The following is a 122,162-nucleotide window of genomic DNA, read 5'->3' on the forward strand; positions in this document are numbered from 1 at the left end:
TTGTTGTTGTTTTGCTTTTTTTTGTTTGTTTGTTTGTTTTGTTTTTTTTTGTTTTTTTTTTTTTTTGCTAGACCTGCAGCATGCAGTAGTTCCTGGGCCAGGGACCAAACCCTTGCTACAGCAGTGACTTCATCCACAGCACTGACAATGCCAGATCCTTAACCTACTGAGCTACTAAGGAACTGGCATGCGCTTCCTGAGACTTGGCTCATTGACACAGAATGTATTCTGTTGTAGTCTGTGGCCAAATCAAGTCACAAGGGGGACTTCAAGGAGGGAAGGAGATGAAATCTTTTGATGGGAAGAGCTGTCAAATCACCATGCAGTGCGAAGGGAAGTGTTAAGTGAAGAGTTTAGATTACACGGTTTTCTTGGCAATGCAGAGATAGTGATATCCCCACATTATCCTAAAAATCATGGGAACCACTGGAACTAATCCTGTATGTGTGGGTGCAAATGGTAGGTCGTTTTCTATACTCAGAACTTGTGGTAAAGGAGTATCTTCAGCAAAGTAAACACATTTATCATAGCAGCATGTCTTAGAGTCAACAATGTTATTGCAGTGGATATTGTATCTTTCTCAGGGTAGCTCAGTTGGCCTTGAAAAATGTCACTATCCTCTCAGATAGTAGGGAAGTTAAGAACAACAAACAAACAAACAAAACCCCCTAATCCTTTAAAAAGAAATTCTTCATAATAGTGTGTATTCGTGTATATCTATTATGAACAAATCTATCAAAAGAGGCCATACTTAAGGAAAACTCACAGAATTCCAAACACTAAGGAGAACTAATGAGAACTGATCAAAGGAAAAGGTTTCCACCAATTAACCCATGGGAAAATAGAATTGCTATTTTTCTCCAATCATCAGGGGAAGACTTCCCGTAGAGAAATCTCCCCAAGAAGGCTTTAGAAAAAGCATTCAGTCTTTTCTGGTGTGCTGAAGGGACTCAATCCGCATAAATGCATGAAAGGGAAGGGACCTCGTTGTCTCTGCCAAAGGTAAGAGGAGAGTGTATGGGGGTCTAAGATGCAGGTTTGCCCTGTGTTAATGAGAAAGTAAATTGTCTGCTGGGCAGAAGGAAAGGACACTTAGCTTGTGCTCCTTCTGTTGTTTTAAATCCCAATATTTGGGGACATATTTGAGATTGCATGAATGGCTGAATGGAATTAGGTTCACAGAGGAGGAAATATAAGAATAAAAATCAGTGATGATATTATGTTTTGTCTGGGGTGTGATAGGTTGAATAATTAAGACTTTCCCCCTAATAATAATAATAATAATCTCCTCTGGTTTCACACCTTCAGAGCTTCTCTAAATTAACTGATGCAGGAGGACATCATTTTACACACAGGCTTCTGTTCCCAATGAAATGAATATAAACCAAAGAGAACATGAATCAAGAGAGGTTATTTATATCAGCAGCCTATCACTGAGAATCAAGTCCTAGATTATTGATGCAAATAGAACAGTCTCTACCCCTAGACCAATTTTTTATGCATGTCTTCCTTTTTCCAGTAGGATTGGGTCAGCTCATTTCTGTTCTCCCAGCTGCCAACAGATCAACTCTATATTAAGTTCTGTAGAGTACAACATTGATTTTGCTAAAACATAGGTACCTAGATTCTATTAAAATGATTAACACCAGTCATTTAGAAGAAATAAAGAGAGCTGAACAGAACCATGAGACAATACCTGTGACTTCTTCAGAGGTCCAAAATGTCTCAGTTCTAAGGAATTACTAGTTGTCATCTTTTCACTGATTTGCAAATGGAGATAGTATAAATCTTCTTTGACCCTTTCCTTAACCTCTTCATGTGTATGTGTCAGGGCTCAGCAGAGCTAAGAGAGAGTTGAACTGCCAGGTGTCAGAACAGTAGATCAAAACAACCATTTTAAAGCAACAGTTATCCCAAATGAAAGTAACAGTGAAACTTTATATCACTTACTATGACAGCATGATGAGAAAAAGTAGTGACTCCTCACCCTGACCCTAAGCCCCACCATTTCATATCCCCATGAAACTGAGAACCAATCAAGGGCCAGGTGGATCAGCACAGACTTGGAAGTCCTTTCACTGTTGAAGGAGCTCTGAACAGAAGGTCCCAACAGTTTTATGGACCTTGGAGTGAACTAAGTCAGGATGGGGAAGAGTGTCTTCAAGGTTTTTTCTTTCTCCTCCCGTATGAAGGCTTCAGCAGAGGTGCCTAAGGAGGACCTAGGCCCAAGGAGTGAAGATGCTGGGGTGAATATAAACCTGCAAAGAACATGGCTTGCCAGAGGAGTCTGAGTCTTTGACTGCAACTCCCTTCAGAAACTGCAATGCATTGGTTGTACACCATATTTGGAGTGGAGAGGACAGCTTTTCCCTGGGAAGACTGCCTAGGAAAGACTTTGTAATTGCCTGTGGTTAGACCTGAAAAAAAATCACACAGGTTTTTCACCAGGAATCAGGTTCATCAGTGTGTATGTATTTTTTAGGTGGAGGGTAAAGTAGAAGGGATCTTCTTTTCCCTATTATTTTATTCCTATCATGAAAACTCTTAAATCCACTTCCTTTATTCAAAACTATTACACAATTGAAATTTCTTTCAGTCAAGTGTCAACCATAATTCTTTCCTTTCTGATTCTTTCCCTTTGTGTGTTGGGCCAGTCTAATATTTCTGTGAATTTGAAGTCAACCCTGTGTCTTACCTTTTTCTTGGGTTTCTCCAAGTCCCTCCCTTCACTTTTTCTAAGCTCTGCAGGGTCCATAAGACCAAGAATGGCAAGTCTATTTTGATGGGCTTCTAAGGTTTGCATGTCTCTCCTTTTCTAGTTGGTGTTGGATTTTGCAAGAGTGATAAGTCAAAATTACTACTGATAATTCCGCTAAGGATGTGGATCATTACAACATTTCATTTACCTGGAGTTGAGATTTTCTTAGGCACAAAATACTCTCTTCCTAGACATTGTGCTTGGAAGTTTGAGCAAAGACTTGTTAATTAAGCTACCAACAAAAAATATCCTATAACCTGGGAAGTTACTGTCTGAGTCAATATTGAAATATCTTTAAATTGGAATTACAGATAATATTTGACATCTTTTCAAATCCTAACATATTTGGTCATTATCTAATATGAGTCTTTTGTCATTTGTCCAGAATTCTCATCCCAACATAGCTCTGTTCTTACCATCCCAATTTGTATCATTCCTTCCTATTCTTTCCTATGAATGTCCAACAGCCTTTACCCTTGGCAAATAATCTTCTCTGTGTCTACACTATTTACCTCCTTCCTTAACTGAAGTATATTCTCTTCTAAAAACAACACCCTGTTCAGATGAAAGTTGTGTATTCTTCCACTTTCCATGTTTCTCTAGGCTAAGAAAATGCCAGAGAAAATGTTTTATTAGTATTCTATATTTCTTTACATTCCTGCTACTTAAAGATCATTTCTTTGGTATCTAGTTTGATACCTTCAGACTTAGTTGGATCATTATAAGACATTAAAGTCCACAGGAATGACTCACCTAACAATTTGTCTCATAAATTTGTACTAAATGACCTTGAATTCATTTCTTTGATTTCTCCTATGTCTAGGATTTTAGACACACAGTAAATATTCCAGGTATTTTAAACTCTAATATATTGCTCTTTAAAAATATGGTCTTTTCAGAGTTCTTGCTGTGGCACAGTGGGTTAATGATCCATCACTGTCTTTGTGGTGGTGCAGGTTTGATCCCTGGCCCGGGAACATCTATATGCTGTCAGTGAAGCTGAAAAAAGAAAAAAGAATATGATCTTTTCCTTTTAGCTTATTAATTAGATTTCTTTCTGTTACAATTACTCTTTAACCTCATTGAACTATTCAGTCTCTAGACTATTTTCACACAATTATCAATGCCTTATTGTCTTGACACTCTTATCCATCCATCTGAAACCCCCATATCCATAAAGCTAAATACCTATGTCATTATCTTTGGATTTTCTTTTGTACAGAAGTCTACCTTACTCTAACTAATGCATTGAGTAAATGCCATCATTTAATATTTTAGACATTATAGCTAGATTCCTGACTACTAATGAAGGGAGAAACAAAACTTGATCTCCAACCTAGGTAGACCATGAATATATCACAGAAAACACTGAATGTGTTAGTTTTGCACATTTTTTTCCCTTGAGGAATTTCAGCCATTTTTCCAAAATCTCCTATCCTTAGAATTCTTATTCTCAGGAAATTACCTCATTTATCACTCAACTGAGAAACTTGAATAGGGAGACTTCGGTATTCATTAAAAACCTCTGCTTGGTGTTCACATCTCTAATTGATTCACCCTTTAGGAGCCTAAGTAAAAAGGGCTTCAAGAGCCAGATTCCAAAGGGAGAGCTCATAGTTCATGTACCGTGCCTTCTTCATACTTACAAAATCTTCTACTGCTCAGTTTCTCACAGGTCCTTTCTTTCTGTGATGGCCAATTTCTGCAAGCTTTATTTTTTCTACTGCTGGGCATAGTTTCCCACCAAGGTATCACCTTGACATGTGTGCCTTAGGGCCTTATCCTCTTCTCTAACCATTCTCAAGGCCGCTCCATTGTCTGATAAAGAAACAGAATATTGGCAAGTGAGGATGTTCCAGAAAATGCAAAATCAAATTTTACAATAATTAGAGAAAAAAGAAGTAAAAGTTTTGATATTCTAGTCTATAGTCAAGAGTCATTAGAGGGGGTTCCCGTCGTGGCTCAGTGGTTAACGAATCCGACTAGGAACCATGAGGTTGCGGGTTCGGACCCTGCCCTTACTCAGTGGGTTGACATCTGGCGTTGCCCTGAGCTGTGGTGTGGGTTTCAGACGTGGCTCGGATCCTGCGTTGCTGTGGCTCTGGCATAGGCCGGTGGCTGCAGCTCCGATTAGACCCCTGGCCTGGGAGACTCCATATGCCACGGGAGCGGCCCAAGAAATAGAAAAAAGACAAAAAAAAAAAAAAAAGAGTCATTAGAGAATTTATCTGGTATGTGATTGAAAATGATTTGGGGAATTCTTATAAAATGTTTTTTTATTAGTACCCCTAATATTGTATTAGTACCGCTACATTATTTCAGTTACTACAGTTTATAAACATGGCATTATTAATATCTTATTTGCTTTCTATTTGTCTCCTTCATTAGAATATAAGCTTCATGGAAGTAGAGACTATTTTTTTCACTGCTGAATTCAACAAATCTTCAATTGTGCTTAGTAGGCACATAATAGGTACTAAATGAATATTTGTTTAATGAGTCCAAGAATGATAGAGGTAAGTCATCTATCTAAAGCATTTCTTCTTCTGATTCTTATATAAGCCAAAAGGACTGATTCTTCGTATTTCATCTGGGGAATGGACTCTGTCTTTCTACACATAGCAATTAAGGCTGCTCAGACCATGGTGACAAGTAACCAAACTTTTACGGTGACAGAATTTCTCTTCTCTGGATTTCCCCAAATTGAAGATGGTAGCCTCCTCTTCTTTATTCCTTTGTTCATCATCTACATCTTCATTGTTACGGGGAATCTCATTGTATTTTTTGCAGTCAGGATAGATATTCGTCTTCATAATCCCATGTATAATTTCATCAGCATTTTCTCACTTCTGGAGATCTGGTACACCACAGCCACCATCCCTAAAATGCTCTCCAATCTCATCAGTAAGAAGAGGACCATTTCCATTATTGGTTGCCTCTTGCAGATGTACTTCTTTCATTCACTGGGAAATTCGGAGGGAATTTTATTGACTGCTATGGCCATTGACAGGTATGTTGCCATCTGTAACCCTCTCCGCTACCCGACCATTATGACTCCCCAGCTGTGTGCTCAGCTCTCTGCAGGCTCCTGCATCTTTGGCTTTCTTGTGTTGCTACCAGAAATTGCATGGATTTCCACACTGCCATTCTGTGGGCCCAATCAAATCCATCAGCTCTTCTGCGACTTTGAACCTGTGCTACGCTTGGCTTGTACAGACACATCCATGATTCTGGTTGAGGATGTGATCCATGCTATTGCCATCATCTTCTCTGTCTTGATTATTGCCGTCTCATATATCAGAATCATCACTGTGATCCTGAAGATTCCCTCTGTTGAAGGTCGCCAGAAGGCCTTTTCTACCTGTGCATCTCATCTTGGTGTCTTTCTGATGTTCTATGGCAGCGTATCCCTCATGTACCTGCGTTTCTCTGCCACTTTCCCACCAATTTTGGACACAATTATTGCACTGATGTTTGCAGTTCTTGCTCCCTTTTTCAACCCTATCATCTATAGCTTGAGAAATAAGGATATGAAGATTGCAATTAAGAAGCTTCTCTGCCTTCAGAAAATGTTTGATGCATCTGCAAGTTAATGTCAGATCATAGGCATCTCTCACTTTGGATGTTACCCAAACATAGTAGATAATAAAATTAACATGTAATTCATTTATTATACTGATATTTTCTGTTTACTTATCCCAATTCTTCTTTCCATGTAAAATTATCCCATTTATGGATTCAATTAAGATATTAAGAACTATCTGTTTAGGAGTTCCCGTGGTGGCGCAGTGGTTAACGAATCCGACTAGGAACCATGAGGTTGCGGGTTCGGTCCCTGCCCTTGCTCAGTGGGTTAACGATCCAGCGTTGCCCTGAGCTGTGGTGTAGGTTGCAGACGCGGCTCGGATCCCGCGTTGCTGTGGCTCTGGCGTAAGCCGGCAGCTACAGCTCCGATTGGACCCCTAGCCTGGGAACCTCCATATGCCGTGGGAGCGGCCCAAGAAATAGCAAAAAAAAGACAAAAAGAAAAAAAAAAAGAACTATCTGTTTAGACTTTCACAGATCGATAAATAATAGAAATATTATATTTAAGCCATTAAAATATATTTGAGTATTCATTTTATTGTTATTCATTTCCTTTAGTATTTATTTTATTGTTCATAAACATGAATTTTATTGCTAATATATTTTTAAAATTATATTATTATTACATAAGAATTAGTAACAACTGCAGATGATAAAATATGTGGTGAGAAATATAAGATCTGCAGAAGAGGTTTAGGTTCATATTTCACTGGTACCACACACTAACTTGAACAAATTAATTAATCTCTCTGCATTTTAGTTTCATCAGCTATGAAATAGATGTAAAAGTAATATGTATGAAAAGTAGAACCTCATATAATTATTATAAAAATTAAGTGAATTGCTCTATGCAAGTATGCTCAAAATAGAGCAAGTGCAAACATAAGGGTTAGCTATTATTATTTGTCATTAATTACTTTCATGTATTATGGATGTTTTAAAGAATGTTATAGTAAAGAGTTATATATTAAAAATAAAATCTCATGCTTAGGAATATTTATCTATGATTATTATTCATAGTGTTTTTGTTCCTATTATTTTCCTGTGGCTAAGTGGAATTAAATGTTCATTTTACTTTGGCTGTTTTGGTTAAATTCATCCAATTTGATTGAAGTAAACTATTTTATTGAAAGAAGTTTCAAACACACTCTGAAGTGATAGGTAAATGGATAGGTCTAGTTAGATAGACAATGGATATAGGTAGATATACATATAGACTTTTTGAGCTAATTCTCTTGATTTCACTTTTGTTCCTTTTTAAATATGTTCATGCATTGCCCAAGGAATTCATGATGGCTGTTTTTTTTTTTTTTTTAACCTTGAATTGCCATATATCACTTTGCTTTTAAGAAAAAATAAATAATAATGTATTTGATTGGGTCTAAAGCATCAGGTGAGTCTGTCTACTGGATATTCCAGAAATGATCAAAGATGTGTATTTAAAAACTAGCAACAATATCAGAGCATACAAAAATCAAAATAAAATAAAAAAATATTATAAGTACTGGGGAAAAGAGAATACTCTCAATTGACATTGAAACTTGAGTTGTTTCCCCAGTATGAGTGCATTTGAGGTCCAACTGAAGATAAAATATATCTACCAGATATTGGACAAGGAAATATGATAAAAGAACCTAGGGATTAAATGAATGTAATTCTACATGTAAGCCATGAAAAAAAAATCAAATCTTGGAAAAGCAGATGCTGAGAAACCATGATCCACTTGGGAACTTTGGACAGAGGAAATAGAATCAAATTGAATAACAGTGGAGCTGTCCCTCGAGGAGTGTTCAGAGATGTGTACAAAAAAATAAAGCTGAAATACACAAGTTAGAACTGTTATGAAATACCCAGGTAATCTCGGGTTTCTAAAACAAAACCAGAAAAGCACAACTTCTTGGCACAACAGCAATTATCTATAACTGATATTAGACTTCATGGCAGATGCTTCCATATTTGCTATGAGCAATTAGACTGACATTTTTCTCCAGTTAGTTTTTGTATCCATATATGTAGTCATACACACAGACACACACAAACACACACAGACAGTCTTTTTATTTATTTATTTATTTATTGCTTTTTAGGGCTACACCTGTGGCATATGGAGGTTCCCAGGCTACAGATCTAATTGGAGCGACAGCTGCCTTCCTACACCACAGCCACAGCAATGCCAGATCCAAGCTGCATCTGTGACCTACACTACAGCTCATGGCAATGCCAGATCCACAACCCACTGAGCAAGGCCCGGGATCAAATTCACAACCTCATGTTTCCTTGTTGGATTCATTTTTGCTCTGCCACAACGGGAACTCCCCAGACAGTATTTTTAAAATCACTTTAGTCTCCTCTTACACTGCGTGTTTCAAGACTATTAACTGTGTTTAATGAATACCCAATAAGTACTTGAAATACTAAGTTAAAGAGTGATTGAGAAAGAGACAGAGAGATCTAAGGATTGGAATCAAATGCTCTTTCATGAAACAGACTCTAATTTTAAAAATAATTCAAATAATTCAAATTGAAATGTTCAATGAGATTTGTGAAGATAGTATCTACTATTATAGACACTGGAAAATAAAAAAAACAAAGTAAAATAGAATTAAATATAGAAGAAGAGATTGAGTACTGCAAAAAATGAAAATAATGACTTAGAGAAAAACTGAAGGAAATATCCCAGAAAAAAAGGAGCCAAATGAATAGCCAAAGATTAAATGCAAAGAAAGAATATATAGGAAATAAAGTCACTTATTTTACAAGCCGTATTTGTGATTATAGAAAGATCAGAGACAAAGCTGAAGAAATATAATAATCAAAATTAATGGAAATTATTCCTGAGGTAAATACTTGGATCATCAGATCAAAAGAAACTGTTTCATACAAGCCCTAAAACTGTAAAATTCTTAGAAGAAAACGGAGGAAAATCTTCCTGCCATTGGTTTTTGCAATGACTTAATGGATGTGACACAGGTAAAAGCACAGGCAACAAAAGTAAAAAATAGACAAGTGAAAAAAACAGACAAATGGGACTACATCAAACTAAAATCTACACAGCAAGGGAAACAAGCAACAGAAGGAAAAAGCAATATACAGAATGGGAGAAATATTTGCAAACTGTATATCTGATAAGGAGATAATTTCTAAAATATAGAAGGAAATCCTACAACTCAAAAGCCAGACAACTCCTCAAATAACTCAATTAAAAATTAGGCAAAGGAGGAGTTCCCATTGTGGCTCAGTGGGTTAAGAACTGACATAGTGTCTGTGAGGATGCAGGCTCAATCCCTGGCCTCACTCAGTGGGTTAAGGATATGGCATTTCTGTAAGTGCCAGCATAAGTCACAGAAGTGGCTGGGATATGGCAGCCCATAAAAAGGAAAAAAATAATAATGGGCAAAAGACTTCAAAGACATTTATTCAAATATGACATATACTTGGCCAACACATATATACAAAAAGATGTTCAACATTATTAATCATCAGGGAAATGCAAATCAATACTACAATAAGGAGTTCCCTTCATGGCTCAGTGGTTAACAAACCCAACTAGGATCCATGAGGATGGGGATTTGATCCCTGGCCTCACTCAGTGGGTTAAGGATCCAGTGTTGCCTTGAGCTATGGTATAGGTCTCAGACACAGCTTGGATCCTGCATTGCTGTGGCTGTGGCATAGGCTGACAGCTGTAGCTTGGACTCAACCTCCAGCCTGGGAACTTCTGTATGCTGCAGGGGCAGCCCTAAAAAAAAAAAAAAAAAAGAAAAATTACAATAAGATATCTCCTCACTCTAGATAAGATGACAGCAAACAACCGAAGATATTATACGCTGGTGAGGTTGCAGAGAAACTGGAAGCTTTTGTGGCGATGTAAAATGGTTCAGCAGTTATGGAAGACTGTATGGCGATTCCACAAAAAATTAACAATGGAAGTATCATATGATCCAGGATTCCCACTTCAGGGTATATATTTGAAAAAATTGAAGTCAGGATCTCAAAGAGATAGCTGCACTTCCATGTTCATTGCAGCAGTATTCAAAATAACCAACATGCAGAAAAAACCCAAGTGTCCATTGTGAGATAAATTGATTTCAAGAATGTGGTATATGCACACAATGGAGTATTCATCAGGCTTTAAAAAGAAGGAAATACTGCCATTTGCAATAACACAGTTAAATCTGATGGACATTGTGCTGAAGGTAACAAGTCAGTCGCAGGACAAACACTGCATGATTCCACTTATATGAAGTATCTAAAATAGTCAAAATCATGGAAGTGGAGAATACAATTACAGTTGCCACGAGCTGAGGGGTGAGGGAAATGGGAAGTTGTTCATTAAGTATAAAGTTTCTGTCATGACAGATGAATAAATTCTAGAGGTCTGCTATATAACATATTACCTATAGTTAAGAATATGGGAGTTCCCATCATGGCTCAGTGGTTAACGAACACAACTAGTAAGCATGAGGTTACGGGTTCGATCCCTGGCCTCACTCAGTGGGTTAAGGATCCAGTGCTGCTGTGAGTTGTGGTGTAGGTCACAGAGACGGCTTGGATCTGGCGTTGCTGTGGCTGTGGCTGTGGCTGGCAGCAACAGCTCCGATTTGACCCCTAGCCTGGGAACTTCCATATGCCACAGGTGTGGCCCTTAAAAGACAAAAGACAAAAAAAAAAAAAAAAAAAAAAAAAAAGAAGAAGAATATGGCTTTGGGCACTTCAAAATTTGCTGAGTGTAGATCACTGTGTTAAGTGTTAAACACACACACACAGATGATAAAACCAAACAAACCACGACCAAAGGGGGTACAAGGAAATTCTGGAAGGTATTGGATGAGTCTATTACCTTTATTTTGATGTTGTCATGGGTGTTTGAAGTATATTCAAACTCATCAAACTGTATACATTATATCTGTGTGGTTCTTTGTATACAAATTGTATCTCAACAAAACTGTTAAAAAGACTATCATGCTATGTTAAATTATTAAAAATGTAATTATGAGAGTTGAAAATTTTAAATTTTAAGAAAAAATATGTATGAAATTAGACAAGGAAATTAAGCCCCCAGGTCATTAAAAGATCTGAAAGTATGTTTTGCCATCCCCAAATCTGATATTTATTTCTGAAATGTGATATCACGGAATCATCTTGGAAGATTACATGATGAAATCAGTTAGCTTTGCAAAAAAATAAGAATTTAAGAGTTTTTAACATAGCAGTAGATTGAACACATGCAGGACAGAATAATCCAGTGAAAAAGCTGAGATGTTGATTGTCAATGGAGAGGTCAACCAGACCATTGGGAAATGTTTAGAGTAGGAAAGACTCACATGCATTTGTAGGTAGCATGAGAAAAAAAATAGCAATGTGCCCTCACCTCAATATTGGCCCAAAATTCCAAAGACATGATTATTATAAATTAGTCTTATTTTCTACTATATATTTATTCAACATGTTTTCCTGGTGTCAGTATATTTCATTCAAGCCTTTTACATCTCTATGCTCATTTCAGAAGAATAGGACCATGACAAAACTGTTCTTTAGATGGTGCCCTAGTAGCACAGCCAAGGCAATGACCATAGTGCTGAAGAAAGTACCATATGATGGTCAGAAAGATGAGTGCAATCAGGAAAAAAAAAAAAGAAAAAAAAAAAAAAGCAAACGACTGACAATTTTGATCTAGAAATCTAATGAGAAGAAAGAACAGTGAGAAGCTTTCTGCTAATTAACCCCATGAGGGAAAGTGATGCTCTTCTCTGTGTGTAGGAGAGAAATCTCCTATGGAACCCACTTCCCCTTTCTGTTATTCCCTGGGGTATCTGTGAAGATAACTACAAGTCTGCTTTTCCAGAGTCTTAAGGGATATCAAGGATGCAGAGACCTGGACAGACAGAAGAGTGCCTGTGGTCTTTGGCAGAGGTAAGTGCAGAAGATTTAGGCTTGGCAAGAAGGAGTTCACTCACCATGCACAGGAATAATAATCTCATAACATGAAGACTTCATTCTGAAGAAATGTAGAGGCTTTGAATGTGGGTGAGAGGCCAAGGAAAGTTTAGAAGGAAACGACCTGCTGTGGTACTGAGTAGAGATGTGTATGGAACAGGATACTCCATTTAACATAGTATGGTGTCATGTTTTGCAAAGTTATTTTTTCCAGACTTGATTAGTACTCTCATCAAAATGGAATACTTTGCCTTCCAAATCATCCTCAGCTTTCTTTGTTGGATTATCTATGACCATCTTGTGGGTTTAAATATAATTACACCCAGTGGCCGGGTTCCAAGTTAATTTCTTTGACACCAACAATATTTTACATGCTAATTCTGTTCTAGTTGCTGTGAGAGTTAAAAACTAAATCTATACTGCTCTAAAGGAGGAGCTCATCCTAGAGAAGATAAAACAAGTTGATGATTATTATGCAACATGACAGATATAGTACAGAAACTCCAGTGTAAAGGTGCCCAATATTTTGAAGTGTTTACCATGTTTCTGATATTCTCTAATAATTTAAAATGTATTTACACATATTGGCAGATGCAGCCAAGTGTCTGTAGGTTGGAATATGTGACATGAGATATAAGTGCATGGATTTAAATTCTGACTTTGTTCTTTAACAGCCGAGAAAATATTTAACTGGTCTATGCCAAAGTTTTCTCATCTGTAAATGGGGTTAATTATCTTATCTCATTAGAGGATTAAATAGGAAATAAATACTTGTGCTGGCCACAGTCAGTGATTTAATATTATGTAATATACTATACTATTTTCTATGTATGAAATATTCATAATACTACATAATACAGTACTCTTGAATTTATAAAATGAATTATGCTACACTATCATTGTTATTACAAAATGTCTAACCATTCTCAGAACCATCTGAGCTAGTTTCCATTAATAGTTAGCAGACAGTGTTGCTTAACATGGTCAGAAGAGTGGAATGGTAGGGGAGGAAGCACAGAGCCAAGTGCAAAAGGAGAATGAGAGGTATGGTGGACTGGATTTTATTACACTTTCAAGAAGCTTGCTGGTAGGCCATGTTTGAGTCCTTTGTAGATATGTATTTAATCTTACAGTATCCCTATGAACAGATACAATTCTAAATATCATTTTGCAAATGAGTACTTGAGAATGAAAGATTAATTTGCCAAAAGGCACATAGGTAGGAATAGGCTTAATGGGAATTTCAGTGTAGTCTCCAGGTGTACATTCTAATGTCCTAGAATAGAGATCTCCAAAGAGGAATGTGCGAGATGCTCCAATTGGGTGGGAAAAGAAAATAATAGAACATCTATTGCATTTACTTTTTTTAATGCTCCTTACTTTTAAAATGTATTGTTGTATAATAGAAAAATATTTTGAATTATTATTTCATAGTGTAGTTTATGTGCCTAATTTTAAATGCAAATCCTGGAGTTCCCTGCTGACCTCAAAGTTAATAATTTGGCATTGTCACTATGGTGGCTCGGGTTCAATCCCAGACCTGGGAACTTCCTCAGGCCACCGACATGGTGAAACAAACAAATTAAATGCAAATACTTACATTAGAAGTTAGGCTGAAAATACTCTTAACTATTTATTTATTTTTTTTTTACCATTGAAAACATTCAGAGACGTCTATTTCTGCAATTTTGATGCTGGGGGAGTAAGTGAGAAAATACAGAATACTGGTCAATTTTTACAATAGTATGGAATTAGGTGGGAAACATAAAACTTTCAAGTTACTCCTTATTAATTCTAGTTATTTAGCTAGCAGCTTCTCTCTTCACTTCCTTGTGAGCTGGTGTGTGCCTTCCTCTACTCACAGGTAGTTCTGCTGGGGATATGGAGAGCAGAAACCTATCAGCAGTGACTGAATTCATCTTCATTGGCTTTCCCCTGACCCAGGATGGTAGTCTCCTGTACTTCTTTCCTTTGCTTTTCATCTATACATTTATTGTCATTGGGAATCTATTGATCTTCTTTGCTGTAAGGCTGGACACCCGTCTCCACAATCCCATGTATAATTTCATCAGTATCTTTTCCTTTTTGGAGATCTGGTACACCACAGCCACCATTCCCAAGATGCTCTCCAATCTCATCAGTGAAAAGAAGACCATCTCTATTACTGGCTGCCTCTTGCAGATGTATTTCTTCCATTCGCTTGGGAATTCTGAGGGGATCTTGCTAATCACCATGGCCGTTGACAGGTATGTTGCGATCTGCAACCCTCTTCGCTATCAAATGATCATGACCCCCCGTCTATGTGCTCAGCTCTCTGCAGGCTCCTGCATCTTTGGCTTCCTCATCCTGCTTCCTGAGATCGTGATGATTTCCACACTGCCTTTCTGTGGTCCCAACCAAATCCATCAAATCTTTTGTGACTTGGTCCCAGTGCTGAGTCTGGCCTGCACAGATACATCCATGATTCTGATCGAGGATGTGATCCACGCTGTGGCCATTATCCTTACTGTCCTAATCATTGCCCTGTCCTATATTAGAATCGTCACTGTGATCTTTAGGATTCCTTCTGCTGAGGGTCGGAAGAAGGCTTTTTCTACCTGTGTAGGCCACTTCACAGTTTTTCTGATATTTTTTGGCAGCGTGTCCCTCATGTACTTGCGTTTCAATGCCACTTACCCACCAGTTTTGGACACAGCCATTGCACTGATGTTTACTGTCCTTGCCCCATTCTTCAATCCCATCATCTATAGTCTGAGAAACAAGGACATGAAGAATGCAATTAGAAAACTCTTCTGTTTTCAAAAAGTGTTGAACACATCTGGAGTTTAATTCTGAGCCGTAGATCCCCTTTCACTGTTTTGATGTTTCACTAAAAGATTAAAACATGAAATTACTCCACACCTAGTTCTTTGTCACACTGAGCTTTCTGTCTGTCATCCTGATTATTTTCCTGTTATTAGGAAAATGTGTTTATACACTGTGTCATCAAGAACATTATTATGGGGGTTAAAGTTTTCTTTTCTCTTCTGAAAAGTTGTAAGTAAAGGAAAAAATTCTCACCATTTAAGAGGGTTAGCATTGCACTTCAGAAGCTGGCTATGTGCTTCAAAGTATTATGTTTTTACTCAGGTAATAGATCTTGGGAATATTTTCTATTTAATTATGGATCATAGATAACCTGATTAGGTTTGCCCAGAAAACATATAATAAAGAGCAAGAGTCATACTTATGGAAGTAAATTATACTTATAATTACAATTATATAATTAACTCTTCATTATAATAATAAGCATATATATTTAGTAAGACTAAAGTATCAATATTGCCAGACATTTTCATAAGAAAACTAGAATGTAGAATACTATTTACAAATATGCACAGATATGAATTTTATTTACTGCTTGCCTTTCCAGGGCTAAACATTCTTTTTTTTTGTTTGTTTTTTGGTATGGCCACACTTGTGGCATATAGAAGTTCCCAGGCTGGAGACTGAACCTGTGCCTCTGAAGCAAACTGAGCTGCTGCAGATTGCAGACCAAGGCGTGGCAAAAAAAAAAAAAAAAAAAAAAAAAAAAATCAGTACAGGCAAGAGAAGGGTCTATTTGGGAAACATTTAGAAGTAATCTTTTTTTGATAAAATTGTTGGAAATTCCAAACAGAATAACATAGGTTGGGATAATGGTTAATCAATGATCAATGGGTATCTGGACTGTTTCTGTTCAGCAAGGGGCTAGTTTAGATGTCTGTTTCCTAGCCTTCCTTTGGTGGATGGCATGCTAAGTAAAATTGGGACATCTTAGCTTCAAGTCTGAATTTAGGATTCCATAAAAAACTGAGGACAAAGTACACATTAGTGATTGCCTGTAATAGATTTCTGCTACACCTGTATCTGCCATAAGAATAGAATTTTTTGTCCTAACAAAGAAACTGTTAAAATTAAAAGGCCGATGATAAATGCATCTAAGGGTGGAGAGGAGGCCTTTTTAATACAATAACAAATTTCAGTTCTATGTGGAATTTGCAACTGTATCCAGTGATTTTGAACATGAACCAGATTAATCATAAATAAAAAACAGATAAGCAAACAAAAATATGTCAATGAAACCTCCACTTGGCCAAGGGTCGCATTTCACAGCTGTATGGTAGCCTCCCCCAGGATATATGCATTCTTGTTCCACTGGCAACCAGAATTCAAAGCTGTTATGTTAGCATTGTTTCCAGCAGTCATATGTTGGAAAAGAAAATGGACCACAGGCACAGAAGAATCCACTGAGAGACCTTAGATTATATGTAATAAATAAAGCTATCCTACCCCACTGAAAAATTTGCTATTATCAATTGTTTTACAACTATTCAAAGTAAAGGAAAACAAATCAAATATTTAAATATAGTTTGTCAAATCTAAGTGTGTTGATTTCTACAAGTGTCACAAAGGATTTGATATAGTACAACAGTTTCTACTTTTATTGTGGTGCATTTTTAAAAAAGAAGCAGGAAGAAACTTTCTCTTGCTTCTTAAAGCAATGTATTTACTGGAATTAGAGAACAAACAGGCTGTGTAAGTATATCCTTCCACACCGCTGTCAGGGATGCCTGTCTGCCAACCATTTACTTGAGTTAAACTGTGACAGCTCTCTTCAGGATTCAAGCCCACAGTTAAAGCTAGTCTCTAGGTTAACAATAGGGGGCACTCTCACCATTTACGCTTCATATCTCTACATTTCCTGGATAAGGACAAATACAGACAAACTAATTAAGCATTCCTTTTTCTAAAAGAAAATTGTCACTCTCCTTTCTTGTTAATTTATGCTTCTCTCATAGAAATGATTATTTCTAAAAATAGTGAGCAAATGAGCCACAGCTTATGTCTTAAAAAATAAACGTGCTAAATGTTGCTGATCCTAAAAACAGATAATTACCACAGGATAAAAATAGATAATCTAGATTAAATTGCATATTCGAAGAAATATGTAAGATGTTTCTTAGCATTAAATTTCTGCTATAGTAATACATCCAAGAAAAACATTAAGGAATAAAACTTCCCTGATTTTCAATGGTTAAAAAATATTGTGAACTTATTGTACACAAGAGTAGTTAATATAAAATTGGCTTGCAAAGTATTCCAATTTATCAAATACCATTATTAGATGGAGATGAGGTGAGAAGCTCTCTTGTCCATCTTCCTAACATTGCAAACCCTTGAGCTATGCTCACTAAACCACCATTTGTGAATGTGCCAAGGATGTGGCACCACTGATACGGTACTCTATCAAAAACTTCTAAGATATTTTCCATAATAAAGATAAATAGGCAAAAAAGTAATGTACATGTTGCTGCATTTTACAATGTTTACAACACGCTGTAAACTACCTTAGCTTGAGCCAACAATATTCTCAGTTATACAAAATATTTTTTCAATGCTAAGGATGTGTAATTAAAAAAAATACTGAAGTTAAGGCATCAAATTTAACTTTATCATTTTCTGTTTAAAATATATTTTCAGGAGTTCCCGTCGTGGCGCAGTGGTTAACGAATCTGACTAGGAACCATGAGGTTGCGGGTTCGGTCCCTGCCCTTGCTCAGTGGGTTAACGATCCGTCGTTGCCATGAGCTGTGGTGTAGGTTGCAGACGCGGCTCAGATCTGGCGTTGCTGTGGCTCTGGTGTAGGCCGGTGGCTACAGCTCCAATTAGACCCCTAGCCTGGGAACTTCTATATGCCATGGGAGCGGCCCAAAGAAATAGCAAAAAGACAAAATAAATAAATAAAAATAAAATAAAATATATTTTCAAAACTCAGAATTCAGAAATCTGGTACTTTCAGAAATTCCTTTGCTGAATTTCTCATATTTGTTTAAAAAATGCTGCTATTTATTATGAGTTTTTAAAAATTATTCATCGTAATGCAAATAACTAAAGCAGAGAAAACGTGATGTGGATAAGAGATTGGAAACCGAACTCATTTAGCTTGTACATTTAAAAAAATACAATACAACTGTCTGTTAAAGGTCCCTTGGGAAAAACTTCTTATGCGGTCTTATTCAGCAACAAACTGATGTGTACCAAAGGGCCAGGCCACATGATAACATGAGAACCATGAAGATGTGGAAACTGGGACCACCAGGAAGTTGTCTTAGACTCACAGACATGGAGAAAAGACTTGTGGTTGCCAAAGGGGAGGGGAGAGAGATGGACTGGGAGTTTGAGTTAATGAAAACTATTACATTTAGAATGGATAAACAACCAAGTCCTATAGAACAGCACAAGGAACTATATCCAATCTCTTGGGATAGACCATGATGGAAAATCGTATATATATATCACTTTGCTGTGTAGCAGAAATGGACACAATATTTTAAATCAACTATACTTTAATTAAAAAAAAAGCCCAGGAGGTTGTCTTTTCTGTACACACCTAAAATAACTACATGAACTAAAGGTGTTCTCTGGAAGGCAGTTATCCATGTAAAATCTGGCTTTATATTCAAGCCATAGAAGGGCCTAGGGACTAATAGACTTACACATAGAGCATTCATGACATTTTACCTCTTGTTCTTCTTTGTTTCCCCCATTATGTTAGCAATGCACTTGGCTGAAGTTTCGCTATATCCATGGTTGTTTTCGTGGACATTTTTCCTTTTCATACTAGAAAGTGCTGTTTTGAATTCTATAGGGTTCTGAGGTCACACTGCATTGATTTTCTGTCTTAAAACTTTTTTTGTTTTGTTTTGTCTTTTTGTCTTTTTCTAGGGCTGCACCAGCGGCATATGGAGGTTCCCAGGCTAGGGGTTGAATCGGAGATGTAGCCACCGGCCTACACCAAAGCCACAGCAACGCCAGATCCGAGACGCGTCTGTGACCTACACCACAGCTCATGGCAACGCCGGATCCTTAACCCACTGAGCAAGGCCAGGAATCGAACCCACAACCTCATGGTTCCTAGTCAGATTCGTTAGCCACTGAGCCATGATGGGAACTCCAAAACTTTTTTTTGAGCAAAGAAAGGTTTCTTGCAGGGTCACGCAAGGAGAACTAGGTGGCTCATGACCCCCAAACCAAACTCCCGTCTTAAAGCTTTTAAATTCTATACTATAGAAGTGTAAAAAATGCTGTCTTCAATACACAACAATGTTACACTGCAGGATTCAATTAAAGAGACATCTTATAATGTATTGAATTCAATTTCCACCATTTTTTCCTCTCTGCTGAGCTAATGTGGTTTTATACCAAGCTGAATGCATTGCAACACACTGATACTTCCGTCCACATTCCAGCCTTGGAGTCTTATGTGAACCTATTTCATGGATGCATAACAAGAATGTAATTAGTGGTCAAATCAACCATTCATCTGCCCATCTGATGTCTTCCATTTGGCAGCCTTCTCCACCAGAAAGATGTTTTTTTGATGAGTCAAATCCTGCAGCATAAATCTGTAAGGTAAAGGGAACATTCTATTCACCTATGATTCTATAGGCAAATATTGATATAGTGATTTGCATGCATTGAGTGCGTATCAGAATTACTTTGACTTCCAGGAAATATGTCAGTTTAAAAAAAAATAATGGGACTTCTGGTCAGCTGACAAATCTGAAACATCACTATTGCTGTCACGAGCATATTTAGTTATCACCATCTGAACCCTAGATAAGGTGTATGCTGTGCTACACTGGTCTTTGCTGCTTGTTGCCTTTGCTGCCTGAGGAGAACAGGCATTAAGCACAGTTATGCTTCTCCTCATTTGCCTTAGATCTTAGAACAAAGCAAATCTACTTTCCTCCTTCCTTTATCACCACTTGGGAAACACACATTATACTCTGAGACAATGAGTTCACCGTATTTTATTGGTTCTTTGGACAGATGATTTTTTTGATCAGAAGAAACCATGATCTTGACTCTTTTTCAAATCTTTGTTCACTGGTCATGAGCCCTAGAACACTTACATTTTTTCATCTACTAGTTTATTATAAAAGATACAACCTACAAATCACCAAATGGAAAATATGCATGGAGCAAGTGTGGCGATAGGGTGGGTCATGGGTCCTCCCTGCCCTCTCTGAGTGCAATTCTCTCTTAGCTAGTCCCTCTGTGTTCACCAACCAAGAAGATGCACGTTTTTCAAAAGATACTTAAACCAAAAGGAGAAACCCCAGGGAATTTATTTGCAAAATACAATACATTTCTAACAAAAAAATTTCGTAAAACATGATCCACTCTGTATAACATAAAACTACTCTGAAGTTGACCACAAAATACTACGATCAGCAACTCTGTTTCTTAACTAATTGGAAGAAAATGGTGACCAATAAATGTTTAATATCTATATTCTGTTTGCTTATTCTGAAGGCATACTTGCCCCAATCCCACTCTCTAGTACTATGTGCCATTTAGGAGTGAGTGAGTGTGTGTGTGTGTGTGTGTGTGTGTATGTGTGTGTGTGAAGTCTACATTGCTCTACATTGGAATCTGAATTTTCAGGCATATGCTGCAGCAGTTGGATAAAGGTTACTGTACATTGAAGATGAGCATACTCTGCTAGTAATAGCAAATAGTCATAAGTTGCCTTAAGAATTACAAAAATATTTTTAAATATTATAAATTTAAATCTATAAAGAAATTATAGAGGACTTTAATGTATGAAATGTACTGGTTTGTAATGTAATATTAGTGATAAATAAAAATAATTAGAAAATATGAAAATTCAATAGAAGAAATAAAGATTTGAATGCTGGAAAGCTAATCTAGAGTTTTGACTTGAGAAAATATCATAAATTCAAAGGAAAAAAGATATTGTCCTATAGAATAGTTTACATGGAAACTAAATCCTAAAAATGCAATGTTAATGAAATTTAAATTCTAGAAATAAGAGAATGGTAGCCTGAGGAAATTTAAACATTTAAACATTTTTACAACAGTTAGAAGAAATTACCTTAAACAAAACTTAAAAAAAAAATCAATCTGTTTCTAACTAAAATGGAATACATTGCATTATCTATGTTTCAAAAGCCATAGACTTAAGATTTATGAGAAAAAATGTTGCTCTGGCTGTGGTGTAAGCTGGCAGCTGCAGCTCTGATTTGACCCCAGCCTGGCACCATATGCCATAGGTGCAGCCCTAAAAAGAAAAACAGGGAAAAAAAAGATAAGAAAACCAAAACAAAACAAGTTTCTATTGTGATTCAGTGGGTTAAGAGCCCAACTTATATCCACAAGGATGCAGGTTCAATCCCTGGCCTCTCTCAGAAGTTTAAAGATCCAGCATTGTCATGAGCTGTGGTGTAAGTCACAGAAGAAGCTCAGATCTGGTGTTGCCGTGGCTATGGTGTAGGTTAGCAGCTGCAGCTCCAAGTCAACCCCTAGCTTAGGAACTTCCATATGCAGCAGGTGTGGTCCTAAAAAAGAAGAAAAAAAAAAAAGAAAAAAAACAGGTTAACAAATTGGAAATAAGTGATAAACTACATACTTGATTTGTGTAGAGGTTAGACAGGTATGTTCACAATGTAAAAATTTATTGAAATGTATATTTATAGTTTGTGAACTTTTTGTACATAAAGTACATATCATTAAAATATTTTTTTCTGAAAAAAAATTTATTTCCTTTACGGAGGGGATAAATTTTAGTCAGCCAACTCTCGCTATATTTTTCTTTATTATTTTATATCTTTATCTTGATTTAGAAATATCTTCATATATATTTTGTTTAATTACTATCTGTTTGACAATATTTTTTAGGTAATTTTTGGATATAGTACAAAGTAATGATTTAACATTATTTTGTTTTTGATGGATATACTTATGCCCAGATAATATTAAAAAATCATCCTCTCCAGTGATAAAATACCACTTTTTCCCTACAAGAAATACGGCATTTTTCCCCCATTAGCCTCTGGGTTAGCTATATAATCCTCTAACTTGTTGGCTTATGTATGTCCTTACACAATATTGATGGGTTATTGAAGCTTTATGGTAATTTGAATATCCAGCAGTTAAATATTTCCCCAAGTAGCCTTCATTTCTCACATTTTCATGGTTATTTTCAGATATTTGCTTTCCCACATGAAATTTAAATTATTTTTATTGTTACTCATCTTACCACAAACAAAGTTTGCTTTTGAATGGCAAATATGTATTTTGTTACATTGGAATGAATACTGTCTTATGGTAATAATCTTCTCACACATATAAGAATTACATTTTGACAGCAAATTGATATGCATTTATTTATGTTCATAAATTCATAACATTTCTAGAGCTATTTCTTCATGGTAGCTAGGGGAGAAGAAATTATAGGAATTTCAAAAAGAACGAATGGAAGGAAGTGGTATACTAGAAGCACATGCAATTCTTTAATATATTTGTGGTGAAAAATGGGAACTATAAAGAGTTCAGCAGAATCAATAGAAACAATTGGAAGGAAGCCTTTGTGCATGCTGTTGGAGAAAATGACTTGGCATTCTTCCATCTTCTTTAGTATGGCTCACTTCCAAATTACATGTTTTCACAGAAATGGTCTATTTTATTCTATTCTATTCATTAATCAATTCACAATAATTGACATGCCAGTAAATCTCCTTCAATATTGTCCTGTTTCTTGAGTGTTTGTAAGGATGGGATCCTATCAAGGCCCTTCTTTCTATGGTAGATTTCCAATTTCACATCTAAATGGAGACTGGTTTGTTAAAGGGTAATGATGACAAGAAATGGGGTAATGATGGCCTCCAGAATATGTACGCTTCCTGGGAGCACTGATTGCCCTTTGATCTGGATATCTGATGAGAAAAAATTGCAGCTGGCTCTGATAATTGACTCCATGGGGCAGGGGAAAATGCTTGCCTTCTGTTTATTCCCAAGGGATGAAGCCTCAGTGGAGTTCATTTCCCCTTTAGTATTTTTCTAAAGGTGGCTATTATAACCCTACCAGGGAAGCTGAAAGAACACTTAAGAATGCAGAGACCCAGAGAAAAGGAAGACCCCTCCTATACCTGGCAGAGGTGAGTGGAAGTCCCTAAGGTCTAGGGAGAAAGAAGTCATTTCCTATTTCCTCTAAAGAGTCAATTAGTGAAGCTTTGGGAAGGCTTGAATTTTGACATTGGACTACAGTTTATGAGAAAGCTCTGTCTTTGAAACACTGGGCTCTGCATATTTATGATCAGAAGTAACATCCAGTTATTCAGATTTTACAACTGTCTGAGATATAAATGCTTACAAATTTCCTTCTCATGGATTTTTCTTGATTTAATTATATTTATAAATCTTATCCAAACTTATTCATTGAAAAATAAGTTACTTCCAGGTGCTTAGTACATGCTAGGGGTTGTGAATGACAGGCAGTTGATCCTGCCCTAAGAGAAGCTCATAATTTAGGGAAGTTAAACAAATAACAAGCTACAATAAGATACAGTGGAGGATTATGGTAGAAGTTCTCTGTAGGAAACATGGGTGAAAATACACCAGGGTGTGTGTGTGTGTGTGAATGTAGGGAAGGCGATGACAGCACAGCAATAGTTGTAGGGCTTCTGCTAGGAGGCAACATCCGAACTGAAACTTGAGGAAAGCCTAGGAGGTATTCTTTTTAATTTTTTTTTTTCCTGCACCTGTGGCATATGGAGGTTCCTGGGATAGAGGTCAAATCAGAGCTATAGCCACAAACTTAGGCCACAGCCACAGCCACACCAGATCCGAGCTACATCTGTGACCTACACCACAGCCCATGGCAATGCCAGATTCTTAACCCACTGAATGAGGCCAGGGATCGAACCTTCATCCTCATGGATACTACTCAGATTCGTTTCTGCTGAGCCATGATGGAATTATTCGATTGAAGAAGAGTGAGTGAGAGGGCCTTCTAAGAAGAGAGTTAACATTCAGAAGAGCTGTAAACCAGGAGAAATCATGGTGAACTCTGAAAACCTCCATAGTGCAACATGAGAGAGTGGCAGCAGGGGAATACTGAATACGTGGATCTAAAGTTCAGGAAGCATACCTGTGCTGAAGATGGACATTTGAAAGAACCAAAAACTATGGGGCATATGTGGTCATCAACCATATGGAAGGACATGATTTTAGGGACCATGGCAGGAAGTTGGAGTACATAGACATTTATAGAATGGGTCAAGAAAATGAATTTATAATGCATAAAACAGTGTTATAAAAAAGTACCTGAGAAGAAGTTTCCATTAGGAAGAAGGCAAACCTGGAGAGGGTGGTTTCACAAGTGCCAAAGGAGTAGTGATCAGTAGTTTATGATGCCAAAGGTCAATCTTAATGTAATAACTGAAACTTTTTCATTTTGCCATTACTATGTCACTGACATAGGACAGAATGGCTGCCATACAGTAGCAGAGAAAGAAGTCGCATAGCAAGTGATTGAGGAGTGAGAAAGATCTAAATGAGATATTGTCAATATTATTCTTCCAGAAAGCAGTTCAAGGTAGGAAATGATAAGAGATATTGAGCAATATTAATGCTAGAGACTGATACGTTAATTCCTTTAATATTCATAACTCTTCACTAATGTTTTTCAACTGCAGATGAATATACTGAGGCTCAGAAAGAGTATGTAACTTGCCTATTTACCCTACTAATAAGTGGCAGAATGAGAATTCAGGCTCAGAATGTTGGATTTGAATCCATGCTACTAATCATCATGCTAATAAAGAGATTAGAGATTTAGGCACGTTATACCATTATTTTGAATATGGGAAATGTCAAAACACAAAAACACCAGGTAACCAAAATACCACTTACATCTACACTGCCTTGATTTCCTTCCCTGGTAGTTGAGTGTACCCTCTTCTTCAGTCACAGGTAGCTCTTCTGGGGATATGGAGAGTGGAAATCTATCAGCAGTAACTGAGTTTGTCTTCACTGGGTTCCCCCAACTCCAGGATGGTGGCCTTCTATACTTTTTTCCTTTACTTTTCATCTACACTTTTATTGTAATTGGGAACCTAATGATCTTCTTTGCTGTAAGGCTGGATCCTCGTCTTCACAATCCCATGTACAATTTCATCAGTATCTTCTCATTTCTGGAGATGTGGTACACCACAGCCACCATTCCTAAGATGCTTTCCAATCTGATCCGCAGTCCAAAGACCATCTCTTTCATTGGCTGCCTCTTGCAGATGTACTTCTTCCATTCACTTGGAAACACTGAAGGGACCTTGCTGACTGTCATGGCCATAGACAGGTATGTTGCCATCTGCAACCCACTCCACTACCCAACCATCATGACCCCCCGACTATGTGCTCAGCTCTCTGCTGGCTCCTGTATCTTTGGTTTCCTCATCCTTCTACCTGAGATTGTGTGGATTTCTACCCTGCCTTTCTGTGGTCCCAACCAAATCCATCAGATCTTTTGTGATTTCACTCCGTTGTTAAATTTAGCCTGCACAGATGCCTCTGTGATCTTGGTGCAAGATGTGATCCATGCTCTTGCTATTCTAATAACAGGTCTGATTATTTCTCTCTCTTACATCAGAATTATCATTGTTATCCTGGGCATCCCTTCAGTTGAGGGTCGTAGAAAGGCCTTTTCCACCTGTGCTGCGCACATCGCTGTCTTCCTGCTGTTTTTTGGCAGCGTGGCCCTCATGTATCTTAGATTCTCTGCTACTTATACAACATTCTGGGACACTGTCATTGCTCTAACATTCTCTGTACTTGCTCCCTTTTTCAATCCCATTATATATAGCCTGAGAAATAAGGATATGAAAGATGCTATTAAGAAGCTCTTTTGCTCCCAAAAGGTGTTTAATAAATCTGGTATGTAATTTAGGTGGCAGTACTCTATGTAAATGGAACTTCACAAAATATCGAGTTCAAAGAGACCAGAATGTCAAAGAATTACATATTTAGTCCACATTTCTTCCCAGTGAGCTGGTGAATTGACTGGTAAAGAAAGTCCCCTGAGGACTTACAGTGATGACCATAAAAATAATTCTACTCCTTATCCAGGGTCAGTGTAATTACTTTTCTGTCTCTATAGTTTTGTTTATTTGATTTTAATTTACTCTGTTACTTCAAAATGATTATTTGCATAAATGTTAATAATACTAATGGGTATTACCTTTATCTATTAAGTAATACCTTCCTTTGATATTTAATCAGCCTTTATAATACTCTTTGTGTCCTGATAAAGCCCATGTAGTTGAGTGAAAGTACACACTAACTCACTCTGCTACTATGGTGATTTCCCTAAGCCTTTTCAGTAAGTTTCTGGACATTAAGAAGATGCAAGAATTCCTGGCATCCAGGCCTTAAACCCTATTCCCCACTGTGGTTTCTTTTCCAGTCAGCCTTGCCAACATTTAAAAATACACATACTGGAGTTCCTATTGTGGCTTAGTGGGTTATAAGCCCAACTAGTATCCATGAGGATGCAGGTTCCATCCGTGTCCTCACTTAGTGGATTAAGGATCTGGCATTGCCGTGAGCTGTGGTGTAGTTTTCAGATGTGGCTTGTATCCCAGGCTGGCAGCGGCAGCTCCAATTCGACCCTTAGGCTGGGAACTTCCATATGCTGTAGGAGCGGCCCTAAAAAGCAAACAACAAAAATAAAAAAAAATTTAAAAAAATAAACATGTACTGGTGGGATCTGCATGTAATGCTGTCATGTGCTGTCATGAGCAGGGACATCGTGGACTGTATTTGGTATTTTGTTAAGAACTGTACAGTGTAATTAAGATCAGATTTCTACCCATGGAACCTTCTATCTTATGTAGAATCAATGTAAGAGTGTTAAAAAAACATAATAAATGATTACATTTACATCTATAGTCAATCACATTTATTCATGATTTAATCCACCTCTCTAAAAAATTATCTGTTTTCACTAGTGCTAAAATAAATACTTGGCATAATATTTTAAATGTAATATATACATGATTTGATAAAAATATGTTAAAACAAAAATTATGTACTAAAATGTATTCATGTTTCCACAATGTATTTATAACCATCAGTTTAATTATGGTAAAATATTTCAATGATCAGACGTACAAATTATTTCTCCATTTTGTTTCTCTATTGTTTGTTTCTCTATATTGTTTATGGACTATCACTATTCTAATAAATATGGCAATTTTCATTTTCTTGAATAAAATCCTTTCCATTTTCCGAAAATTCTTATTTCAAGATAAATTTCAAGAAGTTGACTTATTAAAAGCAAATATGCAAATATGTTTATAGCTCTTGGTAAAAATATTGCTTCTGTAAATGGGTTGCATGGATAATGCATTGATGTTAACCCTTTTAGTACAACTTCGATAGCATGGAAACTCATGTAGATGAAATGAAAATCTAGTTATTCTGGAGTTCCCGTCGTGGCGCAGTGGTTAACGAATCCGACTAGGAACCATGAGGTTGCGGGTTCGGTCCCTGCCCTTGCTCAGTGGGTTAACGATCCGGCAGTGCCGTGAGCTGTGGTGTAGGTTGCAGATGCGGCTCGGATCCCGCGTTGCTGTGGCTCTGGCGTAGGCCGGTGGCTACAGCTCCAATTAGACCCCTAGCCTGGGAACCTCCATATGCCGCGGGAGCGGCCCAAAGAAATAGCAAAGAGACAAAAAAAAAAAAAGAAAAAAAGAAAAAAAGAAAAAGAAAATCTAGTTATTCTGTGGAACATATCAATTCTCACTGGCAAAGTGAAATTTCTATACAACTATAATAAGGTACTCTGATAAATGGAGTTAGTGGTTCCAATTCTTCACTTCACTCAACAGATTTATAAATCCATAACTTTGCAATGAATGGATTCATGGTGTATAGCCTATACTTTCCTGCCCCACAAATTTGAATTAGGTTTTTCCTTTAATTAACTTTTGGGATATCAATGATTACAGGTATTGAATATATATGACTTTGTAGTTGGGTTTGCTCCAGGGATCTTCTCCCCTTTCAGCATTAGACCCATATAAGGAGGCCTTTGAGTCACTGGTTCAGAGAATGAGAGCCATGTGGAGTTGACCTGAACACAGACTGAAGCCCAGTGACTAGAGTTCAGAACCAGAGCCTAGAGCCTGATTTGAGCTTAGCTCATCCTATTGCAGTTGACTAACAGACTCATGACTATGTGGATAAACGTTATTGTTTTAATATCCATGGGTGAAGCACTTAATAAGTTACTGTACTCTGCTATGTGTGAGCTTTGTTTGACATTGTACCATCCTGAGATCGCAAAAATTTGATAACTAGTGCTTATTATCTGAATCTTAAGATATTCTTTGGAGTTGCAAGTATTTGAGAATTGCGTTGTTAATTATCATTTAAAACAGTTCTGTCATTTCAAGAAAGATTACTTCCATCAGATATGTAGTTATATAACCATACTGCCTGTTCTTTTGTATATTAAAGAGATTTATGCATTAAAGGGATTTGAGATCATTTAGAACTACAGCAGGGTCTGAGTAGTGGAAAGCGATGAGATGTCAGGGAGTCATTCTTCGGAATTTACATTCTTCTTTCTACACTTTTTCTCAATTGTATGTATGGCTGGTAGTCATCTTGCCCTTGATCTCTACTTGAAAATAACGTTATGGAATGAAAAATCTCTCAAGAGAAAATAAAAGCTAAATGCAAAAACTCTTCAAACTGTGTGGAAAAAATAAATATGCACAGTAGATTGAAGGATTGTAGACAATTTGACATTTTTATTCTCATTGGTTGTCATATATACACAAGCAAAATGTTTTGAGTTAGTCCAAACATGGTATAGAATTATATCAATCCTATGTGGTATTCTCTAACTAGAAACCACTGTATTAGGAAAATTGGTGAGTATGTTTTTGTCTGAAATCATACTGCTTCTTACTGAATATTTATTTAGCTTATTTTGAGTAAGAAAAGTGATTATATTTTAAGAAATGAAATATATTCTTTGTTATTGATATATTCAATGAAATATATTCTTTGTTATTCTCAGAAATTTTAGGGAGTAAATGAAAGAGAATAGAAACAATCTTAATAGGTGTAACATACACAACTATTAATTTGCTTTAATCTTTGTGGCATGGTCCTTCCTGTCATTTCTCTTCCCTGACTTCTGTGCACAAAACAAAAAAAGGCAAAATGGGGAAAAATCAATGTGAATAGCTAAAACAGTTGCTCCAAATTTCAATATGGAACGAATAGGTGGAGCACAGGGAAGGCCAATTGTTTTTCCTAAATTTGGCTGAATGGCCTAGAAATAAGTAAGCAGAATGTAAGCCCAGATCTCTCTTTTTCTTGTTCCACCAATCTCCTCTCTTCTACTGCATTAACATTCTTCAAATCAGACTCCTGGAATTTCAGCTTTTTGATTCATTTAAAAGCCAATCCAACCAGAAGTGTCACAGAAAAGGACATTAAGAAAAAAAAATTCCAATGCCCCAAGCTCCTGGACTATCTCATTTGTCTTGGTTTGGAGTTACCTGGGGTTGGGCTACTCCTAATTACCAGCCTGAAATTTTTTCTTAATTGGATCCATTATGAGAATTATTGTTTTCCTACTTATCTTAATTCACTTGTGTAGAATTCCCAAGACAGTCTATCTTCCCATTCCAGTTATGCTTAAGAAAAAATAGACACACACAAAGGGGCAGGAGAAAGGGAAAAAACCCTACAGGGAGAATCCAATCTATACATCACTGACTGAAGAAGGAAATACAGTTTAGATGGAGGACTCAGGGTAAAAACACAGTCGGGGAGTCAGAAAAGCTTGTCTCAGTAACTCTGTGTGGTTGATCACATCAAGGGAGGGAAATATAGAGTCTTCGCCCATGTTTATTCCAACTTTGGAACCCAACAACATCAAGGTCAGTGAATAAACTAATTTTAGAGAATAGGAGATATCCATGGGAAGGAAAACACTCATGCATGATGATAGAGAGCCCTAGTGTACATGTAGATACTGTGAGAGACTGTTGGGGAGGTTGGGCAAAGAGGAACTAGGACAGATTACATTACTACAAAGCAAAGATTTCAATTCCTAAATTTCCCAGGAAATGGGTGGGATCCAAATGGAGCCAAACTCATGGGGTTCTTTAAAAGCACAAATGAGTACTCTGACTGATTTCTGAAATGGTTCCTGGATGAACATTTAAGGAGTCAAGTGAGATCTTAAGTTTGCTGTTGGGCATTAATATCATTGACAATTGTATCAGGCAAAATTACTGAGGTTTGGATAAAGATAGGGGAGCGATCAAGGAAAACATAATCGTTTTTCTTTTTGTTCCAATCTTCCTTGTCTTCTCCTTGGCTTGGCCACATCTCTTCAGGAGAATAGAGAATTAGGCTTGGGTCTCTCAGAGGCACTTTCTTGAATTGGTGGAATGGTTCAATTTGGAGGACATTATCCTGAAAGCCATAGTTACAAGATGTGGTGGCTACTGCTGGGGACATCCAGACTTATGGAAAAGGGGGATGGAGGAAGGAAGGATTGGGAAGTTGTGATTAGTAGGCACAAACAGTATATATAGCATGGATAAACAACAAGGTTTTATAACACAGCAGAGGAAACTATAATCAATATTTTATGATAAACCATAATGGGGAAGAAAATGAAAAATAATAAAAAATAAATTAAATTGTAAAAGCACTTACGGTAGAGATCAGATATGCACATAAAAAATCAAGAACACTTAGAACAGATTTTTAAAGGAAAAGCTGTATTAGATATAACAGGGAACAGAAATTAGAACAGTAATCAGAGATGTGGAATTAGACTTGTTAGAACTAGAAAAGTCACATGTAATATTTGGTTAATTTAAAAAGGAAGCAGGGATAGGAAAGAACAAGAGGATGTTTCAGGTAGGAATTCCTTTCAGGAATGTTCAGAGGCCAGAAAATAAAAGGGACATATTTGGATTAATAACAGATTTACTAAACTCGATTGGCAATGAACAATTTTTCGTAGCAACAATAGATAAGACGGCTTTTTTTTTTCTGCCGAAATAACAAAACATCACTTCAGTACAATATTAAAGAAAGATGATGTAGTTAAGAGTTTGATTGGACTTAATAACATAATAAATTAACAAATACATCTATGGCTAATATCAATGAGACCATTTATAAAGTGCCCTTTCCTAATATATACATAAATCAGGATTATTAATAAACAACAGACAATAAAGGGAGATTATTTTTCCTATCTCAGTGATTAAAAAACATTATCCTAAAGGTTCTGAGATTAATTTTTTTTTGAAGAAGGGACAATTTAGAGGAAAAAAAATGTGAGAATGTGAAATAAGTATAGGTATGGAAGGGGAGTCACATGAGTAAACTTACGCTCTAGCAAGAGTAATCTTGTGAGAATGAAGGTTTGCATGAGAAAAGGAAGACTGGAGGCAGAAACATTTGGAAACCTGTCACAATAGTGCAGGTGTTAGGACAAGGCATTAAATTAGGGTTAAGACAATAGAAATAAAAATACTGGTGATACAGCAAGCAAGAAAATGTTAAGCAGACTTTGATGATTGACTGGAGTTAAAACATGAAGGGATAATAGATGCAAAAATGAGTGAAGTTGGTATCTAGATGAACAAAAATAAGACAGTCATCAAGAGAAACTGGTTAAGTGCTGGGGGAAAAGATGGTGTATTAACTTACCAGGGTTTCCATAATAAAATATTAGACTGAGTAGCTCCAACAACAGCAATTAATTTTCTTACAGTCTGGAAGCTAGAGGTCTGAGATTTAGATTTTGGTATAGTTTATTTCCTCCAAAGCCTTTGTCCTTGGCTTGTAGATGGCTGCTTTCTACCTGAATTTTCCTATGATTTTCCTCCTGAAACTGTGTACAAATTTCCTCTTCTTATGATACAGATCGCATCAGATTAGGGCCCAATCTATTGACCTCACTTTAATTATTTCTTTAAAAAAACCTATCTCCAAATACAGTCACATCATGAGTATCAGGGTTACAAGTTCAACATATGAATTTGGGGGGAAGGACACAACTCACTCATTAACAGGTGGAGCTGGCAAGTTTGGGTCAAGATGAAGCATCTAAGTGGGAGAGTCCTAAAGAAAATGTGGTGCTCAGGACAGAGATCCAAAGTTGAAGACCAAAGTTGATTAGTAATCTTGAATAAAAGAATTCTCTGTGAAGAAGGGACTATGCAGTGAGAAACAAAGAACAAAGATAGGATTTTGTCTTCTTTCCGTACTTGGGAGGTGGAAGACAGATAGCCAATGAGGTAAACCAGGATAGTGTAATGTGAAATAGGCAAAGAAGGAAAGACTTTCAAGAATTAGGAATTGACCTTGGAAGATTAGTGGCAGTGAAGACAGAGGGAGGCCACTGCATTCAATCAGAAAGTCATTGGTATAATTTAAGAAAAGAGATATAGAAAATTGAGAGATAATTGATTGAAAGGGATTCAGGAGGGGATGAAGACAGTAAATATGTATCAACATGTTAAAGGAAAAGTGAGGTTGATACAAAGGAGAGAAATAATCTGAGTATAGATAGGACTTTTCTCTCGAGATAAGATTTGTGTATATTTGATAGCAGAACAGAGAAAATAAACAAACACAAGGTTTTGAACAGGGAATAAATTAACAGAAAAATATCTTACAATGTGTTGTGCTTACATCGTATTCTACAGAATACTACAGCTCTTTCTCTCTACACACCATTCTTCTAGAACGCTTTGTATTTATTGCTTGATATATTCAGTTTCCATTAATTAATTATCTCATTTGACTAGAGGCTTCCGGTACAAAACATATTTGGGATTCATTTTTTCTAGAAGATAGAGAAGGAAAAGAGAGATGAAAGAGAGGATGTGTCATTTAGAGGTAGAAGGGGGAGAAAGAGGGTGGAATTCACTGGTGACGGTTTGTGTGTCTTTGTCATTAAAATATTCAATTAAATCTTATGCCAAGAATCAAATAAAGAACTGAGAGAGTTATAGGGAGATTGTCAGGGAATCAAAAAGACTTGAATATGGAAAAAAGCATTACCTTGCTATTCCTTCACTGCCTCATCTAGTTCTTTCTTTGTCTAAATGCAATGATTTTAAAATATGGTCTTTGGATCAACAGGATTAGCAATGTCTGGAAATTTGTTAGAAGTGAAAATTCTTTGGCCCTACCCCAGACCTACTGAATTAGAAACTCTCAGGAAGGGGACAAGTAATCTCAGTTTCAACAAGCACTACAAGGAACTTTGATGCATGCTAAGTTTTGAGAAATGTTGGTCTAAAATATTGCTTGTGCTTTCTGACAGTATATTTTTCTATACTACAATTTTAGTTGTAAGCATCTAATGAACATAGAGTATTCCTTATTCTTCTACACCCCCAATACGTGGATTTATCCAGACGCTGGCATTTGGTAAGTGTATTTACTCTGTGACCAGTAGTAGACACCTCTTAGAAGGCTTGAATGCAGTCAGGGTTCAAACCCTCCTTTCTCACCTGGAGATGGAGAGCCACAATCAAACCATTGCTCAGGAGTTTATCTTCTCTGCCTTTCCTTATTCCTGGGGAGATTCTGTCATCTGTTTTGTTCCACTGCTCTTCATTTACACTTTCATTGTTGTTGGCAACCTGGTCATCATCACAGTGGTCCAGCTGAATACTCACCTCCACACTCCTATGTACTTCTTTATCAGTGCCCTTTCCTTCCTAGAGATCTGGTATACCACAGCTACCATACCAAAGATGCTCTCTTGTCTGCTTAGTGAGAAGACTATTTCCTTAAACGGTTGTCTCCTGCAGATGTACTTCTTCCATTCCACAGGCATCAGTGAGGTTTGTCTCTTGACAGCTATGGCCTTCGACCGCTACCTGGCCATCTGCAGCCCTCTTCATTATCCCACTATCATGACCCCCAAGCTATGGGCCCAACTGACTTTAAGTTGTTGCATTTGTGGCTTTATCACGCCCCTTCCCGAGATTGCCTGGATCTCCACACTGCCATTTTGTGGCTCTAATCACCTTGAGCACATCTTTTGCGACTTCCTCCCAGTGCTACGCCTGGCCTGCACAGACACGCAAGCCATCATCATGATTCAGATCGTGGATGTCATCCATGCGGTGGAGATCCTTACCGCTGTGATGCTCATTGTCATGTCTTATGTTGGTATTGTAGCTGTAATCCTACGCATTCGTTCGGCAGAGGGCCGTCGCAAGGCATTTTCCACATGTGTCTCCCACCTCACTGTCTTTTTGCTTTTCTTTGGCAGTGTGGCTCTCATGTACCTACGCTTCTCTGCCACCTACTCCTTATTTTGGGATACAGCCATTGCTGTGGCCTTTGCAGTTCTATCCCCCTTTTTCAACCCCATTATCTATAGTCTGAGGAATAAAGAGATAAAGGAAACTATAAAAAAGCACGTGTGTCAGGCTAAAATCTTTTTTCTTAAGACCAGGGACCTCAAGTAAGATCTAATAGTTTGGAGTCCATATAACTGTGGGTGTTGTTCATCCTCAACTCTCTGCGATCTCTTTCCCATCAGCTTTTTACTGACGCTGGTCACTAATAAATAAAATTTAGCAATAACTGGATTCAATAGTTTCTTTCAATCTTTATCCAATTTGACATATTTTTGGATCTGACTTTGTTAATTAAGTTTTCTGCCACTCAATTTATCCTGTAAAATTTATTTGTGGAAGTAATCTGAGTAAGACTTTAATTTTAATATAGTCAAAACATCTGTTTGTAAAATATTGTAATTGAAAAATCATCTTCATAAGATTAATGGCACTTAATGACCATGGCAAAGAATCTCAGACCAAAGAGGTCACCAAAGAATACTTTAAATTCAATAAATGAACAGACAAAAAATTTAAAGTAATATAACTTATCTACTCATCAACTAATTGGTATTTTTTTCATGGTAAGTTGAAAAATATAATCTTTGTTTTCACTGTAATCAAATGTCTTGTACTTATTAATTAAGCAATAATATCAATAAATATCCACTGAATGAATAAGCCAATATCACCATGCTGTGTTCTGATTGTCCCAGCCAACAGATCAAGCATATTGGATAATAATGCTTCCCTTTTAACTTCCCCCTTAGATTTCAGGATGCAAGACTCCTTTTTTTTAAATCTTACTTTGAGAGCTTTTTCTCTTACTGACTCTTTATGCATGCTTCATAAAGGGTGATTCTTCTGCAGGGTGCACACCTCAGTGAGGATGCAATAATAGAGGTGATTACTATGTAAATGTTAGTAGATTTCCACCCTTCCCTGGCTCACCTATAGGAATCTTACGGTTGTCAGCCACTAATGTGCCATAGCTGTCTCCTCATCCTCATCCCTAAATTTTAAGATACTTTAAATTCAGGTAGAGGGAATTCCCCTTGTGACTCAGTAGGCTATGAAACTGACTAATATCCATGAGGATGCAGGTTCAATCCCTGGCCTTGCTTGGTAGGTTAAGGTTCTGGTTTTGCCATGAGCTGTGGTGTAGGTTGCAGACATGGCTGGGAATCCTGTGTTGCTGTGGCTGTGCCAGCCAGCAAAGGCACTGTCACATATATTTTTGAAGCAAAGGATTGTACATAAAATATGGCATATTGATATTTTACATAAAATTCAACAAGGATACACAGTCCAGGTAAACACTTACAAAGCAAACAGCAAGTCATTATGACTCCCGACAGAGTTGTGAAAGAACACTCTTTTTTTTTTTTAATATTTTTTTTTATTTTCCCACTGTACAGCAAGGGGGTCAGGTTATCCTTACATGTATACATTACAATTACATTTTTTCCCCCACCCTTTCTTCTGTTGCAACATGAGTATCTAGACATAGATCTCAATGCTATTCAGCAGAATCTCCTTGTAAATCTATTCTAAATTGTGTCTGATAAGCCCAAGCTCCCGATCCCCCCACTCCCTCCCCCTCCCATCAGGCAGCCACAAGTCTTTTCTCCAAGTCCATGATTTTCTTTTCTGAGGAGATGTTCATTTGTGCTGGATATTAGATTCCAGTTATAAGTGATACCATAGGTATTTGTCTTTGTCTTTCTGGCTCATTTCGCTCAGTATGAGATTCTCTAGTTCCATCCATGTTGCTGCAAATGGCATTATGTCATTCTTTTTTATGGCATAATAAGAACACTCTTTTTTAAAGAAGCTACCCTGCTAGTGTCAGAAGAAAGGGGGAAAAAAACGTTACCATCCAGTAGAACTTCCCATCCTTGAGACGTTCTCATTAACATGAAATGCAGATGCACACTGAACATTAGGGATAAAGGAAGGAGACCTGCATGGACACTTAGAGAGAATTTTATGTTTAAATTTTCTTGTCCTGCCTTAACATATAAACTTTATTTATCACTTTCCTAGTCCCTGAAAATTCATCTTTGTCCCTAAAAATTAACTGAGCTGAAACTACCTTTTTTTTAACATCCATACTTCTCACCTTCAATCTGCTCTCCCAATTGAGAATACGTTATATCTCGATCTTGCTTTACTACTCTGCTTAAAAACCTCCTGAGATGAAACACACTCTCACTCAAAATTGTGAATGTTAATTTTACTAGATAACCTCTGTATGTGTGCATGCATGGGTGTGTGTGTGAGTACATGTGTGTGGGTTAAATAAAGTCACTTCCAAGCTGAAAGAAAAACAAAAGGAAAGGAAAGAGCATACAACAGGATATGATTGTCAAAGGTCAGGACACCATTCAGAGGGGCGAGCACTGTGCTAACCTGCTTGTGGACCTTCTTACAGTGATCCTTTGAATTCACATTGCTGACGGCTGAGCAATGAGTTCTCTCACTCTGCTTCCCACCTCACCAAACTGCTTGTTATATTTTATTATATTTTGGGGAGTTAATACATACATGTGTATATATGTATTGTATATATATATAATCCCTTACTAAAAATCCTTCAGAGCTAATGAAGCATGTAATCTGAAGATGGTTGTTTTATGTTCACTTAACTATTTTCCATCATTAAAAAAAACCCAAACAAACAGAAATCCTATCTGCATGAATTTATTGGACAATTAATTATTGAGCAATTTTATATGTCAAGCAGTGTGCTAAGTTCTGGACAAAGATATAATCTCTACCTTAAAGGAGTTTCTTTAGAATGGGAAAGAGGCCCATAGAAGTACAATATAAAAAGTAATAATGATAAAATTCATAAAATCATAGCAGAAACAGTAACTGTGCTGGAAAATTAAGAAAAATTGCAAAGAAATTGTATTTGTACTGAGCTAAGAAGAACAATTACTGTATAATTACCTTTATTTTTTCACTTTTATTTATGTACCTTTAGGTCTTTACTTGTGTTTAATTTTGGAAGAGTTTTTAGTAAAAACCAACATGACTTCTAAGGCTTAGGACTGGTTTTAATAACTATGGCCTATAAACCAAGTTTTCATTGGACTTAACTCCCATGACAAACTCATGTGGTTGATGTTATCATATCCATTGTGCAAATCCCCCCCCCAAAAAATTGAAATAAACAGACTTAAGTCACATGGTTGAATAACAATAAAGCAAGTAACAAAAACGAATTTAGACTTCAAATTACATGCTTTTCTCACCACAGTGACATTTATTACTATTTTCTCAGTATGATTTATCATGCTGTGTTTAAACTCTTCTATGAGCACATTCTTAATTTATTCACCCCTCTAAAAAATAAGAACAGTTATTTTTTTTAAAACCAACAATTATTGGATTTCCTACAGTGGCTCTGTGCGTTAAGGACCTGATGTTGTCTCTGTGAAGATGAGGTTTCAATACCTGGCCTTGCTCAATGGGTTAAGGAACCAGTATTGTCACAAACTGTGACATAGGCAGGCAGCTATAGGTCCAATTCGATCCCTAGCCTAGGCACTTCTGCATGCTGAGGGTGCAGCCATTAAACAACAACAACAACAACAACAACAAACAAACAAACAAAAAACCACCTAACAATTGTTTTATCTATGTGCTAGGCATATAGTGTTTTCACATCTATTACTTTTGCTTAATAGTTACAATAGCATTAGATACCTGGTCTCATTGTTTCTAGTTTGTAGTTGAAAATCCTGAGACAAATGACAGGTAAGTAACTTAACTACAAAAGCAGTCAAACAAGGACTAGAATCTCATGACTACAACTCTAGAGGCAATGGGTGGGGATTTCTCTGAAATCTCATTGCACTTTATCTGTGCTTCTCTTAGGACACTTCTTGCTTTCTACCTTGAATTATCATTAATATATCTGATTTGAAGCACTCTGGGCATTTACTGGTATGTGCATTGCTCCCTGGGACTAGCACTGGGCTCTACGTAATAATAGGCTCAAGGACTGTTGAACTGCTTCTTGACTTCTGATTTTCTGTAGAGTCACATCTATGAAGAATGCTAAAAGGAGGAGATATTATGAGTTACTGCCATTTCTGACCTCATTTTGCTCATGCTAAGCTTTTCAGCAGTTTAAGTAACAAATTTTCAAAGGTTTGACTATTTAAACAGTGTCTAGAGTCCTAGAAAAAGAGAGTAGTTGTCCCTTTTGTAAATTTATTTACCTTAGGATAAGTAGGTATAACCATTCTAAAACTTAATTGCAGGCTGAAGGCTTTAAAATTATGGTTATTGCACAGCTAGGAAATTATACATTTTTTTAGATGTTTTACTCTTAAGCTCAGAATTTCCACTCTGTCACTAGTCTAATTTACTTGTTTGCACATATTCATAGCCTGATGCAACTAACACTTTTATATTTTCCTCTGTAACATGAGAATATGATCACTTAATGATAACTTTCCCCTCAGCCATGGGGATTTTGTACTATCTGTCTTTAGTATTTCAAGAACTACCTGAGAGGAGTAGAAAAGGTATATACCATGTAATCCTAAAGAAGGAATTACATGCCAGCTCTGTCCCAATTGCTGATCTAGGCATTACATATAAAAGTACTTTAAAAAGAAACAAAAATCATTGCACTCATAGAATCTACACATGAATGGATGGTGGACAATAACATAAAATTGTATTTTAAATGATAATAAGAAATGGCACGGAGAAAAAAATAATATGATATGCTGAGACAACAGGGTCTGGAGATGGAATATGATTAATTTTATGTAGGTTAATCAGGAATGGCCTTCTCAGCAAGTAATATTAGAGTAATGGCCGAAAGACGTGCAGAAAAAGAAGTTCTGGGCATGTGGATACATAAGGAAGAATGTTCTGAAGTTCCCGTTGTGGCTCAGTGGTAATGAAACTGACCAGTATCCATGAGGATGTGGATTTGATCCCTGGCGTCGCTCAGTGGGTTAAGGATCTGGCGTTGCCATGAGCTGTGGTGGAGGTCACAGACTCAGCTTGGATCCTGCATTGATGTGGCTGTGGCGCTGACCAGCAGCTACAGCTCTGATTCAGTCCCTAGCCTGGGGACTTCCATATGCTGGGGGTGAGTCCCTAAAAAGACAAAAAAAAAAAAAAAAAAAAAAAAGGAAGAATGTTCTAGGTGGGAGGAATGGAAGTGCAATGGCTCTGCCATAGGGGTGCTCCAGGTGGCACTTGGACAGAGTAATTGGGGTGGGTGTGGAGACATAGATAATGAATCCACCAAACATGTGGCTGTGCCAGATTACATAAGAACTAACAGACCATTGTAAAGGCTTTTGCCTTTCATCTGAAGTCAGACCTACTGGAGGGTTTTTTAGCAAAGAAGTGAAATTATTTCATTTACCTCTTTATAGGATTTCTCTTATTATGGTATTGAGGATAGATTAAAAGTGGGCAAAGAAAAAGTAGACATTTTGGAGGCTATTGAGAAATCCAGGCAAGAGTTGATGGCTTGGACCAGGGTTGCAGTATGAATGTTTTAAGAAGCGATTGGTTCTGTATTTATTGTGAGGATATCACTAACCAATTTGCTTGCTGATTGGATGTGGGGTGTACAAAATTAGAGAAGACTGACTCCAAGGAATTTAGCCTCAAGAACTGGAAGAATGATGATTACATTAAGTGGGATAAGGAATTTTTTCAATTTATTTGTTTATTATTTTTTATTTATACTTTCAGAGCCACACCTGTGGCATATGGAAGTTCCTGGGTTAGGGGTTGAATCAGAGCTGCAGCTATCAGCCTACACCACAGCCACAGCAAAGCCAGATCCGAGCTGTGTCTGTGACCTAAACCGCAGCTCGCTGCAACGGCAACGCTGGATCCTTAACTAACTGAGCAGGGCCAGGAACTGAAGCCTCATCCTCATGGATACTGGTCGGGCTTGTTACTGCTTAGCCACAACAGGAACTGCAATATATACATTTATTTATTCCCTATCTTCTTCCAAAAAATATTAGAGATCAAGTAGTGAAACACTTTTTCTAACTCCAATTAACCTATATCTTTTTCTTTCTCTGTGTTTTTTGCTTGCACCACATAGGATGTACCCAACCAGAAGAATTAAATTTATTGCACTCAACTACAAGAAAAAAGAAAATGGCAAACTTTTCCTCAGTTTTCAGAATCCATGTTGATATTCTATAGTTGTGAATTCAACCTGCTCAGCCATATGCTACTTATCTCTCCACTTTCAACATAATTCACTTCCATTCATATATATATATATATGAATATACATGCATATGAATATATAAATATATATATATTTCAGGTGGAATGCATTATAATTCAATAGCTGATACACCACAGGGAAATTACTACCACAAGTCTAAGTACCATCCACAATCATTTTATCCACTCTCCATGTTATTGCAAATGGCAGGATTACATTTTTTTATGGCTGAGTATGAGTGTGCATGTGTGTGTGAGTGTGGGGGGGTGCCTCTCACATCTTCTTTATTCATTCATGCATCAAAGGAAAATTAGGTTGTTTCCATATCTTGGCTATTGTAAATAATGCTGCCATGAAAATAGGGGTGTGTACATATTTTTAAATTAGGGTTTTTATATTGTTTGGGTAAATACCCAGAAGTGGCATATCTGGGCCATGTACTAGCTCTATTCTTAATTTTTAAAGGAATCTCCATACTGTTTCCCATAGTGGCTACACCAATTTACAGTCTCACCAACAGTGTACCAGGATGTCTCCTATGTGTGGACTATGTGTTCCCTTCTATTGTGGTTGGGTCGTGACTGCTGAAATGCATTGAAGAGCAAGCTTGGCTCCCCACATTCATGCATATTTACTGAATACTACTTAGTGAAAAAAATCTGATTAATATAGGGTATAAGAAGTAATTGGAGAAGTATACATGATATTGTACTATTAGCCATGATATAGAAATTTCAAAATTGATTGGCATGGGAGTACCACAGAGAGAAAAATTTAATCTAACTAGAATATTTCATGGAAAGTATTATTTGAGCTGAATTTTGATTCTTTTTTTCTGAGCAAAGGAAGGGCTAATATAGAGGAAAAAAGTGAAAGAAATATGCAGGAGAAAAATTCTGCTCATTATAAAATTGTGTTATTGAGTAACAGAGGAAATTGACTGTATAAGCTGACTCATGGTATGGTTATCTACGAGAAATACAGCAATTTATGCATTTGGAATATTGGTTCATTTTTAGTGATCCTCTTGTTCAGCATATTGCAGAGCGCATGGAACATACTAAACTCTCGCCAAATATTTGAATTAATAAAAATATAATATAATAAATGAATGAATTGATTATTCAATTAAGTCGCTAAATTATCTGTCCAGGAGTCCTGTTCCCTTTTTTCTTTTCTCCCCCTGCTCCCAACACATTGAGAAGATTGTAAATAAGAATCAGAGAGTAGTGATTGAATTTATATCCACAGGATTTTTTCATTTGCAGGAAGACAGACACTTATGTTTATCCTCTTGTTTCTAATTTACCTGTTCATTATCACGGGGCTTCTTTTTCATGAAACTGGATTCCCACCTCCACATTCCTATGTATTTCTTCATCAGTGTCCTCTCCTTTCTGGATAGCTGGTATACCATAACTATCATCCACAAGATATTCTCCAGTCAAGTCAGGGAGCGGAATACCATTTCTCTGACTATTGCCTCCTGCATGTGTATTTATTTTACTATCATTTGTCATTTCTGAGATTCATCTGCTCATCACCATGGCTATGCACAGATACCTGGCCATTTGCAGCCCCTCTATTAACCCGCAATCATAACACCTCAGCTCTACATTCAGCTGACTATAGATTGTTGCATCTGTGGCTTCTTCACATCACTCCCTGAGATTGCTTGAATATCTACGTTGTTACTTTGTGATCCAAATCAAATTTCGAATATCTTCTGCAACTTGATCTCTTCCTGAATCTGGCATATGGACACTAACAGAATTGTTTTAATCGAGGTTGAGGACATTATACATGACGTGGAGATCATCACAGAGATACTGATTGTGGTTTTGGGTTGTTTGCATAATTATAGTATTTCTATGTATCTGTTCTGTTGGTTTAACCAAAAGGCTTTTTTTTACATGTGCTTCCCACCTTGCTATTTTCTTGATCTTTTTGGAAGTATATCCTTCATGCATTTGTGCTTCTCTGCCAAGTACCCCCTTTTCTGGGACATAGCCTAATGTTTGAAAGGTCATCACCATTCTTTAACCCAGTTATCTACAGTCAAAGGAGTACAGAAGTCAAGGAAACCATAAAAGGGCCCACATGCCAATCTATGATTCAGAAGTATCAAATAAGACAAAATGCATACCCATCAACAAAGGATATTTATGCCAATGTCTATATTTATGCTCTTGTGTTTATTTTTTTGTGCATAGACTCTTAGTGGGGCATTTATCATTCAATATCTGTTAACTTAGGGAATATTCTCAGTGGTTGATTGATCATAGACCACAGAAAAAATAGGGTGAAGGCTCACAATATTCCCTAGCTTATTCTTTGAAATCAGAAGGACTCATAAAATTCTATCTCTGTCTTGGCATCTCCTGCTCTAATGAACTGAAACAGGAAAAAAAATACTTTGCTTTGTGTTTCTGTGATGCATTTGTTAGACTTCTATTTAGTATGATTTTTATTCTATTTTATGTCATGGTTTACCTGTCTTAGGTGGACCCTCTAGTTTGTAAACGTCTTGAAAGTAGGAATCTTATTTTGTTCATCTCTGTATTCCCAATGCCTATTCTAATTATTTGCCCAAAGAAATGATCGAGTGAATAAATTAAGACAGTCTTTGTCTCTTGACAAAATTGTAAGTTATAAAAAAAGTTATGTTATAGAAAAAAAAACAGACTGTTCACACATTCAACAGAGGATAACGGGGAGGGGGGACAGAGAGAATGAATTAAGTCAAGATATATAGTGTATTTGCACATTAAGTAATTTTTAAAAGCGAAATGAAACCGTTTCATAGATAATCCACTTAAATTTCTATGACTGGCTATTATTTAGATGTTAAATAGGCCTTTTATTGATATCCTGGGAATTTAGTCCCTTAAATACAAGAATTAAACCTCATAGTTTAGTCATGGTTATAAAGGAACTAATGTTTAGTCCTGGAACTTGACTCCAAATTTCCTTTATTATAATGGGAAATGATGTTTTCCAGTTGTGCTCTTTTTACCCTGGGTGGAACCATGTCACTAAACATGCTGTCTTTGTGAAGTTTGTAAAGATTTAGGCTCAGATGGTTTCCTTAAGGGTTATTGTACTCAGAGATAATTATTAGAGATGGAAACATCTAGCAATTTAATGTAAGATTTTCTAATGATGCATTGAAAATTATTGTTTAAAAGATAAGCATCTCATATTTCTACCCTTTCTGTTCTGATTTTCAAAATTAATGATTCAGAATGAAATACATGACAAAGTAATTGAAATGTATGTGATTGGTATTATTCATGTAAGTTTACAATAACAATTCTATTTTGGTGTATATTTAAACTCAAAGTGCTTTTTAATCAATCACCTAAATCAAGTCACATAACAATTATCTGAAACAGGTAGATTAGTCATTGTTATCCCCATTACATACTTAATGAGTTTAGGCAAATTTCCAAAGCTCATCTATTTATTAAATGGTAGAATCAAAACTTCAGATTACATAGTTGTGTTTCTGGGTTGTGTTTGCATCATTGTTCAGTTTCAAATCCAGTGCACTTTCCATTAGCCCAAGCTCTCTTTCAATTTTAATTACATAGTTCATTGTATAAAGGAAATATCATTTTTAAAAAATTTTTATTTCTTTATATATACATATTTTTTCTACTGCACAGCATGGTGACCCAGTTACATATACATGTATACATTCTTTTTTCTCACCTTACATGTTTCATCATAATTGACTAGACAGAGTTCCCAGTGCTACACAGCAGGATCCCATTGCTAATCCATCCCGAAGGCAACATTCTGCATCTATGTACCCCATGGGTTTTGTTTTTCCTTATTCAGTACAGTAATACAAGATAGGTAAAATAAAAAAAATAACAAAATAAATAAGGAAAAGTGAGAGAAGATAATGGTAAGGGGGAAAAGAGTTTTATTTTTATCATAGGATTGTAACTTTAATGTATGTAGTTTTCCTCTTAGAGTTAAGGGACAAACAACTTTAGGGAACCTGAAGTGATAAGAATTAAAGTGGATACAGGTCATTGAAAACAGATTTTTCAATGTTTTCAAGTGACGATATTTAGTAATTTAACCTATTTGGGAAGCAAACATTGGAGACCTTTTAAAAGGAACTAATTCTGGAGAAATAAAAATACATTTGAAGACTAATAAAATGATGATGACCTCAATTCCCCATGAAAAATTAGTTTAACATTAACATTAATGTATTTTTCCCTGTTGGTAAATGAGCTGAGAAAGCTGAACTTCAAAAATTCCACAGTAAGCATATGAATTTTAGTGTTGCAAATTGGAGAGACTTTAGAATGTTTGGGTATAAAGCATCTCTTATAGTTTCTGAGTCCAGGGAAAGAAGATCTGATAATTGAGACTATATTCAGGCAAGCTGGGCAGTGCTGATTAAACTAGTGTGTGAAGGACAGTTCTGCCCAGTGCTGATAACCATGATCAAATGCAACAGCTCGCCAAGTTACTCCCACCCAATAAAACTTCTCTTTAATGAAGCTGTCTTTCATGTTGAACTCAAGCTTGCCTTGTATCCACTCAACACTCATTCATGCACAGGGCTACATGCAATATTAAAGATTGTACATGATTCTAAACCTCCACAATGTCTGTCATACATTCTTTACCTGAGTCCCTTCTACTCAAGGCCTCAAAAATTTGTGTGTCATGAAAAAAAGTATTACCATTTCTTTTTGGGGTGAGGACATTTAAGATCAACTCTTATAAATGTTCAATGTTTATTAGCTGTAAAAGAAATAAACAAGCATTTAATTTCATGTCCTCTGTTCCTTTTATTTAAATGATTAAGGGTAACGCTAAATCAGATTTTTTAAAACCCAATCTGTGAGGCCAGGAATAACATTTTCTTCTTATTTTAACAAAGGCTCTTCGGCAAGAATTAGGATGTTTTGTGGCTTAAAGTCTGTTAAAAATCTCTAGTTGGGTTTTGATAGAGTTGTTGAGTTGTAGTTCCTTAAGAGATATGTTGGAATAACCTCATGTATGCCCTGAGTTCTTGAAGTTCTTCACAGAGTATGAAGAATGGGCAACCCAGAATTCCTTCTTGATTTATAATTCTCAGCCATCAAATCTAAAACTAGTCAAAGAAACAAAATATAATCTTAACACTGTCTCCATCTTACACCCATGACTGTGTTTTTTTCCTACAAAATATTTGCTTTAATATATATATATATCTATATACACAGTCTGAATGAGAAGCTCTCACAGCCATAGTGCCCCAAACCACTGAGTCACCCAGCATCTGTGAAAGTCAGCAGCTGCTTCAGCTGAATCTGTCTCTAGAAGATAATGTAGATTGTTGTTGCTGGCAGGATTCTGGCCCAAGTAAGAAGCTTTTTTTTTTTTTTTTTTTTTTTTTTCGTCTTATCACATATGTAACATTTCCCTCAACTCTATTCCAATTAGATGAGACAATTACCGGTGAATTGTTTCTCTTTCTCTCTCATTGTCTCTCTCTCTTTGTCTCTCTCTCTTTTGGATACATTTTGTTTGGCTAGGTTTTTGACCTTTAGGAAAAGCAGAACACTTTCCAAAGGAAACCGTGAGTACAAAATTCTTTGCATTACGATTTGTTACTAACAGTATTAGGAAAGCTGTCTCCTCTGAGCTTTCTGTACTGTCTTCGATAGGATAAGCAGAATTGCTTCTTGATTCTTAAGAAGTAAGAAAGTAAAGAAAGTAAGAAGTAAAGTTTAACTCTTTTTTTAAATAAATATCTCATTTTAAACAATGACTTTGAGCTTGTGGCTCTACAGCACCAAAATCCAGCAATGATCTCTTTACATAGGTTCATATAGAGAACAACTAGGTAACTTGGAGAAAAATAACATACCATAAAGGTTTGAGTCTCCATAGAATGATTTAATTCTATAGCTAATCTAGTAAAGGCCACTCACTGAATAGCAATTACGTATAGGAGGAAGGAGAGTAAAATTTAAACGTTGTATTGAATATTTTGGCTGAGGTAAGCTAGGAAAAATTATGCTTGTATCCAGATGAATGAAAATGGGCCCTATAGAGATTTTGCTTGTTGTTGTCACAATAGGTTGGATTCCAGTACAGGAAAGTAACACTTTATGTTGTTTGACAGTATGATGCTTTGCAGTGCAAACGCCAGTTGCTAAGATGTTAATAATTTGAAATTTGATAAATGAGTGGCAGATGTGCTGAACTTTTGGTTTGCAGTTTTGTGTTTATGAATAAAGCAAATAGAGTAAAATATTGGTTATATTTTTAAGCAAGAAGAAAACAATTTTTCAAACTTTTGGGTATATCATTTGCCAAGTTAATTGCAAACCATTTTAATTTATTTATTAAATTAAGTTTATCATGACTAACACCTCTTAAGCTTTTTTCAAATTGAAGTATAGTTAATTTACAAGGCTGTGGTAATTTCTGGTGTACAACAAAGTGACCCAGTCAGACATATACACATAACACCTCTTAAGCTTTTGAAAGCAATCACATTATATTTCTTTATCTATTTGAAACTCAGTGCTAATTAACTTTTGCTAATTTAAACTTGACTCCCATTATTAGTCCAAATTAATTCTATTTATAGAACTTTATTAAGTTTATTAAATTTATTAATGTTGGCACAAATTAATGTGAAAAGTTGGAAAAGTGTTCTGAATGACTAAGAATTATGAGCCTAAGTTGTAGCTGTATACATAAATGTATATAAAGGTATTACATTTATATAAATTACTACAAGCTTTCAAACAATAGATTTTATAGGCTTAAAAATATCTGAACATAAGTCCAACATGAGTAAATCCCTTGAGACATATAAAATAACAAATATCCAACTAGAGATTTGAGAGCCAGCTATAGACAGAAGCTTTTTAACTTGCAGGCTATGGACAGTGGTGGACCAAAAGTGCTGGAAACAGCAGAAGAGATCCAGGAGAGGCGCCAAGAGGTGTTGAGCCGATATGGGAAGTTCAAGGAACAGGTTGCTGAGAGGGGTCAGAAGCTTGAAGATTCCTATCACTACCAAGTTTTCAAACGGGATGCAGATGACCTGAAGAAGTGGATCTTGGAGAAACTCAAAATTGCAGAAGACAAAAGCTATGAAGACCCAACTAACATACAGGTCACTCAGCTCCACTGACTTTTCCAGAGCAGATAAGATATCACATCCCTGAGATATGCAGGGAAGGAAACATTCTAATAGTGCAAGTGTACATCTGGTTAGCTATTGAGGAATGCTATTCTGGAAATATTAGACTTTAGGGACTGTAGTTTTCTCGCTAAATAGCCCATATCTTCAACTTCTTAAGCCTTAGTATCTTATTTACAAAGAACATCCTCAATAATGTTTTATAAATGTAATATTGATCTGGAGTTAAGCTATGGGCAAACACTGCCTGAGAATTCAAAGAATTTATGACACACTATGTGACATCAGTATTTGGGGATATTCAGGATGGCACTAAGGTGTAGAGACTTGAATGATCCTACAACTGGTTTTCACGCTCCTCAGAGTGATAAGGGTTAACAGGATTTTCCCCACATGGTTGTTCATGTCTCCTGTGAAGTCCAGAAGAGAGGTCTCAGGTGGAGAGGTTTGGTGGATGTCCTCACCCCTACTTGTATTACAGCAGGAAACATAGCTATGGTCAGACAAAAGCTTGCATGCCTGAAAGATGCAATTGATATCAGAGAGGGAGCACCTGGAACAAGAACAAAGTGTTATCTACTAAATGGATCAATTATAGAGGTCCACAAGAGCATAAACCTGGCATGTAAAAGCTTTCAGTTTAAAAAAAGCCATTGTTGTAATGATCATCTTCACTACTTTTAGAAGCACTTAGATCTTCTTTGCTGAAGAGCAGCAACTTTATGTTACATTATTTCATTTCCACAGAAGGCATTGGGACTTTAAAATAATATTTACTAGAAATTTCCCAAAGGCAGTGGGCACTGAAGAAAAACTTCCTCTATGGCCCCAGACTTTGAATCTGGGACCTTTTGAAGATCTATGTGCAGTGGTTCTGCCGTGACCACTTCTTTTAGGATATGACTCCTCCAGCCTCCAGCTCTGGTCATAGACTATCACTTAATCTAGGTTGGGAAACAACTAGTTCTACTTTCAAGAAAGAAAAGGAATAAAATGACCTCTTTATGGTACAGGGAGATTAGACGTCCTTAGCCATAAACTCTGATTTCTAATCTTCAGGGGAAATATCAGAAGCATGAATCCTTTGAAACAGAGGTACAAGCAAAATCAAGGGTCATTCCTGAGCTGGAAGAAATCAGGAGAGTCCGATTTACTGAGGGGCATGTTGCCCATGAGGACACCAAGGTAAATATATGGTAGGGCTCTGTAAGAGATGTTTTTGGTTGTTGATTATGTTATCAGAGTTTTAAGTGATTGCCTCAGGTATAAACTATGATATAACTGCCTTGGAACCATGGTTCTGCTTGTTATCTTTTACTCTGGTAGGGGCAGAACAAATGATGGGATGTCCTGGTGTTCCTTGGAGTAGGGAGAAAAAGCTGTCATTGGATACTTCATTCCTCTTTATGCCAATGAAGGATAACTTGGCTCAAGATCAAGCCCACTTCATCCCAGTTCCCCACTCCCATATGAACTGGGTTTCCCAAATGTCCATTCTAATTATTCCTTCTAACTTCAGGGTCCTTGTCCTTCAAACTCTAAACAAGGGATGCTCTTTCTTTGAATTGTCTCTGAAATCTTTCTCCTTGTGTCTGTGATGCCTCTTTCTCTTCACAGCACATGTGCTATGACTACTGTGTAGTACTCCAAACCCTCTCTTCCGTTCATTTAGGAAAAACAAAAACAAAAACCTCCTAAAATCCCTTGTCTTCCCTAAAACTTGCAGACTGAAGATAACAATCACTATGGAAGATAATTAATGAATTAGCTATTTTCTAACTTACATCATGTAATACCCAACATGTTTGTGTTGATTGAGTCAATTCAGGTTCTCTTTTGTATGCATGAACTTTTTACTATTTAAGTATTTTTAAAATTGTCAAAACAAATTTGTGCTCTCTATTGAAAAACTGGAGTTGTTTTCCCATATTTAACATAAACATTCTAGCTCATTTTCACTGTCAACAAACTATGGTCAGGGCATACAGACTTTAACCATAAGAACCTTTGTTAGAAAGAAGATTCTCTAACAAGAAAATCTCAAAATAATATTTGTGTTGTTTACAGCTTTGTATGCCACCAATCCCTATATTAATTAAAATATTGGACAAATATTTGAAATAAATCTTCAAATCTATTAGAATCACTGGGGCTATACCAGACTGTACCACTGCAGGAGAGTGAAATATAGTCCACATGCTACATGCTACTTTGAGCCATGAAGGAGTTGAGAAATACAAGATTCTTGAAGACATTATATGGATGACACCTTCAATTTTACAATATATATAAAACTTGGTCTTCTGAGTTAACCGGGTACCAAAGCCCGCAACTATATAATCTAAAAATTCTTATTGCGTTGGTGGCACTAATTTCCTTTATAGGTCAGAAATATTGTAACTCTTATCCTTTCTGACAATCAGTCCACACTAAACTTTTCCTATGCCTTTTTCTGTGCTTTGAACCCCCTCTGCCTGTCATTCTGCCTATCAAAATTTTACCTGTCCCTCAAGGTCTAATTCAAACGAGCACTCTCCCGTGAATTCTTATTCAGTCTTGTCTTATTGTTTATAATCACTTTATTCTCTAAAACCCCAAAACGCTATTAATTTTTTTCTCCTACTATGGAAGATCATGTCCGGCTTGGTTTAATAGCTATTCCCATACATATCCTATTTCCCCCTTTACATATTTGCTGAGCAATTAATACCTGAGTGAATGGGAGGAGGATTTTTACTTGGGTTCCTCTCTGTGCAAGTCTTCTGAGTCTGTACCTGTGGCAAAGCAGGTTCTGTGCCTGAGTGGTTTTACTTTTCCCAAAGGTCCTTCTGGAGGAACTGCACACCTTATGGAACAGGCTGCTGGAGTGGACTCAGCAGAAGGGCTCCCTGCTGCTGCAGGCCCTGAAGCTCCAGCAGTACTTGCAGGAGTGTGCTGACATCTTGGAGTGGATTGGAGACAAGGTACGGACATAGAACTTCCCATCCCTCTGCCCCAGGCATCTCATAGCAATTTAACACTGGCCATTCTTAAAGAAGTCAGGATATCTGTTCCTGGGCTTGGTTCCTTAGAAGAAAGAGAAATGTTTCCAAAGATTTAGGGTATTCCAGAAGTGGTTAACATCGAAGAGGGGTAATGACTCTGAAGATGGAGAAAGTAAGCCTTACACACAAACTTGTGCATTAAAAATGATGGTCTAGGCTTGTCCCCCTTCTACCTTCTGTGAGTTTTAACTCCTTGTCCTAGATTTTCCCATGCTGGGTCCAGGCTGAGAGCATTGCCGGCTCTTTCCTTAATCCTTTGCCTCTCAATACTTGTAACTATGTAGATTTCCATTTTTCTAAATACTTACAGAATAAAAACAGATGGTTAGGGCTGAAAATTTACACAAGCAAGTGCTTAGCATAAATCTTTTATAAATACTCAGGATGTTGAATTGAGTACAACCAAGATGAATTAATTTTTCATATTCCAAAATATAAAAGGGGCTTCCAGGGGCTTTTTCTATCAATGTCCCTGGTCTCTCTGAAGAATTATCCTGAATACCACTGACCCCTGGCCAAGGGGCCACCTTAGGAGATATACTCCTGCTTTTGGCTCTTTCCCAAAAGAGTATCCAAGTATCTCCTTCTGAGTTATCCTGGGAATGTGGGCAAGAGTTTTGGTATTTGACCTAGGAATTCCTAAGCCTTGGCTGGTGATTTAATAGACTTTTCTTTGATACAGGAGGCTATAGTGACATCAGAGGAGCTGGGTGAGGACTGGGAACGCACAGAGGTTTTACATAAGAAGTTTGAAGAATTCCAAGCGGATCTGGAAATTCGAAGGGGACGAGTGAATGGAGTGAACCAGTATGCTGATGAGTGTGTTGAGGTGAGGTGGGGAGCAATAGGGCCAATCCAGGGCAAGGGTTCCGATCTTCAGGAAGAATGTCTGGCCATAAGTAGATGATCCATGAAAGATATAGGATGTTGTCAGAAAATAAAGGCATACTATCCCTGGAGTAAGGTGCCCAGAGAAGCTTCTTCTCCTTTCTGAATTTATTCCTTGCCAGTCCATGGAAAGGGAGGCATGAGTGAGTAGTGAATATGTATCTGTATAAAGGAACTCAATCCACAATGACTGTGCATTGATTTATCAAGTTTATGAAGCACTCTTTCTTCATGAAGAAGAACCAGAACAAAGTAGTAAAGAATATATAATAATAATGGGCTATCATAATATATATGATATCATCAAACTAATTTTTTTATGTGTGAAGGGGAAGGGAAAAGGAGGCAGATATACTTTCATTTACTTAAGAAAGTGCTTAAATGAGTTTTTGATATCTGAGCAGACAAACACTTAGTGTATGAATAAATAACCCTAGCATATGCATGAACTGCAAAGCCTTGATTTTACAGGTACATGAAGGAATTAGAAACTCTAATAATTGGCTATGATGCTTTCCCATTTAATGTTTCATTATCACTATAGCTCTGTAATGGGAATGATGTTTCTGTATTAATAGAACCAAGATTTCAGGGTGATTGGCTACTGAAGTAAGGAAAATAACCTAATTCTTGATTTTGTTCCAGGCTACATTTCCAACAGTCTCTCAATTTTCTCCCTCTACCACCATTTACTTATTGTGGAGATTTTTCAGTTATCTATTACTATCTACAAAACCACCACAAAACTTAGAACACAAACATTTCATTTTTTTTTTTTTCATGGTTCAATGAGCTAGACTCACTGATTCATGATTCAGTGATCCGCTGCTCAGCTGGGCTGTTCTCCAGATCTCACCTGATATTCTTAAGTGCCTGCTGTTATGCAAGCAGCTCAGTTGGGGTGAAGGATCTAAAATGGCCTTGCTCCCATGTCTGGGAATTTGGCAAGGATAATAAAGGCTTTCTCCATATGATCTCTCATCTTTCAGTATACTATGCTTTTTTTGTGTGTGTGTTCCAAAAAGTAAAAACCAGAAACTGAAAGGCCTCTTAAAGCCTCAGTGCTGGGGCTCATCAAATAAAATTTCTATTGGTAAGCAAGGAAGGAGAAGTGGGAAATTTCTCTCTGAAGAGGCTTTAAAATGAGAATGGAAATGGGAATAAATAGGGATAGGAAGAGTAGGGAGACTTGGGCATATGGAAACTACTCGAAATTTCCAAGTATCAAAAGGAGCTGATGCTACTAGGTTAACCTAGTATTTATAAATCTCATTGCTTCAGGTAGTTTGCAAAAATGTATATTTTATGCAAAATTAAATTTATCTACATGTCTGCATAATTCTGGGAAGAGGTAAATAGCTCTCAGTAGATTCTCAAAGGTGTCAGGACCCCAAAAGAGCTAAGACTCACAGAGTTAGTTTTGAAAAATTAAAGGGAATTTTCTCTTCTTTTCCTTCGTTTCCAGGATTTTGAGGGGATTTAGCACGCATCCTCATGATGTAGTTCTGAAAATAATGAGTTTGGACTAATTAAGCAAATTAGTAGGATAATTCAGTGCGGTGGGCAGAAGATGCAATAGCTGGTGGGTTGGTTTTCTAGATTTTGGTGGTGTGGATCAAGTAAGAGTTAAGGAACCGGGCTAAGGTGAGGCGCAATATCTGGCTAAATGGCTGTTCCCCACTTCTGACAAAGTGTGAACTGGAATGAAATGAGAAATATTTAAATGACTTTTTGCACTAGTCCAGCATTGGCTTCCTCCCACAGGAAAATCATCCTAAGCTGCCCCTGATTCAGTCAAGACGGGAGGAAGTGAATGAAGCCTGGGAGCGTCTCAATAAGCTGGCTTCCCAACGACAGAAATCACTGTCCAGTGTTGCAGACCTCCAGCGATTCAAAAGGTAAGAATGTGACCACGGAATTATAGGAAACTCTGCAATAGCACCCTGGTATTTGTTAGCCTCTGACTCTTCTTAACAATGAGTGGCTGATATCTCAGACCAAAGAAAACCATGAGCTTGCCTTTAGGACAACAAGTGAGAGTAGTTAAGAAAATTGTGACCCACTCTTAGTAATGTTTGTGGTGGTGACCGGAGCTTAAAGCAATAAAAATAAGGGATGCTCTGCAGGGGCAAGGAAAGCAGATTAAGAGGCCATAGAGAGTGGAAGGTGGAATTGGGAAGAAGAAGGACATTTGTGAAGTGCTGACCCAGATATGGGAAGCATATCTGGAGGTCAGTTGCCAGGATGCCCAAGTCTCTACCTCTCCATGGAAAGTTCTTCACATTACTTTCTTGCTAGGGTGTGGGAGGACAAGGTAATTGCTGCGTGGGTGAACTAGGCTGGTCCTTGCTGTGTGCTGTTTTCCCTGGAATTCCTGCCTTCTTCCTTTGTTGGAGCTCATGTGGATGTCTGGCAGGGATGTGACTGAAGCCATCCAGTGGATCAAGGAGAAAGAGCCTCAGCTCACCTCCGAGGACTATGGCAAAGACCTTTTTACCTCCGAGGCACTGTTTCACAGTCACAAGGGACTCGAGAGGAACCTTGCAGTCATGGATGACAAGGTAAGTCCGTCAGAGGAATAGCTGACCCCTAGAGTTAGAAGAGGCGTTTGGTGTTCATTGCGTCTCTCTAGGACATAGCAAATCCACTATTTCAATGAAGGAGAAAGTCTTTGGTCCTTGAATATAACTCCTCATTCTTGTTCATAACTTGTATAATATTGAATATCCCTCATTTTTATTTAAATATACATATTTTTATATTCTCATGCTTTTTTCCCCCTTTTTTTGGCCACCCTGTGGCATATGAGGTTCCCTGGCCAGGGATCAGATTCGAGCCACAGTTGCAACCTATGCCACAGCTGCAGCAACCCTGGACCCTTAACTGACTGTGTCAGGCTGGGGATCAAACCTGTGTCTCAGCATTCCAGAGATGTTGCCTATCCTGTTGTGCCACAGTGGGAACTCTGCATGCTTTTTGTAACATATTTCATGATTGAAAACCAAAAAAAAAAAAAAAAAAAAAAAAAAGCTTCAAGAATGGTTTCCTAGAGTTCCCTCATGGTTCATTGAGTTAAGGATCTGCTATTGTCACTGCTACAGCTTGGGTCACTTCTGTGGCAAGGGTTCAATCCCAGGCCAGGGAACTTCTGTATGCTGGGGTGCAGCTAAAAAGAAGAAAACACAAATGGTTTCCTAATCTCAGTCAGTGACCCATGGCCAGAGAGGTTTTTTTAATCTAACCACACTTTGTCCCATTGTAGCTAGATCATTTCTTTTTGTCCCTTGCTTAGTAGAAAAGAGAAGAAATTTCTTCCCATTTTATAAGAAACCCAGACACTTCCAGCATATTACTAAGCCCATCATTGGGTTTTCTTCCTGGTGTACAGGAAGACGTAGGCATTCTAGAACTTGGGGCAATCCTGTGTTCCTGAATGATTCCCATCCCTCCTTCTTGCCCTCACAACTTTAACCATAACAAACCAATCACTCCTGAGCATCCAAAGAGGAATCAGCCCACAGGAAGATCCTACTTGCTGTGCTTTATTGGCAGCTCTGTCCCTGTGTCCAATTTCTGAAAATTGCTTCACCATTCTGCTTTTTTCATTCTTGCTCATTTTTTTGTCCTTGGTCTTTAATTCTGATAATGAATAATAAAATACCATGATTTGATGAACAATGATAATGAAAGCTCAAATCCTAAACAACAATCCTAATTATAGCTGAGTATAATAGGAGGACTAATGGTAACATGTGGAATTTGCTCTAGTAACCCTGCTTCTCAGGAATTGTGGTCAAAACAGCCTGGCACTACTGGAATTTTCTCAGCATAAATTTTCTTAGGCAGAAATGTCTTTCTGATTCCCACAATAATATTTATGGCAGCAGTATAAAGGGTAATGAAGGACAGAGATAGGTCTAAACCTTGCTTCCAACAATGACTAGCTGAGAGACCTCCAGCAGATAAAATACTCTGTATCTCCGTTTTCACATAGAAGGAAAATAAGAATAACATCTGCCTCATAGTCTCATTAAAAGAAATGGTAAAACAAGAAAATGTATGTAATGTGCTTAGCACAATGAAAGAAAAAAAGGGGCCAGGAAATAATCATTGTTAATATAGTTACATGAGTATATTAATATAAATATATCTGTGTAAATGCAATAATCAATTATTCTTTTCCATATGATTATTATATTACATCCCTCCCATAAGACTTTGCCAGGAAGACCAGCATGCTCAGAGTTCTCGCTGGGTTTCTTTTTCTTTTTTTATTATATAGGTTTCAGATGTACAGCATTATAATTAGACATCTACATTTACAAAAAGTTGCTATCCATCACCTTCCAGCTGACCTACTTTCACCACTAGGTTTCTCTTTCATTCCAAAGGTGAAGGAGTTATGTGCCAAAGCAGACAAGCTGAAGCTTTCCCATCCTTCAGATGCAGATCAGATCCAGCAGATGAAAGAGGATCTGGTCTCCAACTGGGAGCACATTCGCACCTTGGCTACCAGAAGATATGAAAAGCTGCAGGCTTCTTATTGGTGAGAAATCCTTCTTCTCTATTGCATTCCCTATCTCTATAGGGTTCAGGTATAATATCAAAAGCAGAAATAAAAGAGTGAAAGGACTAAAATAATGAGTGACCCAGCCCTCCTGCCTGCTCACTAGAGGCAAAAGAAATTTTAATTTGTCAGGATAAGTCCTTTGCAGGTTGATGTAATGCTCAGCATGACATCTCCTTTCACCTGCACCCTTTCTCTCTTCCTGTTTCTGCAGTTGTAGGAAGCTATGAAGTGGCCCTGTGGAGCTGAAAAAGTATCTGAAGAAACATGTCAAAATCTTAGCCCTAGCTAAGGAACTGGAATTAATTTTGAAGCTGAAGAGCATAAAATAAGTCTTGAATTATTTCCTGAATGTGGGTTAGCTTACAAAAAAACCGAGGCATCATTCCATAGTTGATTTTTAAGATTCTTAAACACCAGAAAATAGTGTTTGTCTTATTGTTAGGATTTAAAATCAAACAGTGAGCTATTAATTTTTTGAATAGGTAACTTTTTTGGTGCATTTCGTTTTTATTAATTTGGTCAAGGGTGAGCTAAGATAAACGAGAGCTCCTAACACTAACTCTAGTTGTCCCTTATAATAAGGTTATTCCTGTTGTTTATGTTATATGCTTATTCATTAGCCTCCTTGTGTGTACTTCACTACAAGTGCCTCTGGGGCAGGTGTGACTTTGGGATGTTGGAGATGTAATGCCCAGATGCCTCACTCATACAATGACACATCTACCCTAGAAGTATACAACCTGGAGTGAAGGATTTAAAACCTGCAGCACTAAAGGAGCAGAAGTACATCAGAGGAACTGGAGTGGCAGGATTAGGGCAAGGGGCATGTTGTACATCTTAGCCCATCCCAACCCCAACTCTTCATTCAAAGTTCATTTCCATCTGGTTTCTCCTTCCTGTCTTTCTTTTCCCTTATCTTTCCCACAGGTACCAGCGGTTTTTATCCGACTATGATGAGCTCTCAGGCTGGATGAAGGAGAAGACTGCTCTGATCAATGCTGATGAGCTGCCCACAGATGTAGCTGGTGGTGAAGCCCTACTGGACAGACATCAGCAGCATAAGGTACAGACAAAAGCCCCTCTGCCCCTGTCAGAGGAAGAGGGAAGTGCCAGCAATGCCAGAAGGTTTCTTGCTGCATTTTAAGGCATTTTTGTCTTGTGGCCACAGCATGAGATCGACTCTTATGATGACCGATTTCAATCTGCTCATGAGACCGGCCAAGCCCTGCTGGATGCCAATCATGAAGCATCTGATGAAGTTATGGAAAAGGTAATCTAGCTTTTAAATCTCACAGAGTCTGTGAAATTTAGACACATATTCAGTCTTCACTTACTCTCAGACTAACATGCTCATCTCTGAACGGAAGGAGGATAGACGTCATAAACATCTTAAAAGGGGCCTGAATGTCGCACTCCTTCCTTCACATGTTGCTTTAGCAATTTGAGCCATTTGAAAATCTCAGGACTTGATGTGGGCTTCCTCACCTCTGAGACTTTACTTGATCAACTAATTTCATCACCTATCTCCTACCTAATTTGAAACCTTCACACGATCTTGCCTTGTCACATGTGCTCCTTTGTAGCATTTTCCAACACTCATCTGTAGATTGTAAATTCTCTGAGGATTGCAGCTTATTCATCTTTGGGTTCTCTAAGGTACCTTGCATGGTGCCTGGCACATGGCTGTCTTCCTTCTCTCCTTGACACAACTTCAAATCAAACTGATTTTCCTGTACCTATGTTTCTCAAATCCACATTGAACATCAAGAAAGCTTTAAATACTCAGAATTCCACTGAGTGAAGAATCAGGTTTGCCATGATCCTAACCTCCTGGATCCCAGGGGACCACCTCAACCCTGTGATCCCTGAGAAATCTGGCTCCAGTCACAGAGTCACAAGAACTCCTTGAGATGGTAACTGAAATAGGATTTATAGGCTCTTCTCATCTCAGTGGATTCTAAACTCAGCCTCCACTGCTTTATGATGAAGGATGAGATGACCACATTTTTAATTTGCCAAGATTCAGTGAGAAAATTATAATATGCATTTTTATTTTTAATGATTTTCTACCAAAGGAATAGTGGGACCTGAACTCCTCGAAAACTTACCTATTATCCTGGAATTCTGAGAGTTTGTACTGTCTTTTTAATGGAGTTTTCATAGCAGCTGTTTTAATAAGCTAGTATCTCTTGGGCAGATGCTTGGGTGAAAAAGAAAGGCTTTTATGTGGTTGAGGGTGTCATTTTTCTCTTTTCTTGATGGTTCTTATTTGCTTTTAGAATTGAATGCAGACTTCTCAACCTGATAATTTAAGTGTCCTTTAAACTTAAGTTTCATGGAATGTCTACCATTTTAGACTCTGCAGTTTTCTCTGGAGCGTTTTGTATGATCTAGCAATTACTCGGAGTAATTACTTGCTTGTGATGTTATGTCCTCCTACAATCCTGAGCCCCACCTTCCTACCCCCTAAATCTTTGTCTGATACAATACTTTATATAGTTTACACCCTGGTTCTTCCAATCAGAATTAATCTTTTCTTCTGTATTTATATGAATTAAGCGTGTTGTACCTTTTGTATGGTATTTATTCCATTTTTCACATACTAACAGTTATTCACTTAGATGTTAATGCCTTAAGGGAAAAGCCCATTTCCCATTCATTTTTGTATCTTTCAAAAGGCCATGTACATTTATTAGATGCTCAGTAAATGTAGCATAAAGTATATTAATTAAATATCTTACTGGTTCATTATCTCTTCATTTCCAAAGATGAACATACTTGTTCACACCCGGGCCGCCCTGCTAGAGCTGTGGAACAGACGTCAGCAGCAGTATGAGCAGTGCCTGAACCTGCACCTCTTCTACCGTGACAGTGAGCAAGTGGACAGCTGGATGAGTAGACAAGAGGTAACAAGAGGGGCTCAGCAAGTGTCCAGAAACCATTTCTCCCACTCCTCATGTATTACTATCAGCACCTTCGCAACCACTTCTGTTTCCCTGGGAACTGGAGAGTGAGCCACAAGGAGAAAAGATTGACCCTCTCTGTGAGGCTCTTGCAATTCCCTCATGGACAAATGCACAAAAAAATACCTGAATGCAAAGTGGAAAGGCTTTAAGCTCTACTGAATGTATGGCAAAATGAATATTCAATAGTTAAGGTGTCAGGAAGAAAAAGGTGATTAGTCAGGCAGGGGTAACCTGAGATTTCCTGGAGGAGGTGAGTGGTCCTCCTGGGGCAGCTGTGGGATCTCAGAATGGTGCCTAGATTGGCTGGGACAGACATGGAGACCAAGATGATAATGTATGAGAGGATTGTGAAGGGAGTCTGAAGCTCCTACTGTTTGAGGTTAGTCTCTTCCTCTCCTATCTTTGTGCTAATTTCCACCTTGCTCTCCACTCCACTCCCCTCCTTCTTGACTCCAAAGGGAAGCTTTCTCACCAGTGAGGCACAGCTGGGATGTGTCTTTCTGTCTTCTGCAGGCCTTCCTGGAAAATGAGGACCTGGGAAATTCCTTGGGGAGTGTAGAAGCACTTCTTCAGAAGCATGATGACTTTGAGGAAGCCTTTACTGCTCAGGAAGAAAAGATCACAGTAAGAAATGGGCCATGGTTTGGGCATTGCTTCACATTTGTATGTAGCATCTCCTACAGTATCAATCCTTAGAATTACCCATAACTATCATACAGTTAACAGGAGGGTGGTTCTTAAAAGAGAAAATATCCAGAAAAATACTCATTTTTATCACACTATTTCTTATTCTAAAAAGCATATTTATGTTTTTTTGTTGTTTGTTTGCTTTCTTGCTTTTTTGCTTTTTTAGGGCTGCATCTGCAGCATATAGAATTTCCCTGGCTAGGGGTCAATCAGAGCTATAGCTGCCAGCCTACACCCCAGCCACAGCAAAGTGAGATCTGAGCTGCATGGAGCCGTATCTTCAACCTACACCACGACTCACAGCAACAATGTCAGATCCTTAACACACTGAGCAAGGCTGGGGATAGAACCCACATCCTCACGGATACTAGTTGGGTTTGTAAGCTGCTAAGCCATAACCTCTTTGATGATACCTAAGTAGTATCTATTTTTTTTCCTGCATATCTTCATTTATGTGTTTCTCACTTGATACTACTACAGTTTTCCTGTGAATTTTAAGTTAACAATGTCCTAGAAACCGGTTAAAACATAAGAAAGTTTCAAAGAAGTGTGAGGAAGGCTTTATTTGTTCAGAATACTGTGTGTCTTTGGTTGTGTCCTAAGACAGTGTTGGCTTTAACCTCATGCTCAGGCATATGTGCCACCACCACCAGCAACAAAAACAACAATAAAATTTTAAGTCTTCTCTGTTAACCTTCAGTAAATACGGAGCTTAACATGGTCCCTTACTTATCCATATGCTTGATCCTCATGGGTAAAAGTAACAGTGTAAAATAAATTATTGTTTACAAAACACTATCATTTATTTTAGATCATTTTCCTAGTCCCAAGCAATTAATCCATCCTGAGATCTAGTAATCCTGGGAGTTCATGAATGAATATGAGTGAAAATTCATCTCTGTAATTTCTGACTCCATACCCCACGTAGCTAGAGATGTAGGTATAGACGTAAGTGTACATGATATAAGATGGAAGGATAGACAGATTGATAGAAAGACAATAGACTGATTGAGACTGGCCATTGGACATGGCTATACCACTAGTGCTCCCTCTTAAAAATTTAAGAATAGATCAAATATTCACCTTGTAGCGACATCAGCATTCATTTACTGTAACCTAGATTTTAAATATATTGTGGCATGGAGAAGGTAATTAGCCTGCCTGAGATATACATTTGAAAATACAATTTGTAACCGGAATCAGAAGTAGGACCCAGACCATCTGATTCTGAAACTTTTCCTCTTCCTACATTGTCATGCTTCCTCTTTAAATGGCTAGCCAAACTGTGGCCACTTACTCAGTGGTTAGTAAGCAAAAACCACTTTTTTTCTTTTCAGACCTTAGATGAGACTGCAACCAAACTGATTGATGATCATCACTATGATTCAAAGAACATTGCTGCTATCCGGGATGAGGTATGTCCAAGGTCCCAGATGTGTAGCTGCCTGTGCACTGGGATCAAGGGAAATGTTGGAACATGATGACCAAGGTACTAGTGAATCTCATGTATCTCATGTATCCATATTTGATATTCCTGATAAAGTTTGCTTATGTCTTTTTTTTTTTTTTTTTTTTTTTTTTTTTTTTTTTTGCAGCTGTTGGCCCGACAGGATGCTTTACGTAAAAGGGCTGCCACTCGACGCAAATTGCTGGAGGATTCCTTTCTTCTGCAGCAACTGTATCAGGACTCAGATGACCTAAAGAACTGGATCAACAAGAAGAAAAAGTTGGCAGATGATGAAGATTATAAGGTAGGCAGGATTTGCAGACCCTAGACATACTCATCGGGATTTAATTTCATGGAATTAAAATCTTGGAACTGAAAGGACAGTATTATTCATCTGGTGAGCCTCATTTCATAGATGAGGAGTCAGAGTCTCAGAGAAGGGCAGTGACTCCTCCAAGGCTATATATTTAGCTAAGAGTCTAGTTTCTGGTTTTCCTACATCCTGTTTCTCATCACCCCTTTTCTCCAACACAGTTTCCAGTGGTCCTTAGTAGAATGGGGGAAAGGAGGAACTGCTCCTTATTTAGCTATTTATCTCCTGCTCCCCTCTACACCCTTACAGGAGGAAAATATTGTGTCTATTTTTTTTTTTCTTTTCAGGCCTGCACCTGTGATATATGGAAGTTCCCAGGCTAGGGGCTGAATCAGAGCTGTAGCTCCCAGCCTACGCTACAGCCACAGCGATGCCAGATCTGAGCCACCACATCTGTGACCTACATTATAGCTCACAGCAATGCCAGACCCTTAACTCACTGAGTGAGGGCAGGGATCAAATCAACATCCTCATGGATGCTAGTCTGGTTCATAGCCCACTGAGTCATAATGGGAACTCCTGTTGTGTCTAATCTTAGTGTACATTCAAGCTACTTGGAACTCAAAAGTAACCTAAGGGTTGGGTATAGTATAGACTTACACAGTTTTGTAGTTGGAAAGGAACAACTCCTTATGTTACAGATGAAGAAATCGTGGATCTGAATTGTTAGTCAATTATTTAGGAGGCAGTTTAATGTAGGAGTTAAAAGCATGAATTCTTTCCTGGAGAGGGTGAAAAATTGGCTTGAATTCTCTTCTTCTCCTGTTTTAGTTTGTGTAACTTTAAAAAATTCCTGAATTATCTTTCAAGGTTTCATTACCTTGGGGTTGTATAAAACACATTTTTTTTTCACTCATAATATAAACTATCATACACACATATATATACTCACAAATTTTTGCATTTATAATCATCTAGAATTAGTCTCTTGATCTCTAGGCCAGTATCTATTCACAGTATTTACTTTCTAGATATCATTTAATAAATGTATACCTCTTAGATGTATACCTCTCATCCTTTTGTTCTTATACTTTTATAGAAGTTTGGGCATCTTATATGTATCCTTCGTTCTATAAAACTCAACATTATGTGCTCATGTTCTCCAGAGGAGTTATAGTTGCAGTGTATATAGTGTAAGCAGATATTCTCTATACAGATGGATGGTTCATATTACTGGTTCATGCCTTAGGACAAAAGGATGGTTGGTTCATGTACTAGGACAGGGATGGAAAATAATCTATATCTTTCATGACAGTTCTGATGGATTGTTAATGCTTGCATGGGGTGTCATATTTAAAATGATCTTCAGATCATATCCAGGGATTCATCAGATCATATCCAGATCATATTTAGATCATACCCAGGGATTCTTCAGATCATATCCAGGGATTGATTAGTCATGGCTGCCATTTGTATAGAAGGAGGGATTGGTCACATAGTTTCTTAAGCATCCTCTGGCTCTATTCTTGAACTAGAACTGTTCTCCCTTATATCTTCTTCTTAGTTCAGTTAGGTTTATAGTAAAAAGAAATCCTTATGCTCAAAATGTCTTCCTCTCATTCTTTTTTTTTAATGAAAAATGTTTAAGTTGAAGTATTGTTGATTTAAAGTGTTGTGTTAACTTCTGCTCTACAACAAAATGATTCATATATACATTTATATTTTTAATATTATTTTCTGTTATGGTTTATCATAGACCCTTGAATATACTTCTCTGTGCTATGCAGTAGTTTTCTTGTTGATTATCCCCTCCGTGTATTATAGCTTACATTTGCTAAACCCAACCTTCCACTCCAGCCTTCCCCTGAACTCCTCCCTCTCGGCAACCACAATTTTGTCCTCTATGTCTGTGCATCTGTTTCTGTTTCATAGATATATCCAGTTATGTCATATATTAGATTCCACCTATAAATGTCATCATATGGTATTTGACTTTCTCTTTCTGACTTGCCTCTCATTCTTCAAGTAATGGTTTTCTTTCCTTTTTTTTTTTTTTTTTTTTTTTTTTTTTTGTTTCAGGATACACAGAACTTGAAGAGCCAGGTTCAAAAGCAGCAAGTCTTTGAAGAGGAATTAGCAGCTAATAAGATCCTACTCGATAACCTAAAGCAAACTGGCCAGGAGATGATAGAGAATAATCACTATGCCTCTGAGCGTGTGGCTGCTCGATTGAGTGACATTGACAGCCTCTGGAGGGAGCTGCTGGAGGCTACAGCACAGAAAGGTTAGAAGCAGCGTTTTGTTGAAAAACTAATCCCTAAATTCTGAAAAACACCACCTCAAGTTTACTCAGTGACCTCTGTGTGCAGGGATGATATTCATTTACCTCCCTTTGTTTTCCTCTATTGGTCAAGAAGTTTTGAAATTCAACTTAAATTTTTTACCCTGTGTTTTCTTCATGTCTGGTCTTTTCAACTGAAATTACTTTTGTTTTCTTCACTTTTCTCCCACTTTTTAAATTTCTCTTGAATACCTAGATACCATGAATTCAACATTGATTGTTTTCTTAAAACTAGTGTCCTTAAATTATATTTTACGTATTTTGGTTCTGTAGATGAGACACGATATTATGATCCAGGTTATTCAATTAGACATTATAAGACTGTCAGTGCCACATGGGATGCTCCCATGATATTTTATTCTTATAAATAGGGCTTGATTACTTGTAGCTTTTTTTTTACCTATGTGAGCATGTTCAGGCTCTGTTGTAAACTCTTCAAAAGTTCTCCCAGGTTTGCTTGAATTGCTTCTACTTACTTTTAATTTCCCCTCTCACTTTGGAAAATTAATTGTCATAATTAACACAAATAATGAAGTTCCTCTGTCAGTATCCCCCTTGTTATAAACCTCTACTATAGACATGATTCTGCCTTGGTTATAGAAGAGATTTATCATACTGATTTTGTTGGATGTCATCTTGATTTTTGGTTTAGGAAAAAAAATCTAACTTGATAGTAACAATAAGAAAATGCTGCTACTCCACACCATCAAGGAATATAGTAATTGCTTCACAGACATAATGCAAATAACTGTTGTAAGAGCACAGAATTAAGAATTTAGCTGTGAATGATGTGGATAATCAAGATATTTTCTGGAGGATAAAACTGTAGGATCTGGTTTGTGATGAAGGACAGGCACTAAGGGGGATGGCTAGCAAGGTTCTGAGAAAGAGATTTATGAAAAGATACTTCAAAATTTCAAATTGAACCAAGCCCATTTTATACTCCTCTTGCAAAATGCAGTGTTTGTGTTTTAATCCCTTTGATAAGGAGGTCTCCATAGAGAGTAACAAATGGCATGAAAATACCAAGATTGTTAAACTCTAACATAGAAACACTATTCCTCAACAGGAAATAAATATATTGTTTCTCTTTGCTTTGAGAAAACTACTATATTCAAAAACATATACCATCCAAATTCTACACATTTATGGTGATTTCTTGTATAATCATCTGTGAAACATATTTTTTCCCCATTGGAATATCAAAATATTATATTGCTTCCTAACCTGATGTAATATATGTTAGTGTGTGATGGGGATCTGTTATGATACCTGTTTTATACCTGATGTCTTCTCTAGGAACCCAGTTGTATGAAGCTAACAGGCTGCTGCAATTTGAAAATAATGCAGAAGACTTGCAGCGCTGGCTGGAGGAGGTGAAGTGGCAGGCTTTCTCTGAGGATTATGGGAAAGGCCTGGCAGATATACAGAATCTACGCAGGAAACACCAACTCCTGGAGTCCGCTGTGGCTGCTCGTCAGGTTTGTTGCCAGCTCTTTGGCCAGTTGTAGGCCACAGCTCCTGTGTGTATGCTCTGAGCACACTAATACTAAGTAATTATTATTAAAAGAAAAAGAGAGCAGGAAACCAAAGGTAAGAATTCAAAACTTTTAGTTGGTCAACTACCTCTTTCCAAAATCACCTTTAATCCAGCCATCCTTCTGAGTGCCTGATGTCTTTTTTCAGAACCTCACAACTGATATAAGACTTTATTGACACTTCTAAATGTAACACTGTACTCTCAGAAACCTAGGTTTTATACATAGCCTTATTACCAGTTACTTACTAGTTATGGAATTTTTGGTGTATCTTTTCAACTTTTCACACATCTGTATCCTCACCTATAAACTGAGAGTTTGGATAAATCTGCCTCTTTCTGTTATAGCATTCTATAATTCAAAGCTTAAAACTACTTTTAATCCTATCCTTTTTTAGTTAAAAAAAAAAATGAAACACAGAGAATTAAAGCAACTCCCCCAATGTCACAGAGAAAATTTAACAGTAGAGGCAGGAGTAGGATGCAAATCTTTAGGCTCTTAGTTTTAGGGTTATCCCCCTGAAATCCCACAAGACTGTTACTTTAAATAAATTTATCCAATAAGTTTCTGGAGTATAGATACTGTATATGAGTTTCTGGAGAACTTAGTAGAAATTCAATTCTAGGTGATTCAGTTTCTCATGCTGGGAATCCTAGCTTGTATTTATAAATGATTCTGTTGTTCCCTAGAAATTCCTACTGATTTGTCCTGTTAAAATACACTTTTATGGTGTCTGCTCTTTGGTCACTCTTACTTAAATGGAAAAGACAGAATAATCTACAGAAAACAGTAAATAAATAAACAAACAAACCCAGACACATATAATTTTAGTTATGGCTTGATGGAGCTTGAAGAAAAAGGTTAGAGTTAGGAAAACCACATAAAGATAGCTTTGAAATCAACATAGGGAATAGAGCTTGGGACAGATTTTTAAAGGAAGAAAAAGATAAGATTTGGTTAAAAGTAAATAAAAACGTACAAAGAACAGTATGTATAAACATGTAATAAATAGGAGTATGTAACCCTATTTCGGAATGTTAGGGCATCCAATAAAACATCAGGGTTCTCCTAGTTGGAGTAATGGCTAAGATATCACGCTTGCAAAAGAAATTCTAGATATGAAATATTAAAGTTGGAAAATATCATAAATATTCCCTCACCCAAAGTCCTCATTATACAGATGAGGAAACTAATATCAAACAGGTGAACAATTTTCCTAAAAGGAAAAGGCCACTGACTAGCAGCCAAGTCCATTTCTTTAGTCTAAGGTATCTTACACTACATTAGTTTTCAGATAGTACAATGGAACCATAATCATGATGACAACTATTATGTTTTAAAATCACTCTATTACACAATGATTTTTTTCAAAGTTAAAATGTCCTAAGAGATGAGAACAGATGGCTAGTAGGAAATTTTAATTTTAACTCTTTATGGAACTTTTAATTCTTTATGGAGAATAGAGTATATGTTTTAAGAAGCTATTTATGGGAGGTCCCGTTGTGGTGCAGTGGTTAATTAATATGACTAGGAACCATGAGGGTGCGGGTTCCATCCCTGGCCTTGCTCAGTGGGTTAAGGACCCGGCGTTGCGGTGAGCTATGGTATAGGTCACAGACACGGCTCGGATCTGGTGTTGTTGTGGCTCTGGCGTAGGCTGGTGGCTACAGCTCCGATTAGATCCCTAGCCTGGGAACCTCCATATGCTGTGGGAGTAGCCCTAGAAAAGGCAAAAAGACAAAAAAAAAAAAAAAAAAAAAAAAAAAAAAGCTATTTATATGGTCAATGGTTTGTTCCAAAATAAGACGAGATTAGATCAAACCCTACGTAGGGTGAGCACTGGATGACAAAATAGAATAAGTAAAGTCAATACCTGCTGTTCATTTATTTCTTGAAGAACACTTATCACCCCTAACAAACAAAACAAACAGAGAGGCAAAACTCCTGTGTACTGTGCCACTGCTGGCACATTTGTAGTTGAGCTTATTAACACAGATGAAATGACTCTCTCTTATCTGTTTTACCCCATAGTACTACAATTAAAATTTTATTTCTAGGACGATCCTTCAAACTTCTGTTTCTGTTTTCCTCCTTTCTCACATAGGACACAGTATGAACAGTGATTTACTTAAATTCATACAACTGCTAGTGTTCAAAGTAAGGCCTTTGAATTTCCCTTTCTGAGGTTCTGACATTTATTTTTGTAACATCATGTTTCATCTCATAGGCATTGTTCCTGTTATGCAACAAACTTAAGCCTCAGAAGTTTCCATGTTATTTACAACTATAGCTCATTTTATAGAGCCAAAGAGGTTGGAAAAGGAACTGAGTTAGAAAAAGCCCCCTGCTGTTTTCCTTGGGGGGGGGGGCCCACTTATCAACATTCCCCCCAAATTAAGGTTTTGTAATTCTACATTTCTTTTAGTTCTATGGAATATCCTATAAATAGCTACTATCTTCTTCTTTCTAAAATGTGGTTCCAGCACTAGTTTCCGATAAATAGCTTTTAGCCTGATGCATTGGTTCTCAGAATAGCAACTCCTTCCATTCCATTTCACTGATTTGATAAGTTTAAACACAGTATATGGGGGGGGGATGATGATCCTCATGCCCCTTTCTCTCCTCCCCCTGCCAAACTCTCGTCCTTTTTTTACAGAAGGATAGGATTTTCTGACACCCAGTCTATTTCTTCCTCAGGATCAAGCGGACACCCTCAAAGACCTGGCGGCACATTTTGAAGAAATAGGCCATCCCAATGCTGGGGAATTACGGGCAAGGCAGGAGTCACTGGTGTCCAGGTTTGAAGAACTGAAGGAGCCGCTGAGCTTCCGGAAGAATAAACTCAATGACCAATTCATGCTGCTATGGATCTGCAGAGACACAGAGGACGAGGAGGCCTGGATCCAAGAGACGGAACCCTCAGCGGCTTCCACCTACCTTGGTTAGTAGAACAGAGCAGGAGGAGCTATAGGAGAAGACCGAGGTCAGCCCATTTTGAGAGATCTGTGCGCATGCGTGAAGTTTGCCTTTAACTCTTTCCCTTTACACTCACGAGCTTTTTCCAGCCTTCCAAAAGAAGATTTTTTACCAAAATTCACACTGAGAAGTTTACCTCCTAAAACCAGTCATGAACTGTGCCATGAATTTAAGGCCTCTGGGAAAAACTAAAGTGACCAGCTTTTTGCTACTTGCTCAAATTTAAGTTATTGTCAGGTTCTTTGGCTCAGCAGTCACAATTAGCATTTATGTACCACGTATTTTTGTCTGTATTGACAGTGGCTGCCTTTTATAAGGGGAACTACTGAAAGGATTTATATGGGCTACTACAAGGAAAAGAGGTGAAGCAGCAGATAAATACATATTTTCCTTTCCTGTCAGCTCAACATTGTTAGCGCCAGGACACTTGCACTGAAATACAGGAAAATGTGTGCATAAATATAATACAAACTTAATATACATGTACCTTAACATACATGTATGGGTACATCTTAATATACATGAGAGGCTTGGCAGTGATGACAGTGGAGGGACTAATTGGGGAAAACATCCTAGAAGGCAAAAGATCTCTTTGGAGGATAAATGGTCATAGAGTGTTTCTGATGAGACATTAATGTGAAGTATAGGGAATAAAACTTTGGGGGGAAAAGGGGTGAAGCAAAGATGGAAAACAGGGAGAATGAGGTAGACTGCTGCAACTGGGGACCTAGAAAAAGGAGGAAATTAACAGTACATAGTATTTATTAGGTGTTAGTTAATGTTAAGCATAGAGTGAGGTACTTTCTATGTTATTTCTAATCCCTACAAAGAAAACTACAAAACAGATAACACTGGGCCATTTTTATGGTGAAAGAATCTAGGTTTAAAGGATTTCATAACTTGCTGACACCCATGGAAATTAGTAAGTGGAATATCCTGCTTTTTACACTACAATATGCTAAAGGAAAATTGATTGCATGATCTTGGAAGTTTGAGCTAAAGGGTTACTTGCCTTTCCACCTGTCATCCAAAGAGAATAGTGATTTATTCATCATATTTTGTAGAATAATGAGTTTTCTTAGTACAAGAAGCCAAAGCAAAGAACAAAGCTGAGCAGAGATAATTCAGACCAACAGTATACATTTCAGGAAGCCCATGTAATGATTAGAACCTCAAAGGGAAGAATGTATATGCCCAAGAGTTAAGAAGAAGTACAGTAGCCTCTTATTCTGTACACTAGAAAAGTGACCTTGAAATTATTTTTCTCTCTAGGCAAGGACCTTATTGCTGCCAAGAAGTTTTTGAGCAGACACCAAGTCATCCAGGCAGATATTGCCAACCATGAGCCACGCATCCAAGAGATAACATGGAGGGGAAACAAAATGGTAGAGGAAGGTATGTGTGATTTGAATTGACCAATCATCACGATGCCAGACTTATGGGAAGAAGTTTGTTTAGTTTTAGGTCTTCAAGGGAATTTAAAAGTATCCAATCCCCCTTTCCATCCAATATAGAAATTTCCCTTTGGCATTTCTGACAGATGACTATATAAGATTGTTTGTATAGTCCTAATAATAGGAACCTCCTTATCTTATGAGCTAGGCATGTCTATTTTTTTGTACAGTCAAAATTATTAAAATATATTTACCTTAATAATCAACATGTTCTACTGAAGTTGCAGAATTCAGAATTTAACTTATGAAGTCCCGTAAAAAAAGCAAATCCTTTTCCCACATGCGAACTTCAAAGCCTATGAAGACATGTCTTAGGTTCCTAATGACTTATGGTCTATTATAATAAACAGTACTGTTTCTTTATATGTCTTATTTTATATAGTCTCGAAGTCTCTCGCTTTCTTAGTCTCCCATCTTCAGAAACCTGCTCCGCAAGCTCTAGCTGTCTTGTCTTCCCCTAGTTCTGATCTCCATTTCCTGGACTTGGTTTGGATGTTAGTTCTGTTGGGGTTAGCACTCCCAGCACTATAATCTAGAAACTGCCCTGGGCATAAGCTGTGGCAATCTTAAGGTATATCTCATTTCTTTCCCTTGTCTCAGGAGTCACACTCCTCTGCCTACTGTCTGGAAAATCCATTGTATCTTATGGTCTGTCCTGTTTTCTAGTTGTTTAAGGTGAGGGAGCAATTCCTGTATTCGTAAGTCCTTTATGGGCAGAAATGAAAATCTGCTAAACTTCCTGTTTAGGCTAGAGAATACATGTTTTTAGAACTCTGAGAAGTACTTGCAAATAGGTATTTTGTTTTCACAGGCTATACCATCCAGTTCACCACCATGCATACATACCTATCTTCCATTAGCACCTATCTATGCTTAATCTCATGTATGACATTCCAACTCCCAGGAATTCAGGTGGAAGGTCACATTGACTACATGCAGCATCAAATCTCATGCCTTACATTCTTCCCCAGTTCACCCAAAGGGCTAAAGTATAATGGACATCAATGAGGGTAATACTCCTGTTTTCTATAACTGCTTAATAGGACACTTTGCAGCAGAAGATGTGGCTTCTAGGATCAAGAGTTTGAATGAGAATATGGAATCTCTCCAGGCTCGAGCTGCTAGACGGCAGAATGCACTTGAAGCCAATGTCCAGTTCCAGCAGTACCTAGCTGACCTGCATGAAGCAGAAGCATGGATTAGAGAGAAGGAGCCTATTGTAGATAACACTAACTATGGGGCTGATGAAGAAGCAGCTGGGGTAAGATGGGCACAAGGAGGGACATTGTCTAGTTCTCACCAAACTAGTGCCAAATTAGTACCAAATTAGACTGTGTGACAGCCCCAGGTGTTGCTTGATTATTTCAGGTTTCCAGAGTGATAATCTTTGGTCTTCTTTTGCTGAGATAACCTAAGTTAACAGAAATTCCAAAAAATGCATCACATTTTCCTAACCCCATAGAGATTGATAATTCTTAGAGATGTATCTAAATTCAAAAACTCATGACCATGCATCCACGCCTATCTTCATCCCATCCTAAACTTCCCAGACTAAACTTGGGATTTCACAAACCAACTATGGCTTTAAAATATAGGCTCCTTAATTACTTTATTATAATAAAATCAGGCAGATATGTTGGGGCAAGAACTGCAAAGGTTATAATTACACTTTCTATCCATTCTTTTGTTTTTTGTTTTTTTTCATTGTCCTATGATCAGCCAGTACAGGATTTCACAACCCCTAGGCACTAGAAATACCTAACATGGCCATCAAAATTATGCTAACATTTAATTCTACAAAATAGTGTTATCATTAGCATCTTCTTTTAGCTATGATGTGTGTTGATAAAATGCTTGTACAGTTTTGATTTCATTCATTCAACTTTGATTTAAGCAAATATATTGAAGTTGTTCATTTAACTCCTCTTTTCTTGACACTTGCAAATTTAGATTTAAGAAATGTATCATAGATGGAGAGTACCCCTTTCCAGGAATTAGGACAACCAGTGTAACACAAAGCAGTAATTATGGTTAGTGTTCTTCCTGTATTTGCTTCTGATGATCTTCCCATTGACAAATCCAGGCTCTTCTGAAGAAGCATGAGGCCTTTCTAGTGGATCTCAAGGCATTTGGAAACAGTATTCAAGCTCTTCGAGATCAGGCAGAAGCCTGCCAGGTAAGAAGGGCTTAGGTATGACAAGAATCATATTCCTCACCACAGAGAAAAGGGAATTAAGGAATTCTCTTTATTACCGGTTTTTACTTAATACAGTCCAGGAAGCAGTTACAAAACAAACAAACAAACAAACAAAAAAACAAACAACACTAAGTACCAAGATCTTTATGGCAGGCACTGTAGCATCTTTGTAGCATAAACTGAGATTTAGTTTATAAGAATTTCTCAGTAAGTTTTATCATTTGTTCATTGATATATTAATCTTTTCTTTCCTTTTTTCTTTCATATTTACATTCTCCTTTTCTTAGTTATTTTTTTCTTACTTCTTTTATTTGCATCTCTCCTTCTTATAGTCCTTCCTGATTTCTTTCCTTCTTTCCTTAGTTTTTTTTTTAAATACCAGCACTTATTAAATATCTAACATGTGCAAGCATGAGTACAAAATAATCCTAACATGAAAGAAATCAGTATATTAGGTAAGAAATTTTAACAAGTAACTGCATATAATATATATCCAAACAGGAAAAAGAGAAAACAATGTTTAATTCTCTTGAAATGAGTTAAGCAGTGGAGTGGTTTATGATGCAGATAAGGAGAAGGGCTTTTCTAGTGAATAAGCTCTGAGAACAAATGTTCCAAAGCACAAAATAATCAAGTGTATTTGGGAAATGGGAAATGCAAAGGGCTGAGAATGTGTGAATGGCTAGACTGCAAGGTGAAAATAAGTGTCCTGAAGAGTGATGGAAGCTGGAATCCACTCAATGATATAAGTGTCTCCTGTATGTAGTGGAAGGAAAAGAGGAATGCTTCTCACCTTTAATAAATGCTTTATGAGAGGTTCTAAATTCATCCACTTGGAGTAAGAAAGACATAGACTCGCTATGTCAAGTTAATGCAAACTTACAGAACTTCCATGCTCTGCCTTCCTCAAGCTGCGTAGTGAGTGCCTACACAAAAACAGGTGGATTTATGTATTTTAAACTATGATGAAACAGTATTTGAAGGATATAAAATCGGAGGGATTCGTAAGGGGAAGGACATCTTCAACGCCAAGATGTGTGGGTCATTACTTATAAAGAGGGGTTTTATATTTCTGTTTTATGTTATATATATAGGTTGCACCCACAGCATGTGGGGGTCCCCAAGCTAGGGCTCAAACCTGTACCACAGTAGCGACCCCTGCACGGACAATGCCAGATCCTTAACCCACTGTGGTACAAGGGAATTCAAGGAGTGGTTGTATTTTGTTCATCCTCTCAGTGATATGATATTTGGGGAAAGTGAAAATCAGAGAAGACTGTACCTTGGGGGGCAGGTTACTTACTAAAGAGAGAGGCAAGATATTTGATCTCAGTTTATGTTCTCAATTTTTAAAATTCTGTGGCCTTACCTATGCTGTAGATCACTCATCTCTACAACAAGAAAGTCCACGGTTTCTTGACAAAATACTTTAAAGGCCTAAGGGTTGGAAGGATTGTTGGTGGAGGCCCAGGGAATGGAGAAGGTAATGAGAGATAGTGGGTCTTTCTCAGACAATTTTCTGAAACATTGATTCATATAATCCTTGACTACCTGCTTAAGAGCTGGTGGCTTAGAGTGTTATAATATGTTTTTGACAAATTACATTCTTACTTGCTCACTTTATGGTCATATTCCCCAGCCTGAGTGTCCCCCGGGAAGAGTTAAGATGGAGCAATCTCTCGGAAGATGGCATACTGCCACAGCTGTGTTACTGGCAGCTGTGTAAGAAGTCCCAGCCAGAGGCTCCTCTCTCCTGTCGGGCCCAGGGACACGCCACCACGCGTAGGCTGTACAGGGAGGTATTTCCTATGGCTGACTGGCATGTTCTGTGTCCTATTTTTGCTCAGCAACAACAAGCTGCACCAGTGGAGGCTGATGCTCGAGAAGAGAGGGTTATGGCCTTATACGACTTTGAGGCCCGCAGCCCCCGAGAAGTCACTATGAAGAAAGATGATATATTAATACTGCTCAGTTCCATCAACGAGGTAACTTTGCCTTCTGCTTTGCTTCCCATTAACAAGGTGGCTCTTGCAATGTCCACTCTCCCAACATTGCCAGATACCCATATATTAGCCAGCTAATACATGGGTCTATTGCTCTCTCTCTCTTAAATAACTATCACTTTTTATATTCTCTTTCCTCCCAATATTTTATAGGACACTGCACACATCTGTTGAGATTATACTACCACTTTTACAGTTACCAAAGTGAGGACTCAGAGATCTTAAGTAATTACACAAAGACATGTAAGCCAGGCATGGTGATTCTATAACATATTTACAGGATTAAACTCTTTCTTCTTGTCTCTTTGCTTGTTCCTCTTCTGTGCCAGTGTTCCCAGTAAAGGAACAACAATGGCCGGGGGTAGGAAAAACCTGATTAAACAGAAGTCTTTAGTCAACTTGGGTTTCTTTAGTCTGTGAGAATAGTGACAAAATATGGTCTACGATTTTAAATGTATTTCTCATGAGAGCTCAAGTAATTTTTTTGACTCTTTAAATTTATAATTTTTATAAGCATTACAAACTTAATAGATGGGATACATTCTAGACTAGATACAGTTGAAGGGTGTCAAGTAATTATTTTATATTCTAATACTTAAGCTTCAAAAATGATTGCAAAGGGAAAAAGAGAGCTTGGGATATTGTTACTCTGAGGGCAAGGCATTTTTTTTTTCTAGACAAGGATTTTCATTATCAAATAAGCTGTGTGTCAGTCCCCCTTCCTCCTTGCTCTGGCTTCTCCATTTCACCACATTATTCTCTATGGAAATTAACTCCAGAGTGCTTAGGATAGCAACATTCCTAAAGTATTCTTTGGAGATTGGGGTGATACTTAAAGCATTCATGCAGGTGGATTTCAGGGCAATAACATGATTTTTAGGGGCTCTGGAGAGAGATGGGAAGGAGAAGGTCTTATGCAATACTGCTATACACAGATGTTCCACCCACAAGGAGCTTAGTTCAGTTCTGGCACCGTGGTTTTTTGGTGGATTCCTAGTGGACAAAGTGCATCATCATTAGGAGAGTGGCCATCGGTTTTTGAAAACCTCATCAAAGTTAAGGGTCTAACATCAAATGTCAGATTCCTTGATTTCAGAGGCTTATACCTGCAGTCCTTGCACCTCATGATTTATCTCTTTTGTACTACGTAAAAATTATATGCCACCTGTAAGCCATGGTGTACGTCTCTGGGCCATCAGCCTATGCCTGTGTCTACGGGCTTAGGTTGTGAGGGTTAAAATATCTCTTGTCTGTGGCTTTTCTCAGAACTAAGGGATTTGCTCTCCTTCAGGACTGGTGGAAAGTGGAAGCTGATGATCACCAGGGCTTTGTGCCAGCTAACTATGTCAGGAAACTTGCCCACGATGAGTTTCCTATGCTTCCTCAGCGGAGGCGAGAAGAACCAGAAAACATCAGCCAACGCCAGGAACAGATAGAGAACCAGTAAGTTCTGGAGGCTGGAGAACTGAGCAGTGTTTGAACAAACATTTCCTGTTGGCCGCAGGCACATCTCATGATTCTGTGCCTGTTGCATTAGAAATGCTTTGCAAATTCACAGATTTTAAGAGCTGAAAGTAAATTTAGGGTAATTCAAATCCTTAAGTTTTTACAGAGGAAAAGGAACCCCAGAACCATTAAGTCGTTTGCCTGAGGTCAAACACTTAATAGGGTTACATCTTCTGACTTTCTGCCCATCACTCTTTCAAAGATATCAAAAGGTCTTCTGACTTCCATATGAACTTTCTTTACCATACTGGGCTATTTCATATCCGGTTGTCAATAGGAATGTGAAATTTTTCACTTCTCTAGAATGAGGGAGGGATGTTGCTGGTCACATTATTGGAACATTGACACTTTTATTGTTTTTAAATGGAACACCGGGTTTGTCTCTGCTTTTCATGCAGTTTGCCTTCTATCTTTATTGCCTCCTCCCCTTTATTATTCTCCTTTCAATTTGCCCTCCCTCTCCTTTCTGTCCTTTTTTTTTTTCTCTCCCTTTCTCACCATGCCTCTACTCGTCTGCATTTTCTCCATCTCTTACTCCACATTTCCCATTTCTTTCGTTGCTCCACCCAGGTACCACTCCCTCCTAGATCGGGCAGAAGAACGCAGACGTCGTCTGTTGCAACGTTACAATGAGTTTTTGCTGGCCTATGAGGCAGGAGACATGCTGGACTGGATCCGAGAGAAAAAGGCAGAAAACACTGGGGTAGAATTAGATGATGTTTGGGAGCTGCAGAAAAAGTTTGACGAGTTCCAAACGGTGAGAAAGAGGAACCTTCTCTTCCAAACAGCTTTTTGAGGGTGACATGGTTTCCTTTTATTCCACATGAACTCCTAAGTAACTCCTTAATTTCAGATTTGGTAAATATCCTCCCCCCCACCCCAAAGCTAAAGAGAGTCCCATGGTCCAGATCTTTCTCTGAGTATTGGAGATGGAAGGAAAATGCAGAGGAAGCTAGTCACCCTAACTTTGCAGCCTGCATCTTTGCCACTTCTGCATTCCTCTTAGAAGTGCTGTTTGCCTTAATCTTCACAATTTATATTGTACTGTGTTCCTGATATCCAGGTTGAGATGGGGTATTGTGAAAATCTTGTAAAGTCTAATTGTGGGGCAGGAGTTGTGGTGGAAAGATGGAAGAACAACCTAACGTTGCTGCCAGACAATTTTAAAGATTTTTTCCATTCTCCTTTATTCTCTCAGATTCTTTCTATTATCTTAACTAGCAATGAGTATAAACTCCTTCCTTCTTTCCTTTTTCATATACCTTCCTTACACATGGAATTCAAAGCTATACATAGCTATAAATAGGTAGATAGATAAAGTACATGTGAATATATACTTTTATATCTCTATCTATCTATCAAGAGAGAGAAAACTAAAATAAAGGAAAAAGTGAAGAAGAGGGTAAATAAAGGTAAACAAGGTTTATATCTTTTATAAACAATTTTATAAAAGAATATCCAGAATAAAATTTCCATGAAAAGACTCTTTGAAAGCCCATTGTATAACAAAATGAATAATACCGTCACCATAGACATGGTGATAAGTTTCCTAGAGCTGTTTTCTTACAACACACCTTAATATAAGCAGATTGCAACTCAGACAATGAAATTCAACAGGGGGTGGAAGAGTTTGTATTGGCAGCAAAGAATATTACATGGCTCAGATGGAGACCCCTCTGATGGAATGGTTTAATTCAGGGAGAGATTTTTAAGACATCTAGGAAAATTAATGTGCTTCATATTCTAGATAAATAATAACTCTCTTGTTACATTTTTGATAGCCAGCAACTATCAGGGAGCTTAAAGGTACTCCTCTTTGTGGCAGATTGGAGGCGGGTAGCTTGTGTATTGCAAGCAAGGCCAGCAATATGTTTTAATCTGTAGCCAAGTCAGGCAGAGATGAGCAGGCAAGTATGAAAGGTTCTTGATAAAAGGATTTATACTGCTTTGGATAACTTTTCCCACCCAGGATTTGAAAACCAATGAGCCTCGGCTGAGGGATATCAACAAGGTGGCTGATGATCTTCTATTCGAAGGGCTTCTGACCCCAGAAGGAACTCAAATACAGCAGGTAACTAAGGCTGCTTCCATTTTTTTTTTTTCTCACTACCAGATTGGGTTTTGAGAGTCTTGTTTCACTTAAAAACACTAAACTTCATATCAGCTAGAACGTGCAGAAGGTAATAGCAGCATGGAGCTAGCTACAAGAAAGGTCAAAGGCAAGTCTCGAAAGTCCAGCCATGTATGCATTTTAACTGATCTGAAATCCTTAAATTGCCACACATATCCATCTCTCTGGCCATCACGCCAAGAAATTCAGTGTTCACATACATGAATACAAATAAAATGCAGATAAAGGAGCTATGATAGTGAGAAGTAGTTAATCAAGAAAGCTTCCTGGAAGAGATAGGCTCTGATAAAATCTGATGGAAGAATAGGGTAATAGAGATGGGGGAGAAGACATTCTAAACCTGATTCAGATTTGGACCTATGGTTCCACAGAAGATCTAATGAATTGATGGAATGTTTAGTCCAGCTCTCTGGGTTGTAATAAATCAGTGAGGATGAATTATCTGCCTCTTTTTGTGGTGATCGGCATGGGTAAGAGTGAAAAGTCATGTTCGTAAGAACAATTTGTTTACTCTTTACAAGAGGCTACTTGGTTTAGTCATTTCAGGGTGCAGAAAGGTATTATATTTTTCACAGAGAAAGGTAATAGTATCTAACTATCAAGGCAACGCTTTCCACTCATTTTCCAGAGGTTGTAACGTAGCCTCTGTGGGAGCTAACATCAATTGCAGCACTAAGGTTGATGGTCCCACTGGAACATCAGTTTGGGCGGGAAAGTAACACCTTTCTTAACTGCATTAGTATAAAAGAGGCCCAAGTTCAAGCTCTCCGAGTAAGAAAAAAACCTGTGCATTTTCGATAACATGAAAGCAACCATGATTTATGCCCTATCTAGTCTCTCTCTCTCTCTCTTTTTTTTTTTTTTCCGCTTTTTAGGTCTACTCCTATGGTATATGGAAGTTCCTAGGCTAGGGGTCAAATCAGAGTTACAACTGCTCACTAGCTTTTGCCACAGCCACAGCAATGTAGGATCTGAGCCACTTGTGTGACCTACACCACAGCTCATGGCAATGCTGCATCTTTAACCCACTGAGCGAGGCCAGGGATCAAACCTGCATCCTCAAGGGTCCTAGTGGGGTTCGTTAACTGCTGAGCCATGAAGGGAACTCACTAGTCTTTTTTTAAATTTATTTATTTTTTGTTATAGTTGATTTACAATGTTCTGTCCCTTTTTGCTATATAGCAAAGTGACAAAATTGTATATATATATTCTTTTTCTCACATTATCCTCCATCATGTACCATCACAAGTGACTATATACAGTTCCCTGTGCTATAAGGCAGGGTCTCATTGCTTATCCACTCCAAATGCAATAGTTTGCATCTACTAACCCCAAACTCCCAGTTCATCCCATTCCTTCCCTCTCCTCCTTGGCAACCACAACTCTGTTCTCCATATCCATGAGTTTGTTTCTTTGCTATAGATAGGTTCATCTGTGTCATATACCAGATTCCGAATATAAGTGTTATCATATGGTATTTGTCTTTCTCTTTCTGACTTACTTCACTTAGTATGAGAGTCTCTAGTTCCATCCAGGTTGCTGCAAATGGCATTATTTTATTCTTTTTTATGGCTGAGTAGTATTCCATTGTATATATATACAACATCTTCTTAATTTATTCATCTTTTGATGGACATTTTGGTTCTTTCTATATCTTGGCTATTGCAAATAGTGCTGCAGTTAACATAAGGGTGCATGTATCTTTTTCAATGAAAGTTTTGTCCAGATATATGCCCAGGAGTGGGATTTCTGAGCCATATTGTAGTTCTATATTTAGTTTCCTAAGGTACTGTTTTCCATAATGGTTGTACCAATTTACGTTCCCATCAACAACGAAGGAGAGTTCCCTTTTCTCCACACCCTCACCAGCATTTGTTATTTATTGATTTGTTAATGACAGCCATTCTGACTCATGTGAAGTGGTACCTCCTTGTAGTTTTGATTTGTATTTCACTAGTAATTAGTGATGTTGAGCTTTATTTCATGTGCCTGTTGACCATCTGTATATCTTCTTTGAAGAAATGTCTTTTCAGGTCTTCTGCCCATTTTTCAATAGGTTTGTTGATTTTTGGCTATTGAGTTGTATAAGTGGTTTGTATATTTTAGAGATTAAGCCCTTTTCAGTTGCATCATTTGAAACTATTTTCTCCCATTCCATCCATTTTGAGTTTATTTTTGTGTGTGGTATGAGGGTATGTTCCAGTTTAATCGATTTACATTTGGCTGTCCAGTTTTTCCAGCATCACTTTCTGAAGAGACTGTCTTTTTCCCATTTTATGTTCTTGCCTCCTTTGTCAAAGATTAGTTGGCCATAGGTGCCTGGGTTTATTTCTGGGTTCTCTATTCTGTTCCATTGGTCTGTATGTTTGTTTTGGTACCAGTACCACACTGTCTTGTAGCTTTGTAATATTGTCTGAAGTCTGGGAGAATTATGCCTCCTGCTTGGTTTTTTTTTCCCTCAGGGTTCCTTTGGCAATTCTCAGTCTCTTATGGTTCCAAATAAATTTTTGGATTGTTCTAGTTCTGTGAAAAGTTTCATGGGTAATTTGATAGGGATTACATTTAATCTGTAGATTGCTTTGGGTAGTATGGCCATTTTAACAATATTAATTTTTCCAATCCAGGAACATGGACTATCTTGCCATTTCTTTGAATCCTCTTTACTTTCCTTGATTAATGTTTTTATAGTTCTCAGCATATAAGTCTTTCACCACCTTGGTCAGGTTTATTCCTAGGTATTTACTTTTTTTGGATGTGATTTTTAAAAGTAATGTATTTTTATATTCCTTTTCTAATATATGACTTGACATATGCAAATCAAAACACCACATTAACAAAACAAAAGTCAAAAACCACATGATCATCTCAATAGATACATAAAAAGCACTTGACAAAATCCAACATCCATTCATGATAAAAACTCTTACCAAAGTGGGTAATAGAGGGAACATACCTTAACATAATAAAAGCCATTTATGATAAACCCACAGCCAGTATAATACTCAATGGAGAAAATCTGAAAGCCTTCCCACTAAAATCTGGAACAAGACAAGGATGCCCGCTCTCATCACTTTTATTCAACATAGTACTTGAAGTCCTAGCCACAGCAATCAAGACAAACGAAAGAAAGAAAAGGTGTCCAAATTGGAAGAGAAGAGGTAAAATTGTTACTCTATGCAGATGAAATGATACTGTACATAGAAAACCCTAAGGACTCCACACAAAAACTCCAACTGATCAATGAATTCAGCAAACTAGCAGGATACAAGATTAACATTCAGAAATTGGTTGCATATCTGTATACTCTCAATGACATATCAGAAAAGAAATATAAAAATACAATACCCATGTACCCATGTCATCTTCAGACACCTCTGAGCTTAAGTCTGTGTCTACCTCTTTTAGGAGTTGAATGCCCGCTGGGGGTCTTTGCAGAGGCTTGCAGAGGAGCAGCGCCAGTTGCTGGGCAGTGCCCATGCTGTCCAGATGTTTCACAGGTGAGAATTTTAACCCTAAAAAGCAGTGTTGCTCTAGAACCCACTCAAGAACTACCAATTCTAGTGGCTATAGTTAGAACCATAGCCATTAGTTTAACCCTTATTCTGGAGATGGAGATAAGGTGCTTCAGGAAATCAGGTGCTTCAGTAGTAGACCCCTCGCTTGGCATAGGCTACTCCCAGACAACCAACTCAATTTTCTAGTACTTAAGCATGGGTCCTGGTACATAATTAGCAGTCTATATATGTTTTCATCATAATGAATGAAACTTGAAGTTGAAACAAGAGATTTAAGTATATTTCTGAATTAGAAATAGACAGTAGAGGACAACAGACATCAGGCTGACTGTACTGTTGATTCAACATTTTTTCAAATGTCTGATTTCCAAATCTGTTATCTATACTAAGAAACACTCACAACAACGAAGTCAGCAAACAAACAAATAAACAAATACAATGAAAACCAAACATCTTTACTGTGTATAAATATATTTTGGAATATTCAGAGAAGGGAAAACTTAAATGCAGACACGTCTGGTTGTTTAGAGTGGCTAAAGATAGAAAGCCATGAAATATAACAGTTAGGTATGTGGCTTTGCCATCAGGTCACCTGGTTCAAATTTAGGCTCCACCATTTGGCAGTGGTATAAATGTGAGAAAATATTTAGCCTCTTTAAGCTTCAGTTTTCTCGTATGTAAAATGGGATTGATAATAGTAACTAGGGCTCAAATACTTGTTTTAAATATTAAATGAGCTTAAGTTCTAATGCATTAAAATGGATAATAATGATGATGATGGCAGCGATGACTTCCTTGTGCACCCAGCTGGTCTGCCTCTAGCCTACATTATCTCCTAAACTCTTTACTCTCATGCATCAGAGATGCAGATGACACAAAGGAGCAGATAGAGAAGAAGTGCCAGGCCCTCAGTGCTGCTGACCCCGGCTCAGATCTGTTCAGTGTTCAGGCTCTTCAGCGACAGCATGAAGGCTTTGAGAGAGACCTCACACCCCTGGGGGAAAAGGTGAGATGTGCTTTCAAGCTTTTCTAACACGTCCCTCTTCACATGTATGTATATCTATTAACATCCTCTTTTCCCATTTTGTCTTCTTTCTTTTCTTTCTTTCTTTCTCTTTCTTCCTTTCTTTTTTCTTTTTTTCTTTTTAGGGTCACACCACAGCATATGGAAATTCCCAGGCCAGTGGTTGAATTGGAGTTGCCACAGCTGCCAGCCTTTGCCACAGCCACAGCAGTGTGGGATGTGAGCTACACCACAGCTCATGGCAACACTGGATCCTTAACTCTCTTAGCAAGACTAGGGATGAAACCTCATGGATCCTAGTCAGTTTTTTTTTTTTTTTTTTAACCACTGAGCCACAACTGGAACTCCTCCATTTTATCTTCCAGTCTCTTATCCTTATAGTTCTCTTTGTCTTACTCCACACTTGTTCTTTTACCTTGTCCTTGAGGCAAGTCCACTAAAAGGGAATGCCCCAGGACCAATAACATGGAGGGAAAAAATATTGGAAATGAACCTCCTACTATTCAGATACCTCTTTAGTAGTTCCTAGTGACCTGAACTTATAGAAGTTAGTTGAAGGCCAGCAGCCTAAGATAACTAAGAAATGGCCATACCTAGGATAACCAGGCCTGTGCCTAAGTATAGTGCAGAGTTTCCTTAGCAAGGAATTGAATGAGCTTAATCCTAGTCTGACCAAAAAATGAACTCTTGAGCTTGCCAAATACATTCTGGAATAAATCAGAAGCACCATACAACTTGCATTATCACAAAGATCAAAAAGAAGCACAAAAAAAATGTCTGTATTAGAAAGATTTTCCCATTAAAAATCAGGTGCTTGCCACCAGCCAACAGAGGCACTTAACTACCCTGCCCAACAGCCTTCTCATCTTAAAAAGAAAAGGTATGGTCATGTCAAGTTTGACTACTCCAGGGAATGATCATGGATACCAAAAGCGTTGCCACTACTTTATAAAGTAGCAAGGTGTTCTTGTACCTCACTGATACCTGAGGATGGAGTACCACCTGGGCTTGGAACTCTTGCTTGGCTAGGATTCAGTTGTGACTCTATGCTGATTGCCAGAGCTCTTGACCTCCTAGGTGAACATATTGGGGGAGACAGCAAATCGGCTCAGTGAGTCCCACCCAGATGCCACTGATGACCTGCAGAGGCAGCGGTTGGAGTTGAAAGAGGCCTGGGAAGACCTGCTGGGGCATACAGAGGACCGTAAAGAGAACCTACAGGAGGCCTTAAAATTCTACCTGTTCCTCAGCCAGGCCAGGTAAAGCTCCAGAGGCAGACTTCCACTAGCTGGGTAGGGAATTTCCATGTCTGGCCCATGGGTGGAACTTCTAGCAGAAGTCTGGGTCCAGGTGCTCTTTATTGCTGGGTTTGGAGGATACATCTATGTCAAGATTATACCTGAGGCACAAAACTCTCAGGTTTAATATTTCAAGCCATAAAATACTGAATTCTGAAGGAATGTGAGGCATTTAGGCCAATTAAATAAGCTTATATAGAGTTGTATACTATATATAGGGTGCTATATTAAGAGTTGTAGGATGTGGGGGGTTATTTTATTGGAGAAACAGTGAAAAATACAGAAAACCATGGTATATGATATCACTTATATGTGGAATCTAAAATATGGCACAGATGAACCTATTTACAAAATAGAACAGACTCACAGACATGGAGAATAAGACCAGTAGTTGCCAAGGGGGAAAGGGGAAGGAGTGGAATGGACTGGGACTTTGAGGTTGGTAGATGCAAACAAGCACAGGGATTTATAATCTCTTGAGACAGATCATGATGGAAAGTAATGTTTTATAAAAATGCATAAATGAGTCACTTTGCTGTACAGCAGAAATTGGCACAACATTGTAAATCATCTATACATTAATGTAAAAAAAAGGAAACCATGGTAGAACATGAGTGTTCATGATTCGAGGGCAACAGAATCATGAGTTTTGTATGTCACATAAGGAGAAGCAGCAAGAGAAAAACTCAGAAATGTTGAGATCAAATCCTAGAGAAGTTCCATTGCGTGGCTAAAGAGTTTAGATATTATCACAGTATAGCAAATACACATTTCATTTATGGAACATTTCCCACATTCTGCCCCAAGAGATCAGTTTGGTGGGAGGAGCATTTAGAATCGAGGTTCAGGAAGTAGTAGCTCACTTTTTTGAAGTCAAAAGAAGGTGGCAACTTTGGCAGATGACTGTAGTTGCCCTTGACAACCCCCTCCCCAATTCAGCATCTCTGGAAAGCTACAGTTTTTCATACAGTGTAAATAAATAGCCTCCAAACCCATTCCTAAAAATCAAATATATGTGTCTATATCTCTGTTGTCTCTGTACTTCAGATTCCAAGTCAAAAGCTTCCCTTTTCTCTTTGTGAAGTCTTATTCTTCAATATTACAGAAGTAATATATTCCCAGCCTCAGAGCAACTCTCATACATTATTTTATCACTTTATGACAGTATTGCATTTTAGGGTTTTTTTAAAATATGTATTAAGGTCTATATTTTGTTTGCTTTTTTCCCTTTCAATATAAAGTGTGAACTCCTGGAAGGCACAGATATGTCTCTTTCACAATATCTGGTACTTAGTATATACCCAATAAAAAACTTAGTTGTTTAAGTAAGTGAATAAATTAATTCACAAAAGAAGAGACCATTCTGCCCCAAAGCTAAGGATTCTTATTTAGCAAACAAGAGCAAGGACACTCCTTATGTGATGAGGACACTCCTTATGTGATGAGACGCTTAATTTGATCATTACTTGTAAATTTTAAGTCAATGTGTTACTTTTTGACATTTTAGCCTCTGGGGCAGATGAACTTTAGCCCTCCTTGTTTAACTTCTTGACTGCCAAAAGAGTGGGAAATAGGCTCTGACCAAATCAATACCTTGGGGGAGGGGTGTGTGTGTGTGTGTGTGTGTGTGTGTGTGTGTGTGTGTGTGTGGTGTGCAGAAACATTCCCACGATTCTATTGGGAATAGAAGAAAGACATATCTACCCTGAGATTCTGTGCTAAGATCTTAAACCCAAGAGTCCACTTTAAAGGAACAGAACTTGTTAGGAGTAATGGAATATGTACCAGTCCAAGATTCCAGTCTTTGGAGTCTAGTCCAGATTCTGCTTTTAGTTATATCCTATGGGTGAATCACTTAATTCTTTAAGTAAACTTTTGCATCTCCAAAATGCAAAGAAAAGAATTCCCAGAATCCCACACAGAATTTTGCAAAGATGGAGAGAGATAATATATGCGAATAAATTTTCAAATGCCAAGGACTGCTATTATTAAATTATATAGTGTAAACAGCAAACCTAACTTCTGTAAAGCATATAATCCAGAGAAAGTGTTGATCTGGAAATGTTTTCTAGAGAGAAAAAAGCCCAAGGGCAAACAGTTCTACAGCAAGTTGCAAGCTTTTCTTGTCAATCTCAATATGTCTGTTTCTCCAGGGACCTGCAGAATTGGATCAGTGGCATTGGTGGCATGGTATCGTCCCAGGAGCTGGCTGAGGATTTAACTGGCACAGAGATCTTGATTGAGCGACACCAGGTATGGCTACAAAAGGCAGAGCCATTGATCACATGACCTCACAACCTTCCCTCACTTTGTAACTTCGGTGAGATATCATTGGCCTCACCCGTCTCTGCCCCCTTTTACCCACAGGAGCAGCGTGATGAAATAGAGGCGGAGGCTCCCACCTTCCAGGTCTTGGAAGACTTTGGTAGAGATCTTATAAGCAGTGGGCACCGGGCCAGCCCTGAAATAGAAGAAAAGCTGCAAACCGTCAGACTAGAGAGAGATGAGCTGGAAAAAGCTTGGGAACAACGCAAGAAGATGCTAGATCAGTGTCTGGAGTTGCAGGTACTGTAAATTCCCAATTGTCAGGCAGGATTAGCTGCAGTCTGTTTCTTCTATGCAATTTTTAATTTTTTTTATTTTTATTTTTTATTTTTATCTTTTTTGCTTTTTAGGGGCAAACATGTGACATATGGAAGTTTCCAGGCTAGGGGTTGAATCAGAGCTGCAGCTGCCAGCCTACACCACAGCCACAGCAACACCAGATACAAGGCATATCTGAGACCTACACCCACAGCTCATGGCAACGCTGGATCTTTAACCCACTGAATGAGGCCAGGGATTAAACCTGCATCCTAATGGATACTAGTTGGGTTGGTTACTGCTGAGCCACAATAGGAACTCCCTCTGTGAAATTTTACATGATTAATACAGACACTCATTTCCCTGGACTTCCATGCTGAAAATTTAAGGACATCTCTTGATTATCTGACATTGCATTTTCTGCTTTGTAGTGTTCTTTGCTTCTTATTCCTATCAAAAAAAAAAGCCAAACAAAATGGGTCCAGTCCCAGGATATGGGAGCATGAATTGGGTGATCATAACTTATTGATTGATTTGTATTGTGAACCTATTGTGTGCAGGGCCTTGGGAACACACAGATTAGTAAAATATTGTCCCTTTTCTAAAAGTAGTGAAATTAGACATGTAGGCAGATCATTCTAGTGTAGTAAGATGATTACTGATATAACAAAATGTATGAGTGATTTGAGGCTATAGAAGAGGGAGTGATTAGAGCTTTTGAGGGAGGGGAGTGAGAGTGTCATAGGCTACCCTGAAAAATACTGTTTACCAGAGTCTTAAAGAAATAACCAGCCAGTATTCACTATGTACAGCATATGGGAAATAGAGAGTGGAGGATAACTTATACGAAAACATAAAGCATGTTTTGGGGAAAGACTGAAAAGTCCAATAGAGCTAATATTTATGGTATGAATTCTTCTTAGAAGAATATTGGTACCCTTTATAGGATCCCCTATATTAATATCATAGGAGATGGGTGAGATCATTTCTTTTGACTATCTAGAATGAACAAACCATATGCATTTAACTTTATTTCTCATAGTTGTTCCGAGTGGACTGTGATCAGGCTGAGAACTGGATGGTGGCACGTGAGAATTACCTGAGTTCAGATGATAAGGGTTCCTTAGACAGTCTGGGGGCCCTGATGAAGAAATGTGATGATTTGGACAAAGCCATCACCACCCAGGTAATAACAGCCAATATTAGAATTCCAATAATAACACTAGTAATAATAACAGAAATCCTGCACATGTATGTGGCTTTATGATTTATAAATATTTTAATTCCCACTTGCTTCTTACAGAAAACTCTGAGGTAGGCAAGGTAGTCCTAGCCAAGTTATATGTTACCTTGGACAATTTTACTTTAAATCCAGCTTTTTGAAACCTGCTTTTTAGAATTGGGAATTATTTTATATACTTCCAATATCCCATCCTATGTAGGACAATAGGCATGGGTAGTATATAGGGAACTCAGTACCACACAAGTAGCCCATCTCAGTGTCATTATTAATGTTTCTCCTTTTATTAAAATCCCTCTCCCTATAAGGCATTGACCTTTGGCCTTGTTTCTTTTCCCCTTTGTGAAGCCACAAAGGATATTGCTCTTCTTTTCTAGGAGGGAGTCTGGGATCGCACCAAGGGCTTAATTTCTGGATGTACGTTTTTTGGTTTTTTTGTTGTTGTTGTTATTTTTCCCCCTTACCTTTATCTAGGACAAGAAGATCACTGAACTAGAACTTTTTGCTGAACGGCTTATAGCTGATGACCACTATGCCCAGGAAGAGATTGCTGTTCGGCTCCAACGGATATTGGACAGGTCAGGCCTAAGCAGTTGTTTGCACTTCTTTGCTAGCATTGATGATAAGGATAGCCCTATGAGCTCTTCTCATTTCCAAATACCTAAAACTATCTTTTGACACTTTGGGAAACGTTCTGATCTAGACTCAAGAATGAAAGACTTGGAAAGGTGCCTTAGAAATTATCTGACTTAATCACTGTATTTTATATCTGAAAATAATGAGACCATGTTATATATAACATATAAATATGTAATAGTATATAATATAGGATGTAATATGTAATAAATATATAAGTAATATATAATTACATTATATGTATGACATAAATATATAAATAATGAGAAGAGAAAGGGCAGATTGGCAAATGGGAAGATTCAAGGATATGGCATTAGAGCTTGGTGGAAGGGTGGAGGGCAGAGAGCGATCTAGCCCAATTTTCCAGATGGAAGGCTCTCAAAGCACAACTTATTGCTGAACGAACAAAACTTGGAGACTCTGCTGACCTAAAACAATTCTACCGTGATCTTGAGGACCTAAATGAATGGATCAGTGAGATGCTGCCCACAGCCTGTGATGAATCCTACAAAGACACCACCAACATTCAGGCAAGTTCATACTAAGAATCTTGGAAAATGTCAGCACGCTGAGATAACCAGATGAATGGTTACCTCCTAGGACTGAACATTTCTTGGCTGTTCAGGGACTTCTGACTCTAATGTGGAGTGGGTTCTTCAGAAGTCATAACCTTGGTGATGATAGAAAGATTAACCCTTCCTTTTAAACAAATGTATCTTATCTTGCTTCCTAAATCAGATGGCAACTTAATTTCTGTTTTCTCATCAGAGAAAATACCTGAAGCACAAAACCTTTGAAAATGAGGTCCATGGCCGAACCGAAGAGGTGGAAGGAGTTATCAACTTGGGGAATGCGCTGGTTGAGCGGAGGGCATGTGATGGCAATGAAGAGACCGTGAAGGTAAGAGTTCGCCCAGAATGAGTCTGGGCTACAAAGACATATGAAGAGAAACTTTTTATACTCTTTCAATGCTTCCATAGTAGCATGTGTAGGGATATTAAATGCGTTCTGTGGTTAATAATCTTCCCTTTTACTTTTGCATAAAGGAAGAGGAAATAGGGATGCTCAGACGTTATCACTTCCATCATACTCAGTACCCTGAGCTCCAAGAAAACTTTAGACTTAATGCCTATGTGTTATTATGCTTGCTTTATATTTTCTATCCCTACTGCCAAGAATTTGTGCATTTAGGCATCAGCCTCTGTAATCAGCCCAGGAACTGTTCTTCAGAATGCCTTTTAACACCTCCTGTTGCTTTCCCAGATTTAAACCAGCATGACTGGTTTAAAATATATGATAATTCAAGTACTGGAAGATTTTTGGTTAGTTCCTAGCTTCAGAGCCTCCCTACATTGTCCTTTCAAGTTGTCATAGGATCCTATACTCCATAATGACCCCTCAATTTTGGGGAGTTAGGGTCAAGTGGAAGAGTTGGAGAAAGAGTGGAACCACTTGCTTGAGAGAACAGCTGACAAAGGACAGAAGCTCAACGAAGCTAGTCGCCAACAGAGATTCAACACAGGCATCCGGGACTTTGAGTTCTGGCTCTCAGAGGTAATTACATCTGGAAATAGTTGGAGCATGGGAGCTTAATAAATACTTGTCAGATAAAGAGACTTTTGCATGAACAATTTCCTTGACTCTTCTTGGGGAAAGTTTGGGGGCATGGTTGCTAATTCTGTTCTCCTTAAAGACAGTTTTCATCTGACAGCTTTATTGTTCATCCTTCCACTTCCAGGCAGAGACACTGCTGTCCATGAAAGACCAGGCCAGGGATTTGGCTTCAGCAGGAAACTTGCTTAAGAAGCATCAGCTGTTGGAAACAGAGATGCTGGCCCGAAAGGTAAGTAGTGTTAGAATTCCACTTCTCTGGCCAGAATGGAAATGTCTGTGACTTTTCTCTTCTCTGTTTTAGGAGTCCATTTGATAACACATTCTTGCAAAACTGAACTTAGTGTTCTCAGCCAGCAGGTCATTATAACCAGGTCAAATCCATAGGCTGCTGAGCTGTTGCAATAATTGTCAACCTATTATCATTAAACTCTGGATCTAAGACTCTAAGAAGTAGATCCCCAAAACTATATTGTTTACTGTTTAAGGATCCAGGGATATAAATATTATATTCCAAAACCTAATATTTGATCTGGTCTTTGAAAGAAAATGGAAGTTTATTTAAAAAAACCACTGGGGGAAAAGAATCAGATGGCGTATGTGCATGGTGTTGAACTATACCTATACTCTGAAAATTCTATGAATTCCAGCTGTATCCTAATATCAAGCAGAGAGGTGTCATGAGAGCTGTGATAAACATTCAGACCAGTGTTAATTTCACACTGGAGGATTTTATATCATCAGTATCTGTGAGTAACACAGATATCCACGGAAAAGTCAAAGGCTTTCTAAGTTGAGTTTCAGGACTTGATATTTCCTGTGACATCACTAGGGGACAGAAATATAGTGTAAATAGACACAGAAGAGGCTCAATGTGTTCAAGATGTGACCAGCCTAAGAATGTCACCAATAGAGTGGCTTTTCTTGAATCTTTCAATCAATTAATCTATGCCACACTCAGCACCGTGAAGGAAAGTAGTTCTATTTGGAGACACAGTGCTTATTTGCCAAGGTCTTATTTCCTAGATGGGAAAGAGGAAGAAAATACAGGGGAAAACATCGGAAGGCCAAATGTTCAGTTTGAGTGATGTTTCTGTTCTCTCCATGTTGCCTCTGGTCTTGCCCTTTTCCAATCTGAGTTAAAAGAGCATACAGTCACATTCATTATCTTCAGAACAATCTATTTGTCCCAGTCTTTGAACCTGAACCACTGGTAAAGTCCAGGGTCTACTTAATACCTGTACTATACTATTCATTGAGGATACTTGGGCTTTCTAGGATGCACTCAAGGACCTGGATACTTTGGCTACAGATCTGATCTCCAGTGGAACTTTCAATACTGAACAGATTGTGGAGAAAAGAGATAATGTCAATAAGCGCTTCCTGAATGTTGAGCAATTGTCAGCTGAACACCATGAGAAACTGAAGGAGGACTATGCCTTGTTCCAGTTTTTCCAGGACCTAGACAATGAAGAATTCTGGATAGAGTACGTACTGTCAACTCACATTGCATGGATAGTCCGAGGTTATAGATAACCCACCAAACATGTTCATATGCGATACATGTAACTGTTTCTTACAGCTCTTATTACTTCTTAATCATGTTTGCCTTACCCTAAAATGAACATTAGCTTCATTTTTACCAATTTTTTTCAATATATTGCAGGCAGATGGAGACAGGCATGGAGGGTGCGGGAAGAAGTTCATATAATTCTGGAAAGAAAATTAAGAAACTGTATATGGTTGTTTTAATGGTTCATAGAAAGTGTAATGCTCTTGCTGAATGAGACAGTTGGGCGTTTACAACTTACTAAACTGATGGGATCATTATCATGCTCCTTTCTATATCTAATATGCCACTGATCTTGACACTGGCAAAAAATGTTACATAGTATAGGCTATGGTATCAATTCTACTTTTGTTGTAAAAAAATGTGATTGGGAAACTCTTAACAAATCACGTTTTTTGTCCTACTTCCTATTTACCCTGCCTCACCATGTTCCTCTTCCACAGGCAAGCTGATTCTTACTAGTAATCAATGAATTAGAGGAGAGAAATGTGCATAGAGCAATAAGTAGGACATTTTGAACCTTTTTAGAAACAATAAGATGCTATAATATTGTCTATGTAATCCTTTACTGTACTTCATGGTGATGTTCAAACATGTCATTTTCAGAACCAGTCCAACTACCATGTTTCCTATAATGTCATCTCTTTATACTGATTTTACCTAACTTCATGACTGATATTAGTAGACAGACAAAAAAGGCCGTGAAGGACATATATGCGTATATGTTTGTATATGCATATGAAGTAGATGTTTGTGTATAATTTTCACATTTTTGGAGAAGAAACATTATTGTAAGTTCTCGAGCAAAGAGAAGATACACATATCAACAGGCAGAGGAACTAAAGGATAGCTGTATGACTGCATTTGGTGGAGATCAGTATGTTTTCTTAATTTGTGTTGGCATAAGTCTGCTATTTTGCTGCAAACCTCTGCCACTAATGAATTTTGTGATTACTGACACCAGAGTGTTCCAGAATTTACCGCCACCCCACCTGAGCCAAACACGCACTCTTAGAAAACCATCATTTTAGGATGAACTCAGATGTCTAAAGTCTAAATTTCCTGTTTTCTTCCTTGGTCAAAGGGAGAAGTTGGTGCAAGTGAGATCCCAGGACTATGGGAGGGATCTACATGGGGTTCAGAACTTACTGAAGAAGCACAAACGCCTAGAAGGGGAGTTGGTGGCACATGAACCTGCCATCCAGGTAGGAATAGTAAAATGTGAAGCCTGAAAAGGCAAAATAATGGTAATCCTTCATGTTATGAATCAGTAGGTTGATGCTATACAATGTGAAGGCAGCATGCCAGGGTCATATAGAGAATTAGAGAGTTCACAAGTGTTCTCCTCCACCTTTTGTCTCCTGTGAGTAGAATTCTGTGGAGAAACCCATACTTTTCCCTGGAAGGAGTACTTTTAACAGCCCAGGGCACAGTTGTTGACAATGAGGATGCAAGTTGGGACATCTGGAAAAGCTGTACCTGAACAGAGCTGTATGGAAAGAGAGTGACCCTGAGTCTTGGCTTGGCAGAAGGGTCACCCTGTGACCATGTCCCTAAAGCAGGTCATGGAAAGTAGCCCACTGCAAAGCCAAGGTAATCTGTACGAATACTTGGGGAAGTTTAGCATGCTAGATCTTACTGTGGCTTCTTCATTCTGCCAGGATTGTCAGGACCAACAGAAGCACCATGGAGTTTATAAATGATCTGAAGGGTGGGAAGGATGAGATACTTTGTCAGGGATCTATGGATAAATGGGGAAAGATTGTGGGGTAATATGACCTGGAGGGTGTGTTCTTCAGAATGTGCTGGACATGGCAGCGACGCTGGGAGATAAGACCACTGTGGGGCGAGAGGCGATCCAGGAGAGACTGGATCAGTTTGTTCAGCACTGGGAGCAGCTCAAGGAGCTGACCAAGGCTCGGTGAGTTGAGAGTAGGAGGCCCAGTTCTCTTCTTGAATTTCAGGTATCAGGTTGGTGTTGCTCAGCCTTTCTTCCCCAGCTGCCAATCTCTATCTCTCTTCTAAGTCCCTGCTCAAGTCCTCCATGAAGTTTCCCCCTCTACCCAGGCAGAAATGACACTGCCTTTGTGCTCAGAATATACCGCTATTCTTGCACTTACTTGCAGCTGTCTTTTATCACTGTGGCCCTACATATGTTATCCTTCATACTAGATTATTCTCCACATGTTTCTTTTGCTTTATACATCTCTCCAGTTTTAGCATTATGAGCAGTGCTTAGTAATAAAAGAATGGAAGAATAGTTTTCTCCTTTATAGCCATATAACAGATAGAGTACTTTCTACCTATAATTCTATGCCTATTGGTGGTAGAAAAACATTTCTTCCTGGGGATTTATTCCAGGGAGCTTTTAGCACTTGTGTTAACGTTGTTCGAGAAGAAGGGTTATGCTCAGAGTAGAAAGGAACACTGCTTCCGTGCTGTTATCCTCCAACTCTGAAGTCTTGATACTGTCATTTGGTCAAGGTTTCCTTCCCCCACAAAGATTTACAAACAGTATATGATGCCACAAAACTGAACTTCCGGGACAAAGATTATTACCAAATCATACTTGAATCCACTCACCTGATGTGCAGCAAAGCCAGTCTACTCACACCAGGTTGTGGTGAAGGAAAGTATGAGGTTTATTACTGGGAAAATGAAGGAGAATGGATGGTTTATTCTCAAAAGTCCCAAATATGATGGCTTTAGGGGAAGGGTATTCAAAGGCAAGGTGAGGGGGAGGGTCACAGGGTGTCTGATCAGTTTGTGGATGTTCTTTTGATTGGTTGATGGTGAGGTCACAGGGTGCTATTTAAGGATTATCAGTTTTCTGGCTCTAGCTAGTCTAGGAGTCTTGTTTCTATTGAAAACAGCTCAAGGATATGACCCAGCGTATTATCTATAGCCCTTGAGACTAAACTAAAGATTCTTGACTTTATTTTATGACTAAACTATTATTATTTTGTCTTATCTGACTGCTTTCCATCATTTCTGCATTTTCTCATTTCTCTGGTTAAATTTGCTCTTTGGAATTTGAGGAAAGCCTAGGACGCTAAAGCTTTTCTACAAACAAGAATCAGGGGACATGGGAGTGTGTGTTTGGAGGGGGGGGGGTCTGTCCCTTGGAAGGCCCTGCAGGGTCCTGCTCATTTCAAGGTCTCTCCCTTTACACAAGAATTTGTCCTTGCTGACCAGTAAGCACATATACATTCTTTGGTCCAGTTCAGCTGTGGCTGCCTTGTAAGATTGTGCCTCTCTGCTATGCTCCCACTACTTACTGTGTTTTCTTATCTTCGGGGGCTTATGTTCCTGTTATAGAGGGTTTCAGTTGGGAGAGTCCCTAGAATACTTGGAATTCATGGAGAATGCTGAGGAGGAGGAAGCTTGGCTCAGTGAACAGGAAACTATGGTTGCCCAAGGGGATTCTGGAGACTCTTTGGCTACTACTCAGGTGAGCAACAAGCTGGATGGATCGTTTTTCCTTAATTTGAATCTTTTATTAAGTAGTCCACATTTTCACTTGTAAAATCAGAATCTTTTTTTCTGGTGGAAAAAGAAGACTTTCGGGTCAGTTCTTAGTATACGATGTTATTGATACTTAATATTTTTCTGCTAGATGGAATGTTTCATAGAATTATATAAATTTTAACAGGAATAAATCCTTTATGTATTACCTTGATCAACACTCATTCTAAAATCCAGAAAAGTCATGGCAAGTTAGAAACAACTTGTATTCCTTTGGCAAATGAAGAGATTGGGGAGAGGAATTTAGTGGGGCTCTGCAGAAAGAAGTGGACATTCATGTAGTCTGCCAATTTAGTTGACTCATCCCTGGTGATTGGCATCAAAAGGGGTCAAAATATGGGTGGGATGGATTGTCTGTAGTCTTGGATGTTTTGATTCTCATTGACTCATCTATACAGAGCTTGCTAAAGAAGCTGGAAGCTTTGGAGAATGACTTTGCTGCCCACGAGATCCAAGTGCAAAATGTGTGTGCTCAAGGAAGAGACATCCTGAGTAAGGTGAGCTACTCTAAGCATTCCAGATCAAAAAAGAGTTTTCAAAAAGGGATTGGCCCAAATATAGAATCATGAGCAATGCTAACATCATATGTAGAACTTTGATACTCTCTTGAAAGTTGTCTTTTTGTTGTCATTATTGTTCTCAGCAAATAATTATTTAATTGCTATTTTCTGAAAGTTTTTTCAAGTTCTTCTAGAAACTGTTCTCATATTGTTAAATCATTTGTTGACACTCTTATTCTATGAAGAATATCACATTTAGAAATATCTTATAGGAGTTCCTGTCGTGACTCAGTAGTTAACAAATCCGACTAGGAACCATGAGGTTACAGATTCAGTCCCTGGCCTTGCTCAGTGGGTTAAGGATCCAGCATTGCCATGAGCTGTGGTGTAGGTTGCAGACATGGCTTGGATCCCACGTTGCTGTGGCTCTGGTGTAGGCAGGGAGCTACAGCTCTGATTGGACCCCTAATCTGAGAATCTCCATATGCTGTGAGAGCAGCCCTAGAAAAGGCAAAAAGACAAAAAAAAAAATCTTATAAATGATATACTTTGGTCAAAGAATATTATAAGAATGTTAAGAAATTTGTTTGCAAGCCTTTAAAATGAGGACCACACTGAAACCTCTTTATAATTTGAGAATCATTCCTTTGTTTAAATGCTTGTTTTAACAATTCCTCAGTGATCTAACTGCTACTAAAAGAACCCTAAACAGAGACCACTCTGTACCTTCCAGATGCTTATGCCAACTGCAAAGAAATCACTGATATAAACAAACATGAGAAGATTGTCCAGTAGAAATAATCATCTGGGGGCATAGATGAATAACAGAGTAATTTCTCTAGACATAGAAGAGAGTATTTATATATTTGGAATGAGAGAGCTGAAAGTTTTTTAATAGTACTAAAGAATTTATATTTCTGGATCTGGGCATTCATCAATATATCTGTCTCCTTCTTTCAACTTTGGTGTTACAGGAGGAAAGTCAGCACAAGGAAGAGATTGCTACCAAGATAGAGGCTTTGAATGAAAAGACTCCTTCTTTGGCCAAGGCAATTGCTGCTTGGAAGTCACGATTGGAAGATGATCATTCCTTTCAGCAGTTCAACTGGAAGGCTGATGTAGTTGAGACCTGGATCGGTACGATTCGTGAGGGCCAGGGTCTTTGGGTTTGAGAAACACTGATAATTCCGCTTATAGAATGAACCCTGGGGCTGTATCCCTTACCATAGGAGTAGAGATGCTCCCTTCATCATCCACAGCTCTTCTGTCTAGACACAATTACAATTACACATACATACAGAGAAACATGCTGAGGGTATAACTAAGTATTGTAATTCCAGAGAATATCTTCTTTGGAAATTGGTGATTTCGCATGTGATATTCAGAAAGATAGGGCCATGGCAAAATGTTCTAGGAAATAAACGGTCTGTTTGATTTACTTCTAATTTATGTCTAATTTGCAATTTTCCTTTGTTCTATGAAATATTCAAAAGTCCTCTTGGCTCCAGCTCTATTTCACTCTGTTTTATCCTGCATAAGTCTAGAAAAACAATTCACTGGACTCCACGGCTCCCATATTCCAATGAATTATCTACTTTGAGAAGCAGGAGGCTCTGTTGTGGCCTAGAGTAAATATTCCTTTTCTCCTTATCAAGCTTGATATAACACTGGCTCTCTATCCCTTCTTATTCATTATCTTTGCTCTTCAGCTGAGAAAGAAACAAGCCTGAAGACCAATGGCAATGGTGCAGACCTCGCTGCCTTCCTCACTCTCCTGGCAAAGCAGGTGAGAGCAGAGTTGCCTTGTTGATAGTGCTGGTGGAGTCCAAGACCCACAGCACACGGAAGCTTAACACATGGGACTAATTCATTCCTAAATTTTGTGGTTTTATTGTCTTTAGGACCCATAATATTGTTCCTCAATCTTCCTGATGGAGATAATTTGCTAATTTTCTCTTCCTCATTTCTTTCATCTGACTTGCAAGTAGGTGTTTATTTTTATTAGAAAACCAACTTTGGGCTTTTTAGTTTTTCTCTGTTGTATCTTTGTATTATATTCCATTAATATCTTTTTATATCTTTATCATTTTCTTTAACTTTTTGTGGGATTATTTAAATTTTTTAGAAAATTCAGAAAGATATTGACTTTATTAAATATTTAATTATTCTTTTTTCTGTTTATTTATTTGATTGTTATTTACCCAATACAATTTTTTTTTCTATCGTACAGCATGGTGACCTAGTTACACATACATGTACACATTCTATTTTCTCACATTATCTTGCTCCACCATAAGTGACTATACATAGTTCCCAGTGCTACACAGCAGAATCTCATTGCTAATCCATTCCAAAGGCAATAGTTTGCATATTTTAAATCCCAAGCTCCCAATCTACCCTGCTCCCCCGCCCCCCCCTTGGCAACCACAAGTCTCTTCTCCAAGTCCACAATTTTCTTTTCTGTGGAAAGGTTGCTTTGTGCCATATATTAGATTCCAGATATAAGTGATATCATATGGTATTTGTCTTTCTTTCTCTGACTTACTTCACTCAGTATGAGAGTTTCTAGTTCCATCCATGTTGCAAAAAATGGCATCATTTTGTTCTTTTTTATGGCTGAGTAGTATTCCATTGTGTGTATATACCACATCTTCCTAATCCAGTCATCTGTCGATGGACATTTGAGTTGATTCCATATCTTGGCTATTGTGAATAGTGCAATGAATATGAGGGTGCATGTGTCTTTTTTAAGGAAAGTTTTGTCCAGATATATGCCCGAGAGTGGGGTTGCTGGGTCATATGGTAGTTCTATGTATAGATTTCTAGGATACCTCCATACTATTCTCCACAATAGTTGTACCAGCTTACATTCCCACCAACAGTGCCAGAGGGTTCCCTTTTCTCCACACCCCCTCCTGCCTTTGTTATTCGTGGACATATTATTAATGATGGCCATTCTGACTGGTGTGAGGTGGCATCTCATGGTAGTTTTGATTTGCATTTCTCTAGTAATCAGGGACATTGAGCATTTTTTCCATGTGCTTGTTGGCCATCTCTGTGTCTTCTTTGGAGAACTGTCTATTCAGGTCTTTTGCCCATTTTTCAGTTGGGTTGTTGGCTTTTTTGCTGTTGAGTAGTATAAGTTGTTTGTGTATTTTAGAGATTAAGCCCTGTCAGTGCATCATTTGAAACTATTTTCTCCCATTCTGTAAGTTGTCTTTTTGTTTTCTTTTTGGTTTCCTTTGCTGTGCAAAAGCTTGTCAGTTTGATTAGGTCCCATTGGTTTATTTTTTGCTTTTATTTCTGATGCTTTAGGAGACTGACCTAAGAAAACACTTGTAAGGTTGATGTCAGAGAATGTTTCGCCTATGTTCTCTTCCAGGGGTTTGATGGTGTCTTGTCTTATACTTAAATCTTTAAGCCCTTTTGAGTTTATTTTCATGCATGGTGTGAGGGTGTGTTGTAGTTTCATTGCTTTGCATGCAGCTGTCCAGGTTTCCCAGCAATATTTGCTGAAAAGACTTTTTTCCCATTTTACATTCTTGCCTCCTTTGTCAAAGATTAATTGACCATAGGTGTCAGGGTTTATTTCTGGGTTCTCTATTCTGTTCCATTGGTCTGTATGTCTGTTTTGGTACCAGTACCACACTGTCTTGATGACTGTGACTTTGTAATATTGCTTGAGGTCTGGGAGAGCTATGCCTCCTGCTTGGTTTTCGTTCCTCAGAATTGCTTTGGCAATTCTGGATCTTTCGTGGTTCCATATAAATTTTTGGATTTTTCTAGTTCTGTGAAAAATGTCCTTAGTAATTTGATAGGGATTGCATTGAATCTGTAGATTGCTTTGGATAGTATGGCCATTTTTATAATATTAATTTTTCCAACCCAGGAGTATGGAATATCTTTCCATTTCTTTACATCTTCTTTAATTTCCTTGATTAATGTTTTATAGTTCTTGGCATGTAAGTCCTTTACCTCCTTGGTCAGGTGTATTTCCAGGTATTTTAGTTTTTGGGGTGCAATTTACAAGGTATTGTGTTTTTGTCTTCCTTTTCTAATATTTCATTGTTAGTATACAGAAATGCGACTGATTTTTGAATGTTAATCTTATATCCTGATACTTTGCTGAATTTGTTGATCAGTTCAAGTAGATTTTGGGTTGAGTCCTTAGGGTTTTCTATATATAGTATCATGTCATCTGCATACAGTGACAGTTTTTACCTCTTCTCTTCCTATTTAGATGCCTTTTATTTCTTTTGTTTGTCTGATTGCTGTGGCTAGGACTTCCAGTACTATGTTGAATAACAATGGTAAGAGTGGACATCCTTGTCTTATTCCAGATTTTAGTGTGAAGCCTTTCAGCTTTTCTCTATTGAGTATTATATTTGCTGTGGGTTTGTTTTTTCTAATATGTTGATTTCAGGATTTAGATTTCCCTTTAAGCGAGCCTTTAGCTACATTTCATAAATTTCATATTATCTGTGTTATCATTCAACTAGAAATGTTGTGTTATTTCTAATGTAATTTCTTTTTTTTTTTTTTGTCTTTTTAGGAATATTTACCCAAATTACATACCCGGAGTCACATTTTTAGGAATTTCTCTGCATATATATATGAAATAATGTATATGCATGGTTATTTATTATAGCTATGTATTTATTATTTTATTTTATTTATTTATTTGGTCTTTTTGTCTTTTTAGGGCTGCACCCACAGCATATGGAGGTTCCCAGGATAGGGGTCCAATTGGAGCTGTAGCCGCTGGCCTACACCACAGCCACAGCAATGCCATATCTGAGCCACATCTGCGACCTACACCACAACTCAAGGCAACGCTGGATCCTCAACCCACTGAATGAGGCCAGGGATCAGACCTGCATCCTCATGGATACTAGTTGGGTTCATTAACCACTGAGCCACAACAGGAACTCCTCTAATTTAATTTCTTATTTGACCTGCTGGTTATTCTGTAGTGCACAGTTTAATTTCCAAGCATTTGGGAATTTTATCATGATCTTTTTGGATGTTTATATCTAGTTTATTCCATTTTATTTTAAAAGCATATTGGGTGTTATTTTAAAAGGGCGATTTAAAATAATAGTGAATAGTATTTGTACAATTGAAAAGAATGTGTATTTTGCAATAGTTTATAATACCTGTCAGAACTCATGTTGCTTAAACACTTATTTTTATATATTAAAGGTATATTAAAAGTTGTGTTGACATATAGAATTATGAAATCATCTTAAATTGATACTTTTAATTATGAAAATTCCTCTTTTTAATAGCACTTCTTTTTTTAAATGTTTCTTAAAGTTTTTTTCCTTATGTTAGTATACTACACCAGTTTCCTTTTGTTTACTATTTGCAATGTGCATCTATTTCCATCCCTTTTTATATTTCTATGTCTTTATATTTTGTTTTTGTTGTTGATTTGGTAGATTTATAAATTGCAATAAGATTACCACTGTAGATTAGCTAACACCTTCATCCCATAGCATAATTTCATTTCTTTTTTGAGGTGACAACATTTAAAATTTACTCTCAGTAACTTTAAAGTACATAATATAGAAATATTAGCTATAATATTATATCTCCAGAACATTATATCTCCAGAACATGTTAATCTTATAAATGGAAGTTTGACCAGTTTCTCCCCATTTTCCTTACCTCCCAGCCCCTTGCAACCACCAATGTACTCTAAGTTTGGTTGTTTCTCTGAGTTTGAAGTTTTTAGATTCTACATATAAGTAACATTACATAGTATTTGTCTTTCTCTGCCCAACTTTTTTCACTTAGCATAATGCCCTCAAGTTCCATTCAAGTTGTTGCAAACAGCAAGGTTTCCTTCCTTCTTTCTGATGACTGAATACTATTCCAAATAAGTGAATCACACATCTTCTTTATTTATTGATCTGTTGACCAGTACTTAGGTTGTTTTCATATCTTGGCTCTTGTGAAAAATGCTGCAATGAACATAGAAGTGCAGGCTGTCTACATATCTTTTATAAATATTGTATAGTTTGAATATTGATTTATTATCTCTTTTGATCATTTTAATGGAATAGTGCATCCATTTACATTTAAAATAACTAATTCATAAATTTTACTTAAAGCTATAAATTAATACCTCCCCCATCCCATCCCTTATCCAACTCCTACTTTTTCTGGTAATGATTCAAGACATGATTTCAATTTTTCTGAGGACTAGCTTTTTTTTTTTTTTTTCAGTTTGCTGTTAAACCTAGAGCCTTTTGAGGTTTCAACTAAACCTCTTTCACCAGGGCTGCTCCTAGGTTGTGTGTCCTAATCTCAGCACTGTATGACTATGGAAAATTCTTAGATTTTATTTATTTATTTATTTATTTATTTAAGTAGAGTTGATTTACAGTGTTTCTTCAATTTCTGAGGGATAGCAAAGTGACCCAATCATACACAGTTCCCTTTAGATTCTTTAGACTTTTAGAGTCTTAGCTTCTGTTTTCTGCTTCGAGGGCCCATGCTTAGGAATCTATAAGTGCCCTGAGAGAAAAATACAGGGAGATTATTGCACCTTCTTTTCTGCAGCTCCCTTTTCATGATCTCCTCAAATCCTGGATACTCAAGTTCTCAGAACTCTAATTGTTGTCCCTTCAGTCCCATGAGAGCACTGAAACACTGAGTAGTTGTTTTCTCCTCAACTGCTTACCCTGTACAGCTAGTATTTCAAAGGGGAAAGCAACTGAGAGTATTACACTTACTTTACTACTATTCCCTTCTCTCTAGCATTTTGATACCTCAAGTTATACTACTTGAGTTGCATTCTGATCCCCTCAAACAGCAGATAATTTGTACTTTTATCCAGCCATCAAAGTTGTTCTCAAAGGGAGAATTGGTCAAATACACACCACTCTGTTAAAGCTGAAATCAGTAAATTCTGGATTTTGTGCTTCTGATATCATTTACACACACACACAGACACACCCACCCACACACACACACACACACACACACACACACCGAGTCTTTCTATAACTGGAACCTGTGAAAAGTCTTTTGTTAGTTTGCACACTTCCACGATTTCTAGTAATGCACTACTGCTAATTAAAATATGAAATCTAATAAGTGAGATAAAAGAGTCTTAGAAAGGATGTGAACTTTAAGAAGGATTTACTTTTAATTTGGAATGTCACATCATGCTCCAGTGTTCCTTTACTATTAATTTTGCAACTAATCTAAAATCCAGTTTTAAACACTGGAACCTAGCCATAATTCCCAAGCCAAATGTTCACTTAAGTCTCTAAGTCATATTTCCTTTTCCTTGGTCATCACCATAAACTCTTGCCTAAACTTTATCTTGTCCATGATAAAAATCTGGTGGAACCCAGGTATGAATGGCCCCTTGGAATCTACATTGTTTTTCTGTTCACAGCATCTCTATGGCTCTTTCTCAGGACACACTAGATGCTACTCTGCAGAGCTTCCAGCAAGAGAGACTGTCTGAGATAACTGACCTGAAGGACCAACTGGTGACCGCTGAGCACAACCAGACCAAAGCCATTGAGGAGCGCCATGCTGCCCTGCTGAGGCGCTGGGAGCAGCTACTGGAAGCCTCTGAAGCCCACAGACAGAAATTGCTGGAGAAACAACTACCCCTACAGAAGGTTAAAAAAAAATGACCACCATCAGGCCTTTATTATCTGTACATTAGCCCTGAAATCCAGAAATAGACCCTGGAAACTGAGTTTAGATACTGTAGACATTTGAATGAATACATTGAAAAGGATCAAGAAGTTCTTATTAGGAATGAAATAATTTAATATTTTAGATTGATAGGAAGGGTTTTTTTTTAAACTTTTAAATCAGATATCCAGTGGACTTATGATAGAAGCCAGGAACATATAATGGAAAGAGGTAGATGAGATGAGGGGTAGAAGATCTTTGTGTATGATAGAACTAACACTGGTGTGTAGGAGTCAAGGTTGTCCTTGTGTTTTTTTTCCAACCCAAACAAAGGGAACATTAAACAAGTATGACTTGTGTCCTTAACTTTCTTAGCCGAGAGACCTTGTATATGTAGCTTAACATCCCCAAACACTGATTTCTTTATTTATAAAATCAGGTAATATCACCATCACGTTTATTCTATGTTATTACTATTAAAAGAGATAATGGATCTTAAAATGTGACATAAACCGTATGTTCTATATGGATATAAGCTATTAAAGTGTTTTTTTTTTCCTAGTGGGGGTTGCTAAGGTATGATGATAAAAATATTAACAGTAAAAGGAAGTCAGGATGGTCAGTGAAATTCCTGAGTACTTCTAGACCATCAGAAGTACCTGGAACCTAGTTAAGGTAGATAGCTAAGGGAATTGGGAAACACACAAATAAAATCTGGACTCTTAATTAATTTCTGGTCTATTGAAGGACGTGGAACCTAAAGAAATGAATCTTAAGTGAAAAATTAAAGCAATTAATGGGCAATTATACACACACACACACACACACACACACACACACACACACACACACATCTACGCATTCTCCATAGGAAGATACTTCACATTCTGATTTTTATTTTGCTTAACTTTCAAATTGCAAAGAGTTTTATTATTTTATTTATGATTATAAATTCTTTGTGAAATAGTTGATACATTATATTATGAAAACTAATATGATGTTATTTATGGGATTTCATGTCCTTTCTGGGTAGGGGCATGTTAGTTTTCTCTGCGTTGGTCTATTTTTGCATATAGATTACTGAAATGAATACAGAGAAGATGTAATGGTATAATATCTTTGTAATCTCCCTTCCATTTCAGTCAATTTTCTCCTCCTTAACACCTGTGTTTAGAGATGAAAACTGATTTTCATACATATTACAACATCTAAGTCCCTTCGAAAATACAATCTGATGACCCAACATAAATGATGCATTTTAAATTTAAAACTATTTTTTACTATCTGTTGTTTGGCACAATCCATGCTATTCATCTCATTTATCTCATTCAGAAATTCAGTCATTCATGGCATGTGAATAACTCCAGAGAGTATCACATGGATAGGATACAGTTTAGAGGGTAGGAGATGGGTTTGAGGAGGGGCTTCAGGCACGAGATAAGCCCTGAATGAGATGGAGGAGGAAGGTAGGAAGGTATACTTGTGTCTCAGTATACACAAGAGACATCAGAGAAGTGTGGTCTGTGAAAGATCTCAGGAGAGAAAGAAGAAATATCTATCCCATGAATAATTTTTAATTCAATTATTTATCTACTCATTCATTTAACACTTATTCTTGCATGTTCACTATGTGCCACATAGACTTGGAACATAGACATCAGGACAAGAAATCACGGAATCTCATCATTGAAAACCACCCTTGCCACCCTCAGAATCTTATAGCTAAAATAATCCTAGAAGTCCTCCAACTTCATTTGTAAGTATTGGAAGACTTGACAAATTTCACAGAAGGAGAAAATGCTAATACATCAGGGCTTGTACCTTGAACTCCCATGTCCATCCATCTGGTCACCTGGCCTCACTAGGTTTTAGTTCTGCTCTCTTAAAATGTTGGCTCTGAAAATATTTGAAAGCAGTCATTTTTTTAACCCTCTATCATCTTTTCTGCTGAAGAACTTTATCAGGAAAGATAGAGGTGGGCTTTTTTGTTTTGTTTTTCTGTAGGCTGAGGATCTATTCATGGAATTTGCACACAAGGCTTCAGCTTTCAACAATTGGTGTGAGAATGTGGAGGAGGACCTGTCAGAGCCTGTGCACTGTGTCTCCCTGGATGCAATCCGGCAGCTGCAGAAGGACCACGAGGCCTTCTTGTCCTCCTTGGCAAGGGCCCAATCAGACTTCAACTATTTGCTAGAGCTTGACCAGCAGATTAAGGCCTTAAATGTGCCTTCAAGCCCCTACACCTGGTTAACAGTGGAGGCTCTAGAAAGGATCTGGAAGCACCTATCTGACATCATCAAGGTAGCTTGGGGCAGAGTAACTTCCTTTCGCTGTAGTGAGCATGATCATTTAATTTTTTTATCTGAGTCTGGGGACTTTTGAGAAAGAAAGGGACACTACTAATAGTTTTATTAAGGACTTCCCATTGTGGCTCAGAGGTAGCGAGCCTGACTAGTATCCATGAGGATGAGGGTACAATCCCTGGCCTCACTCAAGTGGCTTAAAGATCTGCTGTTGCCGTGAACTATGATGTAGGTCACAGATGTGGCTCAGCTCCTGAGTTGCTGTGGCTGTGGTGCAGGCCAACAGCTGCAGCTGTGATTTGACCCCTAGCCTGGATGTGGCCCTAAAAAGCAAAAAAAAAAAAAAAAAAAAAAAAAAAGGCATAAAACAGTAGCAACAACAAAAATTGTTATATTGAGACAGAAGTCACGAACTGGGACAATCCAAGAAAAAATTGGAAGTATGTTCACAATAGGCACAGCTCTCTGTCCCCCAGTTTAAACAGCCTCCTGCATCTGGGTGTTGAGTGGTGATTCAGGGAGGCAAACCTGAGCTCCAGAAGATGGTTCTAAAAATAGGTTATGAAAAGTTAATGAGACTCATATATATCTTGCATACTCCAAGGCATTCTCTATTTTATATACACTTCCAAAAGTGCCTTTTTAATTATTTCTATTTAATTTTTGCCTCTCTGTAATAATACTCACTATTGAAGCTATGGACAATATTTTAATAGTTCACATAGAAAAAGTTTGGCATAAAAATCATCTATTTATAGATGGCATCTTTTACTACCTTTCCCTTTAAAGCTACTTTTATGATCATTTAAATGAAATTTCACCTGGAAAAAAAGATGAGAGGAGAAAGATTTGCCTTTATTACCAGCTCGTTTGTTACTGGGCTTGGTAACACCACAAGTACTTACAGGGAGTCGCATAAAGCTTCCTTCCCCTTTTGGAGATGAGAAGAGGTGGGGGCTGGAAGAAATAAGAACACACAGGCAATACCATTGGAAGAGACATTAGATTTGGAAGAGGGGAGATGTGCAGGTAAGCCTAGGAACCAATTATTTTACTGCAAAGAAAGGTCTTCAATGTGAACTTCATCTCTGATTTGGGGTTTTAGGAAAGGGAGCAGGAACTGGAGAAGGAAGAGGCAAGACAGGTCAAGAACTTTGAGATGTGCCAGGAATTTGAGCAGAATGCCAGTGCCTTCCTTAATTGGATCTTGGAGACCAGGTGTGCTGTGATTTCCCCAAAACTCTTGATCTCTGTGTTGCACAAACAGTTCACTATAGGGATGAAATACAAATCTGAGGGAAGGAGGGGGACTCTTACAGTATTTATGCTGGCATAAAATCAACATATCCCCTTTGTGGTTTATGTTTGGAATTGACTGTATTCTAAATCAATCACTGCAAAACTGAGAAATGAAAATTTCATCTTGTTGCCCAGTCTGTATTTTCTCCTTGATATGCTCACTATTTTTTCCTCCTGCCTATAATTACAGTAATAGTTCATTATGTTTTCATTCCCCTTTGCACTTTACAAAGTACTTCAATATCCATTACCTCACTTAACTTTCAGAGCAACCTTGACAAAGTGTACAGAGCTGATCTTATTACCTCTGTTTCCAAATGTGGAAGGAGGTTCAGCAGATAAATTGACTTGCTCAAGGTCACATATGTATTTATTGGCACAACCAGAGCAGAGTATGCTATAAATACCTCATGGGAAACTATTATGTTTCCTGACTACTAAAACTGTGATGAGAATCAAGGGAGATAATATATACTAATTGCTTTTATTAAATGCAAACTTTTCAATACATGAAAATAACACTTGTCACATCTTCTGGAGCAAATGACGTGGAAAAGAGGAGACTTAGAGGGTATAATAAATGAATAAATGGTCAAAGTTGGTAGACTGTATTCAGCGGTGGGTTGGAATTGTGGAGTTTTGAGAGTTAAACTGTTGGTTTGGGTAATCCATGATACTGTTCCTACAAACCCACTGACAAGGATAAATCAGACAACGAACAAAAAGAAATCCTGTGTTATGGCTACGAAAACCATCTGACAGGGGGTAGAGGACACACAGCTCACACTTCTCTGTCTCTAGTTTTAGTCCCTCATTCTCTAGCAGCAGGTGCCCCACCACGAGCATGTCACCTAACACCTGAGCTCTTCATCCTAAAGCAAAGAGGTGCGCAGAAAGCTCTAACCTTCTCAGTGTGGGAAACAATGGGTGGAAGGGGTTTATACTTTTCTGAGTACAGATAATTTAGACTGAATCATAAATCTGAAGAAAGAAGATCATTGAAGTAATCCAAGTTAACATGTGATTTCCTTTTTCTCTCTTCGGATTCCTGTTCCGGACCTCCATATCCAGGGCTTATTTTCTGGATGGGTCAGTATTTTATGTTATCATGTTTATTTTGTTATATTACTCAGAAAGAATTAATTAAAGTGGGCTTAGGATGTATCTGCATCCTGTTGCAATCTGATGGGGTCTAAATAAAACATGAGGTAAGAAGGAGAAGAAAAGTGTACATGATTCAGGTCCTATATCCCACTGCAGTAGGTTAAGGGTATTTTGAGAGTAGGAAGTAGGAGGGAAGTATGAAAGCCTTCTTTAGGAGAGAAGAACCAGGGTGGCCTTACTTCTCTTCTTATCTGTCCAGCAAGGTTGCCAGTAAACAGAAGGGTCTGGTTTCATGAAAATTTGGTGCCATTAAAATTCCTTTCAGAAAGGTCCTATTGCTTGGAAAAAGTAAAACAATAGATGTGTAGGGGCTTTGAGTTTGTATAAGATACGGATCTCTGATATTATAAGTAATGTTCTTCTCTGGTTCTTAATTAGATCTTTGCTGAAAGAAACAGGTACTCTGGAATCCCAGCTGGAAGCAAATAAAGTAAGTAATGTCTATTCATTAACTCTAAATATTGCTGGGGCTATAAGGAGTGCGAGAAAAACTACTCAAAAAAATTCTGGTGATACTTGTAGGTAAATTCCTTGACTCAAAACCCCAAAGCCTAAGGCTCTGATGTCAACCCTACCAACAATTTTCTTTCTAACCATTGGCCACCATTACATAGACATGGATGTCAGTTTTCAATCTCAGCTTCAATTTCTGTATCTACACAATGGAGTCAAAAATATCTATATTATGGAGTTGCTATAATGATTAAGTAAGGAAACAAATGCAAAAACTCCTGGTCTACAACCTATAACATTGACAAATTTCTGTTATTATTTGATGTGGTAAGGTCATAAAATTGAGTCTAGATCATCTCTTAACAAAGTAGTGGGCTAGAGTGGTGTTTTAATCTTAATCTTGTCTTCATTGTTGCCCTCTCCATAAGAAAGGAAATAATTAATTAAATCAAATTATCCCTAATTAGAAAACTAGAAAACAGTGCTAAAAAAGATGTTGTCAAGTAGGATTTATTTTGAGAGGGCCACAAGTGATTATAATATCTAATGTGCTTTCACATCTGCCCCCATCACAACCAATTCACTCCTTTCCTTTGTAGGGAAAAATATTCCCCTGTTGAGAAAGCATGACCTAAGTGCAGACGTTTGGTACACAATGTGGCTGGATGACAGAAGCATCTCATAGAAGTCTCTGTCCAAGCCAATGAAGGAGACTGGAGTGTGAACACTGGGAAGTTTAAGGGGGCCTGAGAGTTCAGCCACAATCAATAACGCAGATAATTCATGATGCAGATCACTGGGAGCTGATTACGCATCAGTCCTGGAAATCCTACCCTCCTCTATCTGCACTGTGTAACTACTAACCCAGATTACCAGAATGACAGAGGTCATATCACTTAACCTCCCCACCACTTTACAAATGAGGGATGCAGAAGTGGGGTGGTTTTCCCAGAGGACAGGAAAATTCCTGAAAATAATTGAAAAGGAGCAATGAAGGGAAACCTAAACTTATCAGTTTCTTCTGTATCATCCGTAGGTTTAGATTAGGTACCCCGGGTGACTGCCTCTTTTCTTTGCCTTTTTCCAGAGGAAGCAGAAGGAGATCCAGGCAATGAAGCGTCAGCTGACCAAGATTGAGGACTTGGGAGAAAAATTAGAAGAAGCTCTGGTCCTGGACATTAAGTTCAGCACTATTGGGCTGGCTCAGCAGTGGGACCAGCTCTTCCAGCTTGGGGTGCGAAGGCAGCACAATCTGGAACAACAGATCCAAATCAGGTATTAGAACCTCTGGTCAGGGCTGGGGAAGGGTACTGTGGCGTTAGGTATTAGAAACTTAACTCTAAGGGCTAGAATTTGTGGTACTGGACACAAGAGTTGCTTCAGTGATATTATACTCGCCATCCCAAGAACCAATATTCTCTCTCTTTACTGACCCACAAAATGAATTATTCTTTACATGGGAGTTGGTGGGAGACAGTGCTCTTATCCCCCTAAATCTGCTCACCATCTATTTCTCAGAGTCTTTTCACCATCTCATGTGATATCTTCAGAAAGTCTTCCCTTTTGTAAAATTCCCACTAAAATTTCTAGGATGGAAGAAATATTGAAGTTATAGAGCAGAAAATTTCATTTTTTTCTAAATAAATTAGTTACATCAAAGCAATCTTAGGTCTCCATAGCTTTTTGGAAGGATTAATTGTCTAGATCAGAGATAGGCAAACTTTTTCTCTACAGATCCTGATAACAAACATTGTAAAGCCATGTAGCCTCTGTTTTAACTGCTCAACTCTATGGTGAAGAAAAAGCAGCTATTGATAATTCATAAATGAATGAGCATGAATGTGTTCCAATAAAATTTTATTTATGGGCACTGAAATTTGAATTTCTTATAATTTTTAATGTATAAGGAAACATTCTTCTTTTCTGATTATTTTCAATCATGTAAAAATGTAAAAGCTATTCTTAGTTCATTGGCTATACAAAAATAAGTGATTGACTGGATTTGGCCCATGGGCCATAGGTGGCCCAGCCTTGAACTAGATAACTTGAGTAGCATGATAGCCTCGAAAATTCTTCTCTTCTTCTTGTGGCATGTCTTTTTCTATTTCTCTGTTTTGTTTCATGAGTTAGTTTTTGTTTTTACTTTCAGAGACACCCCCGGTGTGAGTGAGGAGACACTAGAGGAGTTTAAAACGACCTATAGGTGAGTATAACTTCATAGTTGACTGGTTCTTTGTTTTCCAGACCATATAGAATGAATCCCCAAATGACTATTTTTTTTTCCCCTCAGTGTGGCTTAGTAGAATCTTAAATGAAGATTTGGATATGTTATTTAGCTTCAACCCATGGATCTTAGTATGTCTATGAGATTCTTGGACTTTTGGGAAATATACTTATGTTCAACATTTTATGCATTTTCCTCCATCCATTAGGTTTAAGAAAAAGTGTGGAAAACAGGCAAGCTCTCCACTCAACTGATAACTTAATGATGTGTTATAAATCCCCAGCTGGTACAACAATAACTCCTCTTTTCTTCTTTAATATGATTTCTATTGAACTTGAGAAAATGTTTTTATTCTTTAGGCACTTTGATGAGAATTTGACAGGTCGCTTGAGTCACAAAGATTTCCGGTCCTGCCTGAGAGGGCTCAACTACTACTTGCCCATGGTGGAAGAGGGTGAATCTGAACCCAAGTTTGAGAAATTCCTGGATGCTGTTGATCCAGGGAGGTAGGAGAAAGATGAAGGGCCAGACCATAGCAGGGAGTGGGGTTTGGGGAGGAGGGGCAAGTACAAAAAGTAAAATGATACATAAAACATGAAATTAATTCAGCTTGAGAGTAGGAAGATACAGTCTCCCATAAATGAATTGGACAGCTTTTGGTGCCCTTTTAGGAGTATCTCCAAAGTGCATAGCACTAACTCCAACTCAGGCACCAGTTCTGAAATTTGTTCAATTCCTGGTTTAAGTTTGATCAATGAATTTCAGCTGCTTCTGAGAATGGACCTTGAGAGAAGAATTCCTTCATTTGTGTAAGGTCTTAAGGAGACACAGATTATTCAGAGGCCAACTTCTGGGGATGGAGTTGTTGTGAGCTGGTGAGGGTGGGGCAGAGGATACCATAGACCTAAGAAGACTAGAAATAAAGGTCTTCAACTCAACTTGAAGAGCTTGAGATACCCAGAGACTGGTGCTACTAGGAAATTCCCAGTTCTACTTAGAAAGTCAGGCCGAATGATCCGTGTGGAAACGAAGGTTGGAACTTAAGAAATTGTTTATTTGGCTGTAAGGAAATGAGGCAGGAGTCAAAGAAGGATCACAGTCCATAGTCTCAGAGAGCTGAGATGGGAGAGGCCCTTGGAGAATCCAGCTTCCATCTGTCTCTGAAACACTGAGTAGGATGAGAAAGGGACTTGCCGTCCTCTCTGTCCCAAGAGGGCACATTTCTTGATCTGCTTCTCCAACAGGAAGGGCTATGTCACTCAAGAGGACTATACCTACTTCCTGATTGACAAGGAGTCAGAGAACATCAAGTCCAGTGATGAAATAGAGAATTCATTCCAAGCCCTGGCAGAGGGCAAAGCCTATATCACCAAAGAGGACATGAAGCAGGTCAGATTCCAGTTTGCACCCATTCTCATTATGGTCTCACCATAACCTAGATTTTGCTCATCTCAGGCCTGGCTACCCACTTATTATAGGTAACTACCTTCCTCATCCCCATTTTTTTCTCAGATATTGTCATGCGCAGGATATCTCTTGCTTTGATGGCTACCGCATGTTATCTTGACCCAACTCAAAAACCTACAGTCAATCTCTCATGACTATCAGTGTCAATCCCAGACATACTTGGTTTTTAAGACTATTTCTTTATCCTGTTTATTTAACAAGCCATTTTTAGGGAATGGGGTAAGTAGTGCAAAGTGAAATGGGACTCTTGGGCAAGAAATGAGTTGAAAAGATGACTTGGTCTTATTCGTTAGAAATTATAGATTTCTTTTTATGAGAAAAGCATGTGATAGGACTGGGGCTGGCTTCTTCTTCTAGAGTCTCTTGCCTTCCTGCGTTTGGGGCATATTGGAAGCCTCAAGGAGACAGCTATTTTAAATCCCTGTAACTATATTTCTTTTTTTTTCTTTTTTTACGTTTCAGGCCCTAACTCCAGAACAAGTGTCATTCTGTGCCTCGCATATGCAACAATATGTGGATCCACGGGGCCGAAGCCACCCTGCTGGCTATGATTATGTTGGTTTTATCAATTCCTATTTTGGCAACTGATAAGCAGCTTTTTCAGGGTCACAGAGAATCTTGGTGTTGTGGGAAGTATTGGGGGATGAAGGAGATAGGCAAATATGGAGGGTGGGAAGGTAGGGGTGTGTGTGTGTGTGTGTGTGTGTGTGTATTACATTTATTGAAGAACCTGAAAAAAATTGATAATATTATAGCAATTAGAATTTGTATCAAATTCTCCTCTTGATCTCAGTTAAGTTCCTCATAATTCATACTTACATTTTCTTCTTCTTCACTTTTTTTTTTAATTTTATGGCTGCACCCATATCATATGGAAGTTTCTAGGCCAGGGATTGAATCCAATCTGCAGCTGCAACCTACACTACTGCTGAGACAACGCCAGATCCTTTAACCCACTACACCAGGCTAGGGATCAATTCCATGCCTCCACAGAGACCAAGATCCTGCAGTCATATACTTAACCCACTGCACCCACAGTGGGAGTGTCCTCGATCTTCTGTTTACTTACTTTAAACCAGAATCCCTGCTTTACTCTTGCTGCTCTCTTCTTTACAATTTATAGATTGGAGCCAGCTTCTGAGATCCAGCCCTTGTGGCTACATCTTTGATTTTTCTTTCTTAATTCCTACTGCTTGGTTAGGTCCCAAACTCTTCCACTCCTAACAGAACATTCCCTTTCACATTTTATAGACCCCTCTGATGCCAAACATTTGCCTGGAAATCATCCGATTCCTGTTTCCTATAGTTTAACCCATTTCCTGGTACTTAGTCCCCTCAAGTCTCTAGATTTAGATTCATCTTTTTACCATCTCCAGTCAGACACTGTGCCAGATAATAGCACTTTACTCTTTGTCTGATTAGATCATGAACTATAGGATACTGGACCCTGCTGGCCCTGGCTTCTGCCAACATAAACTAGGTAACAAATATTTTAGCCTAAAGTGATATTGCCTAGAAACTCCCAATAATAATAGATGGTTATGTTGGGTGTTTTATGTATGGCAGGCTCTGCTCTAAAGACTTAATCACCAAAAAAAGCCCCCAGAATAGATACCATCAAAATTACATTTCCAGTTGAGAAAATGGAGGTACCAAAATGTCAAGAAACTTCCTTTAGTTCACACACCTAAAAAGTGGTAAAGCTAGGCTTACACTCAGAAAGTGAGACCCCACAGTCTTTGGAATTAATTGGCTTTTTAAAGAACCATGAGTTAGGCTTTTGTGGTCACATCAAAGGGACCTCTGCTTTGCTGTGGGTCCATGTGTGTATGCACCTGGCAGGAGGATTTGTTCTTTTTAAGCATGTGGTCACATTCATAATCAAGAGAGGGAATTTGAATCATCTAGGGAGATTTTGTAAACTAGTTCTACTTGTTCTCACCCCAGTTGTGGTAAGGTCTATAGAGATGGCTCCTGTAAACATAATCTGGAAGATCCATCATGTGATTTTTATATTCTTACATACCAAGACTCCTACATTTGGAAGGTAGATGGATCTTTGAGCATTACTCAGCAATTTTTAGAACATCTGTACCATCATTGCTCAGCATATATTTGGGGATTTTTTTGCTAGAGGAACTGCATACATTTTGGAAATGAATTTGCTCAAAAAGCCTCAGCATTGAGGGGATTACCTCTAGACTCACTTAGAAAAAAGGCTGTAGAGTACATGGCTTTTCTCCCCTGACCCAACTCCTTTCTGCCATTTAATTACCTCCTACTTCACTACAACCTGGTCTCTTCTCTTGGACTAGCTTTCTTCTTCTCAAATTGGATTTCTACCAAGTTCTAACCAGAGGGTGCTTCTTCCCCTAAGTATGGAAAACTGTGAATTCCTATCTGAAGAACATCTGCCTCCTCCCTCTCTCTTAAGATACGCCTTACTTCTAACTCACTGATGAGTTCCATGAATCCCACGTTGTAAAAATCTCATGTTGGCAATTTCCTTCAGTTTCCAGTGCCTCTATCCATGTTCAGGTCTCCTTGCCTTTCTTTGGGATAATGCCAATAGTTTCTTACTGATCTCCTTGCCTCCATTTTCTCCCTGCTGAGATTTATCATGCTCTCTGTCGCTGGGTGCATCTTCCTAAATCACTTCCCAGATTCCACCCTACTTTCTGCCCAGAGGTTTACTGTGCCCTATCTCCTACTTCCAAAAGCATCAAGTCTGAAGAAAGCTATTCACAATGTTATCTGCAAAGAAGTTTTAATCCAGGTTAAACTGCTCCCATCATTTGTGAGACATTTTCAGTTTCTCTGGACAATGCATCACCCTCTATAATAAGCTTTATTGCCTTACCACTGAGACTTGAGTTATTCTGTTTTGTCTTAGAATAGATGTATTTTCTCTCCACTTACTGCATTCGAAGTTCATCCATCCTGTAGGAACGAGTTCACGTACTGCCTTAGACATGAAGCTTCCTCTGATCTTCCAGGGAGAATAACCTCTCCCTAAACTAGAAGCCAATATCACTTTGTTTATTAGCACATTATCAATAGTAGTAGCTGATATGTATTGGAAGATTATTGTGATCCAGGTATTGAATTAAATTCTTCACATGCATGACCCTGTTTCATAATGCAAAACTACGAAGTTACAACCATTTTACAAATAAAGACTTTGAAGCTGAGAAAGGTAAAGTAATTTACCCAGGGTCAAACTGGAAGTGGCAGAACCTGTATTCAAACTCCTACCTGACAGCTGGGTGAATTCATTCCAACTTTACTTATCCTTAGGGCTGTCTGGTACCATGCATAATATGTTGTGGGTGCACAGTGAAATAGGCAGGAAAGAGAGTTCCACGGCAGCTTCCACTCCATGCTTGGGAGTGACCCAAGTAAGGAAGTCCTTGACACTCAAGATCCAGAGGCCATTAGAGAGTAACAACAATTATCAAGGAAAATAGTAAATAAATATCTTTCCTGAAATAGAATCTACCTAACTAGGAGAGCCACTTAAAAAGAAGAGGGCAATGTAAAAATGAGTGACACAGAGAGGAGACAACTACACAAAAAGATGAAAGACTCTCAGCAGAAGAGAGAAAAAACTGTCCTTTTCATTTGGCAAAGCATTAAACTGATTTGTTAACTTGGTAGTCACTGAGTTTCAGATCTTGGAATCACAGTATTTGTTGGATACTTGAACTATATAATGATTCCAGGAATCTGGAATTCCTGTCATGGCACAGTGGAAACAAATCTGACTAGGAACCATGAGGTTATGGGTTCGATCCCTGGCCTTGCTCAGTGGGTTGCTGAGAGCTGTGGTGTACATCACAAATGCGGCTCGGATCTGGCGTTGCTGTGGCATAGGCCGGAGACTACAGCTCCAATTCGACCCCTAGTGTGGGAACTTCCATGCCTGGGTGCAGCCCTAAAAAGACAAAAAAAAAAAAAAGAAAGAAAAGAAATCTCCACAGCATCCCCAGCAGAGCCCCAGCCAGCCTGACTTTGAATTTAAGCACTCCAAACTCCTTTCACCTTGTTCAACTCAGTTAGAAGATTCTTAACGAACTGGGTTTCAGGAACTAGGGGTGGCATCTATGAGGCTAAAGGTGAAGATTCGGACTCTGAGCTCAGTGTGAGTTAAGCTAAGTAAACAGAATAGGAAGTCCCGCCTCTGCATTCCCCAGCGTCCCTGGGTGATAAGCAAGACAGAGGAAGCAGCTCTTTCAGGGTATTGGGGGTGGGGCAGCTTTGGCCTAAGAACCTGAATATCTAGCCCAGTGGCCTGGGTTTCTGGTGTCTGTCTAGTCAATGTAGAGGAGATTCTCCTATTGGAGTAGCCTTCATCATTTACTCAACAGTCTCCTTCGGAAAGCATTTCTCAGGGCTGTCTGCACAGCCCGATTTCTTAGGCTATAAATGATGGGATTGAGGAGAGGAGTCACCACGGTGTAAGTGACAGCAATAAGCTGGTCCCGCTTGAGAGAATAAATGGTTTTGGGCCTCAAGTACATGAAGGAGGCACAGCCATAGTGAACAATGACCACAGTGAGGTGAGAGGCACAGGTGGAGAAGGCCTTCTTCCGCCCCTCTGTAGAGGGGATTCTCAAGATTGCTGCCAGGATGTAGGTGTAGGAGACAGCGATGAAGGAGAAGGAGACCAGGAGGACCAGCAGGCTGAGGAGAAGGATTCCCAGCTCACTCAGGCTTGTATCTCCACAAGCCAGGCTCAGCACTGGTGGAGTATCACAAAAAAAGTGTTGGATCTCATGGGACCTGCAGAATGGGAGGTGGAAAATGACCAGTGTCATCCCCAGCCCAAAGAGATACCCACTCAGGAAGGAGGTGCCAACAAGCTGGGCACAGAGGCTAGGGTTCATGCGGCTGGCATAGTGCAGTGGGGCACATATGGCCACATATCTGTCAAAGCCCATGACAGCCAGGAGGAAGCAGTTGGTACAGGCCCACGAAGCAGAGAAGAACATTTGAACAGCACAGCCCACATAGGAGATGTCCTGCCTGCCCCTGACCAGACTAGAGAGCATCCTAGGGATGATGCCCAAGGTGTAGCAGGTCTCCGAGAATGATAAAAAGGAAAGAAAGAGGTACATGGGGGTGTGCAGATGGCTGTCCAGCCTGATGACCACAATAATGAACACATTGCTTGTCAGAGTGACAAGATACAGAGAGAGGAACAGTGCAAAAAGCAGGGGTTGCAGTTCCCCAAAGCTGGAGAAGCCCAGGAAGACAAAGCCCGTCCAGAAGGTTGCATTGGTCTGCCCCATCCTGAGCAACATCCCTGGTAGGTTCGATTACTTCCACTTGGCCAGTAGATGCCTGGCTTCTTTAGAAGACATGCTGAGGTGAATTCTTATGTCTTTGTGACTGTGGTAACTTGAAGAGAAAACTCTAATTTAGATGGCGACAAACTTTGGAAAGATGCTTATTACATTAGACATACAGATGAATGGATCCATTCGCACATGCATATATGTGCATATATAAATACAAAGACAATATGCACATATGTGCTCACACATACATGACTATACATATGAAGGCACGTATATGCATACATTCCACTACAAAGCCCTCACGTAATTATACACATTCAAAATTATGAACTGGGCATTTACCATTAATGACCATAACCACAAACATATTAGGCATGAGCATACACTATTAATACATATATATTCAAATAACATATACAAGTATAGATATGTATGCCACACATATGTTCATACCAACATCATACATACACTACCACACAGTAGACATGTGGACTCATACACATTGCCTCTTAGAACCTGAGGTTGGGTGACTTAATGGATACTATTTTATAGATCAAGCAAAAGAGCCAAGAGGGTGAAATGACATCCTCGAAGTCACAAAAAGCCAAGACTTGAGAAGAAAGTGCCTTGGGTGCTCATCTAATATTATTTGCCCCAAAGAATGATGACCCTTCTCAGACACAGTGGGACACTCACTAACATGAATGCAGAATAAAACAGTTTACTCAACAATAATCCCTTGCATCTATAACACTTTTCACAAGCCCTTTTTCATGTGAGTCTATGAAGAACACTAAAGGAAAAATCAAGACTCAGAGCAAGCTACTTATCCCTCAGCCCAAGGATCAGCTATAAGGCTCCACTGTCTCCAAGAGATTAGGCAAGGGAGTATTCTCCACTCACCTGTAGAGGCTCACAGTGAGGGCAGACCCTGCCTTTCAGCAGCCATGTACTGGACTGACCCCTGGCAGGCCTGCCTATGGAACAAAGAACCTGAGATCCATCTTAGAAACTCCTATTCTGAACAAAGAATAATATTCCCAAATGATATCAGGGACTGTTCCAAGCCTCTATCCCCAGATGCTGAATCATATTTGCTTCCATCAAAACAGCTTTCCTCTCTAAAGATTTTCCAGTCCCAATGGGTGGTGTTTCAGGAAGCACTTTATTTGTGTTTGTCATTAACTAGAAATATTCTTCTGGGAAAAGCAGAAAAGGATATGTGAACAAAAAGATGCTAGAAATATCTGTTTTGTGCTAAATATTATATCATTTTCACATGTTAAATCTATTTTAAAATTTATCAGGACTTAGTAAGAAAATGTTAACAGTTGCATTTTATGGAAGAAGAAACTTTGCCTGATAGTTTGGGTGACCATTTCAAGATCACAGAACTCAAAACTGATGCTCTTAAATGCATGCTGTAAGAGGTATAGAAATAAAAGAGGTATTCACCTTCCCTTACTATTGTCTCAAAACCTTTAAGTGACCATTTCTAATATTTTTCTACTTTCAAAGTCAAGTATACATTCACACTCATATATTGAGAATATTCATATCTCCTTTAGGTTCAATTTCTTCTTGTATCCTCCTCTGTCTATCCCACTTCCTTCAGACACATTTTTATTTTTTAAAATAAGGTAACTTTACCTTATTTTTATATGCTTTTTTGTTCTTTCCACAATACTGTAATATCTGCCCCTGGATTTCTAATCTACCACTCAGATTATCCTGAAATCTGAAAATGTCCAGAAAGTCTATCTAGGTTAATGATCTTATGTAAATCTTCTCAACATGCATTTTTCTCTAGTACACTAATGGTGCGAAGGTTTGCACCCCTAATATAAATTGTCACCCATTCACTGATTCGGTAGAAAAAACAACAACAAATGGTAACACATATTCAATGCCAGGCTTTTTACTCATCTCATTATGTGAATTTAACAGTCACTATATTTAAGGATATTACTAATACTCTTGATTTTCAGATTTAAAAAGGCAGGAAAAAATTAATTTACTGACTATCTGACTGCTTGTTGGTAACACAGTGGCAAGTGGATTCAAGAACTCTTTCTCTTAACTACCAGGTAATCCCTAATACTCTGCATTGGTTAGGAGGATCCAAAATATAAGCTGTGGAAACTAGGATAACATTAGTGTACTATTGACTTTAAAGCACTTCTTCTTGTGTTGTATTTTATTTGTTGGTCTAGAGATTTTAGCATGCTTTTTTTTTTCTTCGTGGTTGTACACATGGTATATAGAAGTTCTTGAGCCAGGTACTGAATCTGAGCTGAAGCTCTGGAAGTTCCATATCCCTTAACCCACTGTAGCAGGCCAGAGATGGAACCCACACCCCCACAGTGACCTGAGCCACTGCAATTGGATTCTTAACCCACTGCGCCACAATGAGAACACCTTAGCAAGCATTTTAAACTTCACATAATCCACTTAATAATGAATTACTTCCAGTAATTTGCAATGGCATAATTTTATTTACTTAAAAATCCACCAACACCTTGTTATAATTTTTAAATAGGCATATGCCTTCTTAAGGAAATTAAGAGGAAAATTATATGTGTGTGTATGATACTTTATATTTAACAGTATATTTACTATTTTCAGTACACTTTGTTCTCTGCTGTATCCAGTTACCATGGATTTTATTTGTATTTAGCCTCAAAACTCATATACTACATTGGCTAGCAATAAATTATCTCCATTTTATCTGAAAATATCTTCATTTGTGAAATGTAGTTGTGTTGAATAAAAAATTCTTAACGGTATTTTTTTCATTTTTCCACATGCTATTTAATGTATCTGTCCTTCCTAGTTTCTCATGAAAATATTTGAAATAATGGCATTATCATTTTCCTCTATGTAATGTATCAAATTTTTCTTGGTCCCAATATTTTCTCTTTACCTTCAGCCATATAAGGTGCTTCTGTGTGCTTTTTTTGTTTTTCTTACTTGCAATTTTTTGAATATCTTTAGTATGTAAGTTACTGTCATCTACCAAATTCAGGAAGTTTTCAGCTATAGTTCGTTCCATATGTGCACAGGCCAGTAGACCAAAGCTTGATTCTGTAACACGTCCTCCACCAAACTCTAAATCCCTGTAAAAAGATACCATCCATTGTACTTTTCTGAGTTCTTCCATAGTGCACTCTTTATACACTGAAAGCCCTTTCACAATAGCCAGGAAAGAAGTGAGCAATCGGTGGAAAGTGCTTATAGTGAGAGGAAGAGTGAATTGAATGAGCATGAGGGATGCAATTCACTCCCCTCCCTGCCAAAACAAAACTTACAAAGCAGCAGAAAGCCTTGGTTTGGGGCAGAATATGAATGCTGCTAGTTTGAAATCTCAAGAGATTCCCAGAAGAGTTTTATAACTTGCATGTTACACAAAACCCTGGAATTAATGAGAGCAAATTACAAATTAGAGAGAGAAAGTTCTCTTGCTCCTTGTGATGAAAGAAGAGAGAAATCCCTGAGGGTCTCTTAACCAGAACCAAATCTCTAGAGCTGAGGAACCTCAAGCCCTGATGATAACCAGACCATGTCTCTAAAAGGTTAGAAGGAAAGACTCTAAACTGTTGCAGTTTAGGGAGTGTTGGAAACTAATTCTAGCACATATGGTCTAGCTCCACACCTCATGTCAAAGAAGTATAGAACCACAGAAAGCCAAAGTGCACAAAATCAAGACCTCCTTCCTTACCTCCTAGTTGGGGAAACTTAGACACAGAAGGTACTTGGACTTCCCCAATGTCGCGGACCTAGCAGTAATGATGTTAAGAATCCAGACTTTGACCAGTGATTTTCATAGTAAGTCAATCTTTGACTCTTTTGAGTGAAGAGCAAAGCTGGCTTCCAACAACATGAAGACCGTGTAAATTAACATTGAATTGACTTTGGAGCCCTGTTAAAACACACAAGGTAGGAAACTATTTTGATGGTTTGATTCTCTTTTCTTCATGATTAATTGCACTACATGTTCACCAAATTATCACTTTTTTAACTTTGGAGGTGTCTATTTCCTTTTCAGTTGATCCATATTCTAAATTAAATTTGAGACAAGTTGATTCAGGGACAACCTGAGAGATAGCTCAGGGTAGAAGGAGCATAGTATTCTCACCACCTCTTGAATATACATATTCAAAATGAGCCAGAATAGGGGGACAGTCTGACATTCATATACTGCTATTGCCAAAACACCGATTAGGTATTTAGCTCACAATCATGGAATAGCTAGAAGAAAGGATCTGTATTGGAATTTAAGAGGCTTGTTCATTTAGCTCCACAGGCTTCTGAATTTACCAATGAAAATAAGCTTTTGGAGATGTCTTGAAGGGAATAGGGCCTACTGTGTGAAATCCTGCTGTTCTGTGTCAGAAAGAGCTTGTTTTTTCTTTTTCTTTTTTTTTTTTCTTTTTAGCTAGGATGTCAAGTATTTTTTTGACTATATATATGCAAAATATACATTATATACATAATGTAATAGGCATTGATGTATCCATATGTAATAAATCTAAAATATACCTATTTTTCTGCCTTCGGGGTACTTATATAATCCTTTAGTTTCACAATCAATTTGACTGCATACTTATAGCTTTACTGTGAAGAGTTATAAAAATTTAAGAAACCTAAGAGTATAAATTATTCTACTATTAGAATTTTTCACCATGACTTAGGGAAAAACAGAGGGGCCTTCTGGGACTTAGTATTTTCTTAAAAGGAGTAAAATTTTTCTGAAAGAGTCCAGAATATTTCTGAAAGCTGTTTATAAGAGAAAGTAGAACAATAATCTGCAAG

The 122,162-nt window shown here is 38.0% G+C and overlaps 6 protein-coding genes and 1 pseudogene across 6 annotated transcripts; 5 read left to right on the forward strand and 2 right to left on the reverse strand.

Moving 5' to 3' along the window:
- Window positions 4,921-6,550, forward strand: LOC100522736 (olfactory receptor 6K3-like). The gene has a single exon (XM_021090787.1). The coding sequence runs from the start codon at window positions 5,356-5,358 to the stop codon at window positions 6,349-6,351; it is 996 nt and encodes a 331-aa protein (XP_020946446.1). The 5' UTR covers window positions 4,921-5,355; the 3' UTR covers window positions 6,352-6,550.
- LOC100522928 (olfactory receptor 6K3) lies at window positions 13,889-15,684 on the forward strand. The gene has a single exon (XM_005663227.3). The coding sequence runs from the start codon at window positions 14,162-14,164 to the stop codon at window positions 15,107-15,109; it is 948 nt and encodes a 315-aa protein (XP_005663284.1). The 5' UTR covers window positions 13,889-14,161; the 3' UTR covers window positions 15,110-15,684.
- LOC100523120 lies at window positions 19,221-20,421 on the reverse strand (annotated as a pseudogene).
- On the forward strand, window positions 24,055-26,564 carry LOC100523309 (olfactory receptor 6K3-like). The gene has a single exon (XM_013996902.2). The coding sequence runs from the start codon at window positions 25,099-25,101 to the stop codon at window positions 26,044-26,046; it is 948 nt and encodes a 315-aa protein (XP_013852356.1). The 5' UTR covers window positions 24,055-25,098; the 3' UTR covers window positions 26,047-26,564.
- On the forward strand, window positions 33,679-34,641 carry LOC100154853 (olfactory receptor 6K2). The gene has a single exon (XM_013996903.1). The coding sequence runs from the start codon at window positions 33,679-33,681 to the stop codon at window positions 34,639-34,641; it is 963 nt and encodes a 320-aa protein (XP_013852357.1).
- On the forward strand, window positions 46,197-112,784 carry SPTA1 (spectrin alpha, erythrocytic 1). Its single transcript, XM_005663219.3, has 52 exons — window positions 46,197-46,334; window positions 47,649-47,888; window positions 48,975-49,100; window positions 50,738-50,878; window positions 51,642-51,788; window positions 53,612-53,745; window positions 54,264-54,408; window positions 56,239-56,393; window positions 57,345-57,480; window positions 57,586-57,687; window positions 59,186-59,323; window positions 59,897-60,007; window positions 61,408-61,485; window positions 61,666-61,821; window positions 63,910-64,114; window positions 65,471-65,652; window positions 68,407-68,650; window positions 69,958-70,080; window positions 71,183-71,400; window positions 72,223-72,315; window positions 74,184-74,321; window positions 75,631-75,782; window positions 76,416-76,602; window positions 77,815-77,916; window positions 81,382-81,473; window positions 82,353-82,497; window positions 83,593-83,774; window positions 85,967-86,066; window positions 86,181-86,378; window positions 87,439-87,582; window positions 88,111-88,214; window positions 88,640-88,802; window positions 89,041-89,172; window positions 89,689-89,826; window positions 90,011-90,115; window positions 91,162-91,370; window positions 92,538-92,658; window positions 93,253-93,374; window positions 94,772-94,904; window positions 95,377-95,475; window positions 96,453-96,615; window positions 97,188-97,264; window positions 102,912-103,121; window positions 105,145-105,441; window positions 106,549-106,661; window positions 107,814-107,831; window positions 108,285-108,336; window positions 109,447-109,634; window positions 110,509-110,562; window positions 110,943-111,089; window positions 111,828-111,972; window positions 112,513-112,784. The coding sequence occupies exons 2-52, from the start codon at window positions 47,652-47,654 to the stop codon at window positions 112,636-112,638; spliced, it is 7,227 nt and encodes a 2,408-aa protein (XP_005663276.2). The 5' UTR covers window positions 46,197-46,334; window positions 47,649-47,651; the 3' UTR covers window positions 112,639-112,784.
- LOC100154445 (olfactory receptor 10Z1) lies at window positions 116,403-117,341 on the reverse strand. The gene has a single exon (XM_001927230.3). The coding sequence runs from the start codon at window positions 117,339-117,341 to the stop codon at window positions 116,403-116,405; it is 939 nt and encodes a 312-aa protein (XP_001927265.3).

This window comes from Sus scrofa, chromosome 4 (genome assembly GCF_000003025.6).
Source record: "Sus scrofa isolate TJ Tabasco breed Duroc chromosome 4, Sscrofa11.1, whole genome shotgun sequence".
In the NCBI taxonomy this organism is placed as follows: Eukaryota; Metazoa; Chordata; class Mammalia; order Artiodactyla; family Suidae; genus Sus; species Sus scrofa.

Excerpts from the sequence above, each read along its gene's own strand:
- LOC100522736 (XM_021090787.1), top strand. The coding sequence starts at position 5,356 with ATGGACTCTGTCTTTCTACACATAGCAATTAAGGCTGCTCAGACCATG.
- LOC100522928 (XM_005663227.3), top strand. The coding sequence starts at position 14,162 with ATGGAGAGCAGAAACCTATCAGCAGTGACTGAATTCATCTTCATTGGC.
- LOC100523309 (XM_013996902.2), top strand. The coding sequence starts at position 25,099 with ATGGAGAGTGGAAATCTATCAGCAGTAACTGAGTTTGTCTTCACTGGG.
- LOC100154853 (XM_013996903.1), top strand. The coding sequence starts at position 33,679 with ATGGAGAGCCACAATCAAACCATTGCTCAGGAGTTTATCTTCTCTGCC.
- SPTA1 (XM_005663219.3), top strand. The coding sequence starts at position 47,652 with ATGGACAGTGGTGGACCAAAAGTGCTGGAAACAGCAGAAGAGATCCAG. Across the intron at positions 57,481-57,585 it reads ACAGACATCAGCAGCATAAG|CATGAGATCGACTCTTATGA; the intron begins GTACAGACAAAA and ends TTGTGGCCACAG. Across the intron at positions 89,827-90,010 it reads TTGAGTTCTGGCTCTCAGAG|GCAGAGACACTGCTGTCCAT; the intron begins GTAATTACATCT and ends TTCCACTTCCAG.
- LOC100154445 (XM_001927230.3), bottom strand. The coding sequence starts at position 117,341 with ATGGGGCAGACCAATGCAACCTTCTGGACGGGCTTTGTCTTCCTGGGC.